At 45.2% G+C, this 141,668-nt stretch overlaps 6 protein-coding genes, 2 long non-coding RNA genes, 1 other non-coding gene and 1 pseudogene across 24 annotated transcripts; 5 read left to right on the top strand and 5 right to left on the bottom strand.

Annotated features, from left to right (window-relative positions):
- The first annotated feature begins 13,524 nt into the window (after positions 1 to 13,524).
- Positions 13,525 to 14,089, top strand: LOC129638779 (single-stranded DNA-binding protein, mitochondrial-like; annotated as a pseudogene).
- A 6,254-nt stretch (positions 14,090 to 20,343) lies between these two features.
- Positions 20,344 to 20,450, top strand: LOC129640547 (U6 spliceosomal RNA). The gene has a single exon (XR_008708903.1). It is a non-coding gene; the product is annotated as a U6 spliceosomal RNA (small nuclear RNA).
- Positions 20,451 to 48,069: 27,619 nt separating this feature from the next.
- On the bottom strand, positions 48,070 to 54,884 carry WDR13 (WD repeat domain 13). 4 transcript variants are annotated; one of them, XM_055565626.1, is made up of 10 exons: positions 54,767 to 54,884; positions 54,260 to 54,339; positions 53,359 to 53,565; positions 52,491 to 52,600; positions 52,242 to 52,372; positions 51,349 to 51,656; positions 50,478 to 50,658; positions 50,005 to 50,146; positions 48,766 to 48,884; positions 48,070 to 48,343 (listed from the first exon to the last, which is right to left on the bottom strand). In XM_055565626.1, exons 1-10 carry the CDS (start codon positions 54,867 to 54,869, stop codon positions 48,159 to 48,161), a joined length of 1,566 nt encoding a protein of 521 aa, XP_055421601.1. In that variant the 5' UTR covers positions 54,870 to 54,884; the 3' UTR covers positions 48,070 to 48,158. The 4 variants fall into 4 exon arrangements, with proteins under 4 accessions (XP_055421601.1, XP_055421603.1, XP_055421600.1 ...); XM_055565628.1 differs by lacking the exon at positions 54,767 to 54,884 and adding an exon at positions 54,684 to 54,745; XM_055565625.1 differs by lacking the exon at positions 54,767 to 54,884 and adding an exon at positions 54,684 to 54,735 and having other exon boundaries at positions 53,359 to 53,599.
- On the top strand, positions 50,042 to 86,445 carry LOC129640354 (uncharacterized). 2 transcript variants are annotated; one of them, XR_008708758.1, is made up of 6 exons: positions 50,042 to 50,175; positions 50,414 to 50,664; positions 54,769 to 54,918; positions 83,471 to 83,494; positions 86,058 to 86,132; positions 86,379 to 86,445. It is a non-coding gene; the product is annotated as an uncharacterized LOC129640354 (long non-coding RNA). The 2 variants fall into 2 exon arrangements; XR_008708757.1 differs by lacking the exons at positions 54,769 to 54,918; positions 83,471 to 83,494; positions 86,058 to 86,132; positions 86,379 to 86,445 and adding an exon at positions 51,031 to 51,282.
- On the bottom strand, positions 68,003 to 71,469 carry RBM3 (RNA binding motif protein 3). Of its 6 annotated transcripts, none has more exons than XM_055565632.1 (7): positions 71,333 to 71,469; positions 70,654 to 70,773; positions 70,312 to 70,418; positions 69,554 to 69,671; positions 69,357 to 69,462; positions 68,648 to 68,726; positions 68,003 to 68,179 (listed from the first exon to the last, which is right to left on the bottom strand). In XM_055565632.1, the coding sequence occupies exons 2-6, from the start codon at positions 70,754 to 70,756 to the stop codon at positions 68,669 to 68,671; spliced, it is 492 nt and encodes a 163-aa protein (XP_055421607.1). In that variant the 5' UTR covers positions 70,757 to 70,773; positions 71,333 to 71,469; the 3' UTR covers positions 68,003 to 68,179; positions 68,648 to 68,668. The 6 variants fall into 6 exon arrangements, with proteins under 6 accessions (XP_055421607.1, XP_055421608.1, XP_055421605.1 ...); XM_055565633.1 differs by having other exon boundaries at positions 68,663 to 68,726; XM_055565630.1 differs by having other exon boundaries at positions 68,648 to 68,729; positions 71,333 to 71,467.
- Positions 71,426 to 72,708, top strand: LOC129640353 (uncharacterized). Its single transcript, XR_008708756.1, has 2 exons — positions 71,426 to 71,563; positions 72,266 to 72,708. It is a non-coding gene; the product is annotated as an uncharacterized LOC129640353 (long non-coding RNA).
- TBC1D25 (TBC1 domain family member 25) lies at positions 81,521 to 97,584 on the bottom strand. The gene is made up of 6 exons (XM_055565624.1): positions 97,291 to 97,584; positions 95,338 to 95,447; positions 94,085 to 94,239; positions 86,382 to 86,509; positions 86,049 to 86,237; positions 81,521 to 85,804 (listed from the first exon to the last, which is right to left on the bottom strand). Exons 1-6 carry the CDS (start codon positions 97,408 to 97,410, stop codon positions 84,443 to 84,445), a joined length of 2,064 nt encoding a protein of 687 aa, XP_055421599.1. The 5' UTR covers positions 97,411 to 97,584; the 3' UTR covers positions 81,521 to 84,442.
- Positions 86,788 to 87,165, top strand: LOC129640352 (40S ribosomal protein S27-like). Its single transcript, XM_055565636.1, has one exon. It carries the CDS (start codon positions 86,836 to 86,838, stop codon positions 87,088 to 87,090), a length of 255 nt encoding a protein of 84 aa, XP_055421611.1. The 5' UTR covers positions 86,788 to 86,835; the 3' UTR covers positions 87,091 to 87,165.
- A 2,520-nt stretch (positions 97,585 to 100,104) lies between the features above and the next one.
- On the bottom strand, positions 100,105 to 104,679 carry EBP (EBP cholestenol delta-isomerase). Of its 2 annotated transcripts, none has more exons than XM_055563730.1 (5): positions 104,126 to 104,679; positions 102,808 to 103,119; positions 101,424 to 101,460; positions 101,172 to 101,302; positions 100,105 to 100,581 (listed from the first exon to the last, which is right to left on the bottom strand). In XM_055563730.1, exons 2-5 carry the CDS (start codon positions 103,106 to 103,108, stop codon positions 100,358 to 100,360), a joined length of 693 nt encoding a protein of 230 aa, XP_055419705.1. In that variant the 5' UTR covers positions 103,109 to 103,119; positions 104,126 to 104,679; the 3' UTR covers positions 100,105 to 100,357. The 2 variants fall into 2 exon arrangements, with proteins under 2 accessions (XP_055419705.1, XP_055419708.1); XM_055563733.1 differs by lacking the exon at positions 104,126 to 104,679 and adding an exon at positions 103,797 to 103,853.
- A 672-nt stretch (positions 104,680 to 105,351) lies between these two features.
- PORCN (porcupine O-acyltransferase) lies at positions 105,352 to 115,940 on the bottom strand. 6 transcript variants are annotated; one of them, XM_055563724.1, is made up of 16 exons: positions 115,805 to 115,858; positions 115,372 to 115,453; positions 114,981 to 115,153; positions 113,616 to 113,808; positions 113,238 to 113,281; positions 112,658 to 112,839; positions 112,447 to 112,577; positions 112,314 to 112,331; positions 111,065 to 111,079; positions 110,842 to 110,967; positions 110,581 to 110,681; positions 109,471 to 109,547; positions 109,315 to 109,378; positions 109,104 to 109,189; positions 107,825 to 107,935; positions 105,352 to 105,780 (listed from the first exon to the last, which is right to left on the bottom strand). In XM_055563724.1, the coding sequence occupies exons 3-16, from the start codon at positions 115,114 to 115,116 to the stop codon at positions 105,679 to 105,681; spliced, it is 1,386 nt and encodes a 461-aa protein (XP_055419699.1). In that variant the 5' UTR covers positions 115,117 to 115,153; positions 115,372 to 115,453; positions 115,805 to 115,858; the 3' UTR covers positions 105,352 to 105,678. The 6 variants fall into 6 exon arrangements, with proteins under 6 accessions (XP_055419699.1, XP_055419704.1, XP_055419703.1 ...); XM_055563729.1 differs by lacking the exon at positions 115,372 to 115,453 and having other exon boundaries at positions 115,805 to 115,940; XM_055563728.1 differs by lacking the exons at positions 109,104 to 109,189; positions 115,372 to 115,453 and having other exon boundaries at positions 115,805 to 115,915.
- Between the last annotated feature and the right edge of the window lie 25,728 nt (positions 115,941 to 141,668).

Genomic DNA, 141,668 nt, shown 5'->3' with positions numbered 1-141,668 from the left:
TTTTGTCCCTAATATAATGAGTTTCCTCAGCCTGGAATACAGTGATTCATTAATCATTTTATGATCATTTTAAATCTTTTTCAGATTATTGAATTGCTCTTTTGGCCTGCATTAATAATTTGGAGCTGGTTTATTTTACTGTTATGTGTTCCCTTCGACACTTGCTTCTCTGCACTGAATGACAGTATTTGGTGAGGTGATGACCTCAAAGGTAATTTGCTCACCTGGGACTTCAAATAGATTAAAAAACAAAAACAAAAACAAAAACCCTAATCAAGTTTTTCCAGTTGTTCCCAGCAGGAAAGTGGATTGAATACTTACCACACAAGTCAGTCTACCGCAGCAGGGAGCAGACGTTCTAACTTACCTCTCAGTAATCCAAGTGAATACCCAGGAACCCCCAAGAACCATGATAAGCCCAATGACTTGCACCCACATGATGCTTTCCCATCAACCCCAAACTCTGCCAAACTCCCAGGGATCACCATATGAAGAGATATTTCCTGTTTATATCTTGTGCATATTTTACTTTATTTTGAGGGGATATTGCTTTTTTTTAAAGATTTTTTTTTAATGTGGACCATTTTAAGTCTTTTTGAATTTGTTACAATATTGCCTCTGTTTTTTACGTTTTGGTTTTTTTGGCCAAGAGGCATGTGGGATCTTAGCTCCCCAACCAAGGATTGAACTTGCACCCCTTCCACTGGAAAGTGAAGTCTTAACCACTGAACCGCCAGGGAAGTCTCAAGGCAGGGGGAGCGGAGGGATCCGATATTGCTTAAAGATCCCCATTGCCATGCCTAAGTCCTGAGTAGGTAATAAGACACTGTCAGTGAAAAGACATGAGGGTTTTCTTCTACACCCTGGTCCTTATTCTCCCCTTTCCTTCCTGCCCCTTGTGGTCCTCCCTACCCTTGACTGAGGGGTGTTTCCTGGCACTAGCTTAAGGAAACAGCAGTTCCCAACCCTTGGATACAATGCACCCTTTCCATAAGAAACATTTTGGGAAGCCTCTTTTTACCACCCTAGAATGACATTCATGGATGTTACAAGTCTTGGTGGTGTGGGGCTGTCCCCCAGCATCTCAGGCCCCTGCCTGTTCAATGCCAAAACATCCCCATCATTGTGATAACCAAAGTCTGCCTACCAGCAATTCCCAAAACACACTCCTAGGGCAGGCAGGAACCAGACTCTTGTCTGTCTTGTTCATTGCCATATCCCTACAACCTAGCACAAGACCCTGAATGCAGAAGCTCAATCAGTATCTGTTGAATAATCACTGTATGGTCTAGTTACCTATGCTGTGACCTATTGCTCTCTTCTCACTGCCCCCACCTCCTTTCTTCACCTCCCTGCCTGGGGGGAGAGAAGAAAAACAGCTTCGAGTGTGCAAGAGCCAGGCCCTCCCACAGAGATGTCTACACTGTTCACTGATGCTACAGCCAAAGGGATGTTTTAGGAGAGGGGCTGATTTCTAGTCCTGGTTGGGGTTGATTGAGGAAAGGGCGTGCACAGAAAAGCAGAGATGCCTGTAGGGATAAGAACTGCTCAGTGGATAGAGCCAGATTCTCGAGCCTTACAACCTGGCTCTGGCACTTATCAGCTGTTTAAAGTCTGGTAACCTCTCAGTGCCTTAGTTCTCTCATCCATAAAGTGGGTAACAATAGCAGTTAAGACTGTTGTGAAGATTTAAATGAGATAATTCATGTCAAGTGACGAGGACAGAGCTTAACATGTTATAATTATGAGTTGTTTGTTTTCATGAAATGGCTGAATAACTTGGATAAAGGCCCTATCCTTCCCTCAGCCTAGCATTCTCCCCATTCCTGTTCCAATGCTCTTCTCACCCTCCTCCATTAGACATTTAAGTCCCATCACCATTGGTGGATATTTAGAGACCCAGAACATGGCCACCTTCTCTCTGCCCTTTCCCTACTTTTCCGTGCTGCAAAGCCCATCTCGGAGATCCATTGTGTGGGCCCAGTCACACTCTTCTAGGGCTCTTCCCCATCAACCTCGGAGGTCCCACCCACCACGTTTCCTGCCCTACTCCTCTCACCTGCATGGGAAAACACGGTGCCAGCCAGCTCTCTCCGTCCCTTCTAGGTTTGCGCTACTCATCTCGGACCAGCCAGGCAGCCAAAGGTCCCCTCCTAGTCCCTACACTGATCACAGCCTCAGAATCACCACCAACTTTCCCTAAATGGGTCCTTCCTAACCCCTACCCTGATCTGTGACCCCAACTGTCTATTTCCCGCTCTGTAACACCAGAAGGGTCCACAACCGAGTCTGTGTGAGACTCTCAAGAGAGTCCACCTTCTGGTCAGTGGGTCACAAGGGCCGTCCACACCTTAACAGTGTGAGCCCAGGGGGGTTAGCGAGGCAGTCTGGAATGGACGACTGCGGGAAAGGGGAGGAACGCAAAATGGAGCAGTCCGTCCAGGATCGTACCACTGTGGAGAGGGTGGCCGTCTTGCAACAGACCATTTTGCTTGTGGGGGAGGGATACGATGGCTGCCTCCTTCCCTAATGGAGAGTGGAGTGTCGCAATCCTGCTAGTCCCAAGATCTCCTGATTCTCACCCACTTTGGGCGAGCCTCTCTCTGGGTTCCCACCCTCAGCCTCTCTCATATCAGCCATCTTAACTACTGTCACCCCCACCCTCCTCGCTCCATTCCTTAATTTCGTAGCCGCTCGCAATGCACCGGAGCTGGCAATTGGCCTACGGGTGGGGAGAGCAGGACCGCTACGGACTCTGATTGGTCGATGACCGGATTCTCGTCCTTGCTATTCTTTGACGCTGCAAGGGTTCAGAGAATAACATGACCCCACCTCCGCTCCCGCGCTCGGGGCTCCCATTGGTCATCGTTTTGGGACATGCGCAGTGGATGCCATACCAGTGTGCCGAGCCGCTTAAGCCGGCTTTGAGGATTTCGGGTGATGGGTTCGAATACCGCCCCAGAGGTTCAGATTGCTCAAGTGTAGAAGGGTAGAAGGTGGTGTTTACTGCTGGAGTGTTAGTAAGATCACACATCAGGACGCCTGCTGCACTGGGTGATACAATCGTAAATTCTGTAGCTCACCCACTAGGGTTTTCCCTGGGCTTCCCTAAGTAGCTCAGTTGGTAAAGATCTGCCTGTGATGCAGGAGACCGCAGTTTGATTCCTGAGTAGGAAAGATCCGCTGGAGAAGGGATAGGCTACCCACTCCAGTATTCCTCAGTTTCCCTGGTGGCTCAACTGGTAAAGCATCCGCCTGCAATGTGGGAGAGCTGGGTTCGATCCCTGGGTTGGGAAGATCCCTTGGAGAAGGGAAGGGCGACCCACTTCAGTATTCTGGCCTGGAGAATGCCGTGAACTGTATAGTCAATGGGATCACACAGACTCGACTGAGTGACTTTCACTTTAAGGGTTTTCAGTGCGTGTACCAAGTGGTTCTGCATCCCTTTATTCTCTGCTGCTGCTAAGTCGCTTCAGTCGTGTCCGACTCTGCGACCCCTTAGACGGCAGCCCACCAGGCTCCCCCGTCCTTGGGATTCTCCAGGCAAGAACAATGGAGTGGGTTTCCATTTCCTTCTCCAATGCATGAAAGTGAAAGTGAAGTCGCTCAGTCGTGTCCGACTCTTAGCGACCCCATGGACTGCAGCCTACCAGGCTCCTCCATCCATGGGATTTGCCAGGCAAGAGTACTAGAGTGGGTTGCCATTGCCTTCTCCCTTTCTTCTCTAGTGTACTCAAAATAGAAAGCGTTCTATGGGTTTAGGAAAACCCTCAGAAGTTACTTTAATAAAATTAAGTTCTGCCACAGTGGGACGGGTATAGTGGGGTGTCTGGCTCTCCCAAGATTATAAATTACAGAGCGATATCTTGTAGTTTTTTAATGTGATGTACTAAAATCACTAACTTTACTCCTGACAAAACTGGTACAAAGTTTGAAACTGTGTTCAAGCCTCTATGGCCTTGTCTTTTGAAGTAAAATGCTGACTTGAGGCAATGATTGGGAAATGTGAAGATTTAGAAACAAAGGATAGCTGTTGGGCTAAGGAACTGGCAACAATGTAGACTATAATTCTGCCACATAACAGAATCACCCGAACTCCCAGTTCCCTGAAGGATATAGATAAAGGCCTGATACACATTCCTAAGTTGTTTTTACAGGAAGCAGACACCCCCCCACCCCCAACCAGATGGAAACTGCTGACTGCAAGAACAGACCCTAGACTGGCTGAAACCAGAAGGTTGATAATGCTTGAAATGTCACCTTGATGCCAACCAGTCCAAGAACTGTCCACGAGCTGATCATGCCCTGCTCCTTGAACACTATAGAACTCCTTACTACCCTCTCCAGGCTGGGTCACAGGGTCTTCAGGGCATTAGCCCACTGTGGCCCCCTTTGCCTGGCAAAGCAATAAAAAAAACTATTCTTTCCTCAGTTCAGTTCAGTTCAGTCGCTCAGTCGTGTCCGACTCTTTGCAACCCCATGAATCACAGCACGCCAGGCCTCCCTGTCCATCACAAACTCCCGGAGTTCACCCAGACTCACGTCCATCGAGTCAGTGATGCCATCCAGCCATCTCATCCTCTGTCGTCCCCTTCTCCTCCTGCCCCCAATCCCTCCCAGCATCAGAGTCTTTTCCAGTGAGTCAACTCTTCACATGAGGTGGCCAAAGTACTGGAGTTTCAGCTTTAGCATCATTCCCGCCAAAGAAATCCCAGGGCTGATCTCCTTCAGAATGCCTACTTCACCCAAAACTCTGTCTCCCTGTTCCTATTTGGCACTGGTGAACAGAGGCCAAGTTTCAGCAACAAGTTTACAGCAGTTACAAGCCCTAACAGTGAGGCTTTTGACAAAAGGTATGTAAGAGAATACACTTTATCCAGTATTCAACATGCAAAGTGATGGTTTTGGAGCATTAGGCCTTCTCAGACGGGACAGGATTGCTATGATTGACGTGTTATTTAATATACATCATAGGCAGTATAGCCAGTTACCTACTTTAAAATCTGCAATTTTTACATTATATATGTAAATTAAGGGCTTCCCAGGTGGCACAGTGGTAAAGAATCCACCTGCCAATGCAGGAGATGCAGGACACATGGGTTCAATCCCTGAGTGGGCAAGATTCCCTTGGAGGAAGAAATGGCAACCCACTCCAATATCTTGCCTGGAAAATACCATGGACAGCAGAGCCTAGTGAGCTACAGTCCACGGGGTCTCAAAAATCAGACATGACTGAGCATACATGCACACATATAAATTAAAATATAAATATAGATTGGTGGTTTAGTCACTAAGTTACATACATTATAAATATATATGATATCTATAAATAAATACATGGTTCATAAGGGTATAGATATGGATGATATAGATGGAGTAGTGAGGCCCCAGTTCACTGCTCTTGGTCAGTCACATGCTAAAAGAGATGGGACTGTTTTTATGTTTTTTATTAATTAATTTATTGTTTTGCTGCACTTAGTGGCTAGCAGGATTCCCTGGCCAGAGATTGAACCTGGGCCCTCAGCAGTGAAAGTGTGGAGTCCTAACCACTGGACAACAGAGGAATTCCCAGGAGAAGACTGTTGCTAATTTTACATAGTGCTCCCAATTTTAGGAAGGCTGAGCTCTGAGTCCTCTGCTTTCACCAAATAGGAAAAATTTCCCTTAATTTGCTTGGAAACTCTAAGTCTATGTCCAGCACTGCCTCAACTGCTGAAAACACAAGCTGGTCTTTGTATCCGTTCTGATCCTAGAAAGATTGTTATTTTAAGTGTGTGTATGGGTGTTTGGGGTGCTGGGTAGAACAAATGAAAAGCTTGGTTGAAGTATGGGCACTTGGTCATCCCTGAATGCTACTTTCTGATAGTGGCTGGATTTGTAGTATATGTACTTCCTCAGGTTAGTGATGGATGCATTGTCTTTGTTTGGGATCTTGCAGTAATAGTATAATCCAACATGTAATAAACTATATAGTCTCTATTACAGAAATGTACCCCAAAATGATATAATTAAAGAAGACAGAGATCTTTAGCTTATGAATAAAAGGATGAGCTTATTTGAATAAAATAAAGTGCTTTTTTATTTAAAAAAACTCCAAAAATATAGCATGCACTATGTCTATAGCCCTTTAATTTTTCCAATTCCATCATTATCAACTCGTTTATGCCTTGACTACAGGCAACTTGAAGAGAAAAGCTTTTGTTTTTTTATTTAATTGGCTAAGTTTGGCAACTATGGGAGAACCCAATGTGTGTGTTTACAATCTTATGATCAATAGAGCGTTCAGAAAATTGGGCGATAAAGATGCACATATGCACAGTGTTAGCATAACTTGTGTGTTAGAAGTTGGACAGGAGGCTTTAAAAAGTTATTCATTACCAACAATGGACTTTCGAAATCAAAGCAAAATCTTTTTCTGTTGTTGTTTTTTGGCTGCCGTGCATGGCATGTGGGATCTTAATTCTGCCACCAGGGATTGAACCCACACACCCTACAGTGGAAGCATGGCGTCTTAACCACTGGACTGCCAGGGAAGTCCCCTCTAAATCTTTTAAAGAAATAAAGCTTTTTTATCTTCTTTGATTTATGATTGCAAGGTACTTTGTCAATGTTTAAAAATAGTTAGGCAGCTGGATGTGGGGGCAAGTGGAATGCGGTGGCAAGTTGCAGGCCCAGGACACTGTGGGGGGCAGGGATTAAAAAGAGAGAAAAACACCAATCTTTTCAAAGTTTTTTCCTAATAACTAGTAATAGTCTTATCAAAGATAGATGAACTCCTTGTGTAAATTTTTAATTATAAAATAATTATAGCAGTGCCAGATATTTGGCAATGAGTGAGACCAGTTACTTAACAGAATCTCTCCTCCCTCCATAAAGTTCTATCTGTGATACCCCTGAAGGTCCTGTGAGCTTTGGCATTCAGTTCACTTCAGTTCAGTCGCTCAGTGGTGTCCGACTCTTCGCTACCCCATGGACCACAGCACACCAGGCCTCCCTGTCCATCACCAACTCCCAGAGTCTACTCAAAGTCATCTCCATTGAGTTGGTGATGCCATCCAACCATCTTATCCTCTGTCATCCCCTTCTCCTCCTGCCTTCAATTTTTACCAGCATCAGGGTCTTTTCAAGTGAGTCAGCTCTTTGCTTCAGGTGGGCAAAGTATTGGAGTTTCAGCTTCAGCATCAGTCCTTCCAATGAACAGTCAGGACTGATCTCCTTTAGGATGGACTGGTTGGATCTCCTTGCAGTCCAAGGGACTCTCAAGAGTCTTCTCCAACACCACAGTTCAAAAGCATCAATTCTTCGGTGCTCAGCTTTCTTTATAGTCCAAATCTCACATCTATACATGACTACTGGAAAAACCATAGCCTTGACAAGATGGACCTTTGTTGGCAAAGTAATGTCTCTGCTTTTTAATATGCTACTCAGTCATGTTTTATTCCTAAGCACATGTGCATGCTAAGTCACTTCAGTCATGTCTGACTCTTTGCACTCCCATGGACTGTAGCCCACCAGGCTCCTCTTGTCTATGGGATTCTCCAGGCAAGAATACTGGAGTGGGTTGCAATGCCCTCTTCCAGGGGCTCTTCCCCACCCAGGAATCAAACCTAGGTCTTCCACAATGCAGGCAGACTCTCTACCATCTGAGCCACCAGGGAAGTCCCCAGGGAAGCCCACAAGGAAGGTCCCCAAGGGAAGCCTCCCTGAAAGTCCTAGCAGTTTAGATTTCACAAAGAGTAAAAAGAGATGCTAGGCTACGGTGCAATTAGTGGCCAGACAACTTCTGAGCCTCATCCCAAAGATTTATTCTCCCAAAAGGAATAAACCATGTCAGGAAACAAAACAAGTAAATGGAGAGTTAGAGGCAGCTATGGGTGAAATTGGAAGCTCATGCTTTGGGGCGGTCATGTGTCTCCAATATTACTTCAGTGAGCAGGGAGACTGGGTCTACAAACTGATAAATCTTGACCCTGTGGGACAACAGATCTGCTCAGCCCCCTCAGCTCAGCTTTTCCCAGACAACAAATACTCTTGACACAGAATCATGATCAACAAATGCTTCAAGGTGTCAGTTCACTTCAGTTGGTCAGTTGTGTCTGACTCTTTGCGACCCCATGAGTCGCAGCACGCCAGGCCTCCCTGTCCATCACCAACTCCCGGAGTTCATTCAGACTCAAGTCCATCGAGTCAGTGATGCCATCCAGCCATCTCATCCTCTGCCATCTCCAATCCCTCCCAGCATCAGAGTCTTTTCCAATGAGTCAGCTCTTCGCATGAAGTGGCCAAAGTACTGGAGTTTCAGCTTCAGCATCATTCCTTCCAAAGAAATCCCAGGGCTGATCGCCTTCAGAATGGACTGGTTGGATCTCCTTGCAGTCCAAGGGACTCTCAAGAGTCTTCTCAACACCACAGTTCAAAAGCATCAATTCTTCAGTGCTCAGCCTTCTTCACAGTCCAACTCTCACATCCATACATGACCACAGGAAAAACCATAGCCTTGACTAGATGGACCTTTGTTGGCAAAGTAATGTCTCTGCTTTTGAATTATGCCATCTAGGTTGGTCATAACTTTCCTTTCAAGGAGTAAGCGCCTTTTACTTTCATGGCTGCAATCACTATCTGCAGTGATTTGGGAGCCCCCAAAAAATAAATTCTGACACTGTTTCCACTGTTTCCCTATCTATTTCCCATGAAGTGATGGGACCAGATGCCATGATCCTCGTTTTCTGAATGTTGAGCTTTAAGCCAACTTTTTCACTCTCCTCTTTCACTTTCATCAAGAAGCTTTTTAGTTCCTCTTCACTTTCTGCCATAAGGGTGGTGTCATCTGCATATCTGAGGTTATTGCTATTTCTCCTGGCAATCTTGATTCCAGCTTGTGTTTCTTCCAGTCCAGCATTTCTCATGATGTACTCTGCATATAAGTTAAATAAACAGGGTGACAATATACAGCCTTGACGAACTCCTTTTCCTATTTGGAACCAGTCTGTTGTTCCATGTCCAGTTCTAACTGTTGCTTCCTGACCTGCATACAGGTTTCTCAAGAGGCAGGTCAGGTGGTCTGGTACTCCCATCTCTTTCAGAATTTTCCACAGTTTATTGTGATCCACACAGTCAAAGGCTTTGGCATAGTCAATAAAGCAGAAATAGATGTTTTTCTGGAACTCTCTTGCTTTTTCCATGATCCAGCGGATGTTTGCAATTTGATCTCTGGTTCCTCTGCCTTTTCTAAAACCAGCTTGAACATCAGGAAGTTCATGGTTCATGTATTGCTGAAGCCTGGCTTGTAGAATTTTGAGCATTACTTTACTAGCATGTGAGATGAGCGCAATTGTGTGGTAGTTTGAGGATTCAAGGTGTCAGGACCCAGCAACTGCGTCCTATCCTCTAAGGATCTCTTGAAATTTCATGTCTCTTCTACTGCCTGCTAGCCCTCAAGAGACTTTCTGAAACCAAGCTCTTCAATCTTGAGCCTTGAAGCCTTCCTATGGCCCTTGCTCCTTGAATCTGGTCTCATCTTTGCCTCTGGTCATGCTTGTTGTGAGGCAGTCAAGGAAGCATCCCCTTTAAAGGGAAGATGTTTGAATCTTTTTTCCTACTTTGAATTACTGCCATATTAAAATGATTTGAAGGAAAAAAAAACAGATAATTGAAGTAAAATATCTTGTAATTTGTTTGTAACTCAATGCATTGGGTAGACTGTTTGCAAAGATGATGTTATGGACCCAATTGTGACTCTTCAAAATTCATATATTGAAGTCCTAACCTCTCAGTTCACTTCAGCCGCTCAGTCGTGTCCAATCTTTGCAAGTCCCATGGACTGCAGAACACCAGGCTTCCCTATCCATCATCAACTCCCAGAGCTTGCTCAAACTCATGTCCATCAAGTCGATGATGCCATCCAACCATCTCACCCTCTGTCATCCCCTTCTTCTTCCGCCTTCAATCTTTCCCAGCATCAGGGTCTTTTCCACTGAGTCAGTTCTTCCCATCAGGTGACCAAAGTATTGGGCCTTCAGCTTCAACATCAGTCCTTCCAATGAATATTCAGGACTGATTTCCCCTAGTGTGACTGTATTTGGAGATGGGGCCTTTAAGAAGGTAATTAAGAGATGGGAATACCAGACCACCTGACCTGCCTCTTGAGAAATCTGTATGCAGGTCAGGAAGCAACAGTTAGAACTGGACATGGAACAACAGACTGGTTCCAAATAGGAAAAGGAGTTCGTCAAGGCTGTATATTGTCACTCTGCTTATTTAACTTATATGCAGAGTACATCATGAGAAACACTGGGCTGGAAGAAACACAGGCTGGAATCAAGATTGCTGGAAGAAATATCAATAACCTCAGATATGCAGATGACACCACCCTTATGGCAGAAAGTGACCTCTTGATGAAAGTGAAAGAGGAGAGTGAAAAAGTTGGTTTAAAGCTCAACATTCAGAAAACGAAGATCATGGCATCTGGTCCCATCACTTCATGGGAAATAGATGGGGAAACAGTGTCAGAGTTTATTTTTTTGGGCTCCAAAATCACTGCAGCCATGAAATTAAAAGACGCTTACTTGGAAGGAAAGTTATGACCAACCTAGATAGCATGTTGAAAAGCAGAGATATTACTTTGCCAACAAAGGTCCGTCTAGTCAAGGCTATGGTTTTTCCTGTGGTCATGTATGGATGTGAGAGTTGGACTGTGAAGAAGGCTGAGCGCCGAAGAATTGATGCTTTTGAACTGTGGTGTTGGAGAAGACTCTTGAGAGTCCCTTGGACTGCAAGGAGATCCAACCAGTCCATCCTAAAGGAGATCAGCCCTGGGATTTCTTTGGAGGGAATGATGCTAAAGCTGAAACTCCAGTACTTTGGCCACCTCATGCGAAGAGTTGACTCATTGGAAAAGACTCTGATGCTGGGAGGGATTGGGGGCAGGAGGAGAAGGGGATGGCAGAGGATGAGATGGCTGGATGGCATCACGGACTTGATGGACGTGAGTTTGAGTGAACTCCGGGAGTTTGTGATGGACAGGGAGGCCTGGCATGCTGTGATTCATGGGGTCACAAAGACTCGGATACGACTGAGCAACTGAACTGAACTGAAGGTTAAATGTAATCTTGCTGCTGCTAAGTCGCTTCAGTCGTGTCAGACTCTGTGCAACCCCAGAGACAGCAGCCCACGAGGCTCCCCCGTCCCTGGGATTCTCCAGGCAAGAACACTGGAGTGGGTTGCCATTTCCTTCTCCAGTGCATGAAAGTGAAATGTGAAAGTGAAGTCACTCAATCATGTCCGACCCTCAGTGACTCCATGGACTGCAGCCTACCAGGCTCCTCCGTCCATGGGATTTTCCAGGCAAGAGTACTGGAGTGAGGTGCCATTGCCTTCTCCGGGAATGGAACCCTAATCCAATACAAGTGGTGTTTTTATAAGAAGAGGGAGAGACACCAGAGATGCATGTACACGGAGAATAGGCCACGTGAGGGCACGGTAAAGAGGCAGCCATCGTTAAAGGAGGCAGCCTTTCAAGGAGAGAGGCCTCAGGAACCAAACCTGCCAACATCTTAATCTTGGACTTCAAACCTCCAAAGCTGAGAAAATACATTTCTGCTGTTTAAGCCAACTAGTCCATGGTACTCCATTATGATAGCCCAAGCAGATAAATACAGATGGCTGCCAACATTCCTCCCTTGTCTGTTGTTATGTCCTCTGGCAATGGGACTTTGCACCTCCCCACTCAGAGACAGAGTCTATTTCCTCACCCCTTGAGCCTGTGCTTTGGCCAACAGCATGCAACAGAACTGCCATCACATGAAATCTAGAGCCTAGGCCTCAAGTGACCTTGCAGCATCTGTCTGGGCCCCAGTGCAATGCTGCACTGAGCCCTCCATGTGAGGAAGCTGGTCTGGAGAATAAGAGGGAGTGGACAGAGACCCAAAGCACCCCTGCTGACAGCTGGCACCAACGCCAGACATGTGATCAAGGCCATTGAAACTTCCAGCCCAGCCTATCCTCCAGTTCACTGCGGCAACATGGTTGAGCAGAGGAAAGTCCAAGAGTGGAACCACCAGCCATTCCCAGCTCAAATTGCCTACCTACAGTATTGTGAGCAAATACACTGTTGTAATTCAAAGCTGCTATGTCTTACAGTCCTTTGCTTTGAAATAGTAACCAAGCTGACAGCATTCTTCTCTCCCTGGCTAGGACTGAGTGAACCCAACGATATTCCTAAAGGGAAAATTCTGTTTGGGCAGCCAAAGGACCAGTTCTTGTCCCTAGGCCAGGGAGCTCCCACACGCAGGCAGAGAAGACACTCCAGGCTCGTGACTGGGAGCTTTCCCCAGATCCAAAGTCAATAGTCTATCACTACCCCTGTCTCTTAATGTTTTTGATTATCAAGATCATTTTACATATTACTGAAGTATATAATCTTATAATATTTTGGTTCATGATGAAAATCAATCATGCATTTATTAAATTTTTAACAGAAAATCGCTTTATAATCCTACAACTCTCAAACAACTCACTGTTTATTATTATAGTCACTCATTATTATTTTAAAACACACAAATAGGGAGTTCCCTGGTACCTGTGGTTAGGATTCTGGGTTTTCACTGATAGGGCCTGGGTTCAACCCCTGGTCAGGGAACTGAGATCCCACAAGCTGTGCAGCATGGCCAAAAACAAAACAAAAAACCACAATCAGCTGTTATGAAAAATGCACAAAAAATTTCCTGGGTATTTTAAGATATTTGCCCAAGCTATTACAGAATTCTTTCCACTGCCAAGAGTAGTCAGATTTTTCACTTGATTTTAAACCAAATCCATATTGTTAATCTCCATCAGTAATTTGTGGGCATTGTGTGAGAGGAAATCCCTTCGTATGACTTCTGCTGAACTTTCAAAAACATTCTGTAATGAATGTTATTTAAAAGGTCTTTTATCTCTCTGCCCAAATGAGCACTGAATTTCAGGCTAGCATTTTCCATGTCATATTTTGATTAAGCAGTGAATAGGTTTGTTTTTGATCAACATAAAGGCTTACATGCTAACAATACTGTCTTGAGATATAAACTCTCAGCTTCCAGGCTTTAGATTCCTCAAATTTATTCCCTGTGGTCAAGTGACATTTTTCATTCGGGAAAGTGATATCATAGTAATCCTTGTAAAACCTTCACTGAAATAGGAAACTGAAACACATTTCCACTTGACAGAGGAAAAGCTGAACCACAAGGATAAGAAACCTCCAGAAACTCAGCTAATGCTATGAGACCTTTATATGGCTCTTCTCAGACAAACGTGTGTGTGTATATACTTTACAGGCACACTCACACAGATAGATGTGTGTATATTTGTGTGAATGTAGAACCATAGATTGGTCAGGGGCCTCAAGCCTAATTTTGTGGACTGATCAAAGTGATTGGACACCCCATCCTCAATACCAAATTATTCTTTTAAAATAATTCAGGAGGCTGTGCGGACCAGAGTCTCAGGAAAAGACTAAAGATTAGATTGGAAGAAGAGAGAGTAGAAGCCATGTTTTGAAGACCTGTAGTACAGGTACTTCGTCAGTTTGTAAGGCATGAGTCTGAAGTAGCTAGCAGTTTGGTTCTCGAAAGATCTCTGAATTGCGTGCAGTTGCTTGGTCGAGTAGGTCAGGACCCTGCCATGAGACAGGTAGAAGGAAAAAACCCAGTCATGATATTTTCCCTAGCAACAAATGAGATGTGGCAATCAGGGGAAAACGAAACCTACCAAATGGGTGATGTCAGTCAGAAGAAAACATGGCATAGAATTTCAGTGTTCCGACCGGGCCTCAGAGATGTGGCATATCAGTATGTGAAAAAGGGGTCTCGAATTTATGTGGAAGGGAAAGTAGACTATGGTGAATATACAGATAAAAATAATGTCAGATGACAAGCAACAACAATTATAGCTGATAATATTATATTTCTGAGTGACCAGATGAAAGAGAAGCCGTAGACTGGACGATTCTTCTCTGGCTGGTGTTTGGTACAGTCTCATTTCCAAATCATGCTAGTGTTTATAGTTTCTAAGGACAAGAATTAAAATACTCTTCGTTGTAAAAAAAAAATAATAATTCAATGAGGATTTCACACAAGAGTTTGAGATTCCATCTTAGGCAGGAGAGGAACACCTGTAAAATTTATAGACTGTATTAGATCCATCCAATCAGAATTCATTTATTTAAGAAACATTTTTATTAAGATATAATTGACATATAACATCTTATTTTCAGGCATACAATATAATGATTGGATATTTGTATACATTGAAAAATGATCACCACAATAAATCTAGTTACCATCTGTCACCATATAAAATTATGAAATGCTTTTTCTTGGGATGAGAACTTCTAAGATTTTACTTTTAGCAACTCTCAAACATGCAATACAATATTATTGATTATAGTCACCATGCTGTACGTTATATCCCCATGACTTATTTATTTTATAACCAAAGTTTATACCTCTTGGCCTCCTTCGTCCACCCTCCAACCTCCAGTCCCTCTGGCAACCACTTATCTATTCTCTGTATCTGTGAGTTTAGTCTGGTTTGGTTTGTTCATTTTGTTTTTCAGACTCCACATATATGGGAGGTCATATAGTATTTGTCTTTCTCTGTCTGACTTTTTTAACTTAGCATAATACCCTTAAGGTCCATCCATGTTGTTGCAAATAGCAAGGTTTCATTCTTCATGGCTGAGTAATAGTCCATTGTGTATATATATTTACCACATCTTCTTTATCCATTCATCCATCAATAGACACCTAGACTGTTTCCATGTCTTGGCTATTGCAAATAATGTTGCAGTTAATAGAGGCATGTATATATCTTTTCAAATCAGTGTTCTCGTTTAGGAATTACTGGTTCTATTTTTTTGAGAAACTTCCATATGATTTTCCATAGTGGCTGCACCAATTTACATTCCCACCAATAGAGCACGACGGTTCCCTTTTTTCTACATCCTCACCAACACTTGTTCTTTCTTGTCTTTAATTTTTTTTTGTGGTGGGATCTTAGTTCCCTGATCAGGGAAGGGAAGGTATCTTAGTTGCCTTCCAGCCCCTGCAGTGGAAGGACAGAGTCTTAACTGCTGGACTGCCAGGGAAGTCCCTATTTCTTGTCTTTTTGATGATAAGCATTCTGACAGATGTGAGTGAGGTAGTATCTCATTATGGTTTTGATTTGCATTTCCCTGATGATTAGTTATGTTGAGCATCCTTTCATGAACCTGTTGGCCATCTGTATCTCTTCTTTAGAAAAACGTCTATTCAGATCCTCTTCCCATTTTTAAATTGGATTGTTTGGTGTTTTGCTATTGAGTTGTATAAATTCTTTATATATTTGGGTATTAACCCTTTATCAGATATGTACTTAGCAAATATTTTCTCTCATTCCATAGGCTGACTTTTTCATTTTGTCGATGGTTTTCTTTATTGTGCAGAAGCTTTTTAGTTTGATGTAGTCCCACTTGTTTATTTTTGCTTTTGGAGTCAGATCCAAAAAATCATTTCCAAGACTGATGTCAAGGACTTACTACCTTTGTTTTCTTCTAGGAGTTTTATGGTGTCAGGCCTTACATTTCTTCAATCCATTTGAGTTAATTTTTGTGTGTAGTGTAAGATATTGGTCTAGTTTCATCTTTTGCTTGTAGATATCCAGTTTTCCCAACGCCATTTATTGAAGAGACTGTCCTTTCCCCATTTTATATTCTTAGTTCCTTTGTCATGAATTAATTGAGTGTATATGTGTGGGTTTATTTCCGGGCTGGCTATTCTGTTTCATTGATCTATGCATCTATTTTATACCACAGTCAAGTTAGGTAACACACTCATCACCGAATAGAAGTTACCCTGTGTGTGTGTATTTGTGTGGTGAGAATATTTAAGATCTACTGTCTTAGTACATTTCAAGTATTACAATACAGTAGTGTTACTATAGCCACCACACCACTGTACTTTAGATCTCTAGAACTTATTCATCTCATAATTGGACATTTGTACTCTTTGACCAACATCTCCCCATTTTTCCCAGTGACCCTTTCCCTCCCTCCAGCCCCTAGCAACTACTATCTCATTCTAAAAACATCATTACAGCATTGTGTCTTTTCAAATACAGTTAATGGGACATCCCTGATGGTCTAGTGGTTAAGACTGCATGCTTCCAATGCAGGGGGCTCAGGTTCAGTCCCTGGTCGGGGAACCAAAATCCCACATGCCATGTGGTGTGGCAAAAAAGAAGAAGAAGGCAAGTTCTAAAATCCAGTGAACATGTTTCCTAAACTCGGCTAACTCAGCAAAAATGAGGGATTTCTGGATCTCAATAACTTGATTCTCTTTTAGGCACTGAATTGAGCATTTCCCTGCTTGAGTAGATCTCATCTGGTCACTTGCACACAGGGAAATTTAGGACCTTAAACACCAAATCTGCCCTTTTATTAGAACATGAATCTTCAGTCGATGAGGGGAGGTGTAACTAAACCAACCAGAGCACCATCAGCCTCACTTTCCCAAGTCTCACGGTAGAGGTTTCTGGGGTGCGTCCCTGTAGCCATGAATTCGAAATTTCAGGATGAGTTTCCCTTTTGGTCATTTCTGAGACAAAATTATTTGACATCTGATGGCCTGCAACTATAGTTACCATCTACTGGTTTGGTCAGTCGTCACCGATAGCTGAACACTCGATGCTGTCTTGGTTCACCCTTAGTTGACTCAAGTTTGCAGAGCCAAAGTGAATTGGATCTCAGACTGAGTCTTTGCCCCCATATAACAGCTCTGTCCCTGCTTTAATACAGGGGATTGAGCTGATGAATTCCTCAGACATCTCTACTCCCCGAGATGTCTCTTGAACATGTTGTTCAAAGTGTTCTGCCTCATACGTTATATACATTATCCTTTTACCCTCACAACCAACCCACAAGGTAGCTACTTTTGTCCACATATTACTAATGAGGAAACTGAAATTCAGAGAATTTAGGGGACCGGTTTGCTAAAGGTCACACAGCCAGTGCAAATAAGGCTGAACAGTGTCTTATAAAATGTTGTCCCCAGTTCCCCTATCCCCTCACCTCATTTGTCTATCAACCTCCTATTGATTCTTTGCATTTTAGCTGAAACATCTCTTTCCTTCCTTGACACCCTGAGTTCAGTTTCTGAGCTTCTCCTGTGGGCTCCCATGGCCCCCAGACTTACCCCATCATCCCTCCTCTGTAATCCCTAAGTGGCCAAGAGATTTGTGGCTTGATTTTACAGTTTTAAGCATGTAGGAGATGTTCAAGAAATAGCTGTAGGGACTTGGAAAACAAACTCATGGTTGCCAGGGGGAAGGGATAGTTAAGGACTTTGGGAAGGTCATGTGTATATTGCCATATTTAAAATGGATGACCAACAAAGAACTATTGTATAGCACAGAGAACTCTGCTCAATGTTATGTGCCAACCTGGATGGGAGGGGGCTTGGGGGAGAATGGATACATGTGTGTGTATGGCTGAGTCCCTTCCCTGTTCACCTAAAACTATCATAACATTGTTAATCAGCTATACCCCAACACAAAATGTTTTTGGTCTTAAAAAAATAATAAAATAAAATTTAAAAATAGGAATGTGAAAAAAAAAAAAAGAAATAGCTGTGGGATGAGTAAATAAACAAATGCACAAGCAGGCCAATCCCCATGTTTCCACAAAACCCCATCATCTCCCATAAGCCACAGTAAGCCCAGTGCTGAACCCTCTAGGGTAGGGGGAAATGTAGAGATTAATGAGTTCTGCCTTTGTGGCTTTACTGCTAGTTAGAGAGACAATCCAGAAAACAATAATTGGTAATGCAGTGTCCTCTGAGCTAGAGGTGGAGTGGATAGAGGCCAGCTGAGGCAGGAAAATCAACTGATGTCATTGGCAAAGAGGCAAATAGAAGTCTGGTTCATCCAAGTTCATTTCTCAGTCCAAATATGAAAACAATCACATGAATATACAGTATGAACTTGGGGGGTGGGGTTTTCCTGGTGGCTCAGTGGTAAAAAGTTCTCCTGCCAATGTAGGAGACACAGGTTCAATCCCCAGTCTGGGAAGATCCCACATTATGGAGCAACTAAGCCCATGCACCACAACTATTGAACCCACACTCTACATCCTGGGAGCTGCAACTACCGAGCCCACGTGTCGCAACTACCGAAGCCCATGCACGCTAGAGCCCATGCTCCACAACAAGAGAGGCCACCACGATGAGAAGCCCACACACCACAACTAGAGTAGCCCCCACTCTCCAAAACGAGAGAAAAGCCCTCACAGCAACAAAGACCCTGCACAGCCACAAATACATAAAAATTTTTACAAATATTTTAAAAAATTCTGAACTGGGCAATCAAGCCTTTATAGTCAGATGTACCTTTACAGTCAGATGTGGATGAATAGGCTAAATACACTCTTACCTGTGAGTGATGTATTATCTATTGTACGGTGTGTGTGTGCTCAGTCATGTCCAACTCTGTGCAACCCCATGGACTGTAGCCCAGTAAGCTCCTCTGTCCATGGGATTCTCCAGGCAAGAATGCTGGAGTGGGTTGTCATGCCCTCCTCTAGGAGATCTTCCCTGAACAAGGCTCAAACCCACTTCTCTTTAGTCTCCTGCATCAGCAGGTGGGTTCTTTACCACTAGCACCACCTGGGAAGCCCTTATCTCCCACTCAGATGAGCAATTCTTAAATTGTCTTTGATGGTATTTGTTTGACACAAGTAATTCTTGTCATTCAACATTTTTTCTTTTTCTTTTTTTTTTTCTCTTTTGGTTCTTTGGGCAAAGAGGAGCCATGAAGACTACCCCAGACCTGACCCTAGCCTGCTGGTGAGATGCTGGCTTTCTGGTTTGGGTGACAGCTGCGGATAAGTCTCACTGCTCCTCCTGCTTGCCAAGGCCCTATGCCCTTCATACTACGGTAAGAGAGAAGAAATGAGTGCCTCTGAGCCAAGGCTGAAGCTCTGTAATTGGCAACTGGCATTACCTTTCTCAGAGTGACTTCCTAATAGGTGCCTCTTGGCAACGCCTGGGCTTAAGAAGAGATTCCTGCTGCAACTTTCTGGGAAAATGAATAACCAAAGTCAGTGTTTGACTGGAATTCAAGGGGAAACCGAATTGGGATCTTGCTGAAGATTCATCCTTTTGATTAATTCCTTTACTCACCATTGAACCTTTGTTTGATATCTTCACAGTAGAAATAGCATCCATTTCAGGCCTTAATCAGACACCTCATTCAACCTCTCAGTTCTTCAATGATTCTGAAGAGATTAGAAGTTGCTTTTCAAAATATTTATTAAATACCTTTTTGCACATGCCAGTTTTCCAGGCAATGCAGAAGGATAATGAAACAGGCCTGGCCTCTCTTCTCCATAAATTTCTCATTGAGAAAAGGGCACAGGGGTACAAGATACAGGACAGAACTGAGGTGAACTGATACAGGTAGAAAGTTATTTCCCTTTAACATGTTATGACCAGAGACACATATTTTGAAAACAAGGTGAAGAAAGGGTAGAAAGCAAGGAACGAGGCCATCAGAAAACAAAATTTAATGGAAGCAGTTGAGGTGAAATCCCATGTAGTTTACTAAACAAGGCCCCCTTAGGCAAGAGTCCAGGTTTTCCTACATTGTGTTTTTTCTGTCATCATCATCATCATTTTTTTTACTTTTACATTACATGTTATTTACTTCTTGGCAGCTGCTGCCTAAATAATGTCTTGGTAGCTGCCCCTGGCTCTGATTTCTCTGTATCCAGAATTATTGTCCCTTTTTCTGTGTGGGGACACAGGAGAAGGATAACCCTGGGCTACGTAGCTGAAAACAAATTGAACACATAAATTCCACTTTCTTAGAAGTCCCCTCAGTCCTGGGAGGGAGGTTGCTGCTGCCCCCAGGACACCTTGGTAGGGCGCTGGGTACCTCCTGGCTCAATTTCTTCTTCTTTTCCCATTTCTTCTTCACTTCACTCCTCCAAGATTGCCTCTTGTCATTTCATTTAAGCAATGGCACAAAACCAAACTTTCAGCTATTATTACTATTTTTCCTATTGGTCTTTTAGCAGAATCCAGCCTTCTGCAAAGTTTGCCATTTTTTAGACACAATATGGAGACTATTGGTGACTTTTTAAAATAAATGTTATAATTTATTTATGATAAATTTTATGTACATTTAAAAGTATAATTTAAATATATAACATGGACTCTAGTCAAATTTTTGATGGACTAATGAATCTCCTCCTCCCCTCCCCCCAAAACAGGTATGGCCATGTATGTACACATGTGACAGGGGAAGAGGTTGGCCAACTTTCAATTTACCAAGTTAGTGCTCGCTTTGGCAGCACATATACTAAAACTGGAATAATGCAGAGAAGATTAGCATGGCCCCTGCTCAAGAATTACATGCAAATTCATGAAGCAGTCCATATTTTTTTCTTGTATGTGCCATTAAACCACCTCTGGATGAGATGGGGGAACACTCCTTCTTTAATTTTGAAATTGTATTTGGAATTTATTGTTGCTCTGTACTAAGAACTTGGCCTAAATAAAATCCTACAAGGTATATTCACAAAAAAACTTTTTTTACCAAAAAAATTGCTAAGGTTTTAGAACCTTAGCAATCTAACAGAGCCTCAACTTCAAACTATTCTTGCCATCTTTTTGTGAAAAAAGAAAAAAATTTCACATTAGAAACAAAAGGAGAAATGACCTAATCTCAGAATCTAGCCATGTCATCCTCTGGAGTTCCAGAGATCCAGAGAAGGAAGTGAGAATGGGGGTGAAGATGTCAAAGACTGAGCAGGAAGGCGAGAAGAAAAGTAAAGAAAATTTCACTTTTCCAGATCTTGGAGTACCAGATCATCTGCTAGAAAGATAAAGGAAATAAGCCTGGGGGGGTAGTCATAAAACTTTGGAAGATCTTTTGAGGGAAATGGGAATTTCTTCCCAAAGGCAAACAAAAGGTCTTCTGGATAGTAGTAAGGCCCAACAGCACCTGTGAGCCCTTCTTGTTTAAGAAATTGCTGCGGCTGCACCTCACTATCGGAGAAGGCGATGGCACCCCACTCCAGTACTCTTGCCTGGAAAATGCCATGGACGGAGGAGCCTGGTGGGCTGCAGTCCATGGGGTCGCTAAGAGTCAGACACGACTGAACGACTTCACTTTCACTTTTCACTTTCATGCATTGGAGAAGGAAATGGCAACCCACTCCAGTGTTCTTGCCTGGAGAATCTCAGGGATGGGGGAGCCTGGTGGGCTGCCATCTAAGTGGTCGCACAGAGTCGGACACGACTGAAGCAACTTAGCAGCAGCAGCAGCAGCACCTTACTAGTTGTTGGTGATGGTTTGGAGGGAAACAGAGAGTGCAGAACCATGGCCTGGAAAAGTCTGATTTCAAGTCAAGAAAATGAAATATTTTGTTGTGAAGAACCCTAGAAGAGCATCTCACAATGCTAATAGCAGGTCCTTGAGGAAGTCACCAGTTTTGTCAAGAGAACTGTGGTGGCTGCACTATGCCCTCAGCCCTGGTTTCTTATCTGGTTTATCTTCCAAGCACATACTGTGGTTGGTGTTGCTATGGCTGCCAGGGCAAGATAATAAAGCCCGTCTGTCTCTCCTGAGTCTGTACATGTATTTTATAGCTTCATCAAGGTATAATTTATATATCATAAAATTCACCCATTGTAAGTATACAATTCAATGATTTTTAAATAAATTGACAGAATCATACAACTATCATCACAAACCAGTTTCAGAAGTTTTTCATCAAATCTAAAATTTCCCTCAAGCCCACCTGTAGTCACTTTCCACTCCTGATCCCCAGCCCTAGGCAAGTCCCTGTGGATACCTTTTCTGGACATTTCACATAAATGGAATCATACAATGTGTAGGCTTTCTGTCTGGCTCCCTTCACTCTGTATAAGATTTTTGAGGTTCATCAATGTTGTAGTATGTATCAGTATTTTGTTCCTTTTTATTGCTGACAGTAATCCATTGCTTGGATATACCATGTTTTGTTTATCCATTCACCAGTATTGGACATATGGATACTTCCTAGACTTTCATTATTATGAATCAGTTCAGTTCAGTTCAGTCACTCAGTTGTGTCTGATTCTGTGACCCCATGGACTGCAGCATGCCAGGCTTCCCTGTCCATTACCAACTCCCAGAGCATGCTCAAACTCATGTTCATCGAGTCAGTGATGCCATCCAGCCATTTTATCCTCCGTTGTCCCCTTCTCCTCCTGCCTTCAATCTTTCCCAGCATCAGGGTCTTTTCCAATGAGTCAGTTCTTTGCATCGGATGGCCCAAGTATTGGAGTTTCAGCTTCAGCATCAGTCCTTCCAATGAATATTCAGGACTGATTTCCTTTAGGATTGACTGGTTGGATCTCCATGCAGTCCAAGGGACTCTCAAGAATCCTCTCCAACACCACAGTTCAAAAGTGTATTTATGAATAATGCTGCTATAAATAATGGACTTCCTGGGTGGTCCAGTGGTAAAGAATCTGCCTGCCAATACAGGGACACAAGTTCAAACCCTGGCCCAAGAAGATTCTGCATGCCACAGGGCTGTTTGCCATGACTAGAGAGTCCTTGAGCAGCAATAAAACTAAGACTCAAAGCAACAAAATAAATAAATAGTAAAAAAAAAAGTTAAAAAATATTAACATACAAGTCTTTGTGTGAACATATTTTTATTCTCTTGAGTAGATTCCTAGGAGCGAAATTGCTGGGTTGTATGAGAGTAGCTCAGCTGGTAAAGAATCTGCCTGGAATGCAAGAGACCCTGGTTCGATTCCTGAGTTGGGAAGTTCCCCTGGAGAAGGACATGGCAACCCACTCCAGTACTGTTGCCTGGAGAATCCCCATGGACAGAGGAGCCTTGTGGGCTACAGTCCATGGGATTGCAAAGAGTCGGACATGACAGAGTCACTAAGCACAACAACAACATGATTAGTTTATTGATAAATTTTCAAGAAACCTGTCAAATTCCTTTACAAATGACTGTACTATTTAAAATTCCCATCAGCGATGCATGAGGGTTCTAGTTTCTCCACATTTGTGTCAACACTTGGATCTGCCTTTTTGGTAATAGCCATTCAATAGCCATTTGGAATGTAGTGACATCTTATTGTGGTTTTAATTTGCATTTCATTTCCTTAATGACTAATGATGCTGAGTATCTACATTTTCATTTGCTTATTAGCCATTCCTATACCTTCTTTGGTGAAATGTGTACTCAAATCCTTTGCCAATTTTAGGCCTGTCTTCTTACTGAGTTTGAAGAGTTCTTTGTATTTTTCAGATATAAGTCCTTTATTAGACGTGTGATTTGAAAATATTTTCTTCCAGTCTATGGTTTGTCTTTTTTTTGAGAAAAGTTTATTTTTATTTTATCATATTCATTGGAGATACACTGGAAGAGTATATATCAAGTCTTCAACAGTGGTTATTCTGGGGCAATAGAAATTTTAGGTAGTAAACTTTTTACTCTTCTTGCTAAATATTTCTGTAATTAATTTTTTTCATTTTAATGGGTATTATTTTTTATTTTTTAAATTTATATTTAATTGGAAGATAATTGCTTTACAATGTTGTGTTGGTTTCTGCCATACAACTACATGAATCATTCGTAAGTATACAGATGTCCCCTCCCTCTTGAACCTCCCTCCCAATCCCCACCCCATCTCACCCTTCTAGGTTGTCACAGAGCACAGGGTTGAGCTCCTTGAGACTCTCAAGAGTCTTCTCCAACACCACAGTTCAAAAGCGTCAATTCTTTGGCACTCAGCTTTCTTTATAGTCCAACTCTCACATCCATACATGACCACTGGAAAAAACCACAGCTTTGACTAGAAGGACCTTTGTTGGCAAAGCAATGTCTCTGCTTTTTAATACACTATTGCAGTGCATGGGTTTAGTTGTCCTGCAGCGTGTGGCATCTTCCCAGAGCAGGGATTGAATCGGTGCCCCCTGCATTGGCAGGTGGATTCTTAACCGCTGGGCCACCAGGGAAGTCCTCTAGCGGTTATTTTTAAAAGGATTTCTTAGGATACTATTTTCTACATATAGGACCGATTGTTTATGAATGAAGATAGCTTTACTTGGTGTTGTTGTTGATTGTGCTAGCTAGAATCTCCACTACAGTGTTAAATGGAGATGGCAAAAGCAGACATCTTCACCTTATTCCTGACACTAAAGAACTGATGCTTTTGAACTGTGGTGTTGGAGAAAACTCTTGAGAGTCCCTTGGACTGCAAGGAGGTCCAACCAGTCCATCCTAAAGGAGATCAGTCCTGGGTGTTCATTGGAAGGACTGATGCTAAAGCTGAAACTCCAATACTTCAGCCACCTCATGCGAAGAGTTGACTCGTTGGAAAAGACCCTGATGCTGGGAGGGAGTGGGGGCAGGAGGAGAAGGGGACGACAGAGGATGAGATGGCTGGATGGCATCACTGACTCAATGGACATGAGTTTGAGTAGACTCCGGGAGTTGGTGATGGACAGGGAGGGCTGGCATGCTGCAATTCATGGGGTCGCAAAGACTCAGACACGACTGGGGGCGACTGAACTGAACTGAATGAAATGCTTAGCGACTTCCCTGGTGGTCCAGTGGTTAAGACTCCACACTTCCAATGAAGATGATGTGGGTTCAATTCCTGGTTAGGAAACTAAGATCCCACAGGCTGCAAGGTACAGCCAAAAGAAAAGAAGCTCTACTCAAAGATACTTTTGAAGATGCTTGCACAGTGACAAGGAGTTTGTTAAAAATATCTTTTTCCATTTTTATGTTAGTATTTAGAAATCATTTTAAGAATTGCATATTAGTTGACTTCTGCTGCATAAGAAACAGCCCTAAAACGTAGTGACTTAAAACAGTAAACATTAAATTACTTCCCAAGATTCTGTGGGTCAGCTGGGTGGTTGTTCTGGTGGAGGTAGGCCAACTCAGTTGGTGTTGGAGGGTACCAGATGGTGTCACTCACACATGTGGCAGTTGGCAGGCTGGTAGGTATAAGAGAGGCTTCTGCTGACCTGGCTCACCTCCATTCTGGTAGGCTAGCCTGGGTTTAGGGTTCCCAAGAACAGCATATGTGAGCATACCTCAAGCCTCTGCTTTCATCACATTTGCTACTGTCCTATGGGCCAGAGCAGAGAAGGCAATGGCACCCCACTCCAGTACTCTTGCTCGGAAAATCCCATGGACGGAGGAGCCTGGTGGGCTGCAGCCCATGGGGTCGCTGAGGGTCGGACATAACTAAACACTTTCTCTTTTCACATTCATGCATTGGAGAAGGAAAAGGAAACCCACTCCAGTGTTCTTGCCTGGAGAATCCCAGGGACAGCGGAGCCTTGTGGGCTACCGTCTATGGGGTCGCACAGAGTCGGACACGACTGAAGCGACTTAGCAGCAGCAGCAGGTCGAGTAGAAATGGAATTCTAGAAGATGTCAGACTTTGCAGCTTAGACTTCAGATTTATTTCAGATTCATCAAAGGAGAAAGATGGGCAGTACTGCCGCAGTGAGCGGGTTTCCCGCAAACACTGCAGCAAGCAGCTTCCTTCCCAATCGCCAAAGGGCTCTGCTGCGTTTTTTTCAGACGCGAAAGGCGGGGGAAGAGGCAGTGTAGATGGGGGTGGGGGTGAGGAATTAAGGGCTTCTTGGCATTTCTGGAGCAACATTGCCACCAAGAGGAAAATGTAACAAAGCCTCAAGCCATGTGAGCAAACAAAAGGAGGCTGTTGTTCAGTTGCTCAGTTGTGTCTGACTCTTTGCAATCCCATGGATTGCAACACACCAGGTTCCCCTGTCCTTCACTATCTCCTGGAGTCTGCTCAAACTCATGTCCATTGTGTGCATAATGTCATCCAATCATCTCATCCTTTGTTGCCCCCTTCTCCTCTTACCCTCAATCTTTCTACAATACCAGAAAGAAAGGAATGCTTTGGTGGAACAGAACATCCAGAAGTCATGAGTAACTGACTCAGAAGCCAAATTGAAGATAATCCCAGGGATTTGTCAATGGGACAATTTGAGCATCAACAAGGTTGCAATGGTTTGAAATACATGAAATATAAACCAGGGTTTTTTTGTTTTGTTTTTTCCCCTGCATCATGTGGCCAGTGGGATATGTTTTTCCACCAGGGGAACCTGTGGTCCTGCAGGACCTGTGGTCCCTGCAGGAACCTGCAGTCCCTGTGGATTCCTGCAGGGAGTCTTAATCCCTGGACAACCAGGGAAGTCTTGGAAAACAGCTCTTTATGTTGGAAACTGATAAATACAGGGAAAGAATCAAGTATCAAGTATTGATCCTGTTTTTCTTATACAAGCAAAGAGTTGGGGGGGGGGAGATCCTTTTATAAATATATTTGGGCTAATAAATGAAAGAATAAGAGAATCAAAATATTCTACTTTTTCACCCCCTTGTAAATAAATGGATCCAGTCACTGCCCATCAATGCCTGGTGACATCATAAAAAGAGACAACCAACAGTATGTACCTAATTATGGGGGCGCAAAGCATCCACACTGACAAACCTAGACAGTGTGTTGAAAAGCAGAGACATTACTGTGCCGACAAAGGTCCATATAGTCAAGGCTATGTTCTTCCCAGTGGTCGCATACAGTTGTGAGAGCTGGACCTTAAGGAAGGCCAAATGCCAAAGAATTGATGCCTTTGAACTGTGATGCTGGAGAAGACTCCTGAGAGTTCCTTGGATGGCAAGGAGATCAAACCAATCCATCTTAACGGATATCAACCCTGAATATTCATTGGAAGGACTGATGCTGAAGCTGAAGCTCCAATACTTTGGCCACCTGATGCGAACATCTGTGGTCATCTGATACAGACAGCTGACTGGCTGGAAAAGTCCCTGACACTAGGAAAGATTGAGGGCAGAAGGAGAAGAGGGCGTCAGAAGATGAGATGGCTGGATGGCATCACCAATGCAATGGACATGAACTTAAGCAAACTTCGGGAGATGGTGAGGGACAGGGAGGCCTGGCATGCTGTAGTCCATGGGGTTGAAAAGAGTTGAACACGACTGGATGACTGAACAACAGCAACAATAAAGCATCCATATAAAGCCATCCTGAATATATATAAAAAATCAGGGTAATATGAAGGCTGAATGGATATTTGAAACTATTTAGGATTTCTTATTATTGTTTTAAATGAGAAAATGGTATTGAGGTTAGATTTTCTAAAGAGTCCTTATCTTTCAGATACACATACTGACCTATTGTACATTCAAAAATATGATGTCTGAGATTTGCTTCAAAATAATCTGAAGGGTACATAGTGGATGGGATATGTACATGATTGGCCATGAGCTTATGAATGTTGGAGCTGGATGTGGTACAGAATGTTCATTTTGCTGTTCTCTAGACTTTTGTGTAAGTTTCTAATATGCCCTGCTGCTGCTGCTGCTGCTAAGTCACTTCAGTCGTGTCCGACTCTGTGCGACCCCATAGATGGCAGCCCACCTGGCTCCCCCGTCCCTGGGATTCTCCAGGCAAGAACACTGGAGTGGGTTGCCATTTCCTTCTCCAATGCATGAAAGTGAAAAGGGAAAGTGAAGTCGCTCAGTCGTGTCCGACTCTTTGCGACCCCATGGACTGAAGCCTATCAGGCTCTTCTGCCCTTGGGATTTTCCAGGCAAGAGTACTGGAGTGGATTGCCATTGCCTTCTCCTAATACACAGTCAAAATAAAATTAGATTGCTGGAATTATGCCTTTTATAAGCACAGTGCCCTTAATTCAGATCTAGCTTTGAATACACTCTTAGCACATACTCTATTTATATAATTTGTATACATACAGCTTGTATGAAATGAGACTTAATAAAGTTTTAGATGGCCTAGTTTCATACAATCCTGAGTCATCTCACAATTTATGAGTCATTTCCAAAATCCACGACACCTACTTCCTGTTAAGGAAGTAGCAGTTCAATCCATGTTTAGCTTTTCTTTTTTCTGGTAAACACATGCATGAATTCACGTGGTACTGCATTTTATGTGTATTTAATACATGGAATTATTGTATGTACATGAGGTCTAGTAAATACAGTCAGAGGGTCTCAACTTGCCCTGATCCATTTCATAGTGAATTGCATGTCTGAAATCCTTGTTTTTGCCACTTGTGAGAAATGAAGCTTCTCTCAGTCAGCAGTGTTAGCTGTTAGTGTTACTCAAAACCCTGCAATGACTCCCCACTAAATAAAGGACACATTCTGTCCTTTACCTGTAGGGATGCCTTCTGCTCTTACATCTACTTCTGGTTTCGTCAGCGGTGACCAAGCTGGCAGGAAGGTACTCCACACACAGTGAAGGAGTCATTGTAACCTGGACCACAGCACCAAATGGGGCCCACTTCCTCCCAGGAAACAATGTGACTGACAGCCATTTCAAGGCTTCCAGAACTGGGTTTGGAGCCTGTGCTGAAAAGATGTAGCACAGAAGGCCTGTGACTGCTGTCCTTAGGAAGGCCTGTTTGAAAACTTGGACACTGGTTAGTGTAAGAGACTGAATTGTGCCCCCACCCCAAAGTCCTATGTTGCAACCCTTCACCCAAAGTGAATGTATTTGGAGATAGGGCCTTTAAGGAGGTAATCAAGGTTAAATGAGGCCATAAGTGTGGGGTCCCACCACCTAATGAGGCCATAAGGGTGGTGTCCTTAGATGAAGAGGAAGAGACCCTAGAAACTTCTCTCTTGGTGCATGCACAGATAAAAAGCCATGTGAGGGCCTAGCAAGAAGGCAGCTATCTACAGGCCAGGAAGAGAGTCCTTACCAGAAACCAACCCTAGTGGCACCTTGATCTTGGACTTCCAGGCTTCAGAACTGTGAGAACAGAAATTTCTATGGTTTAAGCCACCCAGTCTGCAGTAACTCGTATGGCAGCCTGAGCTGACTAATATAGCTGCCATCTGGGAACTCAGATTTTGGGAGAATTCCCAGCACTCTCTAAATGACACGTAGGTGACTGTGCTTAAAGAGTTTGGACAAATTCTGTGGTTTATGCCTAACACCTGCTTTCCTTCTGGGGATCTACCATTCTGGTGCCTGTTAACCAGGGGGTACCTACATGACTGGCCTCTGAGAAAAATCTTAGACTCTTACCCCAGGTGAATTCCTCTGTGATAGCATTTCAGATGCTTTGTCACTGGTCATTGCTGGAGGAATTAAGCGTGTCCCCTGGGACTCCCCCAGGACAGGCGCCTAGGAAGCTTGTCCGTGTCTCCCTCCCCGCTGCATCTCATGTGCCTTTTCCCCATGCTGACTGTGTTTTGTGTCCTTTCACTGTAACAAATCATCACCGTGAGTAGGACTCCACAGAGTCCGGAGTCCTCAGAGTGAATTATCAAACGTAGGGACTTGAGGCACAGAGCCTCTTCCCCACAGTCTCATGACATCATTCTCAGAGCCCCTTTGTTCATTGCTTTGCTGTTGTCGTTGTTCAGTCCCTAAATTCTGTCCAGTTCTTTGCGACCCCATGGACAGCAGCATGCCAGGCTTCCCTGTCTTTCACTATCTCACAGAGTTTGTTCAAATTCATGTCCATTAAGTCGATGATGCCGTCCAACCATCATCCTCTGTCTTTTCCTTTTCCTCCTGTCCTCAATCTTTCTCAGCATCAGGGTCTTTTCCAGTGAGTCAGCTCTTTATATCAGGTGACCAAAGTATTGGAGCTTCAGCTTCAGCATCAGTCCTTCCAATGAACATTCAGGGTCAATTTCCTTTAGGATTGACTGGTTTGATCTCTTTGCTAATTTCTAAGAGACTCTCAAGAATCATCTCCAGCACCACAGTTCAAAAGCATTAATTCTTCAGCATTCAGCCTTCTTTATGGTTCAACTCTCACATCCATACATGACTACTGGAAAAACCATAGCTTTGGCTATACCAACCTTTGTCGACAAAGTGATATCTCTGTTTTTTAATATGCTGTCTAGGTTTGTCATAGCTTTCCTTTCAAGGAGCAAGTGTCTTAATTTTATGGCTGCAGTCACCATCTGCAGTGATTTTGGAACCCAAGAAAAGAAAATCTGTCACTGTTTCCACTTTTTCCCCATCTATTTGCCATGAAGTGATGGGACTGGATGCCATGATTTTAGTTTTTTGAATGTTGAGTTTTAAGCCAGCTTTTTAATCAAGAAGTTCTTTAGTTCCTTTTCGCTTTCTGCCATAAGGGTGGTGTCATCTCCATATCTGAAATTGTTGAGATTTCTCCTGGCAATCTTGATTCCAGCTTGTGCTTCATCCAGTCCAGCGTTTTGCATGATGTACTCTGCATATAAGTTAAATAACCAGAGTGACAGTATACAGCCTTGACATACTCCTTTCCCAGTTGGAAACCAGTCTGTTGTTCTATGTCCAGTTCTAACTGTTGCTTCTTGACGTGCATACAGGTTTCGCAGGAGGCAGGTAAGGTGGTCTGGTATTCCCAACTCTTTAAGAATTTTCCAGTTTGTTGTGATCCACATAGTCAAAGGCTTTAGCATAGTCAATGAAGCAGAAGTAGATGTTTTTCTGGAATTCCCTTGCTTTTTCTATGATCCACCAGATGTTGACAGTTTGATCTCTGGTTCCTCTGTCTTTTCTAAATCCAGCTTGTACATCTGTCACTTTACTGCTTGTATTGCTGCCAGCTCCTCAGATGCAGAATGCTTACTTTAGTCATCACTGTATTCTCAGTGCCTAGAAAAGAGTAGGGTCCCAGTGTCTGTTGAGTCATTAGTGGGGGGTGCTTAAAACAACAGAAATTTTGGGAATTCCCTGGCTGTCCAGTGGTTAGATACCCATACTTTCACTGCCAAGGGCCCAGGTTCAATTCCTGCTCAGAAACAAGACCCACAAACCATGCAGTGCTGCCAAAAAAAAAAAAAAAGAAAAAAGAGGAAAAAAAAAGAAGTTATTTTATAGTTCTGGAAGTTAGAAGTCTGAAATCAAGGTGTTGGTGGCAGGGCACCCTGAAGTCCCCATTGGAGGGTCCTTTCTTGCCTCTTTCAGCTTCTGGTGGGTTGCCAGCAATCCTTGGTGGTCCGTAGCTTGCAGACCTGTCACTCTAATTTCTGTATCCATTGTCACATGGCATTCTCCCCATGTGTGTATCTCTGTGCCTCTTCTCATCAGGATGCCAGTGACTGTATTCAGGGCTTGCCCTAATCTAGAATGACCTCATCTTAACTTACATCTTAATTACACCTGCAGAGACTGATTTCCAAATAAGGTCACATTCACAGGTTAAGACTTGAATAAACTTGGGGGGTGGGGCAAGGGAACACAATTCAACCCACAACACCTTGTTTCAGCTATACCAGGATGCCTCATTGGTCAATGCTAATGATTACTGACAATAATTTCTAATTTTCCCTGAGTACTTGCCATACTGTGGGCACTGGACTAAGTACTTAATGTGCATTATTGCATGTAACTCTCTCCCTCCACCATAGACACTATTATTATACCCATTTAATTGATAAGGAAACTGAGGCCTAGTGAGGTGAAGCAACTTGCCAAGTTTCTCATTCAGTTAGTGGTAGATTATAATTTCCAAAATTATGGAAATTATACAGGTAGTAGATTATAATTTTCAAAATTATGAAAATCATACAGATTTCTCCAGACCACCTTATCTCTCTCCTGAGAAACCTGTATGCAGGTCAAGAAGCAACAGTTAGAACTGGACATGGAACAATGGACTGGTTCAAAATTGAGAAAGGAATACATCAAGGCTGTATATTATCACCCTGCTTATTTAACTTATATGTAGAGTACATCATGCAAAATGCTGGGCTGGATGAAGCACAAGCTGGAACCAAGATTGCCTAGAGAAAGATCAATAACCTCAGATATGCAGATGACACCACCCTTATGGCAGAAAGTGAAGAGGAACTAAAGAGCCTCTTGATGAAGGTGAAAGATGAGAGTGAAAAACCTGGCTTAAAACTCAACATTCAAAAAACTAAGATCATGGCATCCAGCCCCATCACCTCATGGCAAATAGATGGGGAAACAATGGAAACAGTGACAGACTTGATTTTATTGGGCTCCAAAATCACTGCAGATGGTGACTGCAGCCATGAAATTAAAAGACGCTTACTCCTTGGAAGAAAAGCTATGACCAACCTAGACAGTGTATTAAAAAGCAGAGACATCACTTTACATACAAAGGTCCTTATTGTCAAACTATGGTTTTTTCAGTACTCATGTATGCATATGAGAATTGGACCATAAAGAAGGCTGAGCATCAAACAGTTGATGCTTTTGAACTGTGGTGTTGGAGAAGACTTTTGAGAGTCCCTTGGACTGCAAGGAGATCAAACCAGTCAATCCAATCCTAAAGGAAATCAACCCCGAACATTCACGGAAAGGGCTGATGCTGAAGCTGACGCTCCAATACTTTGGCCACCTGATGTGAAGGGCCGACTCATCAGAAAAGAGCCTGATGCTGGGAAAGATAGAAGGCAGGAGGAGAAGGGGATGACAGAGGATGTGATGGTTGGATGGCATCACTGACTCAATGGACATGAGTTTGAGTCAACTCTGAGAGAGAGTGAAGGATAAGGGAACCTGGCATGCTGCAGTCCATGGAGCAACTGAACAGCAACAACATAATTTCCAATAATGGTCGCAGCAATATTTCTGGCCCCATGTGCCTTTCCAGAACCTTGTCACTCCCCATCAAGAAGCAGAACCTTTTTCTTCTCTTTCTGAACCTGGGCAGGACTTTGTGACTGACTCAATGAATAGGGTATAGGGGAAGTGACACTATGTAACTTCCAAAACTGGTCATCAAAGGTACCACTTCTACCTGCCTCTCTCTCAGAGTCCTTGGCCTTGGAACCCAGCCATTATGCTGTGAGGAAGCCCAAAGCAACCACATGGAGAGGCCCGGGCTACAACCAGCATCAACGTCCATCCATGTGAGTAAAGGAGCCTTCAGGTGACCCAGGCCCTGGTCTTCAAGTCTCCAGCTGGGGCTGCAGACAAAGAGGAGCAGAGACAAGCCATCGTCACTGATGTAACCCTATGGGGCTGTCCCAGAGCTCTGTGGCTAGTCCCAGGGTGGGGGAGTGGGGGACAGGGCCTGGCGAGTAGATTGCTCCTGCTGGCTAGTGTGGCATTTCTTTCATAGGATCTTATGAGACTAGGACAGTAGAATGGTGGCAACAGGCTGATTTGGGGTGACTTTCAGTTGTGTTGTTTATAGGCCAAGTTCAAGGCTCCAGGCCTGAACATTCAGTGCCAGCCCTTGTGCTTGAGCTGCATGTGTATCAGCTCTCACCATGACTTTTTCATGCCTCCAGTCTAGAGCACCTAAAGGTACAGAGGTGGTGGCAGGTGCCTTTACCTTGTATAGCATCCAGGGCAATCATTCCCTCCACAGGCTCTGCACCAGGTATCAGGCAGTGCTCTGGGCCATGTCCACTCCCTCTAGGAACTTTCAAGACAATTGCTCCACAACTCCAGTCAGGTCTCTTGGCTCATCAATGTGGTGACATCATGCTCCCCCAGGTGGGTCTCAAGCCCTGCCAGATGAAGAAAATGGCAACCCACTCTAGTATTCTTACTGGAAAATTCCATGGGCAGAGGAGACTAGTGGTTTACAGTCCATGGGGTGGCAAGATGAAGAATGGACATTCTTTAAAAAAACAAACAAACAAACTTCCCTGATGATACAGTGGTTAAGGGTCCACCTGCCAGTGCAGCTCACACAGGTTTGATCCCTGGTCCAGGAACTAAGAGCCTACATGCCGTGGGGCAGCTAAGCCTGAGAGCCACAAGCACTGAGCCCATGCACTCTAGAGCCTGTGCTCTGGAACAAGAGAAGCCACTGCAATGAGAACCCTGCACACCACAACTAGAAAGTAAACTCCACTTGCTACAACTAGAGGAAGCCTGCTCCCAGCAATGAAGATCCAATGTGGCCATAAATAAACAAAATTATTTTAAAATGAAATTGATGTATTTATTATTATTATAGATTGTTTTTATTTATTTATTTTTGGCCATGCCTTGTAGTATGGGGGAATCTTAGTTCCCCAACTGGAGATTGAAGCCATCCATGCCCTGTGCATGGAGAGTGTGGAGTCCTAACCACTGGACTTCCAGGGGAGTCCAAGAATGGACATTCTTTCTACAGCTGAGACTTCTCACTCTGCCATGGGCACCATGCTTTCCTCCCCCTTAGTTGGGATGTGTGGAAGGTAGGGGTGCAGTCAAGTTTGCAATAGATCTCATTCTAGGAATGCAGTGATTATTGTTTAAAGAGTTCAAGAAAAGACATGGCTAGAAGTTTTCTTGTTCTACATTTACGATATAAAATTTCAAACAGAAAATTTAACATGACCAGAAAATGAAGTATTTTTGTTCACCTTTCCCCACGTACTCTGTGTAAGATTTGCTGTTGTGGGTCTTATCAGCAAAACACAGAAGTATAAGGAGTCATTGGAGGCCAGGATTTATGGGCAGCCCAATGTACGATGTGATGTCCCAAGTAAGATGTAACCAGCATTAAGTAAATGGTATTAGGAAACTGCAGAGGCAGGTGCTCTATATTTTCCAGTACAAACAGATTCTAAAAAGCCACAGTATTGTGAATAATAATGGCGTTGCTACCTTCTTGTGGTAGGAGATGAAATTAGCCAGGAATGGCACTGCGAGAAAATAGAAAATATATATTGTTTCTGCCCCCGATTCCTGACACAGAGCTCGTAAACCCCTTGTAAATTCCTACATGACAAGAGCACTAGCAGCCGTATATCAACATAAATCAGCCATAGTTATACATGTTGATGTATGGCAGAAACCAATGCAACATTGTAAAGCAATTATCCTCCAATTAAAAATAAAAAAGAAACAGAGCACTAGCAATATCTTGTATTCTATTGAGTGACTCTAGGTGGGTCTGGATGGCTCCTGGATGCGGGCTGGTCACCAGAAAGACCACACCATAGTTAGAAGCTTGAAATTTTCAGCCCCACCTCCCATCCTCCAGAGAGGGGAGAGGGCTGGAAATGAAGTTAATAACTCATCATGCCTACGTGAGGAAGCCTCCATAAAATCTCAGTAGCGTGAAGTTCTGGGAGCTTCCTGGTGGGTAAACCATCCACATACCAGGAGGGTGATGTACCCCAGTGCCACAGGGACAGAAGTTCTTGCACTAAGGAGTCTCCCAGACCTCACACTAGGTATCTCTTCATCTGACTGTTCATCTGTATCCTTTATCATGTCCTTTAATAAACTGGTAAACGTAAGTATTTCCCTGAGTTCTGTGAGTTGCTCTAGCAAATTAATCTAACTTGAATAGGAGGTCATGGGAACCTCTGATTTGCAACCAAATCAGACAGAATTTGTGGGTAACCTGGGGACCTACTACTTGCAATTGGTATCTGAAGTGGGGTGAGGGGCAGTCTCGTGGGGCTGAGCCCTTAACCTCTGGGATCTGATGCATTCTCCAGGTAGATAGTGTTGGAATTGAGTTAAATTATAGGACACCCAGCTGGTGTCATAGAGAATTGCTTGATGTGGGGGGAAAAAACCCTACACATCTTGTGTCAGAGGTGTTGTGAGTGTTCTGTGTGAGTAGTATAGGAGACACATCAGAAAGAGAAACACAGAAGGAGGTGGAAAACTTGGTTTTTCCCTACATGGAAGGTGAAGGATTTTTATTTTCCTTTTTAGGCACATTTGACAAAAAAGAACATAAAGAACATAAGGAGATGGCTCCTGGACCTGAAGAGGAAGAGATGGAGACTGGAAATACAAGGATTATTCAGGTGTATTGACTATACAATAAACAGATACCTAAATATCTCTTCTTGAGAACTTACTATAGAGCACAGGGAACTCTATTCAGTGCCTTGTGACCTAAATGGGAGAGAAATTTAAAAGAGGGGCTATGTGTATATGTATGGCTGATTCACTTTGCTGTGCAGCAGAAACTGACACAGTAGTGTAAAGCAACTATATTCTAATAAAAATACCTCTTCTCTACACTTTTTTCTAAATCCTCATTAATAAATCGTAATACCACATATGGACCCATGATTTTAATACATTTTTAATTCAAACTATTCATATAGATGGAGACCTCGCAAAAATATTTGTCTGTGGCCCCGAACACCTTAGAGGCAATGTGGTAGGCAGCCTCTGAGACGGTCCCCCATGACCCCTGCCTCCTGGGGCTCATGTACTTATATCATCTCTTCCCCTTGAGTGTGGCCTAGATTTACAGTCACTTCTAACAGGTAGAATTAGGCGAAGTGATGAGGTAGCATCTCTGAGGTTAGTTTATAAAAAGACTGCAGCTTCTGTCTTAGGTACACTCTCTCCTGCTGGCTTCCACTGTCCCTGCTGCCACCCATTGCCTTTTCCCTCCCTCAACTGGAGCCCAGCAAATTATATAAAGAAGTACAGGCTATCCCATGAAGGCAATGTGGAGGAGAGAGGCCTTGGAGGGGCTAGCTGCAAGAGGTACAAACTAACACACCAGATACTCTGTATGGTCTCTTGCCCAACCTCCATTCATTCATTCACAGAGGCCCCCAAATTGTCAGATCATAAAGGCAAATTTCCAATCATTGCTGCCACCGATGGGCAATAACTTGGTTACAATAAGCCCAAAACAAACATTTAACAGCCAGCGGGGCAGGCGGTATGACCTGGCCTTGACTGTCTATTTTTCTTTTCATCCCTGCAAGAAGCAGGGTGATATGCGGTAAAACTTTCTTTTTCCTGCACTTTTGTTATTGCTGCCGCTGGAATAGCCTTTCTATAATACCACACTTATCTCTGTGTTCTCCTCTTCAAGAACGCACAGTGGCTCCCTCCTTCCTGTCATCACATGGATTCAGCTGATTATTTCCTCCTCTTCTGTGCCAGCCAGCCATCTGTCTGAATATGCATCGAGGCCACGGCGCTCACCGGGCACCACAATCATCAAAAGCAAGGCCAGGGGTGACCTCTGCTCTGAGTCTGCATCACTGCATGGGTTTTAGGGGTCACCAGGAAGGCTGTTTTCCTGAGGGCAGAGGTTTTATCTGTTTTATTTCTTGTTAAATCCTGCTGCAGTGCCTTGCACAGTGTGAAGGCTCAGGTACTACATGTCAAAAGAATGAATGAACTGACTGCCTAACCCTCAGCTGGGTCCAGAGGAAACTGACCCACAGGGTAGAGAGGTGACTGGCTCAGGACCATGGGTTGAAAACCTGGGTCCTCACTCACTCATCCAGTGGCTACCTGTTTCTTTCCCAGCCCTCTCCCTGCACCACCTCAACCCCGTTTCAAGGAAGCCCTGGCTGCAGTTGTCAGCTCTGCAGGGTGGGCCTCAGGTGATGAGAGCCACCTCCCCGAGGTCAAGCTCTGCCTTGGCCAGCCCACATCTGATGGCCCATCAAGGCCCAGACATAAATCCCCATGGTTTCCTCCCAACAGGGTCATTCTGATGGGCAGCCCTGGCTCCAGAGCTCCTCTTTGTGACCGCCCGGACACTGTGGGGCCCTCATCACAGATCAACTGGCCCTTCCCCCAATCCCACTTCCTCCTGCTTCCCTGTGCAGGAACCAATCCTTAATAAACATGTTATACCCCAAACTCCATCTGAAATTCTGCTTTGAGAGAACCCACCTTCTGACACTGACTATTCTCCAAGGGCCCAATAAAATGCCCCAGTGAGCCCAGGGGCCTTAACACTGCCTCCAGTTCTACACCAGTTTGGGGGAAGCAGGTGAATAGAATAGCTACCTCATTTATCAGCTAAATATAGATGTCTAACTAGTTGAAAAAGTCAATTTATTTAAAGCTCACCTGAGAATACTGGAGGCACATGATGCAAAACAATAGGTGCAGGAAATGACGGTGCATATTTCACTGGTGCTGAGTTGTATTAAACTCAGTCCAACACAAGCAGGCAGGTGGGATGGAGCATGAAAACACAGGGATGGCTTTTATTCAGAACACATCTCCATGCAGTTCTGAGGGAATTGAAAAAAATCTAAAAGCCCAAGGGAACAGCAGATGGACTGCATTTTTCTGGATCTGGGAAATCAGTCTTCCGAGAGCTCCTGAAACATGTAACATGCTGTGTAGCTCAAGAATCGTGTCAAACAGGTTATTCTAGCTTAAGACACACTCAACAATGAGGAGTAGAAAGCAATGATACTTGATGCTTGAATAATCTTTCTGATGCAAGAATGAGTAAGACCAGATCAATCCTGTCAGGAAACTAGAGCATCAGCCGGGACAGGTGGAGGAAACAGCCTCAGAGAATGTAGCCCAAACCTCATTTAGGGTGGTGGGAGGACCCTGATGTCTTCGTTTTTAGAACTGAGTGCTAATTTCTAATCACTATTGCATCATGGTCTGAGAGTATGGTCATTGAAAGTTATGTTTTTAAATAACTTGAGGGTTTCTTGTGGTTCAGTAATAGAGTAGTGCACATCTTTTTTATTCAGATGAGGTTGTGAGGCAGAATTTGACCACGAGTGACTTCTCATTTCAAATAAAACCTGAAAATGGACCTGGAGTCGGGGATGTTCATAGATACAGAGGGCAGATTGGTGGTTGCCAGAGGTGGGGTGGGGGCAATGTGAACTGGGTGAAGGGAGTCAAAAGGTACAAACTTCCAGTTATAAAACAAATAAGGGGATATAATGTATCACATGGTGACTATAATACTGTAATATAATAATACTGTTAATACTGTGTTGCATATTTGAAAGTACTCTTAAAAGTTCTCATCACAAAAGAAAACTTGTAACTATATATGGTGATGGATGTTTACTAGACTTATTATGGTGATCACTTCACAATATATACAAGTATCAAATATTAATGTTTTATTATATTTACATCTGAAACTAATATAGTATTTCAAGTATACCTCAATTAAAATTAAAAAAAAAAAACATAGGACTTCCCTGGTGGTCCAGTGGTTGAGAATCTGCCTTGCAGTACCCGGGACTTGGGTTCAACCCCTGGTTGGAAAACTATGATCCCATATGCCACAGGGCAACTAAGCTGCAATAAAAGATCCCACATGACATAACAAAAATTCCCCCATGCCACAACTAAGACTGACACAACCAAATGAATAATAAATATGTATTCTTTTTTTTTAATGGGCCTAGGGTAGTCAAGAACTAATATGAATGTTAGACATTATACCTGTGGCCACTCATATTCACTGCAAGAGAGAACACCCAAGGCCATGAGAGTACCCTTCTTTGAGTCCAGAGATGAGGAAAATAGGTAGACCACTTCCTCTATTTTGCTGCATTTTCCACTAAACCTAACTGCAGGCCTATTTCATTTTTAAATGTCTAGTGTGACGACTGTTCAACTTGATCCAGCCATATGGATAAGTTGGCAAGGATTCAATTGGCTGTCTTCTAGTTCTTTAGCTGACGGTCTGGTCTGTTATATGGAGTATAAAAATTCGTGACTACTATATTTTCAATCTTGATCATGCTCTGGATCAATAAAAAGGGTCCTTTTTGACTGCTTCATGCTGTTTTCCTTAATTTTATCTTGAATTTATATTGCAACTACTATTTTCTGTCTTTACTTTTCTCATACATTTTTACTTGCTGTTTAAAAAAATCTTTCTGAATTATTTTGATTTAGACATTATTTGATTTTTGAATTTTTACTCAATCTGTGTGCCCAATCTGCATGCCCTTGTCACTTAATGTATGGAATTTAATCCATTAATATTTATCCTCAGAATTTTAATTCTGTGTTGTTTTATGTTTTCAGTATTTTTTATGCCTTCTTGGTATTTCCTTCTTGGTCTATCTTTTGTTACAGAATCATTTCTGTTTTTCAAGTGATGGGAATTTCTCTCTCCCGTTTTTAATTCAACTTGTGATTATCTCTAAGTCTTTTTAAAAAAATACTTTGTTGAATCTACCTTTATCTAATTATCCACAACAGAAATGAAGGATATCTATTCATTTCTCTCCTTTGTGAATGGAGTGTGAACGCTCCTATGGTCATACAGCCATGAGTTTGAATGTTCCGAGTCACACAGACTGGGTACAGACACATCTGGGGTAACAGTTGGGATGCGGAGTCCCATGAGTCACACACAGAGTAATTTAGAAACAGGTCAGACAGACCGGGCACAGGCACTCCTGTATAACACAGACTGTGGCATAAACACTTCTGGAGCATACAGACTAGGGTATTGACATGCTCAGGTCACAAAGGCTAGATGTGGACACTCCTGGGTACATATATCCTGAGGTAGGGACCTCCTGCAGTCACACAGTCTGGGGTGTTGACACTTTGGGGGTCTACAGACTGGAGTTTGGACACTTGTGTTCATAAAGACTATGCTATGGAGACTCCTTGGCTCACACACAGTCAGGTATGCATGATGGGAGTGTCCATATTCCAGCCTGTGACTTCACTAGAATCTACATTTAGCTCTGTGGACAGTTTGGTGCACATTGCAATCTCCCACCCCATTATATCTGATTGTAGCCTGTATTTCACCAGTAGTAACCACTTTGAAGTCCTTATAAGTTCAGTAGTTTTTATCCCCAATATTTGAATTCAGACAAGGCCACTAATGCTAGAGTATCTACCATAAGTCCTGGTTTGAAGTTTTACCAAAGGGGCACAGATGGTGAAAGACATAACAATGATCCAGGTTCAAGGTCAGAAAACAGGGCATGGGTGATAGACTAGTTACATGCCAGGGTCTGTGCTCTAAAACAAGAGTGTTGATGGTAACATGACTAACCGTGTTTAAGGTCAGGCCAGAGGGTCAATAACAGTAGTTTCCTTATCAGAGGCCCCAGTGGAAGGCAACACCACCAGAGGGGAATTGACAGCGGAAGAAGTAACAGGGACTGCGGTTCAAAGTCAGATAAGAGGAGTGTTGATGGTAGAAGAGTTAACACACAGGGTTCAATAATAATAGACCAGAAAAACCACTGATGGGGGAATAAAGAGACCCAGATTTAGGGTCAGATAAGAGAAGCTAGGATTTTTTTAATTAGCTAACAATCATTCTGTTTGATTATATAGACAGAGTGGTGTTGATGTTAGACTAGTTAGCAAATGCTTGAATTCAGACTAGATAGGCATTAACAGTTAACAGAAGCCTTGGTTTAGGGTCAGTCCAGAGAAACAGAGATGGAGACAACTGAATAAATATCTGGGTTTGAGGTCAGTCAAGAGGGAAATTCTAAAACAGTTCATAGAGCCTGGGGTTTGAATTCAGATTCCAGGAACACTGATGTTGGAAGAAATAACTGTACCAGTTCAATGATAGACTCACAGGGCAGTCATCAGAAGATCAGGTTTGAGGTCAAGTCAGAGGGGAGTTAATGGTGGCACATGTAACAGAGGTTTGAGGATAGGCCTGGTGTGGAGGGATTTAAATGGCTGTGTTGGATAGTTAAGACAGTAGATCATTGAATCTGGAAGAGTAAATATTAGACAGATGGGAGAGCAAGGAGAGTAGAAAAGCTTTGATTAGGAAGCAGGATGACACTGAAGATGGGATGACAACAAAACAGGCCCTGTTTTGAGAACAGACCAGGACACTGTTACAGTAGTTAATAGTGGACCGTGTCTGAGGTCAGACTAACAGAGCATTGTGACTTGTGTTAAAGTGGCCTGGGTTCAAAGTCAGATCAGAGAGGTTGAAGGTTGAATAGTTCAAAAGAAGCCCAGGTACAACCAAGGTAGGAGTCTTAGATGAAGAATTAATAAGACATCTGGATTTGATTTGATACCAGAAGGGCCTTTCAGTTAGAATATGAAGGCGTAGATTCAGATCATGTCAGAGGAGTGGTAATGGTAGAACACTTAACAGAGACTTTGTTACGGTAGACCAGAAGGGCACTGATGGTGGAACTGTTAATAGAGGAGGTCAAACCAGAGAGGCTGGCATCTTAAAACAGTACAAAATTAGATCAGAGGAATTCATGTTCGAATAGCTAACAGAATTCTCTACTCACAGTCAGACCAGAAGGCTGATGATGGTCGAATAGTTTATAGAGGTCAGGGCAGCAGTAGAATAACTAACAAAAGCTCTGGATTTTGGTTGAATGTGAAGCCTATCATGTTGGATTAGTTAAGAAATTCTCATGTGGTATCAAAGATGGTCTTGATGCCATGAGAGCCAGCAGAGTCTGAATTTGAGGTCATACCAGAAATGCCTTGATGATTCTAGAGTTCAAAAAGGCCCAGTCAGAGCAGAAAGCAAGGGATGGTGGGATATTAACTAGAGGGCTACATTCAAGTTTGGACCAAAGAACAGTCGGCAGAATTTCATTTCCAAATAAGACCAGAGGGGTACTGATGGTGGCGTGGTTAAGAGTTCCAGATCTGATGTCAAATCAGAGGCACAGTGATGATGGACAAGTTAACAGAGGCCCAGGTTTGACTAAGTTTATTTTTTATTATTTGTTCTTTAATTTCTCCTTAGATTGTAAGTCAAGAAAATCATGAAGATCAATTTAAAACAGAATGTCAACTCTGTTACTTCAGAATTTCACAAGGAGAAAATCCCCCAAGTCATGTATAACAACATCCATGATCAGTCATCTTGAATCCAGATGCAATAAAGAACATGAAAAATGTGAAGAAAGGAAGGTGTTAGCGGAAAATGAGGTTCCCCCAAATGATGTTGAGGTTGACTAATCTTAGTTGAATCTGAGCATCTTTTTGGTGCTCCATACTATGCAGGAAAGAGCTAGCAGCAGGCCTGGAAAGGCCTGCTTCAGTGAGGGTCCTTGGCTGGAATCTGGAAACTTCCGGGAAATTTCCACCACTCTCTTAACTGATAAGAGTGACTTGATGTGCCTGAACTGTTCACCCAAGCACTGCGGTTTATGCTAAATAGCTGCATTCTTTCAGGGAGTCTGGAAGTTGGGTATGTGCTAGGCAAGAGGGTACCTATGTGACCAGCCCCCAGTAGAAACCATGGATACTTCCCTGGTTGATAATGTTTCAAATGTGCTATCACACCTGAGGGAATTAAGGCCGTCCTGTGAGGCTTTGCTGAAAGACACCTTGGGCTTGTGCCTCGTCTCCTCTGGACTTGACCCCTGTGTGCCATTTCCCTTTGCTGATTGTGCGCTGTATCTTTTTGCTGTAAAAATCAAAGCTGTGCATACAACTATATGTGAGACTGAGAATTCTTCTAGCAAATGACTGATTCTGTGAACAGTCCAGCTCTCTGGACTATCACCACTATCTCATCACCATTTACCTTAAGGTCTGTCAGATGAAACTACCAGGTACAAATGCTTCTGGCTGCAAGTAACCACACTGTCCGGTAAGTGGCTTGGATGAACAAGAGGTTACTTTCCTCCATCAACAGGACTGCTGGTGTTAGTTCAGCAGCTCAACTATGTTGGGCCAGGCTGGGGTCTCTGTGACTCTGTGGACTGAGTCTGAGGTCTCAAGGTGGTAGCTACACTTCCCATTGATGCATCTGGAGCCAGCAGCCTATGAAGGTAGAGGGAAGAGAGCAACTGGAGCAAGAGCCTCCTTGATATTATGGAACTTTGACATTTTCTGGGTGACTCAGGTCATTGATAAGGGATTTGGGTTATCTGTCTCCCTGCCTATACCCCAAAGTTTCTCTCCTCATTCAGTGCTCAGTAGCTCAGTCATGTCCAACTCTTTGTGACTGTAGCCTGCCTGCCAAACTCCTCTGTCCATGGAATTTTCAAGGCAAGAATACACTCAGGGCTCCTCTCAAATACTGAACATTACTCTGTGGTCTCTGAGCTATTCCAGGCCCTGAATTTGGGCCCTGGGTGGGCTTTGGAGGAGGTGGGGGTGGCCTGGGGTTTCTCTGAGGTGGAGAGAGATTCCTCATCCCCCTCCTCCCACAACAGGAACCATCACCTCAGCCTTGGGGTCCATGGTTGCTGTGCACTGCCTTGGCGTTCTCAACACCTCTGCTCCCTACTTGCAGAAAACAACCAATGCACCAACAGGTGTGGGGCTCACAGAGTGGCTGCCCCAAAGGTTGGGGGAGCCTAGGAACCTCAGCCCCTCTGAGGAGCAGGCAGAGTCCTGCAGACTAATAGGATGAAAGCTCCGTGGTAGAAGCCAACATTCCCTCCCTTAGGCCCTCTGCTGCCACCACCCTATCACTGCTTCCCTCAACTAATGCAGGGTCTCCTGACTGGCCCCCTGCTCCTGCTCCCCTGCCTCAGTCTGTTTTCTTCACAGTGCCCAGAGGGATCCTCTCATAATGAAGTCAGATCATTCCTCTACTGTGCTCAAAATCTTCTTGGAACTCACCCCTCACTCAGAAAAAAAAAAGTTCAAGTCCTCACAGTGGCTCCTAAAGCCCTCCAGCATTGGACCTGTCCAACCTAATCTCCTACCAAACCTTGATCCAGCTATACTGGCCTCTATGATGGTCCTTCTGGCACACTCCAGCCTTGGTGCATTTGCACTGCCTTTTCTAAACCTATAATATTATTCTCCCTCACACACAGTGGCTATCTCACTTCATTCAGGTATTTGTATAAATTTCACACTGTCAGAGACTCCAGGCTTCCCAGGTGACTCAATGGGTAAAGAATCTACCTGCAGTGCAGGAGACGCAGGAGATGAGGGTTCAATTCCTTGGTCGGTAAGATCTCCTGGAGGAAGGCATGGCAACCAACTCCAGTATTCTTGCCTGGAGAATCCCATGGACAGAAGAGCCTGGAGGGCTACAGTCCATAGGGTTGCAAAGAGTTGGACACGACTGAAGCAACTGAGCACACACAGAGACCCCCAGATAGCCAAAGCAATCTTAAGAAAGAAAAATGGAGTTGAATTAGGCTCCTGACTTCAAACTATGCTACAGTAATCAAAACATTATGGTACTGGCACAAAAAAACAGAAATATAGATCAATGGAAAAGGATAGAAAGTCCAGAAATAAACTTACATGCCTATGGTCAATTAATCCATGACAAAGGAGGCAAGAATATACAATGGAGGAAAGACAGTCTCTTCAATAAGTGCTGCTGGGAAAACTGGCCAGCTACATGTAAAAGAATGAAATTAGAACATCCTCTGAAACCATATACAAAAATAAATTAAAAATGGATTATAAACCTAAATGTAAGACCAGATACTATAAAACTCTTAAAGGAAAACATAGGCAAAACACTCTTTGACGTGAATTGCAGAAATATCTTTTTGGATTCATCTCCTAGAGTAATGAAAATAAACAAATGGGACCTAATTAAACTTAAAGGCTTTTTGCACAGCAAAGGAAACCATAAACAAAACAAAAAAGACAATTTTCTCCCACAGAATGGGAGAAAATATTTGCAAATGATGCAATCAACAAGGGATTCATCTCCAAAATATACAAACAGTTCATGTGGCTCAATATCAAAAAAACAAACAACCCTTGGGATTTCCCTGGGGGTCCAGTGGTTCCACACTTATCTTGCAGGGAGCATGGGTTCAACCCCTGGTTAGAGAGCTAAGATCTAGCATACTGCGTGGTGCAGCCAAACAAAAAACAAACAGGCAAAAATGAGCAGATCTGTCAGGGAATGTTTAACAGGAGGATTCCTACGTGGTTTCTCATAAATTCTCTGTTCCTTATCAGTTCCTATTCAGGGAATGAGTAGAGCTGCATGCAGCTCTCAGGACTGAGATCATGAGAAACGCTATCTGCTTGGATTCCTTTCAGTAACTCCCTTCAGTGACTCTTTTCAGTGTCAGCGACCTTGTATGTATTAGACTATCCATATTGTGGATATTCATAAAATTTCATCCTGTGTAATAGCTGAGTAATCATCTTACTGAAGATATATAAGCCTGCATTTCTGCTAATAAAATACCTTTGCTCCATCAGAGCTTGGGTTCCCGTGTCTGTCTGTCTCTCTCTCTCTCTCTCTCTCTCTCTCTCTCTCTCTCCCCCCCTCCCTCCAGCTCTCTCTTTCACTTTCTTATCATTGACTCCAGACCACCAGGTTCTGGTCCATTAAAGGACCCCAACAAATATCTAAATAGACATTTCCCCAAAAAAGATATAGATGGCCAAAAAAGCACAAGAAAAGATGCTGATCATCACTAATTATTAGTGAAATGCAAATCAAAACTACAATGAGATATCACCTCACTGGTCAGAATGGCTATTATCAAAATTCTACAAACAATAAATGGTGGAGAGGATGTGGCAAAAAAGGGAAAGCTCCCTACACTGTTGGTGGGAATGTAATTTGGTACAACCACTATGGAGAACAGTAAGGAGGTTCCTTAAAAAACTAAAAATAGAGCTACCATATGGTCCAGCAATCCCACTCCTGGGCACATGTCCCAAGAAAAACATAATTTGAAGAGATACATGCACAGCAGTGTTCATTGTAGCACTATTTACAATAGCCAAGACATGGAAGCAATATAAATGTCCATCAACAGAGGAATGGATAAAGATGTGATACACAGAGTTTCCCTGGTGGTCCAGTGGTTAACAGTTCACCCTGCAATGCAGAGACACCAGTTCAATCCCTGCTCGGGGAAGATCCCACATGCCACAGAGCAACTGAGCCCTTATGCCACAACTACCAAGTCCACACTCTAGAGCCCATGAGCTGCAATTACTGAGCTCACACGCTGCAATGACAGAAGCTCAGGTACTTAGAGCCCATGCTCTGCAACAAGACAGAAGCCACCACAATGAGAAGCCTGCACACCACAACAAAGAGTAACCCCCACTCACTCCAACTAAAGAAAGCCAGCCTGCAGCAAGGAAGACCCCCATAGCCAAAAAAGAAAAGAAATCTTTTCAAAAAAGATGTGATACACATATACGATGGAATATTACTCAACCATAAAAAAGAATGAAATAATGCCATCTACAGCAACACGGATGGAGCTAGAGATTATCACGCTAAGTGAAGTCAGACAGAGAAAGATAAACATCATATGATATCTCTTATTTGCAGGATCTAAAAAAAAATGAATTTATTTACAAAATAGAAACAGACTCAGGCTTGGAAAACAAACTTATGGTTACCAAAAGAAAAGGTGGGAAGAAGGAATATTAATAAATTAGGAGTTTGGAATTAACATACATATACTACTATACACAAAACAGATAACCAACAAAGACCTCCTGTACAGCACAGGGAACTTTGCTCAACATTTTGTCACAACCTTATGGAAAAAGAATCTGAAAAAGAATAGATACATGTATATATATATATAATTGAATCACTCTGCTGTACACCTGAAACTAACACAACATTGTACATCAACCATACTCCAATATAATATAAAATCTAAAAAAATAAAGGTTTCCCTGGTGGCTCAGGGGTCAAGAATCTGCCTGCCAATGCAGGAGACACTGGTTCGATCCCTGGTCCAGGAAGATCCCACATGCCACAGAGCAACTAAGCCCATGGGCCACAACTATTGCTCCAGTGCTCTACAGCCCAGGAGCCACAACGACTGAGCCCATGTGCTACAAATACTGAAGCCTGTGCCACAAGAGAAACCACCTCAATGAGAAGTCTGCTCGCTGCAACTAGAGAAAAGCCCACACAGCAACGAAGACCCAGCACAGCCAAAAATAAATAAAATTATTTTACAAAATACATAAAAAATAAGTTTTACATGGTCAGGAACATCTGTGATCACGATACCAAAAAGAGCCTAATCCTCCCCACCCTCTTGCAACTCTATCCCCTATCCTTTCTCCTCACAACACTCAACTTTAGCTGACCCATTGTATATTTTTGTCTATTATCTACCTGACTCCACTAGCACGTAAGCCTCACAAGGGCAGCGATTTTTGTCAGTTTAGGTCACAGCTGTACCCTCAGTGCCTAGAACAGTTACTGGCATACAGCAGGTGCTCGATAATGTCTGTCCAATGCATCACTGTGTAAAACACGTGAAGTAGTGCCTTTGACATGGGAGATGTTCATAAATGGTTGTCGAATGAATGAATGAATCAATGTACGAAGGCATGAATGAGGAGGTGAACCTCATCCTATCTTGGGTCCTAAAGCTGCCCTATCCCCCATCTCGCCCCCTGCAGAACTGGAAGCCAACCATCGGCACAACCACAGGAACTTTATTTACAAATACAAGACTGGGGCAGGAGGTGGGTGGGAAGGTGAACAGTAGCAAGGCTGGAAGTCTCCTACTTCTGCTCCCGCCTCCAGACGATAACCATGCCACTAGCGTCGCTCGAAGCCAGCAGGCTCTCATCACAGTTAAAGCTGACATCCAGCACAGGCGCACTGTGGCCCTGCAGCTTGTTGACGGCGGCCTTGGCTGCCCGCTCCACGTCAAAGAAATGCACGCACATGTCCTCACTGCCAGTCACTGCCCAGATGAGAGGAGAGACCATCAGGAGGTGTCGCAGGAGGCAGTGGGGTGCCCTGTGTGTGGAGTCTCTGAGGTGTCTGAGGTGTTGACAGATTTATGTCCAAGGTGTGAGGTCCCAGGGATGGGGGCCCTGGGGTGTACCAGCCCTAGATGGGAGGTCACCTAACTGTGTTGGTTCTGTGTCCAGAGTGTGAGGTCTCTGCGTTCTTTGTTGGTGGGGATGAGGAGGGGTCTGTGTCTCAGGCTATGAGGTTTCTGGGCTGTTCGGGGGTCTGTGTTCAAAGTGTGAGGTTGCTGGGAGTTTTTGAAGCCCAGGAAGTCAGGGCATTAGGGTATCCTGATATTTGAGCCAGAACAGCACCACCCCTGGTCCCCGCTCCTCCCTGGCCACCCCAAAACCCCAACCCCATGGGACTCACCCACACAGGCCCCCTGGCGGAAGGACATGAGAGGGCAGAAGATGCTGCGCACAGGGTGTGAGCTCTGCTCAATGGGGAAGCTTCTCTTCAGCTGCAGGGTCCCCTCATTGTCCACCACCCTGAGAGGAGGAGAAGAGTGGGTCAGGGGGCAGCATCAGCTCCGGGGGAAACAAATGATGGGCTAGCCTGTGTCCCCACCCCCACACCCAAGCTCCTTTCAAGGTTCATGAAATCCAGTTTTGAGACCACTGCATAAACGTATAAAGCATAGGCTAGAGTGCAATAGTGGCCGTTTGGAAGCTGTATCTGTTGATATATGTGGGGAACCTCTGCTGTTTAATTCACTAGTTCCTTTCTCTAAGGATCCCTAAGAGATCCTGGAATTAGGACATGCACAAAGAGAGGAAATGGCTGACCAAACTACAGGACCCCTGCACTGTGGAACACTGCATGGCCATTCAAAGGAATGAACCTGAGCTACTCCAGGAAGTCTGGGGCATTTCCATGGCAGTTTGGTAAGGAAAGCTTTCTGGCATGCAGCCCAGGCTGAGAACTGCATTTAGGTGACATAATTGTGTGGAGATAGTAAAACTCCCTGCTTCAAAAAGAAAAAAAAAAAAAAGGAAGGAAAGAAAGCAGGCCACAGCTCTAAAGGCATGCTAAGTCACTTCAGTCGTGTCCAACTCTTTGCGACCCCATGAACGGTAGCCTGCCAGGCTCCTCTGTCTGTAGGATTCTCCATGAAGGAATACTGGAGTGGGTTGCCAGGCCCTCCTCCAGGGGGGTCTTCCCAACCCAGGGATCGAACCAATGTTTCTTACATCTCCTGTACTAGCAGGTGGGTTCTTTACCACTAGCGTCACCTGGGAAGCTCTAAGGGGGCTCTAAAACATTTTACGGCTCAGTTTGCTCATCTATAAAATAGACGTGAAAATAGCACCCACCTCATAGGGTTTTTGTGAGGATTAAATGAGGTGATATGTATAAGGTGCTTTGAACACGGCCTAGCCCCACTAATTGCTATGAACATGCTAACTACTGCTATTACTCTTACTTCTCCTTTTGCATTACTGCTCCTATTGACGTTGCTGTTATCATTTTAGGAGACCAGACCTCCACCTTCAAGGAAGTTAATTTCCACCCTCCATGGCTCAGTCTGCTGGGAAGAGAAGGCTCTCATGCCAGTCTGACAGAGGGAACAGGCCCCCCACCTCCAGGTGGCACAGAAAGGAGACTCACCTGTAGAGCAGCAGCTTGTTGAGGCAAGCGTTGATGAGTAGTGAGGGGTCCCGGGCCTCACGGCTGACCCAGGAGCGGGCAGAGATGCTGGTCACGGGGCTGCCCTCGTGTACCACCAGTCGCTTGGCTTTGGTCAGCTTCCCTGTGGCAGCAGAGAGAGAGGAGGCAGAGGTGAGGGCTAGGGCTGTGCACGGGGAGGGTGGGAGTACAAGCACCCGGATGCAGGCCAGGGGCCTGCCTGTGCGTGCTAAGTTGCTTCAGCTGTGTCCAACTCTTTGCGACCCTATGGGCTGATCCTGCCAGGCTCCTCTGTCCATGGGATTCTCCAGGCAAGAATACTAGAGTGGGTTGCCATGCCCTCCTCCAGGGGATTTTCCCAACCCAAGTATGGAACCTGCGTCTCCTGCAGCTCCTGCACTGCAGGCGGATTCTTTTCCACTGAGCCACCAGGAAAAGCGCGGGTGCCTGCCTACCTGTGGCCATGTCAAAGAGGAAGGAGAAAACACTGCCGCGGTCATCACCCGCCCAGAGCAGCCGGCCAGGGGCATCAAAGGACAGAGCAAGGACGCGGCCCGTCAGCTTGCTGGAACCACCCTTCACTTTCTTGCCCGTGGAGATGTTCATGACGTGCACATTGTGCTTGGCATTCCCCACCTGTGGGTAAGACCCATGCACCATCACCCTGCTCCCAGCTAGTCCTTCCTTGAGGCTGCAGTTGATGGGATTGGCTGATCCCTGTGCCCTCTTATTATAGGAGGGTGGGTTGGTAGGCTGCAAGGTGACCCAGGCTGGTAATCCTCCCCAGCTGGTCCCTCTTGCAATTTGACCAGAACGGACAGCTGCTCCCAGAACTAAAGGGAACTGCCTGGTCCTTCTTGGAGTCTTCGACTATTCTAGGACAGCAGCTGCTGCTGCAGCTGAAAGGAACCCAGAGCACAGGCTCATGGGGCCAACTCCCCCTACTCCCTGCTCAGGGCTGGGCCAGACTTTTCATTTCCTTCCCCTGCCCTCTGACTCTCCATCCAGGTCAGACCACCAAAGAGCTGCCACTGAGACAAGGTTTCCAACCAGTAACCCTGCTCCCCAGCCAGCAACCCCCGCAGTTGGCAAATGGCAGGACTACTGCTGATGGGGCCATGACCCTAGCCACAGACTGCCCCATCCCCACAGTGAGCCCACCCCAGTCCAAGAACTGAGACCACAGTCCTGCCTTGTTTCCCTCTGAATCTGGCCAAAGGAGGGTGGAGGTGATGGACTAGAGGGGACTCCTTATCCCCATTCCCTGAGATACGCCCTCCCGGCTTGGCATCCCTCCCTTGGCGAGGGGGCGCCCTGGAGCCTGACCACGGTAAGGTTGTTGTTGACCGGCTGGAAGGTGCAGCAGAGCAGTTCGGCGCCGTCAGGGTCAGGGATCTCCCGGATGCAGCGGCCATCCTCAGAGGCCCAGATGCGCATGGTGGCATCAAGGGAGGTGGACACAAGGATGTCATTGGAGAGAGACCAGGCAAAGTCGGAGACCCCGCGGGTGTGGCCCCGCAGCACTCGGAGCACAGTGGGAGGGGCAGGTACCAGCTGGCACAGTGAGATGCTGCCATCAAGTGAGCAACAGGCCAGGCGATGCCGGTCATCATTGGCGAAGCGCACCCTGGGGACTGCAAGGCCAAGGAGCCATTTGGGAGAGTCAGCATGCTCAACGAGTGCTTTCATTTATGGAAGCTTCTGACCTCTGAGCTGGGGGCCAGGAACCACTGCACCAGGCACAGTGGCCTCAGAAAAGGGCTTTCCTTGGCTGAGAAAGAGAGTTGGAACCCGGAAGGCCCTCTGCCAAAAACTCCCTAAATCTTGGCTGGTACCTTATGGACTGTAAATGACTTCTGTAGTGTGAAATGGCTTCCACATCTCAGTTAGCACTTTCTAATTACCAAGGTCTTGGCAGTTTGCAAAACCCACTCTGCCCTTTGCAAGAGGATTTCTCTGCAGCAGAGACTTTAAGCTCCATCAAGTGACTCACAACCCCAGAAGCCAAGTGCTCTTTTAAGCTGTTCAGTCCTTTTATGGTAGATAAAGTAACCAAGGCTTTGAAGATCACTTTGCTTTTAGGTTTGCGAAAAGTTTCATGTATGGGAACTGCCCCATCAGAGATGGGCCCAAGACTCTGCATTCCAGAAAAGGAGGCACTGGGTTGCTGTCAGTTTGGGCAAATGCATGGTGATGGGACCCGCCATCCACTGGCTCACCTGCCTCATCCACGTGCTGGTCGAAAACATGGTACATGCCCGCAAAGGCATAGTTCTCGCTCAGCGATGTGTCCCCAGCCATGGCTCGACTTGCTTCTGCCGCCGAGGTGGGCACCACGCTGCCTGGGGGCCTAGGCCCCAATAGGAGTGAGGGGTAAGAGAAGGGAGGTACTAGCGGGTGGCCTTTTGTTGTCCTGGGGCCCCTCCCCTCCTCACAAACCTCTTCTTTCAGGTGCCCCTGGTGCATACCTGTCCTCGTAGACAGCACGGTTCATCTGTGCTTGCAGTTGGTAGGAGCCTCGGCTGACGGAGCGGCGGTGCCCACGGGCCCCCAGGGCCCGAGGATCATCTTCGAAGTCCTGGCAACAGAGGGTCAGAATGGGCACACCTTGCAAACAGCCCTCAAGAACCTATAAGGTCTAGAGTCTTCAAAATATATCCAGAACCATGGGAACTTCTTGGCGGTCCAGTGGTTAAGACCACACTTCCACTGCGAGGGCATGGGTTCAATCCCTGGTTGGAGAACTAAGACCCCATATGCCAGAACCAGATTCCTTCTCACCCCTTCCACAGCCACCACTGCTGGCACTACTGTGGTGGCCTCTGCATTAGTTCCCTTGCTCTTGCCCCGCTCAGAAGATATTCAACAAATGTTCTTTGAACAAAGAATGAACACTTTTCCACCAGAAAACCACTTGATTTAGTCTCTTGCCTCATTCAAGTCTCAGCTCAATTGTCACCTCCTCAGAAAGGCCTTCCCTGATCATCTCCATTAGAAACAGTTTTTTTCTGTCCCCCACACCAGTCCCGTTTCATTCCCCAAGTCCGCTTTATTTTTCCATGTTAGCACTCCTCACTACAAGCCATGGTAGTTATTCATTTGTTTATCTGGTTTGCTACGTTTATTGACCTATTTATTTCATTTATTGCCTGTTAATCAACCTATTTACCTTATTTGTATTTGTTGATTTATGTCATACATTATCTCTTTTTGCCTTCTGTTCATCCTAAGAGCCTAAAACAGTGCCTGGCACATAGCAGGTGCTTGACAAGTCTGTTGAATGAATAAATATGGAGGCAGGTAGTAAACACAGCAGGTGCATGGGGAGGAGCTCACCTCCATGCGGTCAAGGGTAGTGCGGCTGCTGCGGACGATGCTGTTGCTATAGGCACGAGCACTGCCTGGCTCAGAGAGGGGCCCGTAACGCTGGCCCAGCAGCTGCCCACGCAGCCTCAGGTACTGCCGACGCAATGCTGGAGGGTGCCCAGCTTTGGCATTCTCTCGCAGTAGCTGGCTGCGCCGTCGGATATATTGCGTCCGAAACTGTGGAAACGTTGGTGTGCGGTACGCGTTGTACCTGCGATGGCAGGAGGCAAGGCGGGCAGCAGGCACAGGACAGAGGGAGTCAATCAACTCAAGGGATAGGGAAGGAGAATGAGGTGTGTGTAAGGATGGCAAGTGGTCAGAAGTGGTGATGGGGGTCTCTCTCGTGCTGTAATGAGGGTGAGTCCACAAAAGTAATGGGCATGGCAAGAAGGTCCGTGTGGGTACAATGGAGGCAGTCTGCAATTTTGCTGGAAGTGGTATGGGGTGACCGAGTCAATGTAGACAATGGTAGGGGCCAATCTGACATGGTGTGGAAGTTAGTGTGGGGAATGGTGGGGGTCAGTATGGGATGGCAATTGGGTCAGACTGGGGAAATGGTGGTGGTAAAAGAAGTCTGGAGGCAAAAGTGGGAACAGGATGTCACTAGCCTGGGCTCTAGCACCCCCTCCCAAGGTTCTAATACCAGACGCTTTGCGCATGCCCACATGTGACTGCATTCTCCTAGCATGCTCTTTAACGACCCTCTCTGGCCAGTCATTCTCTCAAGCCCCGCACGCTACTACTGCACATGCTCACCTCCGGCAAGCCCACTCAGCCGCAAAAGGGAAGTCCTCTGCCCAGCCTCATTTATTGCCACTGCGCATGCACCACAATAACTTCCGCTCCCACGAACTCCGACCCCACCCCTCACCTCGCGTCTACTGCTAAGACCTGCTGCCACACCGCGGCCATTCCCTGGCCTCCTCTTCCGGCGTGTCCGCCCGCGGGAGCCTGCAGGACAAGGGCCTGGAATGTCAGCGTCTCAAGTGAAGAGATCTAGTTCTGCCCCTTCCGCCAGGCGATCGTTGCCATAGACACAAAGTCCCTCCAGTCCACGATGTCGCGAAATCCCACCCGGCTGTTAGCATGGTCACCACCCCAGTCCTGCCCTTCCCAGGCAGCGCCCGGGTGACTCAGAGCGGCGATTCAGATCTGACCCCGCCCTTCCCGATCACCATAGCAACGCCCCTCCCCCACCTAGTAATCCTTGTCGGCACTCCCCAACCATCTTGCCCCCTCCCACCCCACGCATTCCCTTCCCGGGTCCAAGAGCAGGACCCGGGATCAGGGACCACCTCCGGGGCTGCCTCCCGCTCTTGAGGCTCCCGGGGCGGCCCTGAAACCAGTGTCACCCTTCTCTCCTCTCTCTCTCTCTCACAGGCTCCAGTAAGATGGCCGCCTGCTGCCAGGAAGAGCCGCCGAGCGCGGAGCAAGTCGATAGGAATCCTCCCCAGGGCGTGGGAGAAACCACGCAGGCGCATTAAGGAAGAGGCACTTTTGGCCCAAGGATGGAGGCTCCGCCCTTTTAAGGTCTATTCACCCCCAGTCCCTAATGGCATTTAGGTACACAAGAACAACGTGCAGGGAGGACCGGGACGGGGCAAATATGCGAATTACCCACTAAAAATCAGAAATATTACTTTTAAAAAAGACTTTCTTTTGAAAAGAGTGGCATAAGCTGCTTTTCAGCAGTACAAGCTTCACCAAGCAAGATTAGAAGTGCAGAATAAAAAATAGTCACACATGCAGAGGCCCCCTAGAAAGTTCTCCAATTCTTAGGTGACTAATGGGCCTTCAGACATGCCCAGAGCAAGAAGAGTACTTTCTGTGTGTCTGTGATGGAGTGGCGGGTTGGGCTTGGATACTCCCAGGAAGCTTGGTCTGGGTGTCTCTAGAGATAGGAGACATAATTATGTACTACAGGCTTTGGGGTTTGGATCCCAGGAGGCCACCTGAATCATCCTTATTTCAACTGCAACAGGAAGTTGCATCTGTATTCATCTTAACGTGATCAGGTTGTACAGTGTATGGAGTTGGACTACAATGTTTAGTAGCTTCCTGTTGTCGTTCAGTCGCTCAGTCGTATCCAACTCTTTGAGACTCTATGGACTGCAGCACTTCAGGCTTCCCTGTCCTTTGCTATCTCCTAGAGCTTGCTCAGGCTTATGTCCATCGAGTCAGTGATGCCATCCAACCATCTCGTCCTCTGTCGTCTGCTTCTCCTCCTGCCTCCAATCTTTCCCAGCATCAGCCTCTTTTCTAATGAGTTGGCTCATCGCACCAGGTGGCCAAAGTATTGGAGCTTCAGCTTCAGCATCAGTCCTTCCAATGAATATTCAGGGTTGATTTCCTTTAGGGTTGACTGGCTTGATCTCCTTGCAGTCCAAGGGACTCTCAAGAGTCTTCTGCAACACCACAGTTCAAAAGCATCAATTCTTTGGTGCTCAGTCTTCTTTATGGTCCAAGTCTCACATCCACACATGACTACTGGAAAAACCATAGCTTTGACTAGATGGACCTTTGCATACTTTGCATACTTTGTATGCAAAGTAATATCTCTGCTATTTAATATGCTGTCTAGGTTTGTCATAGCTTTTCTTCCAAGGAGCAAGCCTATGTAAGGGCTTAACAGATCTTAACTGATACAGTTCTCAAAAATGTTGTTCAGATTATTGTTTGTTATAAAAGTAGTGTTATTTTCACACTATTTATATAATACAATAATCTAAACAGTATTTTTTAAAGCAACCTTAAATGCTGCTGCTGCTGCTAAGTCACTTCAGTTGTGTCCGACTCTGTGCGACCCCATGGACTGCAGCCTACCAGGCTCCTCCGTCCATGGGATTTTCCAGGCAAGAGTACTGGAGTGGGTTGCCAGTGCCTTCTCCAAACGTTAAATGAGACAGAGCCAAAAACGTATTGCCCTTTGTGTTCTAACAACCTCCCTTGTCCATGTAACTAAGCTATGTGTGGTCTTTTCAGGATGTTGAACACCATTTTGTTTCATGATTGCTAAAGAATAAACTATTTTGCTGCACAAACGTGTAACAACTAACATTTATTGGACAACATGCTAGATACTGTTTAAGATGATTTATATGTATTAATCCACTTAATCCTAATTGAATGTTGTGGGTCCCTTTACTATCCCTATTTTACAGCCGAGGAAACCCAAAGCCCAAGGGTGACATTTTGTTGCACCACACCAATATTTGTGGCCAGCATTGGGTTTACAGTTGGCCCTTGAACAAAACAGGTTTGAACTGTGTGGGCCCACTTATATGTGGATTTTTTTTTTTCAAGAAATATTACAGTATTATGTCATCTGTGCTTGGTTGAATCCATAGATGCATAACTGTGGATACAGAGGACCAATTATGGGACTTGAGCATCTGTGGATTTTATTATCCATGGCAGGTCCTGGAACCCATCCCCCACAGACACCCCTGATGAACAACTGTAATTGCCAGTTCTTTTTTATTTTTTTGCCATAAAGGATGATACAACCAATACCTTTCCTATTCTCCTTAACCCTCCCTAGACAGAACTCCACACCTTCATCCCACCATTCAGCTTCCATAGAAACACTGTGGGAAGAAATCACAGGACAGTCAGGGATAAAAAGGAGATCTACTGTCTCCCTGCCAGAATTGTTTTGTTCTTGTTGTTTTTACAATTCATGTTAAAATTTCAAAAATTATTTTAGAACTTCATTCATGATATTAGATAAGATCACCTAATGCCAAGGTTGTTATAAATTAGCTATTTATGTGTAAAACATGTTTATAAGGACACCTGTTGTGAGAACATTTGCTGTCATTCCAGGAAGTAGTACAGTACTTTTCAGAAGGCACTACAACCTGGCCACTGCCACAGTCTCTGACAACTATGTGGTCTTGGGCTTAACCTCTTTGTGACTCAGTCTCCTTATCTGAAAATAAAAACTGCCTCATAGAGTTAGTGAGAGGACTAAATGAGTTAATATTTGTAAAGCTTAGATAAGCATCTGGAATAGAGACTATATCCACTAAATGTTGACTACTGTTAGTTGTTTAATTTTTCCCAATAAACAGATCCATCTGCCAGAGGTAAATCTGATGCAAAAATAACAAGAATTAGAATGACCATGATTACCTCTTGCATTTATCTGCTCTTCATTTTTTCAATTTTTGTTTTTAAACATTTACACACTAATACTAGATAAAAAGGGGCTTCACTGGTGGCTCAGCAGTAAAGAATCTGGCTGCGACACAGGAGGAGTGAGTTCAATCCCTGAGTGGGGACGATCCCCTGGAGGAGGGCATGGCAACCCACTCCAGTATTCTTGCCTGGAAAATTCCATGGACAGAGGAGCCTGGTGGGCTACAATCCATAGGGTTGCAGAGTCAGACACGACTGAAGTGACTGGGCATGCATGCACTAGATTAAAAATTGGTTTTGAGAGGCTTCCCTGGTGGTATAGTGGATAAGAATCTACCTGTCAATGCAGGGGACATGGATTTGATCCCTGGTCTGGGAAGATTCCATGTGCCGTGGAGCAAATAAGCCCATGTGCCACAATTGCTGAGCCCACATGCCCTAGAGCCTGAGCTCCACAAGAGAAGCCACCACAGTCAGAAGCCCACACACTGCAAATAGAGAGTAGCCCCCACTTGCCGCAACTAGAGAAAGCCTGTTCAGCAACGAAGACCCAACGCAGCCATAAATAAATAAATTTTTAAAATGGGTTTTGAACAACAAGCTGGTGATAGAAGGCACTTTCAGTTTGTTGGGAGCTTGGAGAGAAAGGGGCAGAATTTATGTACATGAATGGCAGGCAGGTCAGTGGGTAAGGAAAGAATGATCTAGGGCCTGGGGGTATCAAGTCACCAGGAGCAGCTCCTGGAGGTTGTGAGTGACCTTGGTTACAATCATGGCATTTAAAAAAGCTCAAGTCCAGGGTGGACCACAAGTCCCACCCACTCTAACAGAATCTGGGGCTATTTCACTGTCAGAGTGACAATTGAGGGTCCTAGCTGAAAGAATAAACAAAAACAGTTGGACAGAAAAGACAGGTAAGCCAGACCATTTGAAGGTAATACCACATCACAATAGTAACTTAAGTAATGGCAGAAACAAGCAGGGGCCATGTCTTTTTTGGACTCCTTTCTTCATGTGCCTCCTGCCTATTTGGCCCCCAGAGTTTATAACTGCAAAGGCGAGCACTGGACCACACTGGTTGTGCCGGCTTCTCATTACACAGGCTGAGATGAAACCTGACGTTGGGCCTCATCCTCAGGAACTAACAGAAGCATGATTTGAGGGAAAGCCTAGATGGCTGGGGGGTGACAAGAGTGTGCTGAGAAGCAAAGCCAGAGAATGAAATAGGAAGACCATGGAGATGATGTGTAACATGTAGACCCCGATTTCTTATTCTCTTATCTCATCCCTGAGGTTTCTTCCTAAATTGGACAAGTAGGGGTTGGGACACAAGATCATAATTTAAATTTGACCATTTCCTGATGGGAAAATATTTGCCTCTGAAGCCAAAGTTCTCACAATCACCAAAGTCTTAATGGTGATAACTCCCCAATGCCTGAGTCAGAAACCAGATTCCTACACTTGGGAAAAGTCTCACAGACCACTTGAGCAGCCTCCAGCAAATTGCAATAGCCAGCTTTCCAACAAATAATTATCAAGCCCCTACTAGGTGCCAGCCACTGGAAAAATAGCAGTAACTCAGATAACTGGGCTCTACTCTCGTGGAGCTGCCATTCTAGCTAGAAAGATAAGTGATAAATAAGATCATTTTTCAAACTGTTTTTTACTATCATTAAAATAGTAGTTTGGTTAGTGCTTCCCTGGTGGCTCAGACGGTAAAGTGCCTAAAATGCTGGAGACCTGGGTTCAATCCCTGGGTCAGGAAGATCTCCTGGAGAAGGAAATGGCAACCCACTCCAGTATACTTGCCTGGAGAATCCCATGGACAGAGGAGCCTGGTAGGCTATAGTCCATGGGGTCACAAAGAGTCAGACACAACTGAGCAACTTCACTTTTCACTTTTGGTTAGCATTGCTGAGCAGTGGGGGAAGGAGGAAGGAGTGAGAAATAAATTTAAGCTGGTCACAACACTGTAAATCAACTACACTTCAATAAAATTTTAAAAATAAAATGACCAAAAAAGTTAAGCTGGAACCTGAATGAAAAAGCAGCCAGATGTATGACGCTCTAGACAACAAATGTGTGGATAAAGCCAGTGAGGCCAGGCAGTGACTGATTTAGAGGAGAAATCACTTGACAGGACTAGAACTGGAGTCACTCTGCTCTTAAGATCTCAATTCCCTTTACCCAGCGGTGATTCAGGGCCAGACTGGAGCCTGAGCAAGCCTGGACCCTGGATTTGGTACCTCAGTCTCAGGTGATAGAGCTACATGGGCACAGCCATTGATTTGTCCCACTTTTTTTCTGTTAATACACTGACCTACATCTGGTTGCTTTTCAAATATTAAGCTATTCTTGCTTGGTTTTGGTGACAGCCTGCATTTACCAAGCTCTTACAACACCCATCTTACAGAACTGTCACAACAGCCCTAATGAGGTGCAACATTTGGCCCCCCTTTGAAGATGAGGAAAGTGAACCCTTGGATGGGTTTACTGCCCGTGGCCACAGATGTAGAAAACATTAGAGCTAGCATTTGGAAGCAGGCAGGAAGTAGAACTGGACTAAGTTTCTTATCCAGGATACCAGAAAGCACTACGCCCCTGGTAACCAGCCAGCAGTGTTGACAACAGCATCCCATCCCTCTCTACTTCTCTGTATGTCCCCCTACCCCCACCCCCATATCGAGTCCCAAATCAGTTTCTACTCCTGTCTCTCTTCTGATCTTCTGCACTGGTAGGTCAGCCATGCAGTCTACAACAGCTTCCAACTGCTGTGAGAAGCTGACCTCTTAGGCCTCCTCCCCAACTTCATCCTGTGTTTCTCTCACTCTTATCTGGTTATGCTCCAGTTACACTTGCTTTCTCAATTTAAAATTGTACAAATTGTTCCTGAGATCTAGAACACTCTCTTCTGTGCATGCAAACACTTCTACTCATCCTATGTGAATATTAATGATAGCAAGCACTTTGTGCCAGACACTGTTTCAAATATTTTATACAACAACCCTCTGAAGTTGGTACTTCTACTCATCCTATGTGAATATTAATGATAGCAAGCACTTTGTGCCAGACACTGTTTCAAATATTTTATACAACAACCCTCTGAAGTTGGTACTTCTACTCATCCTATGTGAATATTAATGATAGCAAGCACTTTGTGCCAGACACTGTTTCAAATATTTTATACAACAACCCTCTGAAGTTGGTACTATTATTATCACATGTCACAGATCAGGAAATGGTGGCAAAAAGATGAAGTAACCTGCCCAAGACAGCATAGCCAGTAAGCGATGGAGTTTGATTTACACCCTGGCCACCTGGCTTCACAATCCTTGCTGTTAACCACGACACTAACACCAATTCCCAAGTTACTTTGTGTGACGTCCTCCAGTGTGGATTCATAACAATTGCTTTCTCTCATCCCATCCCCTTTGTTTGATCTCTCAGCAAGTTCTGTCAGTTCTACCTTCAAAACATATCCAGAATCTAACCTCTCCTCTCCACGTCCACTGCCGCCGCCACCATTGCTGGCTTGGACTACGGTGGTGGCCTCCTCACTGCTTCCGCCCTTGCTCTCTTCCCCAAGCCTGTCCTCCCAGTAGTCAGAGGATCCTGTTACAATCCAAGGCAGCCCACGGCCCTGCTCTGCTCAGACCCATGCTCCATCTCTCTCAGAGAAAAAGTCAGTCATCCCTGTGGCCAAGGCGGCCCTACAGGGCCAGGCTCCATCACCTCTCAGAATTCACCTCCTGCCACTTGCCCCCTTGCTCACTCTGTTACAGCTGCATTGACCTTCTTGCTGTTCCTCACACACACCAAGCAAGCTCCCACCTCAGGGCCTTTGTGTGTGCTTGCTTTTTCTTCTGCCTCTAATTCCTCTCTTCCAGACGCCAAGAAAAGGCAAGGCTGAGATATTTGGCTGGTAAGGAAATGTGTCCTCATTCAATTCAGATGTTTGCTACTTACATAGATAACAGAAGCGAGGAGAGCCACAGATGCCAGCTCATGTCCCTTGTACAGGGTAACACAGAAACAAAAAAGGGGCATGACTGCAACATGAGTGGTAGGACACTGTGGTGCCAAGCAGTTGGTGCATGCTAAGCAGTTCTATAACCTTAAATCAGGGGAGAGAAAGAACAGAAAGCCTCATACCTCTTCAGAACCTTGCAAGAGGGGAAACCGTCTCATGGCAGCCTCCTTGGTAGACAGGGAGGTTAGTGAGAAACGGCCTTGTAGCCTCTTGTGCTCTGTGTTCCGAGGATCACAGGGCGTTCTGCCAATACTTAGATGAGCTTGCCTACGTGGCCTATGTGGAGACGTGCTATGCAGTCAGAGTGCCATGCAGAACCATTCCTCTACCATTCTCCAATTTTGTCTCTAGTGTAAGGTCACTTCCTCTGAGTCACCTTCCCTAAAACATCTTGTGTAAGACCCCATCACTCTTCATTCCCTCTGCTTTATTCTCAACACTAGCCACTTTCTAACATTACATCACATACCAATTTATTACTATATTATCCATAGGCCCTAATATGTGATTCCTAAGCAAAGAAATTTGTCACAGCTGTTGCTGTGTTCCTACAATTAGTATCTGGCACACATAATAAACACTTGCCAAAATTTACTGACTATACCTAACTACCAGACACTGGTAGGTGTTTCCCATGTCTGGACTCATTCATTGGGGATAATCCCCATCTTACCACTGAGAAGACAGGTTTCTAAGAGGTCCTGGGTTTTGAAAGAAGGCAGGAAGAACCTGTGGTGCTAGGCAAAGGAATGGTCCACCTACCTGGAGAAGCCAGAGGGGTCCTGAGAGCTGGGATTGGGGAAGGGGAGCAGGAAGGGGTTCTAGGACCAGTATCTTGTGTTTTTTGCTTTTGTTTTTTGGCTGTGCTGCATGGCATGCAGGATCTTAGTTCTCCAATGAGGGATCAAATCCATGCCCCCTGCAGTGGAAGTGCAGAGTCCTAACCACTGGAATGCCAGGGAACTCCCTAGGACCGGTATCTGGAAAATATTAATGTCAGATGTAAAGAAATAGAAGCTAGCATTTCAGGGTTTCTTGAGGCCCTTGGAATAGAGATGACTGTAACTATTCAGAAGGGTTTGGGGAACAGAGCAGGCCAACAGAAAATAGCTGACTAAAAGTCATCCACTTCCCACACCAATGTGAAGGTCTTACAAACCACACCACTCAGTTTTCTTTTGAACTTTTTATTATGGAAAATCTCAAACTCACAGTGCATTGATTTAATGTACTTCCACGTACCTATCACCCAGTTTCCACAATTTTAAACACACTGCATTTTCTAAACTGAAGGTTCCATAAGCATTTGAGTGGTTTGAAGCCAACGGTCTTTGTTAAAATACAACAACTAGGAAACATCAGGGTATTTTGCACATTTAATGCATTAAAACTTTCTTCCACTTAAATAAGACAAATGGCTGGACTGTATTCCCTCCTCTCCAAAATGTACTTTTTAAATGCAAAATGTACTTTTTAAATGCAAAGTTTAAAATAGAGACTGCAAGTTCTGTGCTTGAACAACTATTAAGTAGAAAGAATAAAGAAAACTTCCTGAGTTTTACTTTAAGGAAGCTTAAAATTGAATTTAGAACAGCATATTAGAAATCTTTATGCAGAACATGCTACAGACTGTTTTCAATTTAGAAGCCTTAACTTTGTGCTTTCATTATGTTATTAAAATCCACATCCCATAGACTCTAGTGTAGTTCTCCATAACCAAACGCTAGTATTTCTGCAGTATATTGTATGCATATTCACACTGAATGGGAAAAACAAAGATTATGAAAAACTTCAGGTCTTGTCACAAATCTTGAGTAAAAAAGCTTCTGGTTTTTCAGATCTCTGAGCATTTTGATTATAAGGGATCATGGCTCATTAGCCTGGAGAAGTGCAGGAGGTAGAAGAGGAATGCAGATATGCAGGAACTGTGCGTGTTTTGTCTCTAAAAGCAGGAGGGAGGAACACTGCCCAGTTATCTATTCAATATGCTTTCTAACATACCTTAAGTATTTACAGCAACTTAGTTTAAAAACCTTTTAAAAATTATTTGACTGCCCCAGGTCTTACTTGCAGCATGTGGAATCTTTAGTTGCAGCATGTGAGATATACCCATTTGAATGCAGAGTTCCAAAGAATAGCAAGGAGAGATAAGAAAGACTTCTTCAGTGATCAGTGCAAAGAAATAGAGGAAAACAATAGAATGGGAAAGACTATAGAGATCTCTTCAAGAAAATTAGAGATACCAAGGGAACATTTCATGCAAAGATGGGCTCAATAAAGGGCAGAAATGGTATGGATGTAACAGAAGCAGAAGATATTAAGAAGAGGTAGCAAGAATACACAGAACTACAAAAAAGGTCTTCATTGGTGTAATCACTCATCTAGAGCCAGACATCCTGGAATGTGAAGTCAAGTGGGCCTTAGGAAGCATCACTACAAACAAAGCTAGTGGAGGCGATGGAATTCCAGTTGAGCTATTTCAAATCCTGAAAGATGATGCTGTGAAAGTGCTGCACTCAGTATGCCAGCAAATTTGGAAAACTCAGCAGTGGCCACAGGACTGGAAAAGGTCAGTTTTCATTCCAATCCCAAAGAAAGGCAATGCCAAAGAATGTTCAAACTACTGCACACTTGCCCTCATCTCACACACTGCTGCTGCTGCTGCTAAGTCACTTTAGTCGTGTCTGACTCCATGCGACCCCATAGACGGCAGCCCACCAGGCTCCCCCATCCCTGGGATTCTCCAGGCAAGAGCACTGGAGTGGGTTGCCATTTCCTTCTCCAGTGCATGAAAGTAGAAAGTGAGAGTGAAGTCACTCGGTCGTGTCCGACTCTTAGCGATCCCATGGACTGCAGCCCACCAGGCTCCTCCATCCATGGGATTTTCCAGGCAAGAGTACTGGAGTGGGGTGCCATTGCCTTCTCCGTCTCACACGCTAGTAATGCTCAAAATTTTCCAAGCCAGGCTTCAACAATATGTGAACCATGAACTTCCAGATGTTCAAGCTGGTTTTAGAAAAGACAGAGGAAACAGAGATCAAATTGCCAACATCTGCTGGATCATAGAAAAAGCAAGAGAGTTCCAGAAAAATATCTATTTCTGCTTTATTGACTATGCCAAAGCCTTTGACTGTGTGGATCACAACAAACTGTGAAAATTCTGAAAGAGATGGGAATATCAGACCACCTGACCTGCATCTTGAGAAATCTGTATGCAGGTCAGGAAGCAACAGTTAGAACTGGACATGGAACAGACTGGTTCCAAATCACGAAAGGACTATGTCAAGGCTGTATATTGTCACCCTGCTTATTTAACTTATATGCAGAGTACATCATGAGAAACTCTGGGCTGGATGAAGCACAAGCAAGCACAAGATCGCCAGGAAAAATACCAATAACCTCACATATGCAGATGACACCATCCTATGGCAGAAATTGAAGACCTAAAGAGCCTCTTGATGAAAGTGAAAGAGGAGAGGGAAAAAGTTGGCTTAAAGCACAACATTCAGAAAACTGAAATCATGGCATCTGGTCTCATTACTTCATGGCTAATAGCTGGGGAAACAGTGGCAGGCTTTTATTTTTGGGGGCTCCAAAATCACTGCAGATAGTGACTGCAGCCATGAAATTAAAAGACACTTACTCCTTGGAAGGAAAGTTATGACCAACCTAGACAGCATATTAAAAAGGAGAGACATTACTTTGCCAACGAAGGTCCATCTAGTCAAAGCTATGGTTTTCCCAGTGGTCATGCATGGATGTGAGAGTTGGACTATAAAGAAAGCTGAGCACCAAAGAATTGATGCTTTTGAACTGTGGTGTTGAAGAAGACTCTTGAGAGTCCCTTGGACTGCAAGGAGATCCAACCAGTCCATCCTAAAGGAGATCAATCCTGGGTGTTCATTGGAAGGACTGATGCTGAAGCTGAAACTCCATTACTTTAGCTACATGATGCAAAGAGCTGACTCATTTGAAAAGATCCTCATGCTGGAAAGATTGAGGGCAGGAGAAGGGGACGACAGTGGATGAGATGGTTGGATGGCATTACCGAGTCAATGGACATGAGTTTGAGTAGACTCTGGGAATTGGTAATGGAAAGGGCAGCCTGGTGTTCTGCAGTCCATGGGGTTGCAAAGAGTTGGACAGGAATGAACTAAACTGACTAGGGATGGAACACAGGCCCCGGGAGTCTTAGCCTCTGGACCACCAGGGAAGTCCCTGAAAAAGGTGTTTTGAGTTTCTTACACCCCCAAAACCAGAATGTAGGGAAGGTGTAGGGTTATTAGCACAGACCTACCCTTCTCTAAGTATGTCACCTCCAGTACCACTCAGTGAGGTCGATAGTATTACTCCCACTTTGCAGACATAGAACTTGAGGCACATAAAACTAAGCTAGGAAGCAGGGTCAGTGACTTCCATGTGGGGTTAGAGGGGAAAAGGTTTGGGATTTCTTCTGGACTTCAAAATGGGCAGGGGGTGGGATGTCTATGAAAATGTTTCTGTCAAATTTGTGGGGAGGGTAGGCAAGATCCAGGGCTTGAAAATACAAATACTTGTAGACCAAGGGTCTGGTCTTCACAGGTTTGGGGACACAGGTTCTCAAAGCACCTTTAAATGTGAGTTCAAGTCCCAGTGGGTTCTTGGGAAACATGCGCACTAGTGTGATTCTGGTCAAAATGAAGAGGACTAATAAGCATTTAATAAGGGTTTTGAGTCTCACATCTATAAATTGTATTGATGAGTGATGCAGTGTCAAAGAAAACTGTCTCCTAGGCCCCTTTCCTTAGAGCAAGTAAACCAGAGCTGGACAAGACTGGATTGCTGCAAGTGTGTGCTCAGTTGTGTCTGGTTCTTTGCGACCCTATGGACTATAGCCCGCCAGACTCCTCCGTCCATGATTCTCCAGGAAATACTGGAGTGGGTAGCCATTTCCTCAAGGGGATCTTCCCAACACAGGGCCACCTGGAAAGTCCAACACTCCTACACAGCACCTCAGGAAAGGTTATTTATAATTTTTATGTCACTTAGGGGATCATTTTGTTGTAGAAACTTTGTGGTTACCAGACCCTATCTCAGGCCACAATGGGAAGACATTGTACTTTCTGAGACTAAAGTGTTCCCCACCCTAGGCAACAACAGTGGGCCTCCTGCCAGATTCCACTGCCTTAACTCCCTGGAGCCCAGCACAGAATGCCTAGTACTCAACTGGCAAGGAGTGGCTGTAAGGCCCCTTTATCTGGTCCACACAGGTCTCAGAAGTTCCCAAGTCTCCATCCACCCGGCAAAGCAAATCCATGGCTGAGAGAAATGGTCCTAGGCACTGTCCCAGCTAGCTGGGAGGCAGAAGAGACAGGTCATCAGTACTGCAACTTTCACAGTACAGTGACCCATGTGGTGTCAGCTTGGATTGCTGTTTATCAACACCACTGAAATATGTGGAAAGCAGCACAGCCTGGGTTTGAACCCTGGAATCAGAATCCAGAGGCTGTGCTCCTAGAATCCTGTTTTCAAATCAGGCTTGTCCTATCTCACACCAAGATGAGTTTATTATACCTGTGTCCACCCCTATTATTTCAGGAGCAGTTGGCACCACTATTTATGACAGGATTTAGTCTCCCATTCCCCCCCGCCCCAGATGCTTACATTCTCAGTACAATCTCCTAAGGAAGGCACCTAAGATGCTCGGAGGAGACAGGAAGATCAAAACTCCAGCAGCCTTCCCAAAGCTGACACTGAGATCATCACAATGGGACCAAGAGACCACGTCAGGAAACCCAATTCCAGCCACAAGGGAATTTTGCTGAGATTCCCCACCCTTCCCACAGGCCTGATGTATGTATACCCAAAGCAATTCCAAACCCAACCAAACTTTGAACCCAAGTTCTCTACCCTTCTGGCAGTCCCTGCCCACCTAACTGTATCCTTTTCTCAAAATCTCCCTCTTGGCCTTCCCCTATTTTTAATTTGTAGTAAGCCTCTATACCTTAATTTGAGCAAGAAAAAAGCACTTCAATATCAATTTGTTTTCAGATTTCATCTTTTTAATCAACTCAGTGAAGGACATCCTAAACACTACATGAAACAACAGAATTTTTTTCTTCCAGTTTAAAAAAAATGACATACACAAGTATATCTTAGAAAGTTCTATATAATCAAGGCAGAAATCTTGAGTAAAAAACACCTATAAGTTATCATGCTCTTTAATTCTTACAGTTGGAAACTGCTTCCTAATCAGGATTCAACATTGTGTACAGGTTTTTAAAATGTTTCTAGATACATATTAGTAAAAGAATCTGGCCAAACATTTCTTGGCAGAAAACCTTAAGAGCTGGAACTAAAAAAAAAAAAAAACTGGTAAAAAAGGAAGAAATACTCAGACTCTACAAATATCTTCAGACTTTGTCTTTAAATGGGAGAAGAATTTTAAAACAAACAAAACAAACATGGAGCTTTCTGAAAGATCTTTAATAAAGTACCTTGGGAACTCAATTCAAAAAAAAAGAAAAGAAAACCAGGTTGGTTTAACTATTACAGATGTTTCAGTGCAGCTCCAAAAGTCTTTATAAATACAGTCATTTGGAGAGGTGGTCCTGGTCCTGGATCAGATTATTCCTTGTGTTTCTGAGAACAGTAAGAAGGGGGAGAATTGTGATGTTGGGAATACACTGCTACTGCTAAGTCACTTCAGTTGTGTCCGACTCTGTGCGACCCCATGGACTGCAGCCTACCAGGCTCCTCCGTCCATGGGATTTTTCAGGCAAGAGTACTGGAGTGGGTTGCCATTGCCTTCTCCGGGGAATATGCGAACATGCTTAATTCCCAGGGTTGACGAGGATGCTGAAAGGCTGGAAACCCCTCCATCTCTTACATGCTCAACAGGAGATGATTATAGACAAGACAGGTGGCCCCCCAACCCCCACTTCCATCAAAGCAGACTAGCCTTAACAGGCACCTGAAAGCAAGAGAGGCCTAGGAATGGTTGTCAGGTGGGCCTGTTGAGGTATGCACATACAGGGGGAAAGGTGAGAGCGACAGGATAAGACTGGTGGACAGAGGTCTCTTAAATGGCAACACAGAAGTCTCACTTACATTAGGTGCACACACCTCATCTCAGTTGTCATAATTGTCCCTGTAATTTCCCCCTGAGTAGCGGTCATAACCACCCTGGCTTCTGGGAAAAAAACATACGTAGTAGTATCACAGCAATGTATTATATATTCTGCAGTATTACTAAACACCATGATAAGTTAAACATGAATATCAAGTAAAACTCAATCATATGGTATATAATATAGCATATTAAATATTACCACCATAATCAAGACAGTACAATGAACATATGTCACCATCTACTGCACATTCCAATTACATGACCTAACAAATTATTTACCAATGTTATACTTAACCCAAAATATTGCTTCATACTTGCTTTATAACTTCATTACAATTTGCAAACACTATTAGCACCACAGCAAGGTATGTATGAATACTCAGGCAACTAAGCTTTTTAAATTTTTGAGCAAGAAACTGAGTTTTTAAAAAATTTTTTTAAAAGTTTATTCATTCATTTCCCTGCACTGGGTCTTAGTTGCTACACACGGCATTTTCAACCTTTGAGGTGGCACGTGGCATCTTTTTTAGTTGTGGCATGTAGGGTCTAGTGCCCTGACCAGGGATTGATCCCAGGCCCCCTGCATTGGGAGTACAGTCTTAGCCACTGGACCACCAGATAAATCCAAGATGAATTCTTAGTGAGAGGGAAGAAGCACCAGCATACCCTAACCCCTTGGTTACCCACCTGCCACCATAGTCTCTGGACCTTCCATATCCATATCCGTATCCGAATCCATATGCTCCAGGTCGATTGTCATACCTGCCACTTCCATAGCCCTGGTCCCCACCACCTACAATAGAGAAGAAATATTTTGAATGGCAATTGTCTAGACCTAGACTGCTAATAGGCAACTCTCCTCCATACCCCATGATCAAACTTACCAATTAACTTACCTCTAGGGTAGCCACGACCACGTTCATAGCCCCCAAAGGCACCCCCTCGTGATCCCCGGGCTGACTTGCCAGCGTGGTCTACACGGATCTGACGACCATCCAGAGACTAGGTGTGGGGAGACACAAGGGTGGATGGGTTGGTGGTCAAACAGGGCAGGGGTGAGGTAGGAGTGGGCTGGGCAAGTGGGCAAAAGAGCCCAGAAATTCCTGCTGGGCACCAGGTTCTGGGTGCCATATTCCAGAACAAGCTCCTTTGACCGAAATGGTTTTATCTGGAGCTACAGAATCCCACAAAATTACCTGAATCCACCATGTTTCCCCTGCTACTACTTACATCTTGACCGAACTCAGGTTGAATTCTCCTCCCCACTCCTCTAAGCTGCCCGACTATTAGGGCTAGACAGACACCTCTCTTGGTCTGAGGCTTCAGAGTCCATCCCAGAAGACTCACGAGGTCCTCTCCGGGCCAGGCCCGCAGGTCTGCAGACTCTACTACCTAAGCCCAGAGCAGGTCAACCATCCACAGGTGGCTTCTCGGCCTCATGCAGGACCAGTCGTCGCCTCCCAGGCAGCCCGGCTCTGTCTGCCGCTGCCCTCCACCCCCTAGAACAGAAGGCAGTCACGCTCCTGTGAGTGGGCACTGCGGGGCTTGGTGGCCGCGCTGCCCCAAGCAGACACAGAGGGAAAAACAGAATGGTCCAAGTGACAGATGGACGCAGGGCCCCTATGCAGGTAGGAGATCTCACCTCTCCATTCATGGCTCTCATGGCATTTGAGGCATGCTCCGGATTGGTGAAGGTGATGAAGCCAAAACCCCGGGATCGCTGAGTCTCCCGGTCCTTGACGACCACCACTGGGAAAGACAGGGGAAAGAGCTAAGAGGACAAGTAGTAAACGGTGTTAAGAATGGACCCTCCTTCCACTAAAACTCAATGGAAACTTATTGGGTTCTCAGTCTTAGGCCTAGGAACAAAGGCAGGAAAAGGGTAAGGCCTGGGGTTCTAACCTTTCTCTCCTGTTTCCTGAAATGCATGGGACCCAGACTTTCTTCCACAATCCCCCCATCACGCACCTGGCCCATTTCTCACCCTCAGAAATAGGTCCAAAGCTGCTGAAGTGGTCTTCCAGAGCCCGCTCATCAGTGTTGAAGTTGAGCCCTCCCACGAAGAGCTTCCCTTCTTCAGAAGACATGGCAGTAAATTCAAGTCCTGTGTTGAGGATATGGAGAATAGGAGAAACTGTGGAGATGGGATAAAGAAGAGGCTGGAGAAGTGAGAAAGGATGAAGGAAGAGAGAACAGAGAGGAGACAAAACAAGCAAAACAACAACAACAACAACAAGCCGGGGTAACCAAGCACAGACAAAGACGAAAAAGACAGAAACCTCTGGAGTCGGTGCCCACACAATATCCCCTACCCAACGCCCGTCATTTTGTACACCTGCGCATGCCCAGAACAACCTTGAACAAGATGGCGGCGGTCACATGCAAAAAGAGCCCCCTCCCCCCATCCGCCTCCGCCGTCGCATGATCACGGCTGCCACCCACGCCGCCAGCCCTTCCCGGCGTTTCCTGCACTCAAATATAGCGCGCCAGCCTCACACCAACCAAAAAGTGTCACCTCCAAGCACGGAACCCACCCGATCCAGTGAAGCCCAAGCCTATATGTCAGAGGCCGTTACTTCTCACTCGCGCATCTCGCTCTCAACCGGCGCATCAAACGTCAGTGAGACGAGTAACAGCCGCTCCGCAAAATATATGCTACTTACCTGCAAACTAACAATAACTCAGAAGAGAGCCACCACAAACGAGCCGAGACTGGGGAGGTTGCCGCGCGGCAACACGCTAATAAAGGGCACAGAGTGGACACGTCACAGAACTTCCGCCACGCGTGCCGCCGTGCGCGCTCATTGGCTAAGGTCAGTGAGGCGGAGCGGGAGGAAGGGATAACAGCTTGAAGGGAGCGAGGAGCTGAGCACGATTCCGGAAAAGGACTGGAGGTTTGTAATGTTGATGCAACCTAACATCAGCATCTCGGAGAAGGCAATGGCACCCCACTCCAGTACTCTTGCCTGGAAAATCCCATGGACGGAGAAGCCCGGTGGGCTGCTGTATATGGGGTCGCACAGAGTCGGACACGACTGAGCGACTTCACTTTCACTTTCATGCATTGGAGAAGGAAATGGCAACCCACTCCAGCGTTCTTGCCTGGAGAATCCCAGGGACGGGGAAGCCTGGTGGGCTGCCTTTTATGAGGTCGCACAGAGTCGGACACGACTGAAGCGACTTAGCAGCAGCAGCAACATCAGCATCTGCCCAGCCATCTTCATCCCTTATGCTCTCACACCCGTTTCCGTCTCTGACATCACCCTTACCACCCTTGATGTCATTTCCCTCATTGATTCTGACGTCTTTCTCTAGGTTCCTTGAGGACATAATTACTGTCCTCTGATACCCTTTCACCTTCTAGTCCTCCGAGCTCATACCCCCTCGAGGGCCCGATGTTTTTTATCTCCCCACTGACCCTGACGTCATCACCATTCACAGTCCTTAACATCAGACATTCCTTCGTTTCTTAGACCCTGACCCCGATCCCTTCATTTCCTCCTCTGTGCCCAACATCTAGCCACCTGTTATGCGACTCTTCCCCCTGGCATCGTTTCTTCTCATTTATAACCTCAGCCCTTATCCTTACCTGACAGCTTCCTGAAGCCAGTTTCTTGAATTCCCCACCAACAAACCACCTGAGGTGCCTTCTACAAAAGAGAATGCTTCAGTCTTCAAAAGGAGTAAATCCCAATCCAACAGAATGATTTCTGCTGTCACTCAGAGTTGCTGAACCCTTGATCCATGCAGAGGACGCAATAAGTAAAGGACAGATCGTCTGAGCCCACTGCCCACAATTTGTTCTTGTCTGCCTTCTGAGCGTCTGAGCTACCTTTACAATGAATGGATTTGACAGACTTTTTGTTTCTGAGCTCCCCATCAAGGAAGACTGGGTTAGTTGCCCTCAGAGACTTGAAATATGTCATCCATAGAATGGACTCGTCCAGCCTGTTAAGGATCAGCACCCCAAATACAGACTAGATCTGTTAACTTTTGGGATACAGTATGGTGAAAAAGTGAAAGTGTTACTAGTCTCTCAGTTGTGTCTGACTCTTTGCAATCTGATGGACTAGCCTGCCAGGATCCTCTGTCCATGGGATTCTCCAGTCAAGAATACTGGAGTGGGTTGTCATTACCTTCTCCAGGGGATCTTCTCAACCTATGCGTTGAACCCAGGTCTCTTGCACTGTAGGCAGATTCTTTACTGTCTGAGGCACCAGGGAAGCCCCCTTACAGAGGACAGTTAGAATAGATTTACCCTAATTCCTAAGAGCCCTGGGATTTTTCAGAGTGCTCAATGAGCATTGTCTTCTTTCTTAAAGTTACCAGTTGCATTAGCCCCTAAAAGACAGCCAGCTTGTCCTTAGAAACTTTCAAGTCAGTCATTGAATTCTCTAACTATGAAAGTACTAGGTGGCATCTTCTTTTGATATAAAGCTGTTGCATCTACAGTGGAAATCTGTTGTTTGGTGTAGCCACCTTTATTAGTTATTTTAACTAGATCTGGATAAGTTGCTGCCACTTCTACATTAGCACTTGTTACTTCAACTTGCGCTTTTATGTTCTGGAGACAGTGTTTGTTAACACTCATGATCCAACCTCTGCTAGATTTGGACTTTTCTTCTGCAGCTTCCTTCACCTCTCTCAGGCTTAACAGGACTGAAGAGAGTTATGGCCTTGCTCTGGTTTAAGCTTTGGCTTAAGGGAATGTTGTGGGTGGTTTGATCCTCTATCCAAACCACTAAAACCTTCTCCATATCAGCAGTCAGGCTGTTTCTCTTTCTTATCATTTATGTGTTCACTGGAGCATCACTTTTGATTTCTTTCAAGAACTGTCCCTTTGCATTCACAACTTCAGTAACTGGTTACAAGAGATCTGGATTTCAGCCTGCCTCAACTCCTGATGTGCCTTCCTCACTAAGTGTAATCATTTCTAGATTTTTATTTGAAGTGAGAGACTCTTCCTGTCACTTGAACATTTTGAGGCAATTGTAAGTTTATCAAGTGGCATAATTTCAATATTATTATGTCTCAGGGAAAGAGAGGCCTGAGGAGAGGGAGAGGGACAGAAAGTAGGGCAGTTTGAACATACATTTGTCATTTAAGCTTGCCATCCTAGAGTCACAGATTATTGGTAACATCAAAGATCACTGATCATAGATCATCATAACAAATACAATAATAATGAAAAAGTTTGAAATATTGCAAAAATTACTGTAATGTGACACAGAGATAGGCAGTGAGCAAATGCTATTGCAAAAATGGTGCCAACAGACTTGCTGAATGCTGAGTTGCCCACAAACCTTCAATTTGTTAAAAAGAAAAAACAAAACCCATGATACAGAAGGAGACTCATAGACACAGAAAACAAACTTAATAGCTACCAAAGTAGGAGGGGTTATTTGGGAGTATGGGATTAACAGATGCACATTACCACACATAAAATGGATAAACAACAACGACCTACTATATAGCACAAGGAACTATATTCAATATTTTGTAATAAACTATAATGGAAATGAATAAAGAAAAAACTCACAATATCTGTAAAGCACAATTAAAATGAGGGATGCCTGTACTAAGAGTTAGGGGAAGTCAGAAGTGGTTTGCAACACTTCCCTGGTAAGTTGGCTGGTAAAGAATCCACCTGCAAAGCAGGAGATGCTGGTTCAATTCCTTGGTTGAGAAGATCCCCTGGAGAAGGGATAAGCTACCCACTTCAGTATTTTGGGGCTTCCCTGGTGGTTCAGACAGTAAAGAATCTGCCTGCAATGCATGAGACCTGGATTCCATCCCTGGGTTGGGAAGACACCCTGGAGGAGGGCATGTCAACCCACTCCAGTATTCTTCCCTGGAGAGTCCCCATGGACAGAAGAACCTGGTGGGCCCCAGTCCATGGGGTCGCAAAGAGTCAGACACGACTGAATGACTAGGCACAACAAACTATAGTGGAAAAGAATTGAAAAAAGAAAAAGACTCATGATATCTGTAAAGCACAATAAAGCAAAGCACAATTAAAATTAGAGGTGCCTGTATTAAGAGTTGGGGAGAGCAGAGGTGGTTCACAACACTTCCTCAGACAATAGTTTCAGAGATGAGCATCCATACACAGGGCAGGAGGAGAAAAACTCATGACCAGTATAGGCAGAAACCAGGCACATAGTTACAGCTTTCACTGATTGGTTGAGCAAGGAGCAGGAGGGGATGTGAAGCTTGTTGCAAAAGAATGGGAAGAGCTGAAATGTCTTATGGCTCAGCCCATCTAAAGTCTATCATGCCTACCTCAGATCCATTAAGAAACCACAGCCAAAGGACTCAGGGGTTTTCTGCAGTAGATCCTGCCTACTATAATTCCTGTTTCTTGGGGAGATTTCACCAAGACAAACTTCCATAGGAAATCACAGATGAGGCAATGACTGGCATCCGGGCTCTACTGTCTCATAGTAGATAATGCTGATGAAGACAACCTATTGCCAAGACAGAAACTGACCCCCAAAATTATAGATATATTTTTGAGATCAGCCCCACTGCCCTGCCATTCCATTTTCCAGGGTATCTTCCTGACCCAGGGATCAAGCCTGGGTCTCCCACATTGTAAGCAGACTCTTTCCTGTCTGAGCCACTAGGGAAGCCCCTGCATCCACAAAATGGACTTGTCTGACTTTTGCCATATCCAGACTTCCTACGCCTAGGATAGACATGAAGAGATTTCACATTGTCCACATATGTACTAGTTTTAGCCCTCTGAGAATCTGAGCCTCCATGCAAAAAGAGAGGTACTTATTTACCTCTCAAAGTGTCTGAGCTCTGATCACATTCTACAGTTTGTGACACATCATCATAGTTGTTCTATGCAGTCTCTTGTTTTACTTATTCTTTTATTCCTGCACCCGACTATCATTCTTTCATTCCCACGGTTAACTATGTTATTGAGTTTTATGTGTATCTCTTGGTATGATTCCATATAAAATCGGTATTTTGGGTATATTTTTGATTAAAGTAAATGGTAGTGTTATTTTTTTAAACTTTTTTTCTCAACCAGTATTATGTTTTTAAGATCCATCTGTGATAATTCCCTGGCAGTCCATTGGTTAAGACTCTACGCTTTCATTCATGGGGCCCAGGTTTGATCCCTGGTCAGGGAACTAAGATCACACAAGTTGCACCACACAGTCAAAAACAAACAGAAACGAATGGAAGTCTTGTTGGGAATACACTGTAGTAATAGATTTGGGGCAAAATAATATATTAGCTGTGGAGGTTTTAAGAAATGATCATAAACTCTATGATAGTGCCCCCATCAGAAGTTGGAGCCTAGTTCCCTTGCCCTTGAGGGTGGGCTGGACTTAGTGAGTCACTTGTACTGCACAGAATGAGCATGTCACTTCCAAGACTAGGTCATAAAAGGCACTTAGGCTTCCTGCTCTCACACAGACTGCTTTCTCTGTGGGATGGTATCTGGTAGATCAGGCAGCAGCCCTATGGAGGAACTGAGGCCTCCTGCTAACAGCTATGTGAGCGGGCCTTCTTGGAAGTGGAGTCAAGCCTTCAGATAACTGCAGCCGCCTTCCACATCCTGACTGCAGCCTCATGAGAAATTCAAGGCCATAACACAGCTAAGCCACTCCCAGAATTCTTGCCCACTGAAACTTAGATAATGTCTATTGTTTTAAGTTTGGGAGTAATTTGACATCAATACATAGTTGACACATCATAAAATCTTCCCAGCAAAAAGCATGAAATGTCTTTATTATGCCCAGCTTTGCACGAAATGTTCTCTTGTTCTTGAAGAGATTTCTAGTCTTTCCCATTCTATTCTCCAGGCAAGAATACTGGAGTGGGTAGCCATTCCCTTCTCCAGGGGATCTTTCTGACCCAGGAATCAAACCCAGGTCTCCTGCATTGCAGGCGGATTCTTTACTATCTGAGCCACCAGGGAAGCTGCCTGGATAAGCCCTAGTTATGACTTTTTTAAAAAACATACACTGTTGAACTCAGGTAGCTAATATTTTACTACAATTTTTACATCTATATTCATTAATGAAATAGGTCTGTAACTTTATTGTGTTGTATCTTCTTTATCTGGTTTTAGAATGAAGACTATACTAGCCTCAAAAAATGAGCTGAACAGCTTTTGCTTTTTTCCTATTTTCTGGAACAATTTGTATATTTGGGAATTAACAGTTCCTTGAGAGTTTGATAAACTGTATCTGTAAAACCATCTGGGTCTGTGCTTGAAGCTTTTGTTACAGTGAGATAGAGTGTCTTTATCATTTCAATCTTTCTTAAAACTTGTTACAAGTTTTCAATTTCTTTTTGCATCAATTTGAGCACATTTTAGTTTTTCCAGAAATTTAAGCCTTTCATCTAGGTTTTACATACCATACTTAGCCTTTTTGTGTCTAGTTTCCCTTTTTTCTGTATTTTGCATTCTTTTAAAGCAGTCTTGGCAGAAGCCTATCAATATTTTCAAAGAACCAGTTTTTAATTCTGCTATTCTTTATCATTACTTTCGGAAAAGGCAATGGCAGCCCACTCCAGTACTCTTACCTGGAAAATCCCATGGACAGAGGAGCCTGGAAGGCTGCAGTCCATGGGGTCACTGAGGGTAGGACACGATTGAGCGACTTCACTTTCACTTTTCACTTTCATGCATTGGAGAAGGAAATGGCAACCCACTCCAGTGTTCTTGCCTGGAGAATCCCAGGGACAGGGGAGCCTGGTGGGCTGCCATCTATGGGGTCACACAGAGTCGAACACGACTGAAGTGACTTAGCAGCAGCAGCAGCATCACTACTTTAAAAACTATCTTTGGCATTTATTTCCTTCCTTACAATATTTCCTTCATGAGTCATGGAGTCATGGGTTTGTTCCTCTGCTCTTTCTCCATCTTTTTTATTTGAATGCTTAGATGATTTATTTTTCAACCTTTCTTCTCTCCTGATGAATGTACTTAAAGCTGTATATTTTCTTTTAATAACTGATTTTGCTGTGTCCCAGAAATTTTGCATGTAGTGTTTTTATTAAGTTCTAAATATTTCTAAAGTTCCCTTATGATTTCTTCTTTCACCCAGGGGTTATTTAGTAGTTTCCAAAAATGGGAGTCTTTTTTTTTTTTTTTGGCCAGGCCATGTGGGATCTCAGTTCCCCTACCAGGGACTGAACCTGGTCCATGGTAGTAAAAGCCCAGAATCTTAACCACTACCAGAGAACTCCTAGAGCCTTTTTTTGTGTGTGCAAGAAATAGCTTTTCATTATTGCTAATTTTAGGGCTTCCTAGATAGCACTAGTGGTAAAGAAGCCGCTTGCCAATGCAGGGGACACAGGAGACTGAGGTTAGATCCCTGGGTCAGGAGGATCTTCTGGAGGAGGGCATGGAAACCCATTCCAGTATTCTTGCTGGGAGAATCCTATGGAAAGAGGAGCCTGGCAGGCTATGGTCCATAGGATTGCACAGAGTCAGACATGACTGAAGCACCTTAGTACACTGCTAATTTTATTGCATTGTGTTCAGAGAACGTGGTAATATTGATACTTTTGAGTTCATTGAGGATTTCATTGTGCCCTCACAGGGTCCATTTTTGTAATTAATTGTAAGCATAAAAGGAGTCTTCTCCATTTGTTAAGTGAAGGATTATATAGGAATGTGTGTCATATATTTGAAATTATATGCCAAGCTTAAAAATATATTGTTCAAGGAGAAGGCAATGGCAACCGACTCCAGTACTCTTGCCTGGAAAATCCCATGGACGGAGGAGCCTGGTAGGCTGCAGTTCATGGGGGTCACGAAGAGTCGGACACGACTGAGTGACTTCACTTTCACTTTTCACTTTCATGCATTGGAGAAGGCAACGGCAGCCCACTCCAGCTACTCTTGCCTGGAAAATCCCATGGATGGAAGAGCCTGGTGGGCTGCTGTCTATGGGGTCGCACAGAGTCAGACACGATTGAAGCGACTTAGCAGCAGCAGCAACATAAAATGAGTATTTCAGAAGATAGAACTTCTGTCATAGAGACGGTCAGAAGACCATAACTATATTTATTCTTTCAGGTTCTAGGAGGTATGGGGATCTTCAGGGAGTGCAGGCTGTCACATTGTTGGTGGAGCCCCGGGGCAGCCAGCACAGGGAGAGGCAGGAAGCCTGGCCCCTGGTCCTGGGGGCCTATGTGCTTCAGGTTTGGAGTCTGGGCTCCACCCAGTGGCAGCCTGGAAACAGTAGCTTCCTCCAGTCACTGGCTCTGTGAGCCATAGCAGCTGGCATGATGTGGCCATCTGTGGACATCTCACTGGTAAAGATGTGTGCTTTGCTTGGCCACACAGTGCTTTCATCTGAGAACTGAGTGTGTTTAAGTAGGCCTGAGGGAGCTAGGGTCAGCCAGGCTTTTTCAGAGTGCACCAGGCACACAGACTGCATCCACAGCTTGGTGGACACTTCTCTGCTGTCCAGGTGACTTAAAGACAGTGTTTGGAAAAAGTCCTTGGCTGGCTTTAATTCCTACTAGGCACTGTAATGACGATGACATAGGTAAGGGAAAGAGGGCTAAAGCTGCCCCAAGTGTCCCAGGCTAATGAATAGGAGAAGTTGTCTGTCGAAGTGTGGCTTGTGGTTATTTTGCATTTGCATTGGATCCTGTAACCAGGATGAATAGTCTATCCCCAAATCCGTTAGTGATTTGCCAGCCCTCCAACCCTAAAACAATTCTCTTCCACTTTTTGCATTAAGAAACATAGCAGTTACATCCTTGGGCAGCAGACCAGAGTGTATAACCTGATCTCCTCAACCTCATCTTGCTTTCTGAGTCCTATATTAAGCATTGAATTTTTTTAAGGATAATTTACTTAGAAAGGCAAGGAGGAAACAAACTTTGAAGGGAGAGATGAGACATTTATTGTTGCAAAGCCGAGAGACAGGTTCTTCAAGTCTGCATGAAAGTATTCTGGGAGCAGTATTTAATATGCTAAAGGATATGAGTTCTTTAATGAAGAAGTTTGATTTTTCATCTGCTAGTTACAAGCTGTAAAATGAAGCTTTGTCTCCCTGGCAGGCAAATTTTGGTTTGGTTTAGTGGAAGTTCAAGCCAGTGGCCATTTTCCCTAAGGCGGGGTGATGAGTTTAGGAATACCCAGCTCTGAGAAGGGCCAGTGGACTAATCCTGAACCCTTGAACTATTATCTGCTTCAGCAGTTTTGGAAAGTAGCCTATTAGGACGGTAGCTGATGAATGTGGCCTGTTATTCTTTTGGGGAGTTGGTTGGGACTCTGGAGATGGTATTGACACTGGCGTGCTCTGACTGTGTGGCCAGAGATGGCACAGCATTCAGTCTGCCCACCCAGTTCTGTGGTATCCTCTAAACAAGAGAGAGAACGCAGCCCTGGTTTCTAGAAGAAGATTGTCATTCTACGTAGCGCAATGTGTCACTAGGAGTTTTTTCATTCCAAGTCTTTGGGCTTCATAACATTGGAATTGTTTTTTCATAATTCCCAACATTCCATAAATATTTGTCAAGGACAAAGAAAAGGAATGTGTTTCTTTATTCTTCTCACATAAATAACTTTGTATACATGACTTCCTGCTTTCATATGAAGAAGAAACTAGCTCCCTTGTGTGGCAGCTCCAAAATTAAAAGATTGTTGCATGTATAAGGGGTTGAATATATTTTATAAAACTAATGCATTTGTATTTCTGTGCTGTTCTAAAGATTACCTTTTTACTTATATTAATTAAAGATATAGAAAGTATATATTTAAATCATGTAAATGTGACTCATTAGGGAGTTTCCTCAACCTTAGTATTCATCAGCTTCTCACACTCATATAGTATGCTGCTCAAATTTTTCTGTGTGCAATATGAACATTTGAACATTTCAGTCAGGTACTGAGCCAGAAAAGGTAATTGAAGTTTTTAGAAAACTTAACATTGCTTAGAAAATATTTTGTTTTCTTGAAGTAGTAATAATTTGTAGCTGGAAAGATAAGATCAAGACTTATTTCAGGCCACTTGGTCACTGGTTCCTAAATTTAGGAAGCATTTGATTAACAAGTTGGTGAAAGCATTTAGTGGATACAGGAATAGTTTAAATACTTGAGATTAAAGGCTTTCCTCTGATCCCTTTCTAAGAAGTTTTAGCTTAGAAATCTTAGAAAGTTTTCTAAGGAAGTATACCTGTGGTACATGTTCCGATCAGAAAGGTAGTTTCTCTTTGCTCTATTAGTTTTATAATTTGTACTAGTTATTTGTTTCTGTTGTCATTTTTTTAATGTTAAAATTATAAATCATGTCTAATCATACTGAATTATAAAACTTCTACTGTATCTTTAAGGAAAAATGAGAATTATCCTGTTTGTCCTGCAAAAAAAAAGTATTTTCAGGTCTCCTTACGAGAATGTGTTTATGGTAGACATATATTCTTTGCCAACGAGTATATATCCTTCTTTGTCTTTCATGATCTGAAATTTTGTTAGCTTTAGGATGTCTATCCCAGCTTTCTTTGAGCTTTTATTACTCTACTTTTTCTTCATACTTTCATTCTCATCAACATCCCTAAACTTTGTGTGTGTATACTGTTGAAACTTTTAAAAAATCCATTGAGGGTCCCTGTGTTCTAAATATTTTTTGTATTGTTATGTTAAAAGATAGTTCATCTTCTCCATTTATAGCTATTTTTCTTTTTTTTTTCTATCATACCCATACCTAATATTTTGAGTCCTTTTTATATTTCTTGTTCCTGTTTTCTATTTTTTTCTTACTTTAGTTATTTAAAAGTCTTCATCTGTATGTCCCAGTACTTCTGCTTCAGATATTGTGTATCACCCCATGTGGTAGCCAGTCTTCTGACATAGCCCCCAATGATCTCTGCCTCCTGGTACTTACATCCTGTGTGGTTCTCCTCCATGTTGTACTAGGGTTGGCCTATGTGACCAAGAAAATACAAGTTGTATGCCATTTCAGAGCTTAAGTTATAATAGACATTGCAGTTCTGTCATGGTCACAATCTCTTGCCTGTCTTCTGGGACCACATGTCCTGAGAAGCCTGGTTGGAGAGGCTCATGTGGGGAAACCTCCCACTAACAGCTCTGTGTGGGCCATATTAGAAGTGGGTCCTTCAGCCAAGTCATCCCTTCAGCTAACTGCAATCCTGGCTGAACGTGACTGAAACCTCAGAAGAGACCCTGAGCCAAAACTACATGGCTAAGCTGTTCCCAGATTCCTGACCCTCGGAAACTGAGAAAATAAATATTTGTTGTTTTAAGCTAAGTTTGGCAGTGATTTGTTATACAGCAATAGGTAACTAAGGTGCGTGTATGCTCAGTCACATTCGACTCTTTGTGACCCTATGGACTGTAGTCTACTAGGCTCTCCCATAGGATTTTCCAGGCAAGAATACTGGACTGGGTTGCCATTTCCTTCTCCAGGGGATCTTCCTGACCCAGGAATCAAACCCTCATCTCCTGCATTGGCAGGCAGATTCTTTACCACTGTGCCACCTGGGAAGCCCATAGAGAACTAATATGTCCAGTTTATTTTTCACTGGAGGTAGTTATACTGCTCTGGTGTATACATTACCCTGACGTGGCAGCTGTTCTGGCTGGTAACTGTATTGAGGGAATGCTGAAAGCCAGACTTGACTCTGGTTAATCACTTGGAGTCCAAGGGATAAAAGGATGTGCAGGGAGATGGGCCAGATGGTGGACAGTCCCAGCACCATGCAAGCAGAGCTCTTACTTGCATCTATGATCACATTACCTGACAATTCTGCTGGTAGAGTTTCATCTTTAAACCCTAAGAGGGGGGGTCATTTCCCAAGTGGTACCACCAGCTTTTGTGTCTGGAGGAGGACAGTGGATGAGTAATCACTGCTCTGGCTGCTCATTTCCTCTTCTCAGCAGGGTTCTTGACACCCTGATACTAGCCCTCCCCCTAGACACCTGGACCAGTGGTTTGGATGATTTCTGCAGTGAGGGGGCAGACAAGGCAACGTGGGAGAGAGGTAACAGCCAGAACTTAAATCTCCAACCTCTCCTGTATTTGCTGCCTCCAGCCATCCACCACTCAAAACTCAGGCCAGTTAACAACCACCTTCCAACTCCCCATGGGTCTTCACCACTGTGATGCAGTTTCTAGAACTCGTATTTCCCTCTGTAGTTTCTCCAGAGAAGTTTCTGGGCAAGGGGATCAGTGGCTTGTGCTGTCTGCCACCTTTGCAGGAATCAGGAGTCCCAAATAACTTTGGAAACTAGTTAGAGATTTCTGTCCTTTAGGGTATCTGAGCCTCATGTTCACATAAAGGACTTCTCTGGTCTTCAGAGGTCCCAAGCTGCCATATACAGAATTGACTTGGTTGACCTTTCAAATAGCTAAGCTCACTGATCATGGAATACACACAGAGGGTGTCAGCCAGTTACCGACAAAAGCGGCCAGATTCCCCCATATCTTGGATGGCCCCTGGGGCCAGGGTGCCTGAGCCCCTTATTTTCACTTGTTAGACCTACAGTCTTGGAGATCCTAGGCACAGAATGGTCTTGACCCTGCACCTCCAGTGACTGAGCTCTCATCTGAGAAGGGTGGTTAGCTTACTCTCCAATACTGGGGGGGGGGGGGTAGGGGGGATGACAGGAGTCTTTTAAGTTATCCCTAGCTTTATATGCCATTGTTGGGAGAGACAGATGAGAGGATGGCCGCCCTGATACCCACCTGCCTGTATTGCCTAGCACAGCAACTTCTGGCCAGAATCCAGCACAGTGAGGCTACAACTTGAAGGACCCATTATTTCACTCACCACCTGCCATGTCCTCTGTGCAGGGACGGCACTCAGCCTCTGAGAAGGTAAGTGGAAAAAAAGGCCCTTTTTTGGATCATTATCCTCCACATATGTAGGTGACTTCTTTTAGGGCCTCAGCTTTATTAGAGCTTGATATTTTTGTCCACAGTAATGGGATAGAGAAGACAAATATATGGTTTCCATTGCTGAAATGGTTAAGGTATCCATGAGCTGGAAACCCAGTTTAGTGCTTAGAGCCCTAGGCATGGCAAGGCTGTCCCCAAAGCATGTGGCAAGAATAGGAACCTTAGACCCCTGCCAGGACCACTAGCATTCATGCGTAAGACTTACAGGGAAGGGTCTGGATCTTAGAAATGGTGACATGTGCAATGCTAGAGGTAGCTCATCCAATGATTCTAAGTAGCCCATGCTTCCCAGTCTTTGTAAGGAATCTTGCCCTTTCTGAGTCAGGAACTCTCCCACCCATCCCTCATTCAGGGGACTGTCCTAAAATCATGTATTTACAGACATCATCCAGACCCTCACAGGCAGACAGATGTACCACAAAATAGCTTCAGGCCTCCTCAAGTGGTGTTTGACCTGGGCTCACCTTCTAGAATTGATTTATCAGTATCCATTCTCTGTCACCAGGCAAGTGGGAGCCACCCTTCACTTGAAATGGGCAGTGTTTCAGCTCCAGCAGGTAAAGAGGCCCTGAGGATCCCATTTATAACAAAAACCAGGGAGAAGGCAGAGAAATACACAGACCACAGTGACTTTCATGTGTGCAAAGTACAGTTGTTAAAAACAAAACAAGAAAACAGAGAAAGGAGGCCAGGGCCTCCATGGGGCACTGTCAAAGCAAAGCCCCATACTCTCGGACCTGGGGAGACAGGGCACTATGCTCCCACAGGTCTAGGGCTGGCAGGCAGGGATGTGGGGTCTCATGTGTAGGCCCTCTTGGCAAAGAATGGAGATCTGATGGGGCTGATGGAGGGCTGAAGGGAGTCTGATCAAGATGGGGCTGTGGCCTCGGCTCCCTCCTCTGAGTCCCACATCTCTGACTGCAGGTAATCAGCGAAGAGAGCCTTGGCCCGGCGTAGGACGCGCCCCAGGTGGTGTTTTCGCACGAGGCGGTCAAAGTGCATGGCCAGCTCGTTGTAATCCAGCCCATTGCGCATGATGTGGTCACGGTGCTCCAGCAGGATGGCGAGGCACAGGAAGAGCATGAATGGGTTCCCTCGGCCAAACTCCTGGGGTGGGGGCAGGCCCAGTGGGGGTGGGGGTGGCAAGGACTTCCCAGGGTCTTGTGGGGAGCCCACCTCTGGCATCAAGGGGGATCCAGCAGCCACGTCACCAGCAGGAGAGGCATCCTGGGTGGATGGTGGAGATGAGGAGGATGGGGAATCAGGGTGGGAAGAGGGAGAAAGCAGTGGGTCTGAGGAGTTCAGCAAGGGCTCAGAGAGAGACTTGGAACCGATGAGGGCAGCTGGGTAGGGCAGCTGGATCAGGGAGTCCCTCCTAGGGCCTGTTCTATCCCTGAGTTGCTGGAGGTCATCCAGACTGGCTTGCCTCAGAAGACGCCCCCCGCCACCAGGGCCCTGGCTGCTGGTGGTCAAGTGGTCAACAGCATCTTCAAAGGCACCACCGCCTCCACCGGCAGGCCTAAGCATGTGTCTCTGCCGCATGGGCCGTCCCCGGTGGCTCCCGAAGCCCATGTCCACCACTAGGCTGGGGGGGCCCACGAGCTCTACCTCGTGCTCGGGAGGGTCGGGGGGTAGTGAGCTCCAGGTGACCTCCAGCATGCGCAGAGCGTCGTCAAAGGCAAACTCGCGCTTGAGCTCAAGCAGCAGCCAGCGGTAACAGAAAAAGAGGTCATCAGCACCGGCTTCCTGCAGGTACTGGTAGAAGTCAGGGTCCGCGTGTCGCAGCAGCAGCTTGAGGTGAGCGAACTTGGTGGCCATAGCACGACCATCAGGGTGGAAGTTCGCAGCCAGGCGCTTCATGATGCCACAAAAGCAGACGAAGGCATGGCCCTCATGGTCCATGACAGCAAGGATGGGCGAGGCCAGGTCACTCATGCCCTGGCAGTAGGACACCTGCGGGTGGGTAACGGCATAGGTGGTGAGCAGGTCGTGCAGAGCCCGCAAGTGTGGGCCGTCCTCGGGCCCTGCGTAGTAGGGGTGGGCCCGGTCAGTGCGCAGCACATCCTTGAGGACTGTGCTGCGGATGAACTCCAGGTCCTCGGGGCTTGCTCGCTGGGCCCACTCGCTCTTGAGCTGCTCATACTCCCGGCTCTTGCGTTTCATGTAGTCCATCCGCTCTCGGCCTGTCAGCCCGTCTGGGTATACATTCAGCAGGTACCGCCACACCACCTGGCCAGGGATGAAAGGGATGAGGCAGCGGGTCTACAGATGAGCTCCCATGCCCTTGTGTGTACCTATCACCACCCAGCCACCCTGGGCCCCTGCTCTCCTTTGGAAAAGCCTGCCTTCCTACTGCTGCATGCACTGGAGCACTTCCATACCATCCCCTGAGAGTGCGGCCCAGAGCATGCATCTCTTGAGCTATTCATGTGTGTGGGAGTGCTGGACCTAATGAGTGATGGAGAAGGCTCACTTTTCGCAGGGAGGGCTCGACACCACCATGATAGATCCGCAGGCGCAATTCCTCGGGGCGGGAGAGCTGGCCCTCATGGTTCAGGTAGGTATGAAACTCCGCATCGCTCAGGGGCGGCTTGAAGGGCTTGACATCTTCCCCATATGACCAGCTCAGCACCTGCTGGACCTTAGACAAGGTGCGGCCCACCTGTGAAAGAAGGAGGGGTGGGGGGAGGCCACTGTTCAGCTGGGTAGGCCAGGGGCAGGTGCCAACTGGCAGGCTCGGAATTGGGGGTGCCAGGGAGGCACTGCCCTCCAATAACAGCTGGGCCCTGGGGCTCCCTGAAAGCACCTGAGAGATGATGGACTGTGTGAAGGGCAGGGCAGCTGTTGTCAGTGATGACCGCTTCTCAGCCAGTAGCACATCGGAGCCAATGACATCCTTGGGGCTGATTATGTCCCAGTCTTCCAGCAGCGGGCCTGGGCACACAGAATGACATGGTATGAGAACCCCAGAGCTCAGGACCAGGTTCTTCTCCCTCTGAAGCCAGGCCACCCAAGAGGCAATAAGCCACTCCACTCTCCCTTCCTCTGTCATCCTAATCACACAAAAAATAAAACCATGAATAATCTGGTGGAAACAGTCTCACAGAATGGCTGGTAGACTCTAATAGTAACATTTTAATAATATAAAGCAATGTTTATTGAGAGCTTTGTGTCAGGCACTGTGCCAGGGCTTAACATCAATATAAACAATAAGAACGCTAGACAGCCCTTTCCAGCGGTGACGACCTCCTCACGAGAACATGCCTCTTGCAAAGGATCTTCTTCATCCCTCTCCAGAAGAGGAGAAGAGGAAACACAAGAAGAAGCACCTGGTGCAGAGCCCCAGTTCCTATTTCATGGATGTAAAATGCCCAGGATGCTATAAAATCACCACCGTCTTTAGCCATGCACAAACAGTAGTCTTGTGTGTTGGCTGCTCTACTGTCCTCTGCCAGCCTACAGGAGGAAAAGAAAGGCTTACAGAAGGATGCTCTTTCAGACGGAAGCAGCACTAAAAGTACCCTGTATCAAGATGAATGGGAAACCATCCCAATAAACATGTTTTGGATACAAAAAAAAAAAAAAAAGAATGCTAGACAACACTTCCATAGGGCTGAGTGACAGGAAGTGTTGTGAGCTCTTTGCAAATGTTAACTCATTTACTATTCATACAGGTAAAAAAAATCTGCCTGCTAGTGCAAGAGATACAAGAAAAGCGGGTTGGACCCCTGGGTGGGGAAGATTCCCTGGAGAAGGAAATGGCAACCCACTCCAGTATTCTTCCTGGAGAATTCCATGGACAGAGGAGCCGGGTAGACTACAGTCCATGGGATTGCAGAGATGGACACATCTGAAGCAACTGTGTATGAAGTACATACACACACGCACTCTCTAAATTGAGCACTATTATTATCACCAATCTTTCTAAGAGGAAACAGGCACAGCCAGAATTAGTATTAATAGTTGCCTAAGGTCCCATAGCGAGTGGGTGAAAGAACTGAAATTTGAAAATCAGGCCCAAAGCTCAAGAATCCAAACCCTGAATCTTACCTTCCCACTAGTCCTCCTTCCACAATTGGTATAGACTACCATTATTCTCATCTTACAGACCACGACAGAAAGGTTGGAAAAATTAGTAAGTGGCCAAGGACATGGTAGGGCTGGGATCTTTATCTTATTCACCTTACTCCAGGGCCCAGGTAAATTTTAGCAAAAGTATCTGTGGAGCAGGTACGTCATGCACATTACACAGAAGAGATAATATATGCTTAATTTTATCCAATTCTGGTCCTTGTTCTCTCCCTTGCATCTTTTACTTCTTTACTCCCCCTTGCATCCTTTCTGCCCACCTCAAATGTCATGTGGCTTGAAGCAGCAATGGCCACTTGAGTAAGTTTGAGAGACTCAAGAGATGTCCACCCTGGCACCACAGAACTGCTAAGCTGACAACAGCAAAGACCAGTGGCTTTCCAACTCTATTACATGAAACAAATCAACTGGGATTTGTTCAAGCCACTGTCATTTGCAGGCAAATGCCATCCCTAAGCAACATTCCCATGAAGTCCACTATACTTTCTCACACAGAGCTGAGGGGGAAGCAAACCCTGGGCCACAAGTCACTGCCTCTCCCTGGATGTCCCACTGGGCACTGCAAACCTAATGGGTCCACAAGGGGAGCCCGAGATCCATTTGAGACATGACCTGCTCCTCAAGTCTGAACAGTGTCTCTATCTCTTCAATTGCTTAAGCCCCAAACCTGACAGACCTCTCTTAACTCCCATGGCTTCTGCATGCAGAACATACAATTCCACTTCTTCTCTCAGCTCATACCATGCCTCTCATCCAACCAGTCCCTGCTTCCCCTTTGCCCCTCCTTCTCTACTCTCTCCCAACAGATGCCAGAATGGTCTTTCTAAAACATGAAAACACTTAAAATGAAGATCACACTACTCACCAGGTAAAATGAAGAAGGTCACACCAATGGTCTGAAAGACCAAGAGAAAAACCCTTTTCAAGGCACAGAGCTAAAGCTTAATGATGAGAGGAAAGCAGAGAGACCTGGAGGATGAGTCCAGGAAACCTGAGAGGCAAAAAGTAGGAAATGTAGGAGGAGAAAAGAGGTCAAGCAGAGACAGAATTACCAAGATATGAAGGAAAGTGTCCCTGAGATGAAGAAGTGGATTGGCAAGTCTCACATAGGATCAATCAATGAATAGCATAGACCATGGGCCTCTCCCAACTCTTACTAATCTGCTAGCAAAATGCCCACATTCTAAGAATGAAGACAAACTCTTGCCAGCTTCCAAAGATAAAGAACAGGCTGCTTACAACTGGAAAAAGGTCAGACTGCCAAAGGGCTTCTGTTCCACAACTCCGAAAGCAAGATAGTGACTTTCAGTATCCATGGAGCACTGACATGACAGGCCTGAGATCCAAGGGCCCCCATCCAGCCACATCAGTACATATCCACCACAACCAAAGAAAGAACTTTCTGATTATTAGCATATATGTAACCCATGCACTAAAGAGGAATTAAAGAGCTTCTAGATGAAGGTGAAAGAGGAGAGTGAAAAAGCTGGTTTAAAATTCAACATTCAAAAAACTAAGATCATGGCATCTGGTCCCATCAACTCATGACAAATAGATGGGGAAACAATGGAAACAGTGACAGACTTTATTTTCTTGGGGTCCAAAACCACTACAGATGGTGACTGCAGCCACAAAATTAAAAGATGCTTGCTCCTTGGAAGAAAAGTCATGATAAACCTAGACAGTATATTAAAAAGCAGAGACATCACTTTGTTGACAAAGGTCTGCTGTATAATCAAAGCTATGGTTTTCCCAGTAGTCATGTACAGATGTGAGAGTTGGACCATAAAGAAGGCTGAGTGCCAAAGAATTGCTGCTTTTGAACTGTGGTGCTGGAGAAGACTCGCGAGTCCCTCGGACAACAAGGAGATCAAACCAGTCAATCCTAGGGAAATCAACCCTGAATATTCAGTGGAAGGACTGACACTGAAGCTGAAGCTCTAATACTTTGGCTACCTGATGCAAAGAGCTGACTCACTTGAAAAGAGCCTGACTGAGAGCAGGAGGAGAAGGGGGCGACAGAGGATGAGATGGCTGGATCGCATCATTGACTCAATGGACTGAGTTTGAGCAAACTCTGGGAGATAGTGAAGGTCAGGGAAGCCTGGCATGCTGCAGTCCATGGGGTCGCAAAGAGTCGGACACAACTGAGCAACTGAACAACAACAACCATGCACCTTACTGGAGGGGAACAAAGAAGTTCTCTAAGAAATGACTACTGAGTGACTACAAGAGCTCAAGGTGGGTGGAGGAAGGCCAAAGGGAAGGTACATGGTGACAAGCCACAAGTTTTTAATATTAATATATAGTTAGACATAAAATGACAAAGAGACTGTCATTGGGAGTGTAATATTGTTACATTAGAATTCCTGAAACGTAAGTGACTAACTCTAAAGAAAAGATAATGACAGCCTGGAATTGAAAAAGAAAAACACAATACTGCCTAAGCAAAGCCCAAAAGTTACGGGTTAGGGACCAGAAGAATGAGAATGAAAAGTGTTCCAAAGCTTCCGTTTCAAGGGCTAGGGTGGGTGGGGGTGGGGGAGACCGGAGGGGAAAAGTGGTCAGAAGATTTCACTGTCAGTTGTATAAAAAAGCATAAATCCAGCTATGGAGTTTTTGTGAGAGACACAGTAAAACTAGGTGACAAAGAAAGGTTAAAAATTGAAGAAATCTGAAGGCATACCTGGCAAACACAGAGAGCAAGAGCAGCTATGTGAATGTCAGAAAAAGCACTGCTCAAGACCGAAACATGACAAGAAAGAGAGACATTCTATGTTGATTTTTTAAAAAGAAAGAAAGAACCCATTAACAAAATGGGCAAAGGATTTCCACAAGCACAAACTCATCTAGTGGCAAAACTGGATCTGAACTGATACGAGACTATATCTAGTCTTTATGTAACCCACTAAGTATGAACATACACACATTTCCCTGAAGAAACATTCAAGTTTCATTGTAGGGTGCTGTCTCAGGCCCTGCTTGCACTATTACACAATATGTGCTACATGTACTACACCTCCTTATGATAAAATTGTCAAATCTCCCAAATGCTAAGTTATGTATTCTGCTAACCAGAAATGTAAAAGGTTTTTTTCTGAAACTGGGTAAAATTATTTTAACGTTTGTATGAAAGAATTCACATTTAAGAATAGTTAACAAAAAGAAGAGCCCCCCAAAAAAACATTGTGGGAGGAATGCAATGTTTGTCTTGATAGAATTCAATATAGAAAGCCCAGAAATAAATCCAAGTACATATACTCTGGTCTGGGAAGATTTCACATGTCACAGGGCAACTAAGCCTGTGGCCACAACTACTGAGTCTGGGCACCACAACGGAAGATCCTCTATGATGCAACCAAGACCTGATGCAGCCAAATAAATAAAAATAAATTTTAAAAAAACCTAGGTCCACTAATCACAATGTTGACTGAGTAGAGATTTATATGTAAAAGAGAAAATAATAAGTGTGTTAGAAGAAAATATAGGAGAATATTTGTATAAAATAGAAGAATATTTGTATAAGCATGTGGACGGGGAAGATGTTCTAAAGAGGAGAAATTCAGAAATCATACAGAAAAAGACAGATATATGTACAAGACTGCATACAAACATTAGTTTTTGATAGGACCAAAAGAGCACCACAAACAAGGCCACAAAACAAAAAGATAAGCTTGGAAAAAAATATCTGCAATACATATGACAGAAAGGGAATTCATATCACGAATGCACAGATTGATTCTGTCTAGGCTTGGCAATCTTCCAACTGAAGAGGTGACAGAAACTGAGTTCTTCCCAGAAAGAGGGACTGGGCCATCTAAGTGATCACAACATGCCTGTTGCTTTTGCATTCATGAACACAATCCCAAGAATTCCATTAAGAATATTTATAACAGTTCCATCAATCGGACACTTACCTATTAATGTGTAGTATGATTTATGTTAAACATATACCATTTGTGTACATATACAAATACAAATATTCTTACATCTCTCCATATGTGGACTAATTTGTGTGTATATGTGTGTGTGAATAAAGGACCTGTAAGATTACACATCAAACTGATCAAAGTAGTTCCTGCAGGGCAAAAAGATAGGTCTGTATTGCGTGCTAAGTTGCTTCAGTCGTGTCTTTTTGACCCGATGGACCACAGCCCACCAGGCTCCTCTGTCCATGGGATTCTCCAGGGAAGAATACTGGACTGGGTTGCCATGCTCTCCTCCAGGGGATCTTCCCAACCCAGGGATCGAACTCATGCCTCTTATGTCTCCTGCACTGGCAGGGGTTCTTTACCACTAGTGCCACCTGTGAAGCCTAAGGTAGGGGATCAAGATTAGGCATGGTGATTCCAAGAGACAGACTTCATCATTATTTCTAATATGAATAATATATTTACTGGATAATTAAAGATTAGTTTCATTAGGGAATTCTCTGGCAGTTCAGTGGTTAGGACTCCGAGATTTCACTGCTGAGGCCTGGGTTCAATCCCTGGTCAGGGAACTAAGATCCAGCAAACTGTGTGGTATGGGAAAAAAAGAAAAAAAAAAACAACTCCAATCAAATTCCCATCAGTATCTTAATGAAATGATAAGCTAATTCTATTAAATGAAAAGAACAGTAAGTGCACAAGAATATTTAGAAATAATTTTAAAAAGGAAAACATATATCATAAAACTATGTGATTAAAACAACATGGAACTGGCTTAGGATTTAACAGAGTTCAATGTAAGAGAGTCAGGAATTTGGAAACAAACTGTATTTGCAGGAGTTTTGGAAATAAGACAATGGTAGAAATAGAATGGAAATAACTGGAAAGTTGATTCTCTTTATAAAGGTAACTTTTAAATGGCCTTTTGCCAAACTACTGGGTGTCTGTCTGTGTAATTTGCATTCCTCTCAGTTTGTGTGTAGCTAGGGTTTTCTTCACATGTTTATTAGCAGAGTAGATTTTATTTCTTTACTGAAATAGTGCTACTGTGTCTATTTTATAGGTAAGGAAATGGAGGCTGGGGGAATTAGCTCAGTGACTGACACAGAGTAGCACACAGGGCTGCTTGTGCAGAGGTTCCTGTGTCTCTGGCTACCAGCCTTTTCCCATTTGTCTCTCTGCCTGTCTCAGTCACTGTCTTTCTCTCTGATTCTTGTTTCTCTCTCTCTCTGATTCTTTTTCTCTAATGTCTTTTTTTAAATAAGCACCACATTTTATAGTCAATGTTTAAGAGCAAAGACTCTTGAAGCCAGTTCAGCCACCACCTGTGTTCAAATCACGCTCCTCCACTGTCTCTGTGACACAGACAGGTTCTGTCCCCTCTCTGAGACTCAGTTTCCTCATCTGTAACATGGGGATAACGGTCATCCCTACTCTGTAGGATTGTTCTGACAATCCAGTGAATAAATATTATGTGTGTAGAATGGCCTCAAGTGCTCAACACATGTTAGCTATTTATGTTATTATGACATCAATAAAATGCCTATTCAGGCATCTCAAATAGGCACTGTGAATTTCCTGAGACTGGAAACCATGTCTTCCGCTCCACAACTTTTTACTTGAAAAAAATTTCAAATCTATGACAAAGTTAAAATGATGAATACATTGACCATTCATACATCTTTCATCTACTCCCCTAACTGTTCACATTTTTTGCCACATTTGCTTCATCTCATTCTCTCCATATATATGCATTTATTATTTTGCCAAGTTATTTGCAGATATCATAACACCTTACCCCTTAATACTTGTGTTTTTCCCAAGAACAAGGATATTTTCCTTCAATAACCATGATACCGTAACCATACTCTGGAAATTTAACACTGACACTATTATTATCTAATGTATGCTTCATAATCAAATTTTCAGGACCATGTCTTAATATATCTGTGGGCTCCCTGGGAACAGTACAGGCAAAACTAGGGGAACAAATACAAGAAGACTGAAAGTGGCTGAGAGATCAAAGGAACAAATCAATGAAAGTGAGTACAGGATGAATGAATGAATAAATACAATTACCATGACTATAATCAGCATTATTATATTTACAATATTATTATAACTGAAACATATAATACTATAGCTCTATTATTATACTGCATTCTGTAATTATCACTAGATTATATGCTATAATAAATATGACAATTATTGTCATTAGAGCTAATACTTTTTGAGCATTCACAATGCAGCCATGCACCTTTTCAGGCACTTTTACATGAATTTCCCTGTTTAATCCTCATGATGGCCCTAAGATACCATTATCTCTACTTTATAGGTAAAGAAATGGAGGGCCAGTGGCCAAGCCAGGATTTGGACCTAGGATTCCTTGCTCCTTAGCCCACTGTGAAGGAGTGTGTTGTGAGGAGTGGAGTCATCCTATGGGGAAAGGGGGGTATCACAGGGCAGTGCCCCCAGAGCACCGGGTACTCACTGTCCTCAGTGGGCCGGATATCTACACGCAGGTGCAGGTAAGGTTTGGAGGCAGTGGTGAAGGCTGTGCTGAGGTCCCAGTCAGACAAGAGTGAGAGGTAAGCTTCCTGCCCCATCCGATCTCGGCCCAGGTAGCTGATACCAAAGTTCTTCTTCCTGGACAGAGGAAACACTGCAGCTTTCAGGGCCCCTGTGCCTGGGAAGCCTCAGGGACCATTTCCAAAAGAAGCCTGGGAAGTTTGTTTCACAAACACAGAAACAGATGCACATCTGCTTGTATGTGGAGAACACACTGAAAACTGGTACTGGGGTCTCCTCTAGGGAAGGTAACTGAGTAGTTGAGGGATCGAAGAGGGAAGAAGCAGCCTTGTGCATAAAAAATAAAGCAAGCTGTATGGTTGTTATTTTCCACAACGGAAAATGTTTATGTAAAAAAGTCAAATTACAATTAAGAACTTGTTCTTTACATACACCAGTGCAACTCTATGCAAAGCATATTGTGCGATAACTACTGTCACCATGAACGTGTTTAGTCACTCAGTTGTGTTCAACTCTTTGTGACGCCATGGACTGTAGCCTGCCAGGCTCCTCTGTCCATAGAATTTTCTAGGCAAGAATACTGGAGTGGGTTGCCATTTCCTTCTCCAGGGGAATCTTTCCAACCCAGGAATCAAACCCTCATCTCCTATGTCCCCTGCATTGCAGGTAGATTCTTTACCCGCTGAGCCATCACCAGAACCGACAGTCACCATGGAAACCCCCCCAAATACACATGATTTCTGTATCCTTTGAGTCTGTTACCATGTGCATATATTCCTCCAAAATAACAATGATACCAAAATAACCATTACATTTGCCCCCAGGAGACACTATTTTTTTCATCTATCAGGTTGGCAAATTTTCTAATGTTTTTTAGTAACCAGTGTTTGTGAGGAAAACAGAAACTTTATGTGCTGCTGCTGAGATGGTAAATTGGTAACACCAACCCAGAGAACATTTTGGAAACATCTGTTGAAACTTAAAAAAGTATACACCCTTCAATTCAGCAATATCACTGCTAGGAATTTATCCTATGACTAGATTTTCCCCCAAAATTTCAAGATATGTATGTGGCTATTTGTTTATTATGGGACTATTTATATTAATAATAACAAAACAAACAACCCTCCCTACCAAACGACAACAATAAAAGTGCCAAACAACTGCTGTCAAGGTGGGTGGCCCACTGGTTTTGCCCCACACCCCATTACTCACCCATTCAAGTCAAACGCTCGGATGAGGATGTGTTGCAACACATCGAGCGAAGTGATTTGGGGGTCCACAGCAAAAGAGCGAAACTCAAGTGGCAAGAAGCTCTCACATTTCTGTGGAGAGAAGACATGGGGTAGGCCATCAGGGGTCACATCACCACAATGACATGGATGATATGGCAGAAGGTAAGGGTAGAGATGTGGCAGGGGCCAGATCAAGGCAGGAGTTCTGGGCCATGGAGAGAACCGGGGTTTGTGCTCTGAGTGAGGGGGGAGGCTTGGGAGAGTTCTGAGTAGAGGAGGGATGTGGTCTGATTCAGGATTTAACAGGACCCTTCTGGCTGCTCTATGAACAGTCTGTGGGGGACAAAGGAGAAAGCAGTGGTCCAGTGAGGAGGAGGCTACTGCAATAGTCCAGGCACCCAATCCTTCTTCTACATCCCCTCAAGGATGGTTGCCAAGATCACCATGTTCAATCTTTGGTTGATCAGTTGCTCAGTTGTGTCCAACTCTTTGTGACCCCATGGACTGTAGCACACCAGGCTTTCCTGTCCTTCACTATCTCCTGGAGTTTGCTCAAACTCACGTCCATTGAGTTTGTGATGCCATCCAACCACCTCATCCTCGGATGCCCCCTTCTTCTCCTGCCCTCAATCTCCCCCAGCATCAGGGTCCAGTGAGCCTTGAGAACTCCATGAACAGTATGAAAAGGCAAAAAGACACGTCCAGCTTGGCCTTTATTAAAGCAGTCCTCCATGCTGCAACCAATCTAGCATGTCTATCTACAACACTCTCTTGCTTAAATCTCTTCAAAAGGAACCCCAGGATTCCCAACAGGAGCTTTTTTGAACTTTACACTCTGGTACTACCAAACTCCCAGAAGTTACTCTGAACACATTTTGGCTCCAGGCCTGTGCTTGTGGAGATCCCCCAGTCTGGAAGGTCCTTCCCACTCTTTTAACTGGCTCACTCACAGCTTAAGCATCTTCTCTTCTTTGAACACCCAAACCTCTACCTTTGAGCTCGCTCTATTACACTGCAGTGATGTTTACCTCTCTCAAGAATCTAACCTCTTCTCGTCACCACCAGTGGCACCACCCTAGTCTAAGCCACCATCACTGCTTGCTGGGACTACTGCAACAGCTTTCTTACTCAAGAATAGAATACATGCCAAAGGCCCTTCACAATCTGCCCCTCTCTTACCTGTCCGATCCACCCCCTACCACTCTTCCCCTCACTCTCTGGGCTCCAGCAATATGGAAACCTAAGGGAACATGTCCAACTCATCCCCACCTCTCAGCTTTTCTCTCAGTCTAAAACACTCTCCTTGTTCTCTCGATCTAAAACACTCTTCCCCCCGATATGCACATTGGTTACTCCTTTTTATTTGGGTCTCTGTTCCTTCAATACCTTTCTGGGTATTTCCCTGCACGACCTTGGCTAAAGTAACTCCCTAGTTCGGAATCTTTTTCGTTATCTCCCCATGACATTCACCAGTGTCTGAAGCATATCCTTTATTTAGCTGTTTGTCTCCCCGACGAGTGTGTCTGCTCATCCAGGGTGGGGATTTGCACAAAAGTGCACTCTCAACACAATGTTAAACTGATGTCAGCTCCTCCTTTTCAGACAGCAACAACCTCCCTCATTTCTCAGGGCTCCACTCCATTAAGGCCCCTCCTCTAACCCTATAGCCCCTCCTCTCTACCCACAGTCTCCTCCTATCCATTCCAGAGGGCCCTACCCTTCTATTTGTAATCCCCACGCCCCACCCTCTGCCCCGCATTCCCAGGTCTAGCCTTCCCCCAGCCCCCACCCAAGCCACCAATATTCTGCCCTCTAGCCTCTCCCCTCACGTAACACCCCAATTCTCAAGTCCCGCCCTCCATCCTAGGACAGCCACCACCTTCCCCTCTCCCGGGAGCTCTGGGCGGGCTGAATGACGGGCCACCAGCCTCACCTTGACTCGGACCCGCACCACCTCTCGCTCCTCCTCCTCAGCTGCCGCCGCCTGGGCTCCCCCACCAGGCGAGGGCGCTCCGGAGCCAGCCAAGTCCGAGGACCCAGAGGCCGTCGCCATCCTGCTGCCACCCACCTCAGGGTGACAGTTGATCGTTGCCCCCTACCCTTGTGCGCACGCCAGAATGCGGGCGCCCGCGGCCCCACCTTGTGCCCTGGCGCAGGCGCAGAGGGCGCCAAGCGACCCTACCCACCCCCTGCTTGGCACAGGGAGGAGGTCACCTCTGCGCTTGCGCAGAGTGTGCTGTTGCCAAGAGCCCCGCCCCCAAAAGCCGGGCATTTTGCCTCAATTTAGCCAGTATGCAGGCGCCTACTGAGGCCCCGCCTCCCTCGTCCTTGATTTGCTCACTTTGCTTCCGGATTCGCCTAGGTGTGTGTTAACGCGGCGACCTATTGGGGCGAGAAAAGTGGGCGGGGAAAGGACGCTGCTGCGCGATAACGTCAAGGCCCCAGGTCCTGCCTCAAGTCGCCTCGCAGCTCTGCTTAGAGATGACGTCATCTATTTAAAATCATTTCAAATGAATCTGCTGAATGCAAGAATAATCCTTTTTCCACAATCTTTTAAAAAATAGCTTACACGTTATGAAAATTCACGGACCTGTACATTTAGATGTTTGCAGTTTCTGCCTGCATGTTATACTTCAATAAGTAATTTACCCATAAAATCCATTTGTATGCTCTGTGAACAAGTTTGCCTCTGTTTTTACTGAATCTTTACAACACGTTGAAGTCAGTCTTGTTATTAAACGGTGTGTGCCTACCAAATATCAGCTGAATACTGGACATATTTTAGACTCCTTGGAGAAGGTTTATGTGCCACAAAATGCAAAAAGCCATTCTTACTTTACTGTACAACGTCTCTATGGTTTGGACAAAATACATGCTGCCCTTAAAAATGTAATTTCTAACCAAGGAGTCCTGTAAGGTACCTGGACTTCAGCTATTGTTGCAGTATTGTACAGATGTTACCCTTAATGTTACCTTTTTAGAGAAGTCTCCTTTTCTAACACATTTCTTGTGGCACTGCCAGATTTTCTGATGAAAACAAGGAGTTTGAAAGTCACTTTTCATTAAAATTATCATACAGTGGAATGAGCAAAACATTAGCCTAGAACTTGGAATTGATCCTGAGGGCCCTGGAGCACAGGCTTATGATGTGTTCAGATGCCCCTGTCTTGGTTGTGGAGAAACCTCTGGAAGGAAATATACTGGAAGCAAGGAGAGCAAAAAGGAGGTCCTTGCCACAGTGCGGGGGAGAATTTTCTCTTTCATTTATTCATTCTTCCATTCAACAAAGTGTATACCATATAGTTTAAATATATTAATTCATTTAATCTGCATAAAAATCCTGAGTTAGGTACTATCATTATCAGCATTTTACATATAAAGCACTGAAAGAATGTCATGGGAAAACATGCTCAAGGGCAAAGGGATAGTAAATGGCACAGAGAGAAGAGAGTGCAATGGACAGAAGGTGGGGCTGTGCCTGCTATGCTTGAGGGAGAGCAAGGGCACCATCATGCCTTAAGAAAATAATGAAGTAAGTGATGGATCTGAGGTGAGAAATTAATGCAGGGTTTTGGGTTAACAGTGAGGCATTTCTCAAAAAGTGACACTGTAGGCTCAAGCAGTAAACTGAAGTCCTGCTCTGCACAGGTCACCTGGAGCCCATCTATAGGTATCTGCAGTTTAATTATTCATGGTCATCTCCACAAAATTTCTCAAGTACCCATTTGTTTTATGACTGAAGGTCTATGAGGTTAAAAACAGAGACTGCTGGATGAGCAATAGGGGTCTGTAGGGTTAGGGGTATCTGTGGGTACATGATAAGTGGTCTGTGGGGTGAGTGAAGGGATGTCTGTGGGATGAGTGATAGGATATGGTGTAAGTGATGGAAGATCTGTGGGGTAATTGGGGATCTATAGGGTGAGTGATGGGGAATGTAAGGTAAATAGATTCTTCAAAGTGATTATGGGGAGTTTACAGGGTGAGTGATTGAGGGGTCTATGGTGAGTGATGAGACTTATGGGGTAAATGATAGGGCATTTGGTAGGAGAGTGATAAGGTCTGTGCAATACATGATGGGGGATCTATGAGTGAGTCATAGAGTTGTAAGTGATGGAAGGTCTCTTGGGGCAAGTGATGGGGTCTGTGGTGTGAGTGATGGAGGTCTGTGAGGTGAATGATTCTCTCCATCAATGGAGCAAATGAAAGGCTGTTTGTGGGGAGAGTGATGGGTATCTTAGGATTTAATGATGGAGTATGTGGGGTGAGTGATGGGAGTGTAGTGGAGTGACTTTTGTGGGGGTCTCTGGTGTGAGTCATGGGAATCTTTAAGGTAGTGATGGGGTTCTTTGGAGTAATAGGGGATACATGGAGTTAGTAATGGGCTATTTGTGGGATACCTGATCAGGAGATAAGAGGCTGAGTAAACTGAAGAACTTGGATTTGGAAAATTCTCAGCCTGACCATATTTCAAAACAAGAAAGGGTATATCCTGGAGAGAATGCCAAGGGTGTGGATGGACAATCATGCCTTAAAAGACTTTACAGATGTGATTCATGGATCTAATTAACCATCAGGGGAATCTGTGGGGTCAGTGATGGAAATTTGTGAGGTCATAGGTTCCAGGTCTATGGGATAATGATGCTGGTCTATGGCTGAGAGAATGGTGGTCTGTGGAACGAGTGCTGGAAGGATCTATAGGGTCAGTCATGGGGCATCTCTGGGGTTAATAATTAAAAATCTCTCAGTATAGGGTCAAGATCTTTATTTCCTGATTTAAAAAATTGTCCCCATCACAGACTTCCTAGGTTCTCTTGTACCTTTGTCCTATTGGCTCCTGACAGTGGCTCCACATGGCTCCTTTCTTCCCACTGCCCACCCATCGACCTGAGCTTGACAGATCAATTCGATTTGTCCTTCCAACCTGTGGGAGCAAGGATTGAGATCTTCTGGTAGGTGGAGAGTTCCTCAATAGCCAGTGTTTAAGCCTAGTTCATCACTCTTTAGTTCTGCTTGCTCTTGGCTTTGGGGGCTTTGGCATCCAGTATGCTCTGGGCATGAGCAAGTTGCTTTATAGAATCCAGTATGAGGAGTCCGGGCACCACCAGCCACAGGGAGTTCAAGAAAACAAAGTAAAACCAGAAGTAGAGTGGGTGGCCCAGCTCCCCGTGCTGGAATCCATCACGGTACTCTGTCAGGAAATAGAGCACATCTCCATATACCTGACCTGTGGGAGGTAGAAGGAGAAGGAAACTCTGTAAGGAGGAGGAACAATTCCAAGCCATTTTCCAAGTTATTAGAGCTCAGGATTCCCAAATTCAGAGACATAAAAGTTCTGAAATCACATGACTGAAGATTTGAGAAATCAGAAATGTGAGAATTCCAGAAATCAGAAGCTGAGACTTTCTGAACTCAAGAGAGTTCATGTCTCCAGAATTTAAGCTCAAAATCTTTTCATTCAATACAGCTCAGGATTCCAAGACTAAAGAGAACTCACATTTCCAGAAAGCTAACAACATAAGAACATAAGAGGACTGAATCTCAGATGAAGGAAGCTCAGAATCTTGATCCAGCCACCTCATGTAACTGTAACCCTCATGAGAGACTTTGTGATGGAGTGGGAGGAGAAATGAACTCTCCTGGATTGAGAACACAGGCCTGGAGGGGCATGGCTGTTCCAAAACCTCCGGGAGTTTGTCATTCAGTCTGACTCAGCCCTGGATGGGCACAATTGAGAAGTCCCACCTGCAGGAATGCCCCCATGTCTGTAGATCCCCCATCAAGCCCTCAAGCACCCACTGTGGGCCTTCTCCTCACCCATAGAGACCACAAGCTGTAGGACAAAGCGGAGGGGTTGCTGGCGGAGAAAAGCAATCACCACCCACAGGCTGAGTGGTCCCCACAGGTAAGCCGTGACTGTCTCCATGCATATCGTGAAGTTATCATTCCTGCAAGAGAAAGGATGGAGGGGGCACTGGCATCACTGTGCTCTACCTACAAGGCACCCCTTAATGCTCCCTGACTTACCTCCCCCCAAAACAATGCAGGTCTCCCTTGACAAACACTTACAGGATATATCGGCTGTCTCCCTTGGCATACTCTTTCCCTGAGGAAGACAAGAAACTTATATGAAGAATATCAGCAGTAAAAGGAAGTCAGACTTGTGAGAGCCGAGGGCTCATGTAAGAAGGCAGGCTTTATAACCTCCCCATGCCTCAGTTTCCTCATCTGTGAAATGGGGCAGCTGTTTTTATATGTATACAAGATAATGTGTGCAAACCTGACACAGAGCATTAAGTGTTGCTATTCAATAAATGTTTGTGGAATAAAATCAGGCAGGTGTAAATGATGGAGTGAGGAAAGTATGCAATGAGAGAAAGAGAGAGAGTGCGAAGGTGAACAGATGAGTAAATGAAAGAGTGAGCAGAGATCACTAAGGAAAAGACAGATCACCCAATATAAAAATATACAGGAGACTGAAATAGGTTTTTCACAAAAGAGGATTCTAGATGGTGAATAAACACATGAAAGGTACTCATTAATCACTAAGGGAAAGCAAATTAAAACCATAATGAGATATCACTCACATCCACTTGAAGGACTAAAATTTAATAAACACCTGATCATATCAAGTGTTGATGAAGATGTGGAAAAACTAACTCTAATATACTGCTGGTGGGAATATAAAATGGTGCAGCCATTCTTGAAAAGTTTGGCAGTTTTTCATAATATTAAACACACATCTACCACAGGACCCAGACATTCTACTCCTCCACATTTACCCAAGAGAAATGAAAGCAGATCTTCACAGAGACTTGAAGAAGAATGTTCTAGCAGATTTATTCATGAGGCCAAAAAGGAATACTGTTTGTAACAGTAAAAGATTGGGGGAAATACCTATTAATACTGGAAAAGTCAAATAATTCTGTAACATTTATGCTTTCAAAACTCCTTATAAACTTATGATGAATGTCCTCATCAAAAAAAAAAGCAAAGTTCAGAAGCAAAGTTCATTTAAAAAAAGCATGCTACCATTTATACAAAAGGAAAAATTAAAATGATGATGATGATGATGATGATGATAAACTGTTATATGGCGTGTATTGTCTGCCAAACATTGTTCTAAGTGTCTTACATGTATTTGGGTATGACTATTATCCCTCTTCTACAGTTGAGCAAACTGAGGCTTATGTGTGTAATTTATGTGTAAACCCTGAAAAGAAACATAAGCAATTATTTGGGGAAACCTGGTGGATAGAAGGTAGATTTTTACTGCATAGCTCTAAATGGCTTCATTTTGGACCCATGTGAATATATATGTAACAAAAGTTAAATAAATTTTTAAAATTTATTTTAAACAAATGGAATAAGAGTTGGTGGGTGGGTAAACATCTAAACCAATCCTTGTCCAGGAAATTCCCTTGCACAGCATATTGAAGAACCCAGGACTCACAGAGTTGAGATAAGATGGCTTGGTCTCCGAGAAGGTCCGCATGGTAGAGGCTGAACCAGCCCTCAATCACCAAGTGAATGAACCCACATACTGCAAACCAGCACAGGGACAGTCTCCGCCAAGTCCCCAGTGGGACGACCGCAGCACGCCCTGACAACAGCCATGTGGCCACAACTAAGACTCCAGAGACGGAGAATAGGCCAGCCAGGATATGCCAGGTGGGGCAGTCATTAGGCACAAAGTTGTCTAGTCTCAGATGCCGAGGCCAGTAGGGGTGCGTGGGGCTGGTGTTGGTGGTCATGTCTTTGTAGGCTGATGGTGGTGTGTGGATATGCAGAAAAGAGAATAAAAAAAAAAAAACTGAACAAATACAAAGGCATAGAATGAGATCATAAAATCAAATCCAAATAGTTTATTATGACAAGAAACGTAAGTGGACTCAATTAACCGATTAAGACTGACTCAATTAAAATAATCTAATTATATACTATTTTAAAAACATGAATATAAGGCCACAGAAAAACCGAAAGCTTGTTCCTGCCCTCTGGGAGCCATATGATATGGTAGACACAGGAACCAGAACAGGTCCCAGCTTTCATTGGTCTCACTGGGAAGATAGAACCAGGCCTAGTCTCTGCTCTCATTGGTCACAGTCTGGTGGCCAGACACGACAATCAGACCAGGTCCCAGCCCTCATTGGTCATGCTCTGGCAGGGAGACACAGTAACCAGGTCTGATACCCGCCCTCAGGGGTTACAGTCCGCTGGGGGAGACACAGGAGCCAGACCCGGTGCCATGCCTCACTGGTCTGCTAGGGGAGGACACAACGACAAGATTTGCAGGGGTCACTGTCTTGCATCCTGCAACAGAAAGCTATTACCCTCCCCATAGTCCTGGAAACTGGAGGACAGGCAAAAAAGATGACTAATCAGAACTACACCTTCAGGTTCAGTGTATGGGATTATCCGACCCCTCCCGAAATTGCTCACCCTGCAGCCAACCCGCAAGAAAGAGGAAAGTGGAGGGCAGGGGTCCTGCGCCGGGAGCTAAATAGGAAAAGGAGGGGCAAATACAGAGACCACCAATCAGAACCAGAACTCTCTGGTTCAGCTGCCTGATGAGAAGGCAGATCTTTTGCAGTCCCGACAACCGCGCAGTAGCCGACCGCCCGGCGCAGGCGCGTGGGGGTGGTGAGGGCGGCAAAGCGGCGGGGGAAGTGGGGGCGGGGGAAAGGTCTCGCGCAAGCGCGCCAAGGTCTGGCCATTTAGCAATTGAGAGCTAAGGGATGGAGAGGCATTTCAGGCGGAGGGCAACTCACTCAACAGCGCGTTTGCAGCGGCCTCTCCCACAGGCTCCCGGGTCTCACTAAGATCGCTCGCTGGCTCCGAAATATCACTACTTCAAAATCCAACCTCTCACAGGTTCCGCCTTATGGAACTGGCCAATGGAGGAGCTGGAAAGGAGGCCCGTGCCGCTCTCAACCAATAGTTATTGTCTGTGTGCCGCTGACCCCGCCCTCGCGCGTGGTACCATTTTTGCTGCGGAGAAGCCAAGGTTCGTGGGCATTTTCAGCCAGAAGCCAGTCTGTGGCAAGTCTTGGCTTGTTTCCCTAATCCCTTATCCATCCCATCGGAAATCGGGTGTTTATCTGCTGTTGAATCAGCATTGCGTTGCACTTATTTGTAAAAGCAGAGCAACCAAAACTTTTCCCAGATCAACCTTCAATCCTAACCCCCCAAAATGGGCAAGGAAACGTAAAACAAGTAAGTCCTGGTGGCTCAGCAGTAAAGCATCCACCTGCAATGCAGAAGACGTGGGTTCGATCCTTGGGTCGGGAAGATCCCCTGGAAAAGGGAATGGCAATCCACTCCCGTATTCTTGGAAATCCCACGGACAGAGGAACCCGTGGGCTATAGTCCATGGGGTTGCAGCGAGTTGGATAGAGCTAACAGGCAGATCAAATCTTACTGCTGCCTCCGCCTCTCCCTCAGGCCATCTCCATCCGGACTTCAAGTCAGAACAACCAATCAAAACCCAAGCCCCTCAGCCTTGCTGACCAATTGACATGGAGGCCCTCAAACCCCCTGTGCCAACTCTTAAGAGTGAATCAAAACTCCATAACTCTAACCCAGTGGGCACCCAGACTATTCAGTCAGTCTCCAGACCCAACCCAGGCCTTCTATCCAATTAGAATCCACACCCCTCAGTCCTAAGGACCAATAGGCATCAACTCTTCATCAGTCTTGCTTTTCCTCCACTGTCCCAGTCAGGGCAACCAGTTAGAATGGGAATTCCTCAGTTTTTCAGCTAATTGAAACAATTAGTATCAGGCCTCCCCCACATCCAGGTATCCAATCTGTCCTGGTCCCACTCAAATCTAGCAGTACTATCCTCAGGCTCATCATTCAATCATGAAAGATAATAAATGAACTACAAACCAATCACAACCTCCCTCTTCATGGTTTCTAGCTTCCAAACCTTTATCCATGCTGTGTCCCCTTCCTAATTCATTTCTATTCCCCACTGAGCAGTGAAGAAAGAGGCTTTTGTATATTTTCTACTTTTATTTGATAATAACAAACTGTATAAAAAGGGACAAGGAAGGCGGGGAGGCCCTGGATCTCCCCCTCTCTGCTTCCCCAAGCATCCCCCACCCCTAGGTCCCAGGAGGGACCACTCCCTTCCCGCCTTGTGGTGGGGTGGGGATTGACAGGCATGGAAATGGTGTGTGTGTGTGTTTGTGTATGGGTGTTGAGAGGGGTCAAGGATGGAGAGAGGGTCAAGAATTAGAGGGCCTTCCCTCATCACCCATCAGAGCTGGCACCCTGAGGAGGGGTCTTGAGGGAGCTTGTGATGGTCCACAGATGTGTCTCAGCCTATGAGACGGTAGAAGATCCAGCATCCAAAAGTGACCCAGTGACTGGCCCAGCTGAGCTCTGACCATTTGTGGACAGTGTATGCCATGCCGTAGCCCTGTGGGAAAGAGGTGATGGTTGGTCCCACTCAGCAAGAATAAAGATCTCAGGAAAACCCATCCTTTGCTCAAGGATGTTTCTGTGACTCCACTGCAACCCTGAGTGAGGCCCCAGAGAAGAGATTGAGTACATATGAAAGGTAAGCAGACTTAGTCTTTTTTCTTTTGTGTTTTCTCCTATTTTAAAAATTTAAATACGAGACAAGGCGATCCCACTCTCTGACCTGTACTCTCCCTTATATATAAAGAGTTCCTAGAAATTGAGTTTTTAAAAAGACAGACATTAGCAAAGGAGGTGAGTAGGCCATTTTCAGAAAAGGAAAAAAAATGAAATCGCTCTTAAACATATCAAAAGATACTCAGCCTCATGCATCATCCTTCCACTCAAACTGACAAACATATCTGTGAAGTGTGAGAGGCACTCTGTTATTGTTGTGACAAGCACGATCACACACTGCTGGTGGGAGGGTGAAAAGGTAACTTCTCCATTGCTATCAAGACTAGATCCTACAGTTCTGGCTGCTCCTCTGTGAATCCACATGGATGTGACGTTATTACTTGCTGTAGCATTACTTACAATAGAAAAGGAGTGGAAAATCACCTGGGTGTTCACTGATAAGGGACAAACTATATTATATCACAATGGAAAAAATGAATGAGGATACTCTGTGTCTTTTTAAAAAAATTATTTATTTGGCTGTGCCAGGTGTTAGTTGTGGTATGCGGGATCTAGTTCCCTGAATGGGGATCAAACCCAGGCCCATTGCATTGGGAGCTCAGGGTCTTAGCCACTGGACCAAGGAAGTCCCTACTCTGTGTCTTAATGTGGGAAGTTTTCAGGAATTATGTGAAAAGAGCAACATGCAGCACAGTGTCATTCATGTGTTACCTTTAGGGTAAAAACCAGGGGGAGGGAATTAAAAATATATTTTTTATATCTGCTTATTATGCTTATATTTTAGAAGAATAGTTCAATACAATGAACAAAAGTGGGTACCCATAAGAGGATGGATGTAAGACGGTAGGAATAAGACTTTCCCCTGAATATCTTGTACACTGTTTGGTGTCTGAACCATGCGATATGCATTAACTATTTTTTTTTTTTAGCTGTGCCTTGAGGATTGCAGGACCTTAGTACCCTGACCAGGGATTGAACCTGGGCCCCAGCAGTGAAAGTGCCATGTGCTAACCACTGGACTGCCAGGGAATTTCCTGTATTAACTATTTTTTAAAGTTTTAATAAAAAACCAACAATTTTATTTAAAAAGAAGCAAAACCCAGATTTTACACATTCAACCTGAATGAAAAATCAAAAATTGTTTTTTAATGACAAAATATAAAACATAAAGTTTTATTTTCAATTAAAAATTGAACTAAGGGAATTCCTGGTAGTCCAGTGGTTAGGACTAGGTCCTTTCACTGTGGTGGCCCAGGGTTCAATTCCTGGTCAGGGAACTAAGATCCCGCAAGATGCCTGGTGCGGCCAAAAAAAAAAAAAGAGAAGCAAAACCTGGATCCTGTTAGTGCCATATAAATAAACATTACTTTCAAATTGTTTTTCATTTAAAGAGGAGTAAAATCTGGAATGTGCACACTCTACCTGAATAAAAACAGTATATACATTTTAACATACACTTTTAAAGTAGAATCCAGGATTTGCACAATCAATATAAGTAAAACTATTTTTAACAAATTGAATAAAGAAAACTTGCGAGTTCTACCTAAGTAACAATATGATGAAATAATTAACTTTTAAAAAAGGAAAACTCAGATTTTATATTCTATCTATAGAAAATAAATTTTATAAGTAAAATAAACATATTTTGCACACTTTATCCAAGTAAAAGACCCAACAGTATCAATCAACCAGAGGGACAATGGGAGAGAAGGACAAAGGAGCAGTGGTTACACAAACTGGAGACACTGGACACAAGGTCCTCATGCCTTGTCCTCCACACCTTTGTTCTTATGGTTCTGATGAGCAGGTAGCACATCCCTGGGTGACCCCCAGCCCAGGGTCCCCCCATCCCCGGGCCACCTTACCTGTTCCTCTGTGGTGTCGTCCACATCAACATCAAACAGGGAGCCCAGGTAGGCTAGGTGGAAGATGGCCAGGGCCCCAAAGAACAGGTTTAAGGCTCGCACCCCCAGGCCCTGTGGAAGACAGATGGATAAGCCTGGCAGCTGGACCTAATCACTGTCCTCCAATCCCACCTGGGCAGGTGCTCCCGGGGAAACACTCTGCTGCTGCTGCTGCTATGTCGCTTCAGTCATGTCTGACTCTTTGCAACCCCATGGACTGCAGCCTACCAGGCTCCTCCGTCCATAGAATTTTCCAGGCAAGAGTACTAGAGTGGGTTGCCATTGCCTTCTCCGAGGGAAACACTCTAGACACAGGAATAAGGATGTCCAGGGCACCCCCCTGCCAGAGTAGGAAAGAGATGGTTCTGATCCTCCTGGAGCTCAAGGGGTATCCAAGGATGAGGATACTGTTAGCTTGAGAATGTCCAAATTGGGGGAGATTCAAGCATTCAGGCAGAGGAGGAAGAGTAATGGGTGGGGCTTTGAGTTGGGGGTTTATGGTGATAAACATTGGCTGGCTGGTTAGAGGCAAATCTGACATTCTCCATACTTCTTGTTGCCAAAAGAATGAGGAAAAAAAAGACACAAACCAAAGCAAATCGCTACTATGACCTATAGGGCCCACCTCTCCCCCTCTGACTCACTCTGCTCAAGCCATCCTGGCCTCCTCACTATTCCTCAAATATTTCAGGCACTCTCCCATCTCGAAGCCTTTACTCTGGTTGTTCCCTTTGCCCAAAATGCTCCCCCTCCTTACCTCCTTCAGTTAAAGAACTCAAAAGTCACTTCTCCACTTAAACTTGAAACCACTCATCCCTGATACTTCCCTCTCCCCTTCCCTTATGTATTTTCTCCTTGGCACTAATCACAACCTAACAAGCTACTACACTTAACTGACTTATTTTTTATTTACTGTCTCCCCTGTTAAAATGTTTGTCCCAGAGGGCTGAAATTTTGGTTTATTTTGTTCATCACTGTGTCTCCAGCACCTAGAACAATGCCGGGTACCAGGAGGTGCTCAACAGATGTTCATTGGGAAAATAAACGCTAGGTGGGTATACAGCAGTTGCTTGATACATTCTTATTAGAGAGATGGATGCCAGTGAATAGAGGTGAGGTTATGAACATGGTTCAGGACTGGAAGAGAAAGCTGGGCACCATGAGATAGATATAAGATGGAAAGAGAAATAATTTTTGATGGGGGGAGTTGACCACAAGGCTGCCTAGGCTGAATCCTCACCAAGCGATGCTGGTGTGAACAGTCTGGTGGGCACCGTTTTGATAAGACGCAGGCACTGAGAATCCGAGCCAGGCGCTTTCGGAGAACTAGGGCAGATGCGGGGAAGGGGAAGGTAAGACTGTCAGGTTAGCCTCAGGTGACAGTGGTTCCAGCCCACCACCAACCAACACCAGCCACCCATCCCATCTGTTGGGTTGGGTTCTGCACTCACCATGCTCCACGTAAGTGATAAATGCCAGGGACAGCAGTACTGCAGCCAGGTGGAAGCTGAAGCCCTGGGGTGGGGTTGGGGGCAGTGAGGTGAGTGAGCAGGAGGCCCCACCACCCCCACCCAGCTACCATCCTGATCCCACTCTGCTCTGCTCACGTGCAAGAGGGCGCTGGCTGCATAGGTGACCAGCACGGCTGAGAAGGTCCCCAGGTGGAGAGCATTCTTGAAAACATCTACGGGGGGTGGGGAGAGGTGGGACAAGAGTCTCCTAAGCTTTTCCCCTGCCCTTCCTGGGGGGCCATTAGGGCAGGGTGAGGATACCCACAACCTCTCCGGGCCCCCAGGATGAAGTCTCTCTATAATGGCCTCCAATTTCACATTATCTAAAACTTAGCTCCTGATTATCCCTCCCAACCTGTTCCTCTTATAGTCTTTCCAAGTGTGGCCAATGTCAACTAAACCCTTCCAATTCATCAGGACCAAAAGCCTCACTATCACCTTTGATCTGCTTCTCCCCTGACTCTCATAACCAAACGCTTAGCATATTCTGTCAGTTCCAGCTTTGGAGTTTATCCAGAATTTGACTTCTCCATTTCCACTGCTGCCCTCCTCAACACCCTGTCTTTCCTCACAATAGCCAGAGAATCCTGTTACAACAGGCCAAGGCAGCCCGTGGCCCTCCTCTGCTCATACCCCTGCTCTGTCTCTCTCAGAGAAAAAGCCAAAGTCCTCCCCATGGCCAGAGAGACCCTATAGGACCAGGCTCTGTCACCTCTTAGACCTCACCTCCTGCCGCTCATCCCCTTGCTCCCTCTGCTCCGTCTCCTCACTGCGCCTCAAATGTGCCAGGTACACACCTGCCTCAGGGCCTGTGCACTGCTGTCGCTGCCTTCTGTTACATTTCTCCCATGCATATTTGCATTGATTGCTTTCTCACCTCTAGGTCTTTGCTCAGACTGGCTCCTCAGGGAGACTTGCTCTGGTTGATTTATTTAAAATTGCATCTACTCCCACCCACACACCCCTAACACTCCCAGATCATCTTCAGCTTCTCTCTATTTTTCTTACCACAGCACATATCACCACCTGAACTACTGTGTCTTTTTAAAAATTATACTGCTCCCCCCAACAAAAATGTCAACTCCACAAGGACAGAAGTTGTTTGGGAGGTTTTTTGGTCCCTACTATCTTCAACTTGTTGTATGAATGTGAAAAGGGGTGTGGGTTGACTGCCAACCCTCTTGGAGTGATGACTTTGTGACTCACAGTTATTTAGCCAATAAGACATGGGCAGGTTCCAGCTTGTGACAACTTCCACCATGGACCGGGGCAGCTCCACATTCAGTGGCTTAGAGACTGTCAGGTCCCTGTGGGCAAAAGAGACACGCAAACTTATTTGGGATTTAACCCACCTGAGAGTCACACTTTTGTTCTTAGTTGTTCCCTCCCCTGGGAGCATCCCCCCTCCTCCCTGATGCTCCTCTAGGCAGCACCCTGTGGGAGATGGAGCCCCCCAGCCCTCCCCACCATTCCAGGTGATCCTTCTCCTCGGTGAAGCCGGCCCCTGCCAACGTGGCCGTGGCTTCGGACAGAAAGCCCACAAAGTAGTTGCTGAAGTGGAAGGAGACAGCACTCTCGTAGGCTCGCAGCCACCTGGGGGAAAAGGAGCCAGAGAGAGAGGCATCATGCCCAGGTCCAGGCGTGACACCCCCCAATTGCCAGCATCCCTGGCCCCACTCCGCAGACTCACCTTACCATGGTGCCCCTAGGGGTCAGGAAGGCAGCAGAGAAGAAAGGAAAGAGAGTCAGAGAGGCCCTGGAAGCTGGTCTGAGTTGTTCATTGACAAGACAGACAGAAACATGGCAGCAAAAGAGGTGACAGTCATGCTATGATAGTCATACACATCCATCCTTCCATGCTCTGTTGGTTAGTTTCAGGTGGCTCAAATTGATGTGTGAGCTGCTCTATGATATGACATGGTCCCACGGCCTCACCTGGCCAGACATCCAGACCCAGCCACTGTTAGAGGCTGATCTCACAGCTACATGGGCAGACACACATACTATCAGACTCCCAGCTCTCTGACCAGATTCAGTGACCATAAGACACACGGAAGTCCTTTAGTTAGGCTCAGAGATTGTCAAGCACCCAGTTATGTACACATAAACAATTCTACACTTAAGACAGTCATCCTGTCAGTTGTACAATCAGACATGGTCAAAGACAGGAAACATCTTCCACTGGAAAAAGCGTAGGTTCTGGATTCAGGCCTGGGATTAATGTCTGGCTGTAGTTGGGTGACAGTGGGCAAGTCATCCCACCTTTCAGAGCCTCATTCAGCATCAGACACAATCAGCAGCCAGTAAGGAGGGGAGAAGTTCATGTAATCAAAGAGCTGGATGAAATCCTAGTCACACCAGGGGTGGATGGTCAGTCCTGCCCCTCCGTTGGACAATACTGAAGAGCCAGAGAAGGCAGATCCATAGGCAGAATCATCACAGACACACACACAACATGCCACAGATCCATTCCCAGCCACAGTTAGAGACAAGCCAGGTTTAGCCTATCTAGTGACAGCTACATGCTCCCATCACAGACAACCGCACAGCCAGCCAGCCAGCCAGAACTCCAGTCCCACACAAGGAGTCCCTGGCTGACAGGCAGAAACCCATACACACCTCTAGCCAGTGTCACAGACAGGTCAGCATCGCCAACCAACACATATCTGTTGCTCTCTATTGCACTCATATAACTTGATTCTAATGGTAGAATAGCAGAACAGATGGACAGACAGGTACAGTATGTAATGGAGTATCTACTGTACATGGAGTTATAGGGCCAATCATGGTCAAACCAAAGCCTCAGACAAACACTCAATCTCTGTCTAGTCACTGGGTAGATGATCAGACAGTCTCAGACTCACAGAACCAATCAGTTACAGACTATGCCCCCACCCCCGAGTCAGCCCCACTTGCCCTCAGCACCTGCCCTCATTTACCTGACTTTGCGTTTCTTGCTGTAGTAACAGAAGACAGATAGAAGCATTAAGAGACAAGCTCAGAGCTGGGGAGACCCCAGGTCCCTCCCCAACCCCCTCACTGCCGGGCAGAGGCCTCGAAGGCTGTGCTCACTTGCGAAGGAGGCGGTCACCATCAAGGGGAATGAAGTACGGGAAGAGGTAGGGCCCCACACAGGTGGACAGCACAAGGCACAGCAGGGCCAGCGCCAGGCTCCGGGCCACCTTCTGCAGCCATCGGCGGCTCTATGGGGATCAAGGCTCCATGAACACTGCCTCATGGTGGCTCCCACGGTCCCTGCCCACCTGTCTACCCAGGGCCTCACCAGTGGGCGACCTTGGACGGCCTGTAGGTAGCTGTGGAAGGATATCCAGGGCCCGAACACGATGGTGCCCACGAAGTAGAGGTAGCCCATGAACTCCACAGGCGAGGGCACTGCGCCCACCTCGCCCCTGTCCAGGTCGAAGCCCAGAGACACCGCCTTCATGGCCACGATCATCTGGGCCCCTACATGTGGTGCCCATGGTCAAGTGGATGAGAAGAGAGCAGGTAGCCATGGGGGGATGTGGGGATCACCAGGTGAAAGGTGGTAGGAAAGAAGAGTGCAAGGGTGGAGAGTGGGCACAGGGTCAGACAGGCAGTTGAGCAGGTGGGCCCAGGACTGGCAGATGTTCTGACTCTATAGAGAGTCAGGCACGGACATGAGATGGGACAGACAGATGGGGTGGGGGAAGAGGCATGGTAGAGAGAAACACAGACGTGAGGGGAGTCTGAGGGCTGCGTGTCCAGTGAGCTAGGCAGATGAGGGAGAAGCATGGGGAAGGAAAGAGACAGGGTGGGGGGATTTAGGAGAGGTGGAGTGGGGCTGGAGGGCTGGGGCAGGGGACAGAGCCAGGGCTGCCTACCTCGCATCTTGTGCCATGTCACGGTATCCACCATGTGCATCTCACTGAGGAAAAAGGTGGTGATCTTGGCCCTATGACTCCCCTGGCCTCAGACACCGCAAAGGGGGGAAACCAAGGTGCAGAGACAGCATATTTTCCCTGCCCTGCACAACCTCATGGAGGAAGAGTTCTCCAGGGCTCCCTCCTCCAGGGGGAGCTCAAGTGCCACCTGTCCAGGGTAGCCCTCTGGAAAGAACAAGCCTCCCAGATTTCCACCACCTCCAGAAACATCCTATGCCCTCCCTGCCCTGGACAGTCTCATGAGGGGTGCCCTGGGGACCCACCCACCCCCACCCACTCTTCTGCTGATGGTACAGGGATGAAGACTCACGCCCATACCCCATAAGCAGGTAGATGAGGATGGTGACGGAGAGGAAGACACCCCGATGGGAAGAATGTCGGCAGAGGAACAGCACGAGGTAGCACAGGAGGCTGAGCAGCACGACCCAAACCATGTGCAGCTGGAAGAAGTGGTAGAGGCTGAAGAAGCCGCCTGCCACGGTGCTTGCATGCTTCAGGTAGGATGGCAACCCTTTGGGTGAAAGAAAGAGAGAACATGATAGGGAACTAGAGGAGGGTTGGTAGAAGGGCAACCTGGGCAGAGTTTACAGCTCAGGCAAAGGCTTAGAGGTTGGAATGTGGTGGGATTGCAGGTGACACAAAGCAGGTTTTGGGGAGCTGGGGAGGCGGCTTGGGTTTAAAGAAAAGAGACATCTATAAAGGTCATTTTGGGAACCCTGGAGGAAATCTGAATAACTTATATTGGATAACACTATAGCATTGAGATTAAATTTCCTGAGGGGTGATGCTTTAGGCTATGGTTGTGGGGGGAAGATGTCCTTATTCTTGGGGGACACATGCAAGAGGATTTGGGGTGAAGTGTCAGCAGGTTATTCAAGTGATTCAGGAAGATGATCGAGCGATCGATAGAGCGAGCTAATGTGGCAGGATGTTGACAGTTGGAGAATCAGGTGATGCGTATATGAGTGTTCATTGTACTATTCTTTCAACTTAGCTTTGCAGTAACTTTGAAATTTTTCAAAATGATAAACCTGGGGAAAAATAAAACATCCATTTAAGATAAAAGAACAAGAAAAAAGAAAGTGTAGAACTTCTGAGTCTCAGATTTCCAAAATTCTCAGCATCCTATAAGAACCTTGGGGACTTGGAATCTTATCTTTTAGATAAAGGCATGCCCCGGTTTGTGGAAACATTTCAGAATCTTAGAATCCAGAAATCTTATTATGATTCTAGAAATCCAGAATGCCAGCATTTTGGAAGCATAGAATGTGAGAATTTCAACATGTCAGAATCCCCAAACCCCGTGACATGGTACTTTGGGATACATGGTACTTTCCATAGCCCTGTGACATGTGCATTTCAGAATTTTATAACCTTGGGATGTAGGCATTTCAAGACCCCAAGATTTAAGAACCTCAGCTTTCAAGAGTCCCAGAACCCAGGGATACTGAAAGGCATGGTTTGGCATGGCAGGATGAGACTTGGTGTGATGTAGCATGGGGTGGCCAGGTTAGTAGGATGTGGGGTGGTAGAGTGGGGCTTAGCCTGGTGTGATGTGGTAGGCTGGACACATAGGAGCCTGGTTTGGCAAGATATGGCAGAATAAAGTGGGCCTTGGTATGGATAAATGTGGCAGGTGTGATATGGCTTGGCATGGTGGCCCATGGTGGGGCAGGCACTTACCAAGCCTCCAGAGGAGGCGGCAGGCGAGGCATATGGCAAGGAGCAACCAAATCTGGTCAAGGCCCTGCTGGGCAGTAGGCAGGAGACAGCCCTGCAGCAGCTGCTGGAAAAATTCCTGGCGGCTGAAGGTGGCCATTGCGGACCCCCACGGATGGATGGACAGATGGATAGACCTGCCAAAGGAGGGACACAGAGGAGGCTAGCTGGGATGTCCATGGGGCAGAGATGATGCTCAAGGGACGGATTTGAGCACTCAGATTTCAGTTTAGGGTATGGTGGGGGGAAGGTGCAAGTGTCAGGTACATCAGACTGAGCCGTCAACTGTGTGTGTATATGTGTGTGTGTGGGGGGGGGAGGGGGTTGTCCCGGGTGCCCATACACAGCCTGTGACCTGAGGTGAATGAAGGATCTGTGTTCTTGTACGCTGGGAACAGTCCGGGTCCGATGGTGATTGAATGATGTACATTCTAGGCCTGTATATCAAATTGAAGGGCTCCCTGGTTTGAAAGGTAGAGTCACACTGTGTGGAGGGCAGAGCGCGAGATCCTGTGACACTCGGGGACCGTGTGCATCTCTCCTTGAACGGAGGTGGGGGGTGTCCTGTATCCCCCGCGCGCCCCATCCCACCCCCACCCGGCCGCCAACAAAGCCCTTCCCAGGCCCGGGGGCTGCAGGGAGGTGGAGATGGCGGTAAGGGACACGGCAGAAGGGGGAGTTGGAAAGGTGATGGAGAAGGGGCCCTAGCATACGCACTGCAGACCCGCAAGGGGAGGCCGACTCAGGATGCAAGCTGGAGAGCCGAGCGTGCACCACCGGGGACCTACCTGGCAGTAAGGAAGCTGCGGTCCAAGGGGCTGGGGACGTGCCGCCGCCGCGTCGTCGCTGCCTCCTCCCGGCAGCCTCCCCCGCAGGCCGCAAGGCCGGGACCAGCTGCAGCTCTCAGGGCGGCGCGGTGAGCGGGCCCTTTAAATCCCGGGCCGGGCCGGTCGGCCAATAAGAGAACGGGAGCGGGGCGGGGACGAAGGAGGAGGGGAGCGGGAGGATTGAGGGAAGGAGCTGGAGGTTGAGTGGAGCAGGGCGCGGAGGGCGTAGGAGAGAGGCACGTTGGCTCCCGCAACTTTCCGACCTTTTAGTGTGCCAGTCCCTAAAGTGTCGTGTCGGGAGGTCTTCTGACCATCCAAGAAGAAACCGTCCAATCACCAAATTCCTAAACCGTGGAAGCCAAGATGGGAAAGATGGGGGAGGGAGGAGAGAAAGCCCGTTCCTCCACTCATCCGCTTCGCCCCTGAAACTGCCCACCCGCGCACGTCTTCGTGACACTGTTTTGCCCCCGTTTCACAGATGGGAAAATAAACCGAGGTCTCTCCTTACCCATCCTTTGAGGGAACTATGGGAATTTCCAACCCTCCCCACCATCAGAGACCGGCCAGAAACACAAGTACTGACTGTGTCACTTGGGAGCACGAATTAGGCGCCTAGGCTTTCCCCTAGGGACTCCCAGTGAGCACTTAGCTTGTCATTGAGAACTGATTTGCAGGTTGACTTCCCCACCAGACTCACTCCTGCATTGAGGGTGACCCCAGCAACTACTGAGTATTTCCTATGAACCAGGAGGCTAGTACAGAGCACCGATTTCCCGGTGGCTCAGCCGTAAAGAATCCGCCTGCAATGCAGGAGACATAAGAGACGCGGGTTTGATCCCTGGGTGGGGAAGATCTCCTGGAGAAGGAAATGGCAACCCACTCCAGTATTCTAGCCTGAAAAATCCCATGGACAGACGAGCCTGGCGGACTACAGTCCATGGGCTCCTAAAGAGTCAGACATGACTTGGTGACTAACTTAACAGTGTCCCCAACAATGGTTTGAATTTGGGCTCTATCTGCACCAACTCTGAGGATTTATGAAGCATAAATCTGATTAAGGGCCTTTTTCCAAAGGAGCATTTATTGGGCACGGATTGCAAATTTAGCTATCAAGTGGAAGGAAGAAGAAAGCTAAAGTCAAGCTGGACCCCACCCTAGCCTGAGGAGCTAAATCAAACAGGTTCTAATCAGATTAATGCCTGCCTGTATGGAGCTGGGCAAGCCATGCCCATTCCCCAGGCTTCAGTGTCCCTTTCTGTTAAACAAAATAGTGGGATTAGCAGCTATTTACTTGGAAATACCAATGGCAATTGAAAAAAAAAAAATGTATGTCTCCTCTCTTTAAAAAATGTTAACATAACGTTAAATAGAGTTTAAACACGTAACATATATTACAAATAAAAAGTATTTAACAGTTGATCCTTGAACAGCACAGGTTTGAACTGTGTGGTCCACTGATAGGTGGGTGTTTTAAATCCTGGGGTGTGGAGGAACCATGGGTATGGAGGGCCAACTATGAATTATACACAGATTAAACTCCTCCCAGTTGTTCAGTGGTCAACTGTAATGAATAATTACACAGGCCAGGTGCAGAATTATTCATTCCTTTCCTTAACAGCAGAATACAGGCCATAAATTTTGTGAATTAGACTTCATTCTAATTTTTTCCTCAGTTTTCAAACATACTCAAGTCAACAGTGACCCACAGCACAAGCAAGAACTATTTCCTTTGGTTGCAAGACCTGGCATTTAAAAATGGAAGGTCCTCACTATGTGTATCCTGAGCATCACAGACTTGATTGTTTCCATCTAGTCTTTTGATGTGTGTGACAAAGAACCAGTCTCTAGATTCTAGGAGATATAAAGGACATCTACAAATCAATAAGAAAAGGACAAACAATGCACTAGAAAATGGACAGTAGACATGAATAGGTAATTCACAGAAGACACCTGAAATGGCCAATATGTATAATATATGAATAGATAACTGAATCTTTTTAGCTATCAAGGAATTGTAAAATTAAAACAACAGGTATGATTTCATATCTGCTAGATGTGATGTTTTATATTTTTACCACTGGAACTTAGTAGAGAGTGGACACTCATTAAATATTTCTCAGACTTTGTAAACTGTATAGTCATTATGGGTTATGGGTTCTAGGACATTTTTAATGGTCTCCCTGTAATTAAAGAGCTGAAAATTAAACAAAGAGATCTCATTCTTTGCTTATTGTTGTTGTTCAGTCACCCAGTCGTGTCTGACTCTTTGTGACCCCACGACTGCAGCATGCCAGGCCTTTCTGTCCCTCACCATCTCCTGAAGTTTGCCCAAATTCATGTCCATTGCATCCTTGATGCCATCCAGCCATCTCATCCTCTGATGCCCTCTTCTCCTTCTGCCCCAGCAGTATGGACTTTTCCAATGAGTCAGATGTTCACATCAGATGACCAAAATACTGGAGTTTCAACGTCAGCATCAGTCCTTCCAATGAGTATTCGGGGTTGATTTCCCTTAAGATTGACTGTTGATCTCCTTGCTGTCCAAGGGGCTCTTAGGAGTCTTCTCCAGAACTGCAGTTCAAAAGTATCAATTCTTCAGTGCTGAGCCTTCTTTATGGTCCAGTGCTCACATCCGTATTTGACTACTAGAAAAACCATAGCTTTGACTATAAAGGTCCGTAAGTGGGTGATTTTTCTTTTAATTGTCCTCTCAAGCCAGTCACCTCTTTTGGGGGGATCCAAAGGCATCAATTTTTCAGTGCTCTGCCTTTTTTGCAGTCTAGTTCTCATAACCTTAGCTTATTAGATTGGCAAAAACAAAAAAATTGCCAAGCCTCAGAATAATACCATTTTTTTCCTCTCTCTCCTTCTCTTTTTCTCTCTGTATCTATCTATAATTTTTTCTAAAGTATTTGATCATAGTTGCAGATGTGATGCCCCTTCAATTAAATTCAGTATGAATTTTCTAAAAACAAGGACGTTTTCTTACGTTCTTACCAGCAGAGTATGAGGGTTTCGATTTCTCCACATCTTCTCAAGCACTGTGTTATCTGACTCTTTTGGGTCTAGCCATCCTAGTGGGTGTGCTGATACTGTTGTTTTATAGGAAAAGGAAATCCTGGGTCACGAGCTGCCTTCCTTTATCAGGTCTTTTGGATTTCTTCCAATCTGGAACAACATCTTGCTCTTCCATTAACTGACACGATCTTGATGTTTTTGAAGAGCATAGGTCAGTGCTTTGGAAGAATGTCCTTAAATTTGGGTTTATCTGCTGTTATTTCAAGATTAGATTTGGATTATGCATTTTTGGCAGGAATTCCACAGCAGAGACGCTGTGTTCTCCTCAGTGTCTCCAGAATCACAAAGTATTTGTTAACTCATTTAATTAATACCAACTCAGACATGTTGGTATTAATTTTGATCATTCAATTAAGGTGCTGTCTTCCAGGTTTCTCCACCGAAATGTACTCTTTCTCCTTTGTAATTAACATTAAGAAGTATCTTGTAGGGATATACTTTGAGATTATGTATCTCTCCTATTTTTCCTCAGAACTTCCACTCACCAATTTAGCATCCATTGGTGATTCTTGCCTGAAGCAATTAGTATTATGATGGTGGCACTGCAGATGGTGACTGCAGCCATGAAATTAAAAGACGCTACTCCTTGGAAGGAAAGTTATGACCAACCTAGACAGCATATTCAAAAGCAGAGACATTACTTTGCCAACAAAGGTTCGTCTAGTCAAGGCTATGGTTTTTCCTGTGGTCATGTATGGATGTGAGAGTTGGACTTGAAGAAGGCTGAGCGCCGAAGAATTGATGCTTTTGAACTGTGGTGTTGGAGAAGACTCTTGAGAGTCCCTTGGACTGCAAGGAGATCCAACCAGTCCATTCTGAAGGAGATCAGCCCTGGGATTTCTTTGGAGGGAATGATGCTAAAGGTGAAACTCTAGTGCTTTGGCCACCTCATGCGAAGAGTTGACTCATTGGAAAAGACTCTGATGCTGGGAGGGATTGTGGGCAAGAGGAGAAGGGGACGACAGAGGATGAGATGGCTGGATGGCATCACTGACTCGATGGACATGAGTCTCAGTGAACTCCGGGAGTTGGTGATGGACAGGGAGGCCTGGCGTGCTGCAATTCATGGGGTCGCAAAGAGTCGGACACGACTGAGCGACTGATCTGATCTGATCTGATATGATATGATGATTTTCTTTTATTAATACATGTATAGCCAGTCCCAAAGAAAGGCAATGCCAAAGAATGTTCAAACTACTGCACAATTGTGCTCATTTCACATACTAGCAAGGTAATGCTCAAAATCCTTCAGGCTAGGCTTCAATAGTACATGAACTGAGAACTTCCAGATGTACAAGCTGGATTTAGAAAAGGCAGAGGGACCAGAGATCAAATTGCCAGCATTCATTGGATCATAGCAAAAGCAAGGGAATTCCAGAAAAACATCTACTTCTGCTTCATTGACTATGCTAAAGCCTTTGATTGTGTAGATCACAACAAACTGTGGAAAATTCTTAATGAGATGGGAATACCAGACCACCTTACCTGTCTACTGAGAAACCTGTGTGCAGGTCAAGAAGCAGCAGTTAGAACCAGACACGGAAGAGTGGACTGGTTCAAAATTAGGAAAGGAGTACGTCAAGGCTGTATATTGTCACTCTGCTTATTTAACTTATATGCGGAGTACATCATGCAAAATGCCAGGCTAGATGAATCACAAGCTGGAATCAAGATTGATGGGAGAAATATCAACAACCTCAGATATGCAGATAATACCACTCTAATGGCAGAAAGTGAAGAGGAACTAAAGAGCCTCTTGATGAGGGTGAAAGAGGGGAGTGAAAAAGCTGGCTTGAAACTCAGCACTAAAAAAAAACAAAACTAAGATCATGTCATCCAATCCCATCTCTTCATGGCAAATAGATGGGGAAAAAGTAGAAACAGTGGCAGATTTTGTTTTCTTGGGCTCCAAAATCACTGCAGATGGTGACTGCAGCCATGAAATTAAAAGACACTTGCCCCTTGAAAGATGGGTCAATGACAAACCTAGACAGTGTATTAAAAAGCAGAGACATCATTTTGCTGACAAAGGTCCATATAGTCAAAGCTATGGTTTTTTCCAGTAGTCATGTATGGATGTGAGAATTGGACCATAAAGAAGGCTGAGAGCTGAAGAATCGAGGCTTTTGAACTGTGGTGCTTGAGAAGACTTTTTTTTTTCTTTGCATTTTCTTTGTTTTCAATTAATTTATTTTAATTGGAGGATAATTACTTTACAATATTGTGATGGTTTTTGCCATACATCAACATGAATCAGCCACAAGTATACCTGTCCCCCCATCCTGAAACCCCTCTCACCTCCCTCCCCACCCTACCCTTTTGGGTTGTCCAAGAGTACCAGCTTTGGGTGCCCTGCTTCATGCATCAAACTTACATTGGTCATATATTTTACATATGGTAATGTACATGTTTCAATGCTATTCTCTCAAATCACCCTATGCTCACCTTCTTCCACTGAGTCCAAAAATCTGTTCTTTTCAACAATCCCACTGCTGGGCATACACCCCGAGGAAACCAGAATGGAAAGAGACACAGGTACTCCAATGTTCATTGCAGCACTATTTACAATAGCTAAGACATGGAAGCAACCTAGATGTCCATCAGCAAATGAATCGATAAGGAAGTTGTGGTACATATACACAATGGAACATTACTCAGCTATAAAAAGGAATGCATTTGAGTCAGTTCTAATGAGGTGAGTGAACCTGGAGCCTATTATACAGAGTGAAGTAAGTCAGAAAGAGAAAGATAAATACTGTATATTAATGCATATATATGGAATTTAAAAAGATGGTACTGATGATCCTACATGCAGGGCACCAAAGGAGACACAGATGTAAAGAACAGACTTATGGAGAAGACTCATGAGAGTTCCTTGGACAGCAGGAAGATCAAACCAGTCAATCCTAAAGGAAATCAACCCTGAATATTCATTGGAAGGACTGATGCTGAAGCTCCAATACTTTGGCTACCTGATGCGAAGTGCTGACTCAATGGAAAAAAAACTCTGATGCTGGGAAAGATCAAGGGTAAGAGGAGAAAGGGGCAACAGAGGATGAGATAGTTGGATGCCATCACTGACTCAATGGACATGAGTTTGAGCAAACTCCAGGAGAGAGTGAAGGACATGGAAGCCTGGCATGCTGCAGTTCATGGGGTCATAAAGAGTTGGACACAACTTAGTGACTGAACAAACTGGAATTTTACTGGGAAAAAGAGCTTTGTCTTCTTCTCCATGTATTTATTCATTTGTTTGTTTCAGTATGGGACTCATAATTTACAGGTTAAAATTTTAAAATAGTTAAAAGTTATTATTGTTTTGTAGTTATAAAAGTAGCTTGAGGTAAAATTTGCATACCATAAAATTCACCTGAGTTAGTTGTACAATGCAAAGGTGAAGTGAAGTGAAGTGAAGTCGCTCAGTCGTGTCCGACTCTTTGCAACCCCATGTACTGTAGCCCACCAGGCTCCTCTGTCCATGGGATTCTCCAGGCAAGAATACTGTATATGTATATAGAATATAGTATATTTATATAGGCTTAAGCAAAAATCACCAAAATCTAATTTTAGGACATGGTGATCACCCCAAAAGAAATCTTATGACTGTTAGCATTCACTCCTGTCCCTGAGCCCTAGGCAACCACTAATCTCTTTCTGGATTTGCTTATTCTGAACATTTCATATAAATGAAGTCATACAATCACAAATCTTTTGTGTCTTGTTTCTTTCACTGAGCATAATTTTTTAAACTGTGATAAAATACACATAACATAGAATTTAGCATCTTAACCATTTTAAGTGCACAGTTCAGTGATTAAATATATTCGTGTTGTACAGTCAACACCACTATCCATCTCCAGGACTTTTTTCATCTTTCCAAAGTTAAACTCGATACCTATTAAACACCAACTCCTTCTTCCTTCTTCCCCCAACCCCTGACAACCACCATTTTACTTTCGGTTTCTAGGAATTTGGGCTGTCTGAGGAGGCCTTACAAATAGCTGTGAAAAGAAGAGAAGCAAAAAGCAAAGGAGAAAAGGAAAGATATAAGCATCTGAATGCAGAGTTCCAAAGAATAGCAAAGAGAGATAAGAAAGCCTTCCTCAGTGATCAGTGCAAAGAAATAGAGGAAAACAACAGAATGGGAAAGACTAGAGATCTCTTCAAGAAAATTAGAGATACCAAGGGAACATTTCATGCAAAGATGGGCTCGATAAAGGACAGAAATGGTATGCACCTAACAGAAGCAGAAGATATTAAGAAGAGGTGACAAGAATACACAGAAGAACTGTACAAAAAAGATCTTCACGACCCAGATAATCACGATGGTGTGATCACTCACCTAGAGCCAGACATCCTGGAATGTGAAGTCAAGTGGGCCTTAGGATGCATCACTATGAACAAAGCTAGTGGAGGTGATGGAATTCCAGTTGAGCTATTTCAAATTCTGAAAGATGATGCTGTGAAAGTGCTGCACTCAGTATGCCAGCAAATTTGGATAACTCAGCAGTGGCCACAGGATTGGGAAAGGTCAGTTTTCATTCCAATCCCAAAGAAAGGCAATGCCAAAGAATGCTCAAACTACCACACAATTGCACTCATCTCACACACTAGTAAAGTAATGCTCAAAATTCTCCAAGCCAGGCTTCAGCAATACATGAACTGTGAACTTCCAGATGTTCAAGCTGGTTTTAGAAAAGGCAGAGGAACCAGAGATCAAATTGCCAACATCCTCTGGATCATTGAAAACGCAAGAGAGTTCCAGAAAAATATCTATTTCTGCTTTATTGACTATGCCAAAGCTTTTGACTGTGTGGATCACAATAAACTGTGGAAAATTCTGAAATAGATGGGAATACCAGACCACCTGACCTGCCTCTTGAGAAACCCATATGCAGGTCAGGAAGCAACAGTTAGAACTGGACATGGAACAACAGACTGGTTCCAAATAGGAAAAGGAGTACGTCAAGGCTGTATATTGTCACCCTGCTTATTTAACTTATATGCAGAGTACATCATGAGAAACGCTGGGCTGGAAGAAGCACAAGCTGGAATCAAGATTGCCAGAAGAAATATCAATAACCTCAGATATGCAGATGACACAACCCTTATGGCAGGAAGTGAAGAGGAACTAAAATGCCTCTTGATGAAAGTGAAAGAGGAGAGTGAAAAAGTTGGCTTAAAGCTCAACATTCAGAAAACGAAGATCATGGCATCCGGTCCCATCACTTCATGGGAAATAGATGGGGAAACAGTGGAAACAGTGTCAGACTTTATTTTGGGGGGCTCCAAAATCACTGCAGATGGTGACTTCAGCCATGAAATTAAAAGATGCTTACTCCTTGGAAGGAAAGTTATGACCAACCTAGATAGCATATTCAAAAGCAGAGACATTACTTTGCCAACAAAGGTCCGTCTAGTCAAGGCTATGGTTTTTCCTGTGGTCATGTATGGATATGAGAGTTGGACTGTGAAGAAAGCTGAGTGCCAAAGAATTGTGAACTGTGGTATTGGAGAAGACTCTTGAGAGTCCCTTGGACTGCAAGGAGATCCAACCAGTCCATTCTAAGCGAGATCAGTCCTGGGTGTTCATTGGAAGGACTGATGCTAAAGCTGAAACTCCAATACTTTGACCACCTCATGCGAGGAGTTGACTCATTGGAAAAGACCCTGATGCTGGGAGGGATTGGGGGCAGGAGGAGAAGGGGACAACAAAGGATGAGATGGCTGGATGGCATCACTGACTCGATGGACATGAGTCTGAGTGAACTCTGGGAGTTGGTGATGGACAGGGAGGCCTGGCGTGCTGTGATTCATGGGGTCGCAAAGAGTCGGACACGACTGAGCAACCGAACTGAACTGAACTGAAGTACTCATGTAAATGGAATCATGCAGTATTTGCCCTTTTGTGACTGGCTTATTTCACTTAGTATAATGTCCTCAAGACTGATCCATATTGTAGCATCTGTCAGAATCTCCTTCCTTCTTCAGACTGAATAATATTCTGTTGTATGTATATGCCACATTTTGTTTATCTATTCATCCATCAGTGAATGCTTGAGTTGCTTCCATCTTTTGGCTACTATGAACACACACAGGTGTATAAATACCTCTCCGAGTCCCTGCTTTCAATTCTTTTCATATTGTATGTCCAGACATGGAATTGCTGTATCATTTGTTAATTCTATTTTTGGTTTTCTGAAGAACTGCCATATTGTTTCCCACAGTAACTATCATTTCATATTCCCACCTACAGTGCACAGGAGTTCCAACAAGGTTATCCTCACCAACCCTTTTTTTTTTTTTTTCTATTTTATTTATTTATTGTTATAGTAGTCACCCTAATGAGTATGAGGTAGTATCTCAATTTGGTTTTGCCTTGTAGTTCCCTAATGATTAATGATGTTTATAATCTTTTCATGTGATTATTGACCCCATTTATATATATTCTTTGGTGAAATGTCTATTCAAGTCCTTTGCTCATTTTAAAATGGTTGTTGTTGAGTTGTAAGGGTTCTTTGTATGTTCTGGATATTAGCCCCTTATCAGAGATATATGATTCATAAATATTCTTTCCCACTCCATGGATTGCCTTTTCATTCTGTTGATTGTGTTCTTCAATGCACAGGAGTTCTTAATTTTGACATAACCAACTTACCTATTTTTTGTTTTGTTGCCTGTGGTTTTGGTGTCATATCCAAGAAATCATTACCAAATCCAATGCCATGAAGCTTTCTCCTCTGTTTCCTTGCAAGAGTTTTATAGTTTTAGCCCATACATTTATATGTTTGATCCATTGTAAGTTAATTTTTGTATACAATATGGTCCAACTTCATTCTTTTGCATGTGGATATCCAGTTTTCCCAACATCATTTGTTTAAAAGAATTATCATTTTTTATTTTAATGCTCAGATTTTTCTAGTTTTGGCCAGTGGGGTTCTCTTCAAGCTGGCTCCTGTGTCCTTTTGACATGTCTCCATCATTTTTTGAGCACATCTGTTCTTTAGATCACATCAAGAGGTTTCAGGCTCATCTTGTACTTTCCCAGTCCTGACTCTGGAGTCAGCCATTTCTCCCAAGAAGCTTCATTTCTTTTTAGTGGATAATGGCACTTACGACACCAAGATCTGGGTACTAAAAGTGCTCATTTCTTCTGTAATGTTGCTGACTCTAGGCACTCTCAGTGGACAGAATTAGGATATAAATATAGACACGTGTATGTTATGAATCCATATATACATATGTTTGTAAATCCATACACACATCTATATTTCTCCTTATATATTCAAATCCTTGAATTCCTGACATCTACAATACCAATCCAACACACCAGAGTGTTCATCCGAGCCTTTCCCTTTTCTGTTTGTAACTCTTTTCTCTAATAGTAAGAACCCTGATTCTCATTAGCCACAAGAATTTTACTTATTTGCTCAGCCCTAAAATACACATTCAGTAGTTTCAGATTTACTAACCTGATTCACTGTGGAAGAGAAGTCTACCAACTAGAGGTCAGTATTTTTTAATAGTCCTTTTTTGTCTGTAGCCTGATGGATACGTGTTCAAGAGTTGCTTGGGTTTGGGACTTCCCTGGTGGCCCAGTGATTAGGACTCTGCACTGTCACTGCAGACGGCATGGGAGAGCCCCTGGAGAAGGAAATGGCAACCCACTCCAGTATTCTTGCCCAGACAATTCCATGGACAGAGGAGCCTGGTGGGCTACAGTCCACAGGGTCGCAAAGAGACAGACATGACTGAGTGACTAACATTTTTCACTTTCACTTTGGGGAACTAAGATGTTAAAAAAAATTACTTGGGTTTGTTCCTCCTGGTCCCCTTCAGTGAAGCTGTGTTTGAAATGTGATTAAGGTTCACTTGTTTCTGTCTGTTTTAGGATTTTCCCCTACCCTGGTTAACTTCATTTATTTTTTAAAGTATGTGAAATATTAACATGGTTTCAAAAGTCAGAACTATATCAACAAGTGTGTTGTGACAACAAGAAGTGTCATTTCTCTGTCCCATTCCTTCCAGCTGGCTCCCACCCACCCCTCTAGGCAACCATTTTCAATGCGTGATGAAACACTCGCCTCTGTGTGTTTCTTTTTGGTAAAGGTAAGCAAGTCTACACGTGTTTTCTTATATCATCTTCTTATTACACAAAGGGTTGCATACTATAGATCCTTTTGGGTACTTTGCTTTTTTTCCACTTAACAGTATGTCCTAGAAATCACTCCTCATCCATCCATAACTTTCTTCCTCTATCTTTTTGCAGCTACCTAGGACTCCGTTGTGTGACTATACCAGTTTGTTCAACCAGTCTATGTATAAGAAATCATACTGTTGCCTGCTGCTGCTAAGTCGCTTCAGTCGTGTCCGACTCTGTGCGACCCCATAGACGGCAGCCCACCAGGCTCCCCTGTCCCTGGGATTCTCCAGGCAAGAACACTGGAGTGGGTTGCCATTTCCTTCTCCAATGCATGAAAGTGTGAAAGTGAAGTCACTCAGTCATGCCCAACTCTTAGCGACCCCATGGATTGCAGCCTACCAGGCTCCTCCGTCCATGGTATTTTCCAGGCAAGAGTACTGGAGTGGGGTGCCATTGCCTTCTCCGTACTGTTGCCAAGATTTTGCAATTATCAATCATGCTGCAGTGAATAACCTTGTGCATATATATTTTCACATTGTTGGAGGTGTATCTTTAGGGCCAAATGCTGGAAGTGGGATTGCTAGGGTGAAAGAGAAACATGTGTGCATTTTTGTTAGATGTCATGTTCCCCTGCACTGGGGTTGTAAAAAGGTTATTTAAAAAGCACGAAGAAGAAAAGCTGCTATTCACAAGAGAAACCAAATCATCTTTATTGCAGCCATTCAATAGTCCATATTGGTTTTAAGATCTGAGGGATTTAATTACCCAAAGACTGATTTTAACAGTCATTGAATTTTGCTGATATTGTCAGGGCCTCTGCAGGTGGGTGCACCCTCCCCCACACAACCTGATGCTGCTATAGAAGCTTCTTTCCCTGGTGGCTCAGATGGTAAAGAATCTGCCTGTAATGCAGGAGACCCGGGTTTGCTCCCTGGGTCGGGAAGATCCCCTGAAGAGGGGAATGGTTACCCACTCCAGTATTATCAGGAGAATTCCGTGGTGGGATGAACCTGGTCGGCTAAGGTTCATGGAGTCGCAAACAGTCGGACACGACTAAGTGACTTTCACTTTCACTTTGGGCTTACCTTATGGCTCAGCTGGTAAAGAATTTGCCTGCAATGTGTTCGATCTCTGGGTTGGGAAGATTCCCTGGAGAAGGGAAAGGCTACCCACTCCAGTATTCTGGCCTGGAGAATTCCAAGGACTGTATAGTCGATGGGGTTGCAAAGTCGGACACGACTGAGCTACTTTCACTTTCACTTCAATTTCATTTTCCAGAGGCAGCAACTGAGGTCACACATGACAAGTCACAGGTGTGGCCATCTTGAAAGGTGATTTAAAACCTGTCTGGGCTCTAGGTGATTTAAAAAAAGTATTTGTTTATTGGTTACACCATGCAGCATGTGGAATCTTAGTTCTTTGACTAGGGATCGAACCTGTGCCCCCATACTTTGGAAGGCGGAGTCTCAACCACTGGACCTCCAGGGAAGACCCCTAGGTGATTTTAGAGATTATTTATTTCTTTGTAAGATCCAAGATCTTCTAGAAAATCTAATTAAAGCCCTCTCCTTAGGAATACACTGAGAAAGAGAAAAGCAGCCCCCAACACACAGGAGCTGGCCTCACACTCACAACCAGAACCTGGTGTCCTCCTGTTGAATGTGAACAGTTTTGTAGCATATCTGCCTTAGACAAGGCCACTCTGCAGCCGCCCTAGATCAGGACACAAACAAGACCATGTCATAATCACATCTGAACACAGTCAGAGCATGTGCATTGTCCAAGTCATAAAATTACCAAGTGATTCCCTAACCTGGTTAATATGCTGTTCTTTACCAAATACAACTCATTTTAGTCTTCCCTCTTTCAAGATAAGATTTACTGATACCCAATCATAGAATAACTCCACCTCCAATCCAGAGCAAAACTCTGCTTCCTTAAACCCTCCTCCAAGTCATCTAACAGCAGCCCAAATCCTAGAAGAAATCTTCTCTAGCACCCTCTTACTTAGACACCCCACAGTGTGAGCTGTCTTTTGTTGCAAGGAGCAATCAACTTGTTCAAGCACAGGTGTGGGGTCCTTTGACTGAAGGGCTTTGACTGTACTTAGAGATTTCACAGCAAATTCAAGGACTCTTTGGAACCTCTAGTCCACGGACTCTTAATTAATGGCCTTGTGGCTAGAGTATTGGTCATGTCATTAAATAGTTGGAGAACATGAGGTCTAGACAGATGAACGGACTTCCTCAAGCACTCCTCTGAGCTGGTAGCTGGGTGGCAACTGGAAACCATGGTGGCTGGGCCCAGGAAGAGATATATGTCCAGCAGGTATGGGACCTGTCCCCAAGGCCCATTCCAGCCCAGCCAGGCCCCAAGAGGAGGTCAACAGCGCCCCCTGCCCCCAGCACAGGCCACAGAACTCGCAGCAGCACTCTCACGTGATTGTGTCTGAAGGATGGCTTCTTGCCCTCCCTGATCCAGCTTTCTCTCTGCATATTGGAACAGTAAGATCCCAGGTTGAGGTGAGGGATAAAGGAACCCCCACCCCTGGACTGCCCTCGAGGAATTTCAGGCAGTGAGGTATCAGCCCAAAGGGTTTCATCCTCCCTGGTCCAGCTGCTCTGAGTCGCAGAGCCTGGTCCCTCACAGTCACCAGAAGCATACCTTATTCCCATCTGTTTCCCTTCTCATACATCCCTGCCTTTGCCCATGCCATGCCCTCTGCCTGGAATGCTGTTCCTCTACTTGTCATCCTTGAGCTCTCCTGATTTCCCTTCAAGATCCAGCTTGCTATCACCTGTGAGGTGTCGGGGTAATCGTTCCCACCTCCTGCCTTTGGCACTCCCACACCCTGGGCAGACACTCCCTTCATAAGCCTTATCACACAGGAGTGCCTGTCTCCCCACTAGGCAGGGCCTGCACATCTGTTCTGTCTGGGGCCCCCAGTGCCTGGGCTGGGCTGCACTGGGGTTCCAGGGGGTGTCCAGCAAGGACTGACTACAGGACTCTATCAAGCAGCCAACTAGTGTGGGTGAAGGAGGGAGGTGCTGCGGGCCTCTGTCTGCCCAGAGTGTTCTTGGGATAGGGCTGCCAAGAGGACCTTCTGGATTTATGGGGGTACTGAGGCTCCCTTTCCAGTCATATTGCCCTCTGCTTCCTGCTCCACTCCACCTGCCAGCTGCTGCCTCTGTTCCTTCCAGAGTCCATGTGGGCTTCTCCATATCTCCTGGCACCCCAGGGCCTCCTAGCACACTGTCCCCTGCCCCAGGTCCCCCTGGTGCCCCAAGATCTGAAAGCACTGATCTCATGTTGAGCTGTTCAAGCTGTGGGCTTATGCTAACTAGGGCTTCCCTTGTGGCTCAGCTGGTAAAGAATCCTGCAATGCAGGAGACCCTGGTTCGATTCCTGGGTTGGGAAGATCTGCTGGAGAAGGAATAGGCTACCCACTCTGGTATTCTTGGGCTTCCTTAGTGGCTCAGCTGGTAAAGAATCCGCCTGCAACGAGGGAGACCTGTGTTTGATCCCTGGGTTGGGAAGATTCCCTGGAGAAGGGAATGGCTACCCACGCCAATATTCTGGCCTGGAGAATTCCATGGACTGTATAGTCCATAGGGTTGCAAAGAGTTGGACATGACTGAGTGACTTTCACTTTGTGCTAACTGAGCCTGACACCTGGAAGGCCGCAGCATGGGTGTCTATCAAGCCATTGAGCCCTATCCCCTGGCAGGGATATCATTTCTATGGCACATCCTCGACTGTTCTCCCTGTGAAAGACAATGCCATCCCACAGAGTCAACAGAGACCAGTGCTCCTGACAAGGGGCCTAGGATGGTTTCTTAGATAAAGATTCAGCTACACTCAGGAAGTTTCAGAAGCTTCTTCTCGCCAGGAAATTTTTATTTAGAACCCCAGCTAGCAGTGGCCTCCACCTCCTGGTTAGAGACACCCAGTGCTCGCCTCCCTCCTCTTCCCTTGGTGATGTGGCCAGGCATCCTTCAAGGCCCTCAGCCCTGCAGAGCTGGGTACACTGTGATGCACATGCCCAATGCCCTCAACCACGCTGGGTCCCTCACACGTCCCCAGAGCATGTGGCATGAGTCAGAATTCATGATGGCATCTGCATACCAACCAGCCATCTATGCATCCATCCATCCATCCATCTGTCCATCCATCTTAGAGACAGTTCCCACAAAGGCATCCTTTCTGAGATTTAGAGTCTTTTTTTCCTTTGAATTGGAGGCTGGACTTGACACGCATGTCTCCTTGGGACCTGAAACAATAGCAGGCTGGTCACCCAAAGGTCTCTAGCCACATCCTCTGGGTTCTGGCTCTTGCTCAAACGTCACCCCTGGCTTCCTAGGGCCAGGAATGAAAGGTTTCTGCTCCTCTTTCCAGAGTCACCTTCTGCCTCGGCCCTTCATCCACCTGACTCTTCTACCACAGTCATCTCTCTTACATCTCCCAGAATTCACCCATGCTGTTCCCACTTCCAGGAATGCCCTTCCTTCTTCTCTCTCTTGAGGCCTCCACAGCATTGATCACAGAGTCATGCATTAAGATATGCCCATGGCTGTCTCTCCAGCTAGACTGGGGGCTGCTTAAAAGCAAGGGGGTGGACATGATTCATCTCTGTGCTCCCAGTGCATATGGTATGGACTGGATCCATAATAGTCTCCAGTTATGTGGGTGGGTGGATGGATAAGTGGGTGAATGAATGAGTGGGTAGGTGGGTCACTGATGGGTGGATGAATGGGCGTAAGGCTAGGTGAGTGGTTGGGTGATGGGTGAGTATATGGATGGATGGAAGAGTGGGTGATGACTGTCTTAGTGTTTTGACCTGCCCTATCTGCTTTCTGGAGCCTCCCCTCTGACCCTCCCACACAGAACTTATCTGTAGTCATCTGGAAGAGCAGACCTCCCTCTTTAGAAGGTTTTTTCCTCAGCATTCCCTGATAGCTCAGTTGGTAAAGAGTCCACCTGCAATGCAGGAGACCCTGGTTCGATTCCTGGGTTGTGAAGATCTGCTGGAGAAGGGATAGGCTACCTACTCCAGTATTCTTGGGCTTCCTTAGGGGCTCAGCTGGTAAAGAATTTGCCTGCAATGCAGGAGACCTGGGTTCGATCCCTGGGTTGGGAAAATCCCCTGGAGAAGGGAACAGCTACCCACTCCAGTATTCTGGCCTGGAAAATTCCATGGACTGTACGGTCCATGGGGTCACAAAGAGTTGGACATGACTCAGAGACTTTCACTTCCTCAGCATTAGAAACTAGTGCTTGATGAATACACATCAACCTGATAGCTTTGGAACAGAACTGAAGTGACAGGTTGACAGCTGGGCAGACAGAGCCCTCAGAGGAAGGGAACAGAAGTGCCTGGGAGGGCCACCTGCCTTGCATGGAGACTTAAGATAGGAAAGAAATTTCTTTTTCCTCTTGCACTGCCTTGGGGCTTCTAGAGCCACTGTGTACTTGGAAGTCTTCCCAGAGATCTCCCCTTCCTATTTCCACACTGCCCTAAATTCCACCACTGGATCAAATCATTTCCAGTGAAGCTTTGCCTCTGCCATAAACATTCTCGCTGCTTCTTGAAGACATTGACATTTTATTTTTAATTTTTTATTTTAATATTATTTTTTGGCCACACTTGTGTGGGTTGTGGGATCTTAGTTCCCCAACTGAGGAACAAACCCGGGTCCTTTGTGGTGAAAGCATGGAGTCCTAACCACTGGACTGCCAGGGAAGTCCAGACATTGACATTTTAGTATAAAATACCTTTTAATCGGAGAAAGAAAAGGCAACTCAGTCCAGTATTCTTGCCTGGGAAATCCCATGGACAGAGGAGCCTGGTGGGCTATGGTCTATAGCATCGCAAGAGTGTCAGACAAGACTGAACAGCTAAAACAACAACCTTTTATTCTGTCACAAGAGGCAGAATTTCTGATGGCTGAGAGGGACGAGGTAAGTTTACTGTGTAAGCCTGAGGCCCTCCAAACAGTGAGCAGAGAGGGGACTAAGTCTGCCAGTGATTTCATTTAAGAATTCAGTCAAAAGCAATCTATAGATTCAATGCAATCCCTATCAAGCTACCAACAGCATTCTTCACAGAGCTAGAACAAATAATTTCACAATTTGTATGGAAATACAAAAAACCTCGAATAGCCAAAGCGATCTTGAGAAAGAAGAATGGAACTGGAGGAATCAACCTACCTGACTTCAGGCTCTACTACAAAGCCACAGTTATCAAGACAGTATGGTACTGGCACAAAGACAGAAATACAGATCAATGGAACAAAATAGAAAGCCCAGAGATAAATCCACGCACATATGGACACCTTATCTTTGACAAAGGAGGCAAGAATATACAATGGATTGAAGACAATCTCTTTAACAAGTGGTGCTGGGAAATCTGGTCAACCACTTGTAAAAGAATGAAACTAGAACACTTTCTAACACCATACACAAAAATAAACTCAAAATGGATTAAAGATCTACACGTAAGACCAGAAACTATAAAACTCCTAGAGGAGAACATAGGCAAAACACTCTCTGACATACATCACAGCAGGATCCTCTATGACCCACCTCCCAGAATATTGGAAATAAAAGCAAAAATAAACAAATGGGACCTAATTAACCTTAAAAGCTTCTGCACATCAAAGGAAACTATTAGCAAGGTGAAAAGACAGCCTTCAGAATGGGAGAAGATAATAGCAAATGAGGCAACTGACAAACAACTAATCTCGAGAATATACAAGCAACTCCTACAGCTCAACTCCAGAAAAATAAATGACCCAATCAAAAAATGGGCCAAAGAACTAAATAGACATTTCTCCAAAGAAGACATACAGATGGCTAACAAACACATGAAAAGATGCTCAACATCACTCATTATCAGAGAAATGCAAATCAAAACCACTATGAGGTACCATTTCACACCAGTCAGAATGGCTGCGATCCAAAAGTCTACAAGTAATAAATGCTGGAGAGGGTGTGGGGAAAAGGGAACCCTCTTACACTGTTGGTGGGAATGCAAACTAGTACAGCCACTATGGAGAACAGTGTGGAGAGTCCTTAAAAAAACTGGAAATAGACCTGCCTTATGATCCAGCAATCCCACTGCTGGGCATACACACTGAGGAAACCAGAAGGGAAAGAGACACGTGTACCCCAATGTTCATCGCAGCACTGTTTATAATAGCCAGGACATGGAAGCAACCTAGATGTCCATCAGCAGATGAATGGATAAGAAAGCTGTGGTACATATACACAATGGAGTATTACTCAGCCATTAAAAAGAATACATTTGAATCAGTTCTAATGAGGTGGATGAAACTGGAGCCTATTATACAGAGTGAAGTAAGCCAGAAGGAAAAACACCAATACAGTATACTAACGCATATATATGGAATTTAGAAAGATGGTAACAATAACCCTGTGTACGAGACAGCAAAAGAGACACTGATGTATAGAACAGTCTTATGGACTCTGTGAGAGAGGGAGAGGGTGGGAAGATTTGGGAGAATGGCATTGAAACATGTAAAATATCATGTATGAAACGAGTTACCAGTCCAGGTTCGATGCACGATACTGGATGCTTGGGGCTGGTGCACTGGGACGACCCAGAGGGATCGAATGGGGAGGGAGGAGAGAGGAGGGTTCAGGATGGGGAACACATGTATACCTGTGGCGGATTCATTCTGATATTTGGCAAAACTAATACAATTATGTAAAGTTTAAAAAAAAAAAAAAGAATTCAGTCATGGCCAATTGTAGTAGGCAGGCATTTCTTTTGTCAACTCAGCAGCCTTCCCCTCTTCTATTAAACACTACCCTCCATTTTCTTTTTGACAAAACACCTCACTCCACCACATGTGTAGTTCTAATGGGGCTAATAACCCCCAACCCTACCCAGAGCTCCAAAAGTGGACCTGTGACTAGCTTGGCTGTTCAGAGCAATCTGTCACCCTGATGACAGGGTCAGGAATGAGCATGTGACCCAAGCTAGGCAACATGACCTAAAGCTGTGACTACAGGGGAAAAGACTTCTCTTTCCCCCTTGGGGCTCCTAGCTATTCAGGTGGAGGTGAGGTAGTGACTTCGGGAGTGGCCAGCTGAGAGTAAAACTGTCAAAGAAGAAGCAGAGCCTACTCCTGGTGAGAAGAGGAGTCCTTAGATGTAGGGTACAGGCCCCACACTAGCTATGCCCAGGCCAGGTCTCTTCAGTTATCCAAGTAAGTCCCTTTTCCTTCAGCTGCTTTGACTTGGCTTTCTGTCACTTACAACCCACAGATCTCTGAAGAATACATCCACCTTCCTGCCCTCGCCTGCCCCAGTGAGATTCTCTGCTCATTTTCAAGATGGATGCTTGAGGTCAGAGCACGCCACAGCCAGGATTCAGGTCCAAGAACTGGCCACTGTGTCCATCCCCCAGCCCCTACAAGTTCCCCAGGCAGGCCTCGGGAGTGACCTGGACCAAAATCTCCTCCACATGAGACTTGAGCACCTGGGCACCTGGGCTCTTGGCCAGTTCTGTCTCTTAGCCTGTTGGGCAACTTTTTTGTTGTGGAGGGATGTGCCTTACCCCCTCTGGTCTGCAGTGCTTTATCTCCGAAAGCAGGGCCTGGGGTGAGGGAGAGCTTCAGCTCCTGGCTGTTATGCTCTCAGAGACCATCTATTCTTCTCTAAAATGTGGCTACAAAGGTCCTCAGCAATTCTCAGCTCCAAAGTGCCCATTGTGCAGATGGAGAAACCAAGGCTCTAAGAGGTAACTTCTCCCAGGGTACCCCACAATCACCTGATGGGAATTCATCTTTCCTGTGCTCCTTTCCCCTTTGTCCTCTGGGCCCCATGATCCCCTGGTGGCAGCCAGGGGAGTGCCAGAGACTGCAAGCCAGACATGTCTTCACAGGACAAGGATCTGACTCACCGATCCATCATGCAGGGAGCACTTGCTGGGTGTCTTAGCCCTGGATGGAGCAGCTGGGTCCTGCTAGGAAGGGGGCCCAAGCATCCTTTGTAAGATGTCTGCCATTATAAGTTCTGCAAAGCAGACAGATCTAATGACTGGCAGCTGACATTTATTGAGTGCTTGCTCTGTGCTGGACTATTTAGAGAGCTTCTCATCCATTATCTTGGTTAATCTGCTCCAAACCACTGTAAGGCAGGAACCATATTACCTGGGTTTCATTGATAAGGCAGCTGAGGCTCAGTAGTTGAAATAATCTGCCTAAGAATAAAGCTATTCCTACTGGTGTCAACAGCCCAGCAGCCCAGGATGGCAATGGGGCATTCGAACATCTTCATGTCCTGAATGAGCCCACCTCGACGGCCACTGTCCGAGATAGAAATGGGAAGCTTGCTGTGTCTTAGATCTGAATCAGAGCTCAGCACTGAAGGTGGTATCAATGGGGGTGGGTCCTCTCACCCCAGAGGGTCATTCCACATCCTCAGGGTAGGGGAGTATCACTGCAACCTCCCCAACCCCCACTATTCCACACCCTGTGTGAAGTACATCCCCTCCCTCCAGGACCAGGGCAGAACCCATGATGGCCTGGATTCAGCTCTGTCTCCACACTTCAGCCCTTGACGTTCATTTTACATGAGTCCCTTCCCCTCCCACCTCGGTGACCTCATCTATACTATGAGCTGGTAGATGCAGTTTAAGGGAAATTTCCATAATGGTAATATCATGACTCATACATAAAGAGTGAACACATGTCAAAGATTTTACTTAGGGCTTTTATTAATGAGAGAACGGGTAAGATGTTACAATCAGCTCAAAGCAGAATCTGCAGAATAGACATATATAGATAAATTTGCCAATCGATATGCTAGGATATTTGGAATCATCCTTTCTACAGGGCAGAAATCAGTTGTATTTCGAAAGGACAAAATTCACTTGCATGTTTAATAATGGGACTCTGCAGGTCTGTGTATGTTAACTCCTGTCTCTTTAGAGTTTCAAAATGGTGCTGTCAGGGACAAGGGTGCTGCCCCTATGGATCAGATAAGCCATAAAGGCCACCCAGACACACCATTGTTCCATGGAAACAACACCTAAGAATAGTTCTGCACCTTTAAAAGCCTTTCACATTTTTTCCTGAAAATGTATAGGGCCAAACTAGACATTGGCTGAGACTTTTTCCAGCTCAGAGGCATTCCTGGGTTGAGGCAAGCCAAGCCCCTGGGGTTATATCTGCTTTCTGACTCATCTATCCCTCCACTTGTTTGCTTTCAAGATCTGGATGCTGAGGGGTGCCACTAGCTCACATAGGGCATTTCTGGTCCCACTTTCCTCCTTGGCCAGGTGTCTCCGGTTAGGGCACAGCCTGCTCAGCTGAATGAAGGAAGGGGCGATTTCCCAGCTTCAGCTTTGTCCCAAGTAACAAGGGTGGAGAATAGCAAAACGGTCACAAATTCCACTCGCCTGGCTCTGCCAAAACCTGGATTCCTAGAGAAAGCACCTTTCTTGGTTTCTCTTATAATCCCCAGCCAAGTGGAGGGGAAGGGAAGCAGCATGTCCATCCCCCACACAGATGCCATATGTGTGCCCCCAAAGAGACATGTGCACGAACACCAAGATCCAAGCTCAGGAGCATATCTGAACACTTGAGTATGTGCTGTGCCTGGGCCCCTAGGGGTACACGTACAGACATTCCCTGACTCAGGCCCACATCCACACATGAAACCATGCACACACATGTGCATGGGCCCCCAGAGTTGCACAGGCACAGATAATGAGGCCCAGGACCATGGGCACACCTGTAGCCACACACACACACACGCATGCACGCACATTCATACAGGGCCTGTGGACCAATATGCCCCTGTGCACACACACATTCATGGGTGCCTGGAGGTCCATGTGCACAGACACCACAGTCCAGGCTCCTGTGCACTTGTGTGTCCATCCACACATTCATGTGCATTCATGAGTACCCCAGGGGACATGAGCACAGCCAGCCATGCCCAGATCAATGGAAATATCTGCATCCATGCCCACACACATGCCCAGCTCAGGCTCTCAGGGGTATGTGTGTCCTGACACCCAGGATCAGCCCCATGTATACACTTGGTTAATCACACTGGCAAATACCAAGCACCTGGGGTATATGAACACAGACACTAGACACACAAGCCTGGGCCAATGGGCTCCCCTGCACCTGTATACTTACAAACAGCCACGTGTGTGCACCCAGGGGTATACACATATACACAGACAAAGAAACACTCAGGCTTGTACCTGTGGCAGTAGGGGTTTGAAATCAGACTCTCAGGCATAAGCACATCCTCGCCCATGTACACAATTGCTTTTCACAAGCATCCTGGGCAGGGTACAGGCCCCTGTGTCCCTACTGGGCTCATGCGTACCCTAGCACCTCCATGAAAATGCACACTTGCACCCGTGAAATGTACATGCACACCTACACCCAAACCAGCAAATCCTGAGTGCACCACATACCACTTATGCGTGCATGTGTGAGCACTGTAAATGTGCACTCCAAGGCATAGGCGCACCCGGCACACTTGCATATAACTTCATATATGCTGGAATGCACACGTGTGCACACACACATCCATGTAGGCACATGCACCCAATTACCCGCGGAAGCTTTCATTCACCACCTCCTGTCTGGCAGGTAATTACTTTCAGCTCCTGCGTGTGGCAGAACTTTCTCATGAGATGAGGGCTGTGACTGATGATCCACCTCAGCTTTCACCAGCTCCTGCCTTCTAGAGGGATTCAGACATTTGTCCCTAACCTCGGGCTGCCACCAAGCCTGAGATAACACCATTACAGCTACTCTCCCAAACCACAGCACCAGTGGCTCTAAACTGCGTATGTATTCCCTGGGAGAACAGCCTGGAATGAACCAGGTGTGGGGGGGGGCTTTAGAAGGAAACATACAGCAGTTCTAAAAGCTCCCCAAATAATTCTTACCCATCTTGCAGTGTGGCTGTGGGTATCTTGTGGATTCAGTTCAGTTCAGTCGCTCAGTCATGTCCAATTCTTTGTGACCCCATGGACTGTCCATCACCAACTCCCGGAGCTTGCACAAACTCATGTCCATTGAGTCTGTGATGCCATCCAACCATCTCATCCTCTGTCATCCCATCCCCCTCCTGCCTACAATCTTTCCCAGCATCGGGGTCTTTTCCAAGGAATCAGTTTTTTGCATCAGGTGGCCAAAGTACTGGAGTTCAGCTTCAGTCCTTCCAATGAATATTCAGGACTGATTTCCTTTAGGATTGAATGGTTTGACCTCCTTGTAGCCCAAGCGACTCTCAAGAGTTTTCTCCAACACCACAGTTCAAAAGCATCAATTTCTCGGTACTCAGCTTTCTTTATAGTACAACTCTCACATCCATGCATGACTACTGGAAAAACCATAGCTTTGACTAGACAGAGCTTTGTTGGCAAAGTAATGTCTCTGCTGTTGAATATGCTATCTAGGTTGGTCATAACTTTCCTTCCAAGGAGCAAGCGTCTTTTAATTTCATGGCTGCTGTCACCATCTGCAGTGATTTTGGAGCCCCAAAAAATAAAGTCTGACACTGTTTCCCCATCTATTTGCCATGAAGTGATGGGACCAGATGCCATGATCTTAGTTTTCTGAATGTTGAGCTTTGCCTCTTCACACCGAGAGATGAACTCCACAGGTTGGTAGGTGCCCAATATGCTACTGGAGAAGAGGGGAGAAATAACTCCAGAAAGAATAAAGAGACAGAGCCAAAGCAAAAACAACGCCCAGTTGTGGATGTGACTGGTGATGGAAGTAAAGTCCAATGCTGTAAAGAACAATATTGCATAGGCACCTGGAATGTTAGGTCCATGAATCAAGGTAAATTGGAAGTGGTCAAACAGGAGATGGCAAGAGTGAACATTGACATTTTAGGAATTAGTGAACTAAAATTGACTGGAATGGGCGAATTTAATTCAGATGACCATTATATCTACTAGTGTGGGCAAGAATCCCTTAGAAGAAACGGAGTAGCCCTCATTGTCTTGCGGATACAGCCCCCAGAATCTTATCCATGGGAGTGCTGCAGATTTCAGCCTGCATTTCTCTGGGCTACCCCTCTCTTCTCTGAGCTTCAGAGTTCCCTTCAACTAAACAAGGAAGATGGGCCAAATTTTCCTTCTTTTATTTGAAATGCCTGCTGCCCTCCCCAATGACCAAAATGTGTCTCCTGGAGTCAAATCTGAAACTGAGAGGCAATATATTAGTTTGCTCAGTGTATTAGGGCCGCCATAACAAAATACCACAGACAGGGTGGCTTAAACAATAGAAACTATTTCCTCAAAGTTCTAGAGGCTGGAAGTCCAAGATCAGGGTGCCATCTGAGTTGTTTTCTTGTGAGGCATCTCTTCCTGATTTGTAGATGGCCACCTCCTCACCGTATCCTCACATGGTCCTTCCTCTGTGCACATGCACATGGAAAGAACTCGCTGGTGTCTCTTCCTGTTCTTATAAGGCCCCCAGTCCTATTGGATTATGATCAACCCTTATGACCTCATTTTAAAATGACTTTCTTAAAGGCCCTGTCTTCAGAAATAGTCACATAGGGGATGAGGGCTTCAACATATGAATTTGTGTGTCTGTTAGTTGCTCAGTTGTGTCCAACTCTTTGCGACCTCATGGACTGTAGACCACCAGGCTCCTCTCTCCATGGAGTTCTCCAGGTAAGAATACTGGAATAGGTTGCCATTCCCTTCTTCAGGGGATCTTCCTGACCCAGGGATCGAACCCAGGTTTCCTGCACTGCAGGCAGATTCTTTACCAGCTGAGCCACCAGGGAAGCCCTAAGAATTTGTGGGATGACACAATTCAGGTCCTAACAGTTAACAAAGTGCTACATTGAGGTGCAGCAGGATGGCTAGAGCTCCTTCTTTTCCTCTGATGTGTTCCTGAGATGTGTCTGTGCATAAACCAGATGGAGAGGAGGAGTACCAACAGGCATGATCACAGCCCTTCTTGTAGACGTAGAATTCTTTATTGCTTGTGAAGTAGTGCACTTAAAAAAAGTCACATTTACTGAGGTATATTTATTTACATACAGTAAAATGTCTCCTTTGTACCATACCAGTTCTCTGAGACTTGATAAACAAAAGCTAATTGGTTAACTGCCACTAGTAAGAAAGAAATTCTCTCACTCAAAATAGTTCTTTGTGTGGCCATGCTGAAGTCAGCCTTTCCCTCCACTCCTAACCACCACCTGGTGACCGCTGATCTGTCTGCTATTCCCAGGCATTCCACTTTCTGTGTGCTCAGTCGTGTCTGACTCTTGGTGACCCTATGGACTGTAGCCCGCCGGGCTCTTCTGTCCATGGAATTTTCCGGGCAAGAATACTGGAGTGGGTTGCCATTTCCTCCTGCAGGGGATCTTCAGATCTCAGGGACTGAACCCACATGTCGGGCATTGCAGGCAGATTCTTTACCACTGAGCCACCAGGGAAGCCCTATAATTTTGCTTTTTCCAGAATGTTTTATAGGCAGAATTGGACATTATGTAGTCTTGTTATCCAGGCTTCTTTCACTCAGCCTAGTGCATTTGAGGGTCATCTATGTTGGATGCATCAGTAGTTTGCTGTTCATGGCTGAG

This window comes from Bubalus kerabau, chromosome X, assembly GCF_029407905.1.
Source record: "Bubalus kerabau isolate K-KA32 ecotype Philippines breed swamp buffalo chromosome X, PCC_UOA_SB_1v2, whole genome shotgun sequence".
Lineage (NCBI taxonomy): Eukaryota > Metazoa > Chordata > Mammalia > Artiodactyla > Bovidae > Bubalus > Bubalus kerabau.
Note: the sequence above shows the minus strand (reverse complement) of the source record. Positions and strands in the feature narration are given on the sequence as shown.

Bases quoted from the DNA above. Each gene is read 5' to 3' on its own strand.
- WDR13 (XM_055565626.1), bottom strand. From the start codon at position 54,869: ATGCGCCTGCGTGGTTTCTCCCACGCCCTGGGGAGGATTCCTATCGAC. The intron at 53,566-54,259 runs GTGAGGGGTGGG...ACGTTTCCACAG, and splicing joins GTCTTAGCAGTAGACGCGAG to TTTCGGACGCAATATATCCG. The intron at 50,659-51,348 runs GTCAGGCTCCAG...TCTTACCCACAG, and splicing joins TCAACAACAACCTTACCGTG to GTGGGGAATGCCAAGCACAA.
- PORCN (XM_055563729.1), bottom strand. From the start codon at position 115,116: ATGGCCACCTTCAGCCGCCAGGAATTTTTCCAGCAGCTGCTGCAGGGC. The intron at 113,282-113,615 runs GTATGGGCGTGA...CTTTTTCCTCAG, and splicing joins CTCATCTACCTGCTTATGGG to TGAGATGCACATGGTGGATA. The intron at 109,190-109,314 runs GTGAGTGCAGAA...CATCTGCCCTAG, and splicing joins TATCACTTACGTGGAGCATG to TTCTCCGAAAGCGCCTGGCT.
- EBP (XM_055563730.1), bottom strand. From the start codon at position 103,108: ATGACCACCAACACCAGCCCCACGCACCCCTACTGGCCTCGGCATCTG. The intron at 101,461-102,807 runs GTGAGTCCTGGG...TGTCTTCCTCAG, and splicing joins AGCCATCTTATCTCAACTCT to GGAAAGAGTATGCCAAGGGA. The intron at 100,582-101,171 runs GTGAGGAGAAGG...TACCTCCCACAG, and splicing joins ACAGCTTGTGGTCTCTATGG to GTCAGGTATATGGAGATGTG.
- TBC1D25 (XM_055565624.1), bottom strand. From the start codon at position 97,410: ATGGCGACGGCCTCTGGGTCCTCGGACTTGGCTGGCTCCGGAGCGCCC. The intron at 95,448-97,290 runs GTGAGGCTGGTG...TTCTCTCCACAG, and splicing joins TGGTGCGGGTCCGAGTCAAG to AAATGTGAGAGCTTCTTGCC. The intron at 86,238-86,381 runs GTGCTTTCAGGG...CTTCTTTCACAG, and splicing joins CACAGTCCATCATCTCTCAG to GTGGGCCGCACCTTGTCTAA.
- RBM3 (XM_055565630.1), bottom strand. From the start codon at position 70,756: ATGTCTTCTGAAGAAGGGAAGCTCTTCGTGGGAGGGCTCAACTTCAAC. The intron at 70,419-70,653 runs GTGAGAAATGGG...TGTCTTTCCCAG, and splicing joins CTTTGGACCTATTTCTGAGG to TGGTGGTCGTCAAGGACCGG. The intron at 69,463-69,553 runs GTAAGTTTGATC...TCTCTATTGTAG, and splicing joins CCCTAGAGGTAAGTTAATTG to GTGGTGGGGACCAGGGCTAT.
- LOC129640352 (XM_055565636.1), top strand. From the start codon at position 86,836: ATGCCTCTTGCAAAGGATCTTCTTCATCCCTCTCCAGAAGAGGAGAAG.